We start from the raw sequence: 121,896 nt of genomic DNA on the forward strand, positions 1-121,896 counted from the left end.
TTATGATCTCGTGAACCTTGAGAGGAGAGGCCCTTGAGCCTCTTGTGAATGACAGCAGCACTCTTAGTCTGGATCCTAGCCTGAGTTTAAATCCAAGAGCACTGAGCCATGTTTGGAATTGCACAGCGAGGAATCTAAACTAAACCAGGTGTCTTCTCAGTTTTGCCAAAAAAATAGTTTGACACCTACTAGCTTATAAATAGATGGCTCTGCCAGATCAAACAATGATATATTACACTGACCACTCAAACAGCCCAACAATGAAGCAATTTTCATGAGGATGCAATATTTTTTTACTTTTTAGAATTGAAAATAATAAACAGATTGGGTTGCATTATCGTGAAAAATGTGCTAAAGGGTAAGGTCTGTGGAGAAAAATCTGACAAGTCATAGGTCATAAAAGTTTCAGTTCAAGCTTGTTCATATTATGCTGAAGTAAATTATTGCTGAAAACTTCTTTCAAAGAGTTCCTTTTTGATTGAGTCTTGTTTTTAAGATGAGCAAAAGCTTTAAATGTGAGCTATTTCATCGTTTGTGAGCAATAAACAACAGACTGAATAGAAAAGCAGGGACCATAGGTCATTCCCACTGGTGTAAGAGAAATGCTATGGTGTTTTCTTCCAACTGCAGAATATCTTTTCCTAACTATTGTTGCATATATCTTCTGTCCACCACAGATACCTAAACAGGGGTTTCTCAGCACCATACAAAGGTTTTCTTGCATTCACAGGTACCCACAGCCCCACTTGGCACTTGCACAAATCAGGCTAGCCAATGCAAAGCAGCCATGGCAGCCTGCTGCATGGCCTGGCAGCTGCGAGGCACTTCAGGACCATGAGAAATCTTTTCCTAAGGCTTAACTCCTTTTACTGGAACTGTTTGCCATTCAGATCTCATTTTATTCTCTCTAAAACAAGACTGGTTTGCTCATGATGGACAGTGTCTCAGAACACAAGGGTTCCAAGTGCAGACAGCATGTAGATCAGCATAACTGCAGCAAGCCACAGGACCAGAGTGCTGTGCACTTATGTCTGTGCAGCAGAACTACTCAGCACAAGTGATTCATTGAGAAACCTCCTTTTTTTTTTCCTGACATGGCTCCAGAGAGGTGCCTGAATATGGTGATAAGGAGCTGAGAGAACCAGACGTGCTCAGATGCCTTCAGTTCACCTAAAGATGCAGAGAAAATCTCCCACACCCAACGTCTTTGGGACCCTTCCAGTCATGCCTCCCCCCTCTGACCATCTTCTGGCTCCTCAGATCTTGCTGTTCTCCTAAACATCCCCCTCCACCTCTTCTTTCTCCAGAACAGTCCTCTTTCCTTGTTCTCTTTCCTCCCGGAGGTTCCTGGGGAAGAGGCCACAGATGACACAGTGTGTATGGCTCAGCCATGCTGAGTCCTCAGCTGGGACTCACACTGCTGTCAGCTGCACATCTTCCTTTCTCAGAGACCCTCTGGATCCTTTCTGACAAAGATTTTACCCCACACAACAGCCACAACTCTCCCACAGTGGCTGTTTCTAACAGGCCTGAGCTCCAGCACGCAAGTGCTCTAGCACACAGCACATCATTTCCAGGCTCCACCACAGCATCAGGCTTAATGAAACACTTAATTAACAGACCTTAGTACCCTGGATTTCCAAACAAGACAAATGTATGTCCTGCATCAGAGCCTGGCTGTGCAATCCTTCCTCTGCTCCTGGGGACAGATAAAACCAACAGGCTGAGAAGCAGAGAGGCTACAGAAAGCATGCTTATTGATAGGAGTGAGGCTACGCTGGTAACGTGTGCTGCTAGCATAAGAAACATCTGCATACGGCATCCAAACAGCTGCTTGGCCTCTGAGAAGCAAAGAACAAACCTACAAAAGCTTTCTGAGACCTAACTTGAGTGCATCCAGAGAGATGAGCCCCAAAATGCTGGGGGAAAAGGCAATGCGGGCAAAATCTCAGGAAGTGTCCCTGTCAAAATTAATAGTTCAGCTCATGCTATGGCTCTAAGGTCCACATGGTATACTTTCTTTTAGGAGGGCCTTGTAAAAGTCTCTGCGCTATGTTTTGCAGAGGCAGACCTAAGCATTAGTCTAAGAGCTAGAATAGGAAATACTGAAATCACTGAATTCTTGATTCAAGTTGTGTCAAGCAGAACAGGGAGATCTGGCTGGAAGAGAAGGTCTGGGATGCCTGAATGTGAGCAACAGACACAGACAAGGAGGCACCACTGAAATTGCGGCTCCTGCCTCTGTTTCCACTTTCAGATCAAATCAGGGAGCACACCAGCAGCTCTCTCCTGGCGCCAGGGTGAGAGACCAGACACCTAGAGAGCTCTCTAAATTCTTACCTTGCAGAAAATGTAGCGTATTCTCAGCCAAAGAATGAGCACATCAAACCATGTTGGTAGCATGCAGCTTTCACCTCATTGATGTCACATAGCAGCGCTGGGATTTTGCAGTACTGACCATTTGTCTTGTACTGAATGACTTGTCCAGAAGTCAGATGCACGTTGTTTCTCCTCCCAGCCTGCCAGCCACAAAACACTCACCAGCTTTTGTTTACACCACAAATTTAAGATCTACCTGCAAGAAATAAAGAGGCTCCAGCATGACAAGCATGCAGAACAAGAGCAGGAGAGCTTAGGGCTGTCACCACTGTCTGTAAATCTCTCTGGTAGCTGGGAATTTGTGAGGTGAAAGGTTTCCAGCACTGATCTGCTGTTATCTGAAACGGACTGTGCGCCTCTCAGGATTTATTTTTTTTATCAAATCTGTAAAGCACAACAGTTTCAGTCAGAACTCTTTCAGGGTGGAGTGGAAAACAAGAAACGATTGCTGGAGAGTATCTGGTGTTGATCACAAGGAGAATAAGTACTACTTGCTCCGAGAAAACAAGATATTTTCCACTAACCTCTTCTGCTTTCTCAGCAAATTTTTCTGTTTTCTCTGCAGCCCTCCTCTAGCCAGTAAATTCAATATCTTGTGAGATCTTGAGAGAACAAAGTGAGCATTAGACAGACAAACAAGGAAGGGGTCAATTATTGTATTAAAATCCCCAAGTGCATTGTTTTAGCACAGATTTCACATTTGCTTGTGCATGCTTTTAAGTGATTCCTTATTTTGTACCTTATAAATGGGCACCAGATGCCAGAGAGAATGATTGAAATTGCAGTGAAATCTGAGATCAAGTAAGTTTTAGCCTTACCTAAGCCTGCTTACAAAATATCCCATAGGCTTTTCCCCTTGAAGGTTTAACAACAAACAAGCATCTCTCCTGATTTGTCACCTGCACAGGACCTGCAAAGCCCAGACTTTGCCACTCACGGTCGCTCCCTCCAGAGGCACTGAAGGTCTGGAATTATATTCATCCTAAAATCACGAGTTGGCTTGGCTTTCCCAAACCCAAACACCCAACAGCTGTAGAAATGGCATCCCATCAATTGCTGACTGCCAATTTTCAGTGTTCCTGCTCACGTCCATCCGCCTCCTCCTGCCACGCCGCAGTGCATCAGCGGTGCAGTGAGGAGGTAGGGCAGAACCTGGCTTGCTCTCCATGTGTGTGGGCCAGTAGCCAAGCGGCTCCACTTAACAAGCTGGCCCCAGATCCACCTTTCATGTCGAAACATGGAGAGAATTAGGAAACTTTTTAAATTAAATAATTCTACATTGATACTCTTCTGTTGGGCTTTTTTTTTCTTCCCTTTCTTCTCTTGAAAACTTTTTTTTTTCAAATTTTTAATTAGAAACATTTTATTTCTCTCCTTTTACAGCCCTCCTGGACTGAGTTAGTTGGATCAAAGAGCAGCAAGTCCTACACAAGTAAGACCATGTTAAGTTACTCAGTCTTTTTACAAACTATCTGGCTGCTGCCAGTGTAGCTAAAAGATATCAGCCACCATATGAACTGCAGAAAGACTGCAAGCCTTTCAACAGACATTGCTTTCTAAGTAAAAAAACTCCTTTTAAATATAACCTGTTGCCCCAAACTAACCTCAGGCTCTCTCAAAGCATATTCCTAACCATGTTTTTAACCATATTGGAACCAGTCTTCTTTACTGCCATGCCACAGGCATCCAAGCCAAGCCCTTACACAGCTTCCTAGATGGTGTAACTTGTGTCGTGCTGTAAAGGACCACTGATGTCCCCACTACAGAATGTCAGAGGAGTTTCATTTTCCCACCCACTGGACTGACAGAAATGACAGAACTGGGCATACCCATCGTTTGTTTTGCACACTTTGAACTGCAAGATGCCTGCCAGGTTTTTTTTTGTCAGTTTGGCTGATCCTAAAGATGCATTCCAGCCATAGCACACCCTAAAGAACAGCAGCCCCCAGTAACTGAGGGAGCACCCGTCTGGTCCCACTACTGTATCCTACTGATGGAGAAAGCCACACTTTGCATTATGTTATTCTAAGCTGAAAGAACCAGTGGCAAACCACCACCATGTGTGGAGTTCCCTTAGGGCAATGGGACATGTCTTAGCTTATCTCCAGCAGCCAAGGAAACAGACAGAAGAAATGGCATACAGGCATCAAACTCCCAATACCAGCATTGACCTACGAGTGCCATGGCAGAAATTTCTTCTTGTTCCTCGTGGAAAATGGTAAGTTAAAGGAAGTAGCAGAAAAAGACAAGAGAAAGAAAAAATGAGAAGCCGCTGGATGGCAGAGCTGTGACACAGCAATGAGTGACTGCAATGTGATGAACTACCACACACCCAGTTCCCCCAGTCCACATGCATGCTGGTGTCTCTGGGGGACCATTTGTTAACTCTAGGATGGTGTTCCCACGAGTTAAAGAGAAAAACACTAACTATTTTCCATTTGTTGTGGGTTGTCACGAGGTCGGAATCTACCAGCAGCAAGTTACTGCTGGGCAGCTGACAAATGCTGGCTTGTGTGTCAGCCCCTCTAGATCAGAAGCTAAGCTGAGTCCTTTTCCATTTTAAGTCATCAGAATTTCTCTGAGCTCTTACATCCTCAGTAACACTGCATCTTAACTGTGAAGCACTGCGGATTGCCTAAGTTAGTTAGACACCTGGCTTTAGATTGAACTCAAGCGAATATAGTCTTAAAATTTGGGCTTTGCCCTTTGAAAATCCTGCTCCACATTTTGCTATATATTTGAACAGTGCAGAGGCACAGGAAATACACGTGGAAAGTCACTTGTGCAATTTCTCACTAAGACTCTAAGGCCCTATTCAATAACCTCTCCTTTCAGAAATGTTTGTGTGCTGCTGACTGACCAGGAATAGTTGTCTGCATCAAACCCTGATCGGTTGGAAACTTTGCTCTTCCTACATATATGACAAAATAACTTCCACAACTGAAGCTGCTGAGGGCCAAACCTGTCAATGGGAGCTTAACATTTGCTTCATTTATACCCTCATATGGCCCTAAAAGAACAGTACATACTTTATAATTAAAAGTCAAACTCTTCATTGTTGCATAAAGTATTTTCTCTCAGAGCTGGAAAACTATGCCCTCCACAGCACCTCAGCTCCTGTATGCTATACGGAACTCTTCCAGGCCATGCTCTCCTCCCTGCTGGGTGCTGAGCTCACTTTGTCAGCCTACAATTTTGCATAGGAGAGTGATGAATTTACTACTTGATCGTATCACCATTTGAATTCCACTCCCAATTAAAAGATCTCTTCTGCTTCAGTGAGGACTTCACAGGATCAAACTCTTCCACCGCTTTGATGACTTTCAGTAATTTGCACCACCAGAAGCTGTTCAAAATAGAAAATGTTCTTGGATGACCCAGCAGTAACAAGTCATCACCATACATACAGCCCTTATTCCAAGACTACACCTCTGATGTGCCGGTAGAATTTGGCATTTCAATCTACTGTGTAAAACATTTGGACTCTCTGGAATTCAGAACATTTCACTTCCAAGTTCAGCCTCATTTGCTGGCAATGGGTAGCCTCACTATGTCAACCAATCTGTTTAATTCCGACAGGCCTATCCCATATCCAGTCTTCTGGAATGTTTATAAGCACCCTTGGGATGCTTGTTGCAGACAGAACATCTGAAATTCAGGTCTTACACTGGAATTTGGAAACGGAAGAACATGTCATTATAGCTGTGCGGATGCACTTTAAACTACCCACTGGTCAAAATACTACGGGTGAACGTTTTTCGCCAGGTTTCTAACATGGATTTTACTGCCTTCTTAACATTCACAATACCACAGCTGGACTGATACCAGCTAAGTTGGACCACCTGAAGTTACTGCCAATGTATCTACATCTGATGATGTGCACAGCCATTACTGCTGCCACATCTTAGAATCATAGAATCATTAAGGCTCCAAGAAATCACTAAGACCCCCAACCCCAGCCTACCCCACCATGCCCACCAGCCACGTCCCTCTGCGCCACATCTCCACAGTTCCCGAACACCTCCAGGGACAGCGACTCCATCATCACTCTGGGCAGCCTGTGCCAATGTCTGACTGCTCTTTCTGAGAAAAAAATTTGCTGTGGTCAGATTGCCAATGACTATAATTCTGCTGCAAATCAGACACTGCAAACAAATCTACTCTGGCTAGCCAAAGCCCCCCACCAGTCATATAACTGGGGCCAGAGAGGTTATCAGCAAGTAGGCGGGTTCCTGTGGCAGCAGGCTGCTAAGGGGCAGTGGAACAGTCCTTGCAGATCCATTTGCCTACATGGAGCCCTGGGAAGCCAGGCAGGCTGGGAAAAGGACAGGATAAAAGCATATTGTGACAGGCTTTTGAATAGACTGAAAGAGAACGGGGTCCAAACAGCCGCAGGCAAGGAAGCTGCAGCACGGATGAGTGAGCGGATCTGGACAAAGGTAAACACAGAGCAGTAAATAATGCAGTGCACAAGGACACATCAGAGACAAGCACTCAACACAAAACACAGTTCCCACAAATCTGCACACAAGCTAACACGAAGGAAAATAAGGGTCTGTAACTCTGTAACACTGAGTGGTGGTGGCAGCAGGAAAGGAGAGGCTGCAGTCGGACTTGCTGCTCCTGCCCAGACCTGCAGTGCAGCTGCATTCAGACTCACAGCATCCCCACTTTTCCGGTCTCGGCCTCCCAAGCCCACAGGCAGCCCCTCACAGCGACCTGCCAGACCTTTGCTGTCCAAACTTTTTTCCCTTGAACAGCCTGATAAGGGGCCAACCTGTGCAGTAGCTTCTCACCAGGCCCTGGAGGGAGAATACAATGAGCTATAAAGCCGATTGCACTTGTTCCCCGAGGCGGCTTTTGAACTCTGCGCAGAGAGGCTGGAATGCCCCCTTCCACTTAGCAGAACAAAGGGCAGCCAACCTGCCGGGTTTTCAACCTGAAAGTTAAACACGAATGTGATTAATGTGCAGCTTTGAATTTTGCGTATTATTGAATTGTGTACATTACTCCAGGCTTGGAGCCTTTTTTCCCCTTTTATACTGCAACACAAATGTATGTTCCGTTTGGGAGGGGTGCAGAGAAGAGAACACCAGGCAAAAGTATTTCCATATGTATTTCCCACATTCTCTGCCTGAAGGACTTGAGCGAGCTGGGATTTATACTGTGTTCCACTGACCCTGAAAAAAACAACTTAAAACAGATTTAGAGAAGATTCGCTGGAGCTCGTTGCAATTGAAATGCTGGATAGTTATATGACAGCCTCCAGGAGTCCTTCCAGATTCTCCCTTTCCTATGAATCTGCTAAAGCTCCAGAAGATTATCAGAGTTAAGCTAATGTGCAGGATGCTGGGTTGGAGGCGATGGGTTGCCCCTGGTAAGAGTCATGGACATGATCATCTCTTGTAACCAGTGCTCTGACTCAAAGAGTGAGTCCTTGATCCCATTTCAGTCATAATCCTCAATAGCAGACAGCAAGCTGGACCGCATCGCTCCTGTGTGATCTGCCTGGCTTCAGTGAGATGCTGCATGAGCAGAAGAGCGTCCTGCATTTTACTACTGGAGAAATATTCAATTTATTTTTAGAAATGGTTAATTAACACCATTTGTGACATCCGAGGGACAAATTCTTCCTTATTCTCTCAAAGGCTTAGGATAAATCTTACGATTTACGACAGCATAAAACAAAATTAACAGAGGTGCTGAGAAATACTTGACGTTTTTATTTAGGGAATATGGTTCTTCTTTTCCATCATCATAATGTCCAGCCTGAGCTGGCCTTTCATGAGATGCCTCTCACTGGGCTGAGCAGGGAGAATCTGGAAGAAGTGAGAGAGGATACAAAGATTTCTCTATATCCAAAGCTCAGATCTAGGCGGCTTCTCAGTTTTGCACACAAAATAGCATCTTGAATTTCATTTGCTTGTGGAGCTGAGCAGAGCTATTGCAAAAGGAGAGCTCTGCCTCCAGAAAGTTTCTGGCTCAGGAGGACGACTTGATCTTTGTTCTGAAAAGGAATATGGCCTCCGTTACATCGGGACACTTGTGAATCTGTGCCTCCTGTGCTTTAAACATTATTAACCCTGTGATTTAAGGACATACAGATGGTTTTACTCTAACAGCACTAATGTCTTTCTTGGCTTGACAAAGATTGTTATAGAGTAATTTTTCTTCGGTTTTTTGCCTCTCAATCAAACTATCTAGATAGTGCATATGGTACTATAAAAGGAACTCTGAGACCTGTTATATGTCCAGTACTAATTTGGCTAGAATCTTGAAATATTTATATGAATACTGACCAGTTAGAAGATCATATCATTGATTCATGGCCTGAGATCAGTCCTGCAACATCATCCTCAGCCTGAAATCTGGCACATGTTGTGTGCTCACAAGGAGCATAAGGAATCCAACTGAAGTTCTGATCCCTTAAATGCAAAGACTAAACCCACTGCTTATCCAGCTCACCTTGGTGCAAAGCAGATGCAAGCCAGACAAAGCATAACAAACACAGTTCTGTCAAACAAGTGAAAACACACAGCATGGTGCTTTATCCTGGCTATGCAATTTATGCTCGGGCCAGGAGTGTGAATGAGCTTTGAGCAAGGGACTGGGCTGAATGACCCCAAAATTCTGTGATCCTAAATCCAGCTGTAACTTTAAATGCTGCAGGCACATTATGACTTTCCATGCCTGAAATCTGCCATAATGAAGTTACTCCTCCAGATTAAAAAAAATGCTGAAATATCGACCCTGTTGAGAAAAGAGTGTAATATGGGACCTGTACAGTGCTGTGCTCTGTTTGGCTGTGACAGCACTGCTCTGGCACCAGGTGCTCCAAATCGTAGCTTGACAAAGCAGCTTTCTGGGGAATTCTTAATTCTACCACATATCAACACAGCAGAAATCTAAAACACACTTTGGTCCAGCCTCCTAGAATCAAAAAAAAGCTCCGATGCTTGTGACCCTCCTAAGACCACAGAAATGCCCTTTGCTGGGGACAACAGCATCACTTCTATTGCCTGCTACTGAGAAGGCCTGACCTGCTCCTGAACTCATTCCAGAGATATTTCAATAAATCTGCAGTTTCCCCGTAAGCCCAAAAGTCTTTGGTTTGGACATCCCTGTTTAGCATGGACTAAACCTCTCCCAATCTTCTTTTGGCATAGCCAGCCCTCCCCCTGCCTCTTAATTAAACATAACAGGAAAAAGAACAGAAATCCTGACAGGACTGACCGAGTGGCCTCCTTTCTGTGTGCTCCTGTGGCTCCACTCTGGGAGGCTGACCCAGGGCACAGCTCTGCCCTTCCACGTCTATTTTCCAGTGGAAGCGTTTTTTCCCTCACATAGATTTATTCAGACTCCAAACTTCATATTCATCAAAACTGTCATGGAACATTTGCAAGATGGGAAGACGTTGTGGGTCCAATCAGCGCGGGTGTCACAAACAATTAGCTACTGCAGAATGATCCCAATTAGTAAACACCCTGCTAACAGGCTACCTCCCCAAGGATGCTGATTGCCTGTGACAGTGCTTTTTTCAGAACCTGGAAAACTACAACTCAGGCCTCTGTGGGCCAGCTTCTGACAAATACCTCGTTAACACTACAAAAGAATATACACATGAATAATTAAAAATAGATGGGAGTAGAAATGCAGAGTACATTTAGCTTTGTCACCCAAAACCTTTATAACAAGACCTACTTCTCATCCGGATTAAAAAGGAAATTCTGCTCTCTGTCTTGGCTTGTACAAGCCACTCACGTTTTGAAGCTTTGCTCTAGGCCTTTGGAACTAAATAAAGACTTCAATATAAACTCCCCCTTCCACTTTCTCCTTTATTCTCTCCTTTTCTGTTCTGTTCTGTTAAAGAGTTGCCTGAAGGACCAAGTTCAGTCAGTATCTGAAACCTGGCTGCTTACTGTTTGCTTAAGGCATGTTGCCTTAACGTGTGCCATTATGTAGGAGAACAGCCTTTAACAATTACAGAGCTATCTTTATGGATAGAATTATATGCAGGCAGAAATCTAAGCTTTTCTGTTGTTGTTAAGTAACTTTTTGACCATCCAGTTCTCTCCTGAAATGGACTGGAGAGCAATCAGTCACTCCTCTGCACCCTGATTTACTACCAAATCAAGAGATAGCAAGCCAGAGCTGGTGTAACCCAGGAACAACGTCAGTGCAGGCAGTGGAGCGGCACAGAGACTGAAGAGAGGAAGAACAGAATTCTGCTTCCCACCACGATGCTGCAGTATAAAATTATGCTATGAACCAAGTGCTTGGATTAAGAGATTTCAACCAAGAGGTTTTCTCACTGGGATAACCTCCTACTGGTGCTACAGCCAATAAAGCAATGGTTACAGTCTGATCAACCTTGTCCGCCCTTTGACGAACCTTCATTCTGAATGCTCTAATTCTCAAGTCATTCATCCACACTGCTATCAGCAGATACTCCGGTAGACCAGGCTGCTAAATGCCACCATAAGAAAATGTCAAAAGCCATACCTTGAGCAAAATGCATCAAACAGTAGCAGTAAGTTGCGATTTCCTCACTACTGGTAGCTGAGATGGGCACAGTCAGCATTTAACACACACCATGTGGACATCAGATGGGAAATCCTTCAGAAGCAACAAGCCAAGCTCACGGATGAGGGAATGTTTCAGGTTTAGCCCTTGCATTGTCACAATGCTGACTGTGTTTTCCAGTGCTGGAGGTGGAAGCTCACCCAGAGTGGGTGGGAATGATGAACAAAGTACTCCTGTTCTCCAACCAGGTGGTCAGAGCTTTACTGGATGTGAATTGGACAGAGAAATACACAGCTGAGCCACGTACGTTCCTTCCTGAACTGAACACTATGCGAGTGACCTGCATGCATGGAAGTCTCCAGGTACAGAAGCTTAGCGCAGGCAATGCATTAGTGGCAAAGTCATCATATTTGGACCCCTTGAATCATGAGTGCTCAGCTTTCTGAAGGAAAACCTTGTACCGAACCACACCTGGTTGGCCTAAACACTATTCACATCTATCACAGGATAGGGTAATTCCTCCTTCTGTGGGACTATTGGGCAAAATCTCATGACCTGCTTGCAGTGAAACCTTAGCCACAGTCCACAGAGCCCAATTATACAGAGGTAGAAAGACTGATGTGGTCATCAAGGCTGCCTTCCAGCCAGCAGTCTTTCTCTCAAGCAATGGGTTTAGGGCCACCCTCCATTTCCCTACAAGTATGCCAGCTCCCCACACCGCCCAGCAACCCTCTGTACCTCTGTGATTTTGGCAGGCTCCTACATAACCTCACTCCTCCAACAGCCTGGGGTAAGCAGACTTCCCTCTTTAAATGGATCTACTTCTCCCTACATATTTACTTATCTCTCTTACTTTCAACTCTCATTTCAACCCAATTGATAAGTAGATACTCTGCAATAAATTCTACCCCAGTACATCCTCAGTAAGAATAAGCTGTCAGGCATGATGGATGTCACTGGAGCTTTGCCACTGACCCCAGTTACAGTCTGGTCCAATGCCGTGACTTCAGCTGTTGGCCTGTGGAACGCACCTGACTATGCAAACCCAAACTACACACAGTTTGCTTTGCTGTCTCTCACAATAAAGTCTCCAGGATTCCTCCTTCCTAAAAAATTTTGCCTTCAGATGGTTTTTCCAGGTAGAAAAAAAAAAATTCCTAAGTGACTTTCATTATTGTTACCCATATGAAGTTACCAACCTTCATAGTTTCTACCATATTTCACAAGCAGGTACTCATTAAGTTCTGTGAAATTACTGCCTCTAAAAAATTCATCATAAATTCTCTTTTCTGCCCTGGTAACGCACAGAAGGAGCCCTGAGTAAAGCAGATAACACCAATAGCTGGTATAAAATCTGTGTGATCAGAGCCAGACATCACTTGTCATCTCTACTAATCCACATGACTGAGTTCCTATCCAAGACAAACCAAACAATTTCAGAGGGAGTGCAAGATCGTATAAGGCCTGGTATCAAACGCTTTATTAGGCCCAAACTACAGTATATCTCATTAAATCCCTTTGTCCAATAATTTTGCCTTCTCATGATCAAGGATGAAATTGCCTAACTACTTCCCTTCCAGATTCTCCCCCAAGGACAATACCCTGTGGTTTGGAGCAATTTGAGTCTCAGTCCAATAATTTGTTTCACTTTTCTCTCATCCTGGTGGTCCATACTAAATCCTAACTTTCTCCTCTGCTTTGTTATTCCTTTCTTCCTAATCCACCACTGCCCAGCACCCACAGCTTTGCCATTCTTTTTTCTTTTTCTTCATCTTTAGACTACACAGACATCAGGACAAAATGTGAGCAAAGATGTGCAATCTGCCATTTCACTTACACAATTGTTAATGGTGGCACTGCTTTTCTGCCAGGGGTTTGCTATCCAACTCCCTCTTTCCAAAGGAGGTTAAAAAGACTGTGAATGGCTGTCTTGGTTGAAGAGACTGTTTAGGCCTCTGTAAAACTGCAAGGGATACAGACACTTGTGAATTTGGGTGGAAAAGCAGGCTGGCTTTCTCTCACAGGAAGAGCTTAGCACACCACACTGAAGACAGAGAATCTGGGCCTTTTTTAAAGAGGGACATTGTTCTATTTCTAGCACGGACATTGTGTAATACCCAATTGAAGTAAAAGGATTTTGCCCTCAGATATCCAAGAGCAGAAACTGGGAACCATAGAGCCAGCCTTTGTGCCAGCTAGAGCTAATGGAATGGCCACCCTCCAGCTGTCCTTCCAGCCACAGAAAGATTTATGACCCAAAATCTGAACAGGAATCATCATTGTAACCACTGCTGATGCCAGGAGGCATTCATTCCCTGCCTTATCCATCCTGCTTGGCTCATGGATCCCAGTGGTCCTCCTCAACACAGCCGTGCAATTTGTGTGACAGCACTTGGCTTCTGTGGATGCCATGAATTTTCTGCGTTCCCTACTGTGCATACTCACCAAGGAAGTCCAGATTTGGCTACAGTAATATCTGCTGCCTGTTCCCACAGAGAGAAATGTTGATTTTATAAGCTCTGATCTCAAACGGATCTCAAACAGCCTGCCTCTGCACCAGAACCAGGCACTGACCCAGTCTGCTGCCCAACAAGCGCATTCAAATTCAGCCAACTCCAGAAGTGCAGGAACAGCCCAGCCTGCCCTGACCTCACTGGCTGCCTTGTATTGGTAGATTGCAGGCAGAGAAAGCACGCCTGTAAATTTGACTTGAGAGATGATGAGAGATGAGGGAATTGCACCCTCAGAAGGACAGCAGGCTCTAACTGCCTTCCCCACTGCAGACCTGATGTTTGCTTCCAGGGACAACAGCTTCGCAAAGCCTCACTCAGAGTCAGCCAGCAAGTCACTGGGTCATCAGGCTTTTTCTGCAGCAGCTCCCCAGCCAAATGATCCTGAGTCCTTTAGGACACTCTGGTGATGGCTCACCGTCTCATTTCTGTCAGCCCAACCAGGACACCAGCATTGGAGTTTCAGGCAGCTTGATGAGCCTGTAGCAGGACAGCTAATTGAACTACCAGCATGGTTCAAACAAGCTTGTACAGGACCAGCATGCTCTGCCATGTGGCTGCAGCATTTTGGATCCAGCACCAACAGCCCTAAAGACAGATTTATGATATCAGTGGGGTGATGACTTTGCTTGAACTGCTTTGGCTGAAGCCTTGATTTAAGCTAATGCATAATTCATAATGGGACTGATAACAGATGGCAACTTGTTAAGCCACAGGAACTCAATCATTCCCGATCACATGACAAACCCCTAAATAATTCAAATCACATCTTACTGCAGGAGCTGATCTGCTGAGGCCCAGTGGGACAGAGAAACTCCATTGCCACGCTGCAGGAGTCACCTCAGAAGGCAGTTGTCACCAAGGCCCCCCGGTCTGCAACCAGACAAACCGAGGCACAAGGAGCTGTGCTCCCACATGCTTGCACCTTGAGAGCAGATCTGTGGTATCCTCCTGCTCCCCTGCACCAGATCCCAACCACAAGGCCCTGCTCGCTCCTTCTGTCTGCACCATGCATGTTTACAGAGATACTTGCAAATGTATCTCGGACAAAAAGCATTTCTTGCAAAACAAGTAGAGGGTTGCCTGTGCTCCACAGTTTCAGCACCTTCCATAATGCTAACCATAAGCATCATCAGCACAGCTCCCCACTTCCCAGCACATTGCAAGGCAGTACTGCCTACACGACTTCCACCCTGAAGTACCACTCAACTGCCAGGCCACTTTTACTCCTCACTTCTAAAATCATCCTCCTCTTTTTTAAACACTTCAAGTACACAAGAGCTCAAGAGCTGACCAGCTAAATTATCCCACTGTCACTGTTATGGGCACTTCATCTCCTCATAGAAAGGAAAGTGTGCCCATGTCACAGAGATGTTTGTTAGGCTGACCACAACACACAGACTTCTTTCACATGCTAATCTCCAAAGCCCAAGTATGAGATTATGTCTGATGTATTATAAGCACTTGGTGAAGTTATTTCCATCATCATTACGTAAAAGAAAGCCCTGTGTATACAAAATGTACATGATCTTCAGCTGGACTAAACTCTATGAGCTCAAGGCACTGAAAGACACGTTGGTAGATGATAACATCCCTGATCTTCAGGTAATGCTGCAAATCAGAACACACCTTGTACCATGGGGGATCCAGAAAGAAAATCATCCCAAAGACATGAAGCAGCTTCAGGTTCAGAACAAGACTCCACGAAATATCTCTGTGCTTTCTGAGGTCAAATTCTCCACCACTTTGCAAAGTGATTCCAGAAGTCTAGAGATACTGAGGCTGGGGGCAGCCAGTACCAAAGCGTGAAGCGTGAACTGTGATTTAACCACAGAGTCAGTCAAGATTGATTCTGTACACCTGAGCTTGGATCTAAAGAAGCCCTCTTTTCGTAATAAGCAAGAACTCCAGAACATAAAATGTTCTGTTAACTGTTCTACACAGTGCTCACAGAAGGCATCTCCTGCACTCCACCATCCCCAAGGGATGGCCCTTTTTCCACACAAGTTATTCCACTTGCCTTTCTCACACGGAAATCTGCAGGAACACAACTCTCATAAACCCACCTATTCGGGCTCCTTTAGGAATGTTTCTTTCCATCTAAGAAAGAAACCTGACTAGTTTGTTGGGCTTTTTTTAAATTTCAAGCAAAAACGATGTGTCTTTATTATTACACAAAGTACCGGAGGATTAACTTCAAAAGCCTTGAACTTACACTTTACACTTACTACAGGAAATAGAGACAGGACATTTCTTACCGTGGGGAACTGGAGCAGACTGAATCAGACTGAACTTAATCTCCCAAACAGGCCTAAACCCAAATGTCTACCCTGAGTGTTCCCAAACTTCAGGGCAGGTTCCATCTGGTTTATGTCCCCTGTCCAAAGCATGCCAAGTGCTGCAACTCCATGCAGGTCCTTGACACGCTCCCAGAAAACTGGTGTATTGGCTACCTGTCCCTGGGGAAGAGAAATGGAATGAAAGGCAAGATACTGCAGCTCAGTGACCACATACGATAAAACCGCCCAAGGAAAATGAACAACCGGGAACAGTTCAAAGGAAACCAGTGCCACAGCAAGGAGGGCCAAGGACAAGGAACTTAAGGGAGGATGGTGGAGGGAGGGAGGCTGGGGAATCAAGCTGAGACAAAACAGAGAAAGCCAACTGTCAGCCCAAGGAAGCAGTTATAGGCTATCCAACAGTGTCTCCTGGTGGCTGCAGCCCCAGCCTGCGTACGGTTGGGCATCCCTCCCTCCCAGGCAGCATGGATCCACATAAAATGCATGTCTCTCTATCTTCTAATTACAGAGTGACTAATATAAGTGGATAAATAACAGTTGCTAAGCCATCTTGCCCGTAGCTATAAGGTCAGGGTATGGTTTTGGTCAAGTTGAAGCGTGAGAACTGCAGGACAAATTGTTGACATGCACTCACACTGCTCCCACTCGGATTTCCCTGCGGTACCTGCAGGTCTGCACGGGCTGCTCGCTCCCACACCGCCTCATTCAGCAAGGAGCCACCTCCACAAGTAAATGGATTTCATGCAGCTGGCCAGCAGTGATCCAAGGCTGTCTTCAAAACCTGGCTTGTTGCATTGGAAAAATATAAAATCTTTTGACTGTTTTTCCAGCTTTCCCTTTTTATTTTAGTTCTAAGGAAAATTCTGGTTCAAAGGCTCTACCTCAGAAAGGTGTAAATCACTATAAAAATACCAAGTGGAGATTTGGAGTGAGGTCAGGCTTGGAGAACGCCTTTCCCTTGAGTTAGCCCAGCAAGACAGTACCAGCACAGAGCAGTTTACTGCCAGCAGCAAGGTTACAAGGCCATGGAAAGAAGCGAGTCTGGGCACTAGGTCAGAAACTTTCCACTTCCAGAGGCCTGGTTTTGGTTTCTCACCTGCACAGAAGCAGGGAAATCACAACAGAGGAAGCAGACCACTGATACCTCCTCCAGAGAGCCTGCTTTAGCAGGGGGTTGGACTGGATCATCTCCAGAGGTCCTTTCCAGTCCTTATATAATTCTGTGTGACATGTGAGCATTCATTGCATGGCAGACTTCCAACAAACACCTCAGAAACCGCACTGGTGGCATATGCATCCCCCTGAAAGAAGGGATGGAAGAGCAGAGGCTGAGGAGATGCATATATCAAAAAGCTGTTTCTTCCCATGATGGCAAATCTGTGCCGATTTACCTTCATGGAAAGGTTCCCTTTCCTGCCACACCAACTTCTCCCATCGTAGTCTGACTTCTGGAGGTTCCAGCAATCATAGGACAACAGGAGTTTGTCAGACAACCAGCTGCAGGTTAACCCGATGTTTCTTTGCACATAGAGGACCCCTCAGGACTCAGAATGCCAAAAGAGGCACCTAAGCATTCCTGATATGCATTAGGCATTAAAAAACACATACTTCATGGAGAGGGAACTTGGAGAGGTAAGCAAATAGGAGGCATCACTTGGAGACCCCTTCCTCTGATGCTAGATAGGTGAGATGTTTGGGATCACAGCATCTATTTGTTTTTAAATTCTTTTTTGACTTGCTTTGTGGCTCTGTTTGCTTTTATATAAACAAGCAGTTACCATCAAGTTGTGCAGCCTCAGGACGCTCACACCCAAGAACTATTTCCATTTGCTGCTCCTTCAAGAGTACGTGCAGTGAGAACAAACCCTTCCAGGTCACAATGGGTTTCCTTGCTGAAAACAATCATTTGATAAAAGACAAAACAAAAAGACACAATTGCTCTGAAAAACAACTAATTTTCCTAGTCCCCTCCATCTCAGCGTAACATGAACCCAGATAGGAGATATAGTGCAGATTAATGAGGTTCTCCAGGACATAAAGAACACAATGTCAGACATTGCCAATGCAGAATGATTGCACACAAGGGCAGCAACAAATAAAACATGTAGCAGAAAAGCCAGAACGTGAAATCGTTACATCCCAAGTATTAAAATACCAGCACTGAGAGTCCAATGCTCAGCTTCACTCCAAATCATTCTGCAGACCCAAAGGGCAACACTGAGCTTGAATGATGTCGCTGTCAAGCAAGTTGACTTCTCCTACAACTCCATAGCAACTGGAAATGTAAATTCCCTGAGATTTTTATATCATCATTAGGATTTTCCAGCTTCTACATCAAAGCCTCACCTATAGAAGAAACTGTAGGAAAGTCTCCCACCGTGTGTTCAAGAATGCAAATAGCAGATTTCTGCAGATTCTTACATCATCTGTCTTGCAGTAAACCAGTAATAGGTTATTTTTCTCACAATTGGCTGCATACAGTTCTGAAACTCCACATAAACCCTCTGATGAAATCACGGAGGGGTCTCGGAACTGCCTGCAACGTTTGTAACACGGGCTTCACAAATCGCGTTGCAAACCAGATTCCACCACGAGGCCGCAGCATTCCTCCTCAGCCACCGGGACACACACACAGCAAATTCCTCAGCTCAAGCCCAGAGCCCGTGTAGGACCAACAGAGGGCAGTGTGCCTGCGGATACAGCCACACATCGGGAGCCGTCAGACACTCCGGATAAGAGGCAAGAATCCCTTTTGCTCGCCGCCATCAAATAGCATTAGTTTTGTTCATTGTGACAGTTGGGCTCTCACTGGCTCATCCTGCTCAGGATGCTAACTCTAACCAATCCCTCAGCCAGCCCTAACCTGACACTGGCTTGCAGGTAGATTATACCCCTATGCTTTGTGGAAATGGAGTCAAGCAGAAGAACCATGTTCCCAACGACAACAGTGAGCCCACACAGAAAAGATAAAAGGCAATCAGAGATGCTGGAAATCCAGCTACATTAACTTTGATTTTCAAGAAACTGCATGGTTTAAACAGCGAGGAAATGAATACAGCACCTATACCTACTTGTAGAATATTCAAGAGGGCAGAGATTAATACCCATGTTTCAGGGACTGGATTGCTCCAGGAAAAGACCCATTCATCCCTGCACGCCAGGTGAATTCACTTCAGAAAGGATGTGCAAAAGCAAGTAAAGACTGAGGGTGAACGCAGCCCTGAACACCACAGTGTGCATCAGCTGTGTAGAGGGGGGGGAGGAAGATGGAAGAAGGAGCTACTCAGCAGGAAAAGTCCCTCTCCTCATCCTGAAGTTGGGACGTGATGCTGTAATAGGCGGTGCTAATGAGGAAGCAGTGTGTCTGTTCTCCACTCCTGCTCCTGCTGCCATATATCCACCACAGCATAAAGATGCTGAAGCTCGGAAGAAATTGACTGTTTTCAACTCTGCAAGTGAACTGCCTTGCAGTCCAGGGCAGATTCTCCCTTCTCTGTGGGGATTACCATTAAATGTGGGCTCTCTCTGTGCATTTATGAATGGCTCACCTACACATTTCACGAGAGGGGAAATGTCAGGAAGGAGACCTAATGGAAGCCCAGGAAAACAGCAACAGCAGTGAAACACCTCTTCTCTTCAGAGCGGCCTTAATTCCAGCATCCATTATACCAAGAGACAATTAAAACCTGGCAAAAAGCCCTAGGATGCTGCTAGTCAGCAACTGTAGTCCCAGCCTGAAATACAGTCATGGATAAGTAGTTATGAATCTGTGAAACAGCACAAGATCAGCATCTCCATTCCCTGCCTTGTTCTCCCCCAGGAGCCTGGACCACATCTCCTATGTTTCCATACCAGACTGCAGCCCTTCTCCTGCCCACACCCAGGGCAGAGCTTTTAATTCACTGAACAGTTCTGCATGAATCATGAGAGAGCAGAGAGGTTTTCAGGCATAAATAAAACACACCCAACATGGCTTGTGGAAGGAAAGTGATTTGTATTACTAAACTGTGTTAGGATCAGTTGACTGCAGTCAGACCTCGTGTCGGTAGGGCTGTGCCACTTGCTTGGACCCCACAGGAGGTCCTGTGCAGCATCCCTGCACATACATCCCTGCACATACTGCACAGCATCCCCTGAATTGCGTGACCCAGGTGCAGCAAGAATATCCTCCACTCCAAAGCCCAGCCAAGGCCCATCCTCAAGCATAAAGACAAAATAAGTTGGGTCGCTGGTCCACAACAGCAGCAAATCGACTGCTTCGTAGGCTGCGAGATGGCACGTGTTTGCTATGCCAGTTTCTGCCCCAACTCCTGTGAGTTTGGAAGGCTTTATCAGGTCACCTGATTAAACACCATCTTGAGCAGAAGCGGCCCGGATGCTGCCATTGGTCTTGCTTTCAACACTACTATGATTTTAGCTGATTTTAAGGAAATACGTTTTGAACTACTGTGCTATTTCTGCTTTTGTCACTTACTGCCCCGTGCCCCAATAACTTCGTAACGCATTTGCTAGCTCCAGACAAATCCAACACCAGAGCAGAGGTCATGCAGCTATTGAGCAATGACAACTGTAATGAAAATAGGCGATAAATCTTGCTGAAGTAGCCTCAAAGATGCAGTGAGGCTGCAACAGAGGCTGCAGTGCAGGCTCAACTACTGGGCACCAAAAAGCCTGTGTGGAAGGAAGCCACATGAATGAGTCAGCTACCTGAAAAGCTCTGTGCTTCTCTGGGCAGAAGAGACCACTCTTCTCAGGAAGGAAGTCTCTCTATCTGGCCTATCTGATGTCTACAGTATCAGGCAGGATTGTCAGCTGAACAACTGTAAAACACAGAACACAAAATTCCATCAGACCTGATGCAGACAGAGCACCTTTCTTTCCATTGAGGTTTCTAGCTTTGACAGAACCAATCCCAAATTAAACAAGATCCAACCTGACCAGCAAAAGGAGACTTTGTGCTGCTGGGCAGGACTCATTATTGCTCAGTAACACCAGGATTCACAGACGAGGCAGGGCCTACACCAGCTGCTGTACAGATGGAGCAAACAGCCCCAGCTTCACAGTTTTGTAAAAACAACAGCCACATAAATGCATCAGAGAGAAGGAATGAAAGAATTAACCATATTATAACTTCAGGCTATACATAGGCTATACTGTGTCTGGTGGAAAAGGCCATCTGGTTACATAAAGTGACTTGGGAGGACAGAAAGTGACTCCTACTATGATTGCTTGAGCACTGTGGGGAACCTACTTGAGAAGGGTTCACCCACCAATGTATGGACATACTTGGGAGAGCAGTGAACAGGCAGCAGAGACTGCAGCATTCGTGCAGTGGTTATAGCCTTGCACAATGTAATGCAGCATAAAGACAAAGTAAAAAAATAAGGAAGTTAACTTACTACTGCAATCCAGTAACAGATCAAAGGCTGGGAGCACCAAAGGAGTAAAAAGAGGAGCTGATAACAAAGTACAGTAACAGGGCTGATGTGTGCAACCCAGCCCTGAAGCACCTTGCTGGTGAAGATAAGAGCTTTAGATGAGTCACTGACAGATCAAATGGATTATTAAAGGGACAACAAGGCTGCCAGTGCCAGCAGGCAGATGAGGCAGGAGAAATCCAAGGCTTTAGGCTCTCACGGCAACGTTAAAGCTCTGAAAGGGTGAGAGGGCCTTCCATCACAGATCCTCTACCTAAATAACCCAGACTTTCTGCCAGGAGACTGGCTTTCACTCCCCTCACCTCAAAAACTCCTGTGTGGGGCTGCTGATGCCAAGTGCCTGCAGTGCTCCAGTACAAAACCCTGGCAGGAGGAGCATGACTTCAGGCTCCCACACCACTAAGAACAAACAAGGTACTGTTTCCAAACGGAGGGAGAGGTGTCTCTTAAGAGCAGGAGAGGATCTGGGGACGAGCATTTAGTACAAACCAGTCTTTTGTGCTGATTTAAGCCCAGCACCACGCAGGTCTGTGTTGCTGTGAAGCGCTCCCTCACATCTCAGGACAGTTTGGTGTTTGTCCCTCAGCAGGCCCTTCCTACCTGACTCCATGTTTCACTAAGAGCTCGCAAAATCCCCCAGCTTTCCAGCCCTGTTTCTCAAGCTGCAATGCAGAACTCAGACAATCAGAAGCTAAAGAAGCAGGTCTTGCTTTAAAGGTCAAAACATAATTCAAAAGGAATCTGCACACAGGGCAAAAAGCCAGCAAGGAGTTCCCTGCTGCTCTATCGCATTGCACCACATTGCAGCCTACATCAAGGAGATGCCAACTAGATATCAGATACACAACTACAGAAAACACCATTCACCCTCAGAGAGCTGCATGTTACTACAAGTACTGCTGCCCTTAGCTAAACTGCTGTGGTCTGAGCATATCCCATCAGCGTTGGATCCACTGTTTCGTTTCCCACCTGCCTGAAAAGCCTCTGTGCTGTTCCCCACCACAGTTTCTTGCATGTTTGCATTGACTTGATATTTCTTTTCACAGCTCTCTTCGTTATAATGACTGCCAAGTCTGAAAATGATTGGATTTGTATCACAACAGTCACGACACGGAGAGTACTGCTTACCATAGCAGTGTAACTTCAGTGTTTCTGTATCACAGGATCAGAGGGTTCTCTAAGAAGGGACCAGCAAACAAGGCTGGGATAAACTGAGGGCAAAAAAAAGCACACAAAGTGAAATAATGGAGCTTCACAGGCTTGTTCAGCAGTACATCAGGAACACCTGAACTTTCCACGTCAGTCACTCCAAATGTTTGCCTCTGTACAAACTGAGCTTACAGCTTGCTACTCTGCTGAGTTTCTCAGCAAAGCTGGCTGAAGGACAGTGTGTGCATTCAGCTGCCTGCCCAGGGTGGGTCCCTCGGGGTGCCACAGCAGCCCTGCACTGAATATCCTGTTTGTATTGTTCCTCTGCTCCACCAGCAGCTCAACCAGGGTCACTCCAGCATCGGAACTAACTCTGTCGTTGCAGCTCATCTGATTCTGAGCTCACATGTCAGCACACCATTTATCTAAAATGACAGTAAAGAATTGTAACCAGCCTAAGTAGAGAAATGATCTTTAAAAGTAAATTACCTAGAACCACACGTATTAAAAATGGATTAGTCATAATTAAAGATCTTTTCAGGGCTCTGTTCCAAATTTTATTTTACTGAATAGCTCCACTCTGCATTTCTGCACCTTAGTGCTTTCAGCTTGATTTAAAATTCCGTCTCGGCTTCATTTCCCATAGCTTATGAAGCCTGTTTCAGGAAGAACGTACTCCCTTTGAGTTGTTTCTCTTTCTCAGCCCAGAGCTGTGGAGCTGTGTTGTGAGCCCCAGGAGATGCTGTGAGTCGAGGAGCTGAAAAGAAACCACACAGTGAAACAGGAGGAGCAGATCTGGTCAGAGCCCAGAGCAGGCTGCTCTCTCCCTTTGGTTTGTCTCCCTTACCACGCTGTACCACTCTTTTCATACTCACATCATGCTGCTTCCATTTCAGGGGAACAGTACAAACCTTCATTTTTGTATTTGGGAGAACAGCGGGTACTCAAGAAGAAAAAACAGTCACAGTTCAGCTGCTGCTCCCTTCGGACACCAGAACAACAACAGGCCTTGCAGGAGGAGGCACACCAACACCACGAGATCTGTTTGCCTTCCTGTTTTCCCTCTTAGCTCCGCTACAGTTAGTAGCAGTTGTAAAAATTAATACATGCTGAGGAGCTAATGACACCCCTCCTTTCCCCTATGAGGTGTGTCAGATATCCATCTTAAAAGCACTGTAACAGAGCTAAATATTGTAATTATGATTACCAGCGTACGTGAGTAATCCCAGCTTGAAACCAAGGTAAGCCATCTCTTTGCAAATCACTGCTGACAGCAAGCTTTGCCTTGGAGGTTATCCCAGTACATATCTGCTATCTAGCTGGCCAAAAGCTGTGAAAGCAGCAAAAATCCACAGCACAGACAGGCTCTAAAAGTATGTTACATGAATCTGTCAGTTGGTGGTCATGAATACTCACACACTCCTTGTGTTTGTTAAAATTATTGCTTTCTGTGAAGCTGCAATGCTCTCTGAGACCGACCTCACGTGCATTCATGCACGTAGTCTGTTATCTGCCCACTGCAGCTGTATTTCCCAGCAGTTTTACAAAGACCTTCACTATGCCAATGCCTCTAATCCTTCTGCAGAAGGCATCATCTGTTGTCAATATCTACATATAAGAAGTGTGATTTCCAGTAATTCAGGTGTGTTTGCACTCCCCCAAATCCCACCTATTACGTTTAGCTATAAATAAAGCAGAAGCAGGAAACTGGAAGAGACTGGGTGGGACAAGGAGTAAACAGAAGGAAGGAAGGAAAGATAAAGCCATTACAGAAAAGCTATATTAGTGCTTCACAATACTATATAAAAGCTGGGTTTTGCAACATCTCACATCCTCTTTCCTCAAGCAGTAAAGACTTTCTGTGCCACAACTGCTAGCTGCACTGAAAGCAAGAAGCACCTTGCCGACCAAAAATTTAAGATTGGGGAAACGTTTGCAAATATGTTCCTCTTGCCAGGCTTTGGTGCATTTAGATGAGAGACAGGAGAGCTCTCAGCAGAAATTTACCTCTTTGTCTCCACTTGGCGGTGTGATTTCCTGCAACATGACATCATGCGGCTTGTTGCCTTTTCAGGTAACACATTTCAAGCCCACAAGAAACATTTGCCCTGCAGGCTGAGGAGAGCCTTTCTGTTTACTTGGCAGACAGGACAGAGCCTCCTCTTATCATCTTGAGATCCAATATACTTCTTGCCTAATCCCAAACCATTAACATCAGTGAGGAAGGCAGGCTTCTTCCCCTCCAAAGCAATGAGCTGTGATTCATAAAGGCATACACTCCTACTCGTGCAACATCTGCAAAGGAATTTCTTCTAGCTATTGTGCCAGTTTTCATACAGCTCCTTCTGCACTTAAGTACGAAGTGGTAGAGGAGAACTGTCATCAAATTTTGTCCTGATTTCACATATTCAGTCGTTATTTATAAAAGATTTATGATGAACTGTTGATTTTTAGCTCATACAGAGCTTCCCTTGCTATCCTGCTACTCTTTCTAACAAAAGATGAGAAAGACAGTTCTACCTTGAGCGAAACATGAGCCACATTGAAGACCTGGTGCTAACTTAACCAGCTTGCTCTTCTAGCAGTCTCTATGTATATATGTAATAATCGGAGCTGATAATGTATAACAAAGAAAACAAAATCAGGGTGGCGAGGGACATCTTCCAAATAGTCCAGAGATTTGGAAACCTCCGACTTCAACAAGGCAGAGAGATACCTGCTAGTTTGGCTGCACACATAAGTTCCACCAGGCAATACAGCTGTTTCTCTTTGCGTGAAAACACTGCGTTCACCATCAGAACTGTGAGCTCTAAAACATGGGACTGGCTTGTGAACAGCTTTATGAAAAACAAGAAGTCACAGCAGTGAACTCAGTGAAAGTCACTTACCGAAAAAGTCGTTTCTGCTCCAGAATGTCTCTTCTGTAACACAGAGGCTATTCATGCCCTCAGGGTACACACATAGGATGCGTTTTGTCCAAAGTAACTCACTTCTGTACAGCAGCACAGCCAACCAACAGACGTGTCGCATCAGGCTGGCAGCTACACAGCTGTAAACCCTCGGTTACCCAAAGGTAGATGATGAGGGCATTGCTCCGTCCTTCAGCTCCTTCCCGTGTCCCCACGCACCTCCTGACGCCTCAGCTGGAAAGACTCGCTCTATGTTTCTCATTCTTAATTAAACAGGGTTACTGCTTCTCCCTGTTTTTTCATATAAAACTGAAACGTTCTCCCTGAAATGTCTCTTCACGAACAACTCTGGCAGCTGGGACCTCGAATGACACAACTTACACCTCACCTCGGACATAAGAAAGTGCAATCTAAGCGCTGGTCACACGAGCAAGGGACGAGTCGATATCCAGAATATGAATTGAATGCCTTGAAGTGCTGCTTTTTTTTTTTCCTTAAGCCTGCAAACCTCGAGCCGCAGCGGTGTGTTTTGTGTGACACAAGGGCCCTCTTTAGGGGTCCGTTACTTTTGGCGCGCTCCTGCGAAGCACGCGCTCCGCCCGAGCAGCCTCGCGTTCTGATGCGCGCGCAGCGAGCAAGAGCGCCAGAGCAAGACAGCTACAGGAACGGGCGCGAGGCCCCTCGTCCCATTCCCGCGGCAACGCCGCGCCGTCACGTGACCGCCCCGGCCCCTCCCACCGGCTCCCGTCGCCATGGCGGCCGGCCGTTCCCTCCCCCCGGCCCCATTCATGCCCCTACAGAACTTCCCCCGTCACGTGACGCGGGCGCTCCCCGGCCGAGCTTCGCCGCCGCTTCCGGGCCGAGGGCGGGGCTGAGGCGCGTATGTGTGAGGGCGCGCGCGGAGCGGGGGGGGCGGCGGCCGCGGCGGCGGCTGAGGGGAGAGGCGCTCCCGTCAACATGGCGGCGCGCGGGGCGGGCAGCGCCTGAGCCCCTCGGCCCCGCCGCCCTCCTGCTCCGCCATGGAGAGCGAGGAGGAGCAGCACATGACCACGCTGCTCTGCATGGGCTTCTCGGACGCCGCCGCCATCCGCAAGGCCCTGCGCCTGGCCAAGAACGACATCAACGAGGCCGTGGCGCTGCTCACCAACGAGCGGCCCGGCCTGCACTACGGCGGCTACGAGCCCATGGAGAGCGGGCAGGGCCCGCAGCCCGGACGCGGCTCTCCCGCCGGCGGGCAGGGCTCCCGCGACGGGGACGGCGGCGGAGGCGGCGGCGGCGGAGGCTTTGACCCTCCGCCCGCGTACCACGAAGTGGTGGAGACCGAGGTGAGCCGCGGCTCGGCGCCCCGCCTTCCCCCCCCCGGCCCTGCCGGCGGGGTGGCTGCCCCGGGATCTTTTCGGCCCCGTGTTGTGTTTTCTCGGAGCTGTTTGCTCCGCGCGAGGGGAAGCGAGGTCCGGGTGTTGCTTTGGATAAGCCCGAGTGCTTGTTGCACACGGTTTTCTTCGGGTGAGCCGAACGCGTTCAGAAGCGGGTGTACAATGAGTTCAAACGTTCTTCAGACAAAGGCTTTATAAATTATAGTTGTGTTTGAAAAGCACGCCTGGAGCAGCGGGGCTGGAGAACGTCAGCCTCCTGCAGCTCTCCTCGTTCTGCCTTTCCCTTCCATGCATTCCCAGCACCCGGGGCTCCCAGCCCTGCATGTTCACCCGTGTCTCTGGGTGCTGCCTACGGCCTTCTCCAGTTCTGCTGTGTCCAAAACTTCCCGCAGCGCTCATGGAAGGAGCTCATTGGTGATGCACAGACTCTGGAGCCCATAGGGTAAGAACAGAACTGCTGTGCTGTGTGGTGCCTGCAGGCTGCTCTGCACAGCCCTCTCATGGAGCTCGAGCTCATGCACCCCCTCAGACTGCGGTGAGCGGTGTCCTAGGGGTGTTCTGAGCCAGAAGTGCTCTCTTCTGGTGTATATACCTAAATAAAATATCTGTACATATGAGAATATGTGCACTATCTACTAACTGCACGTGCACAGATCATCTGTATCCACGGCCTTCAGAGTGCTGTCACGAAGTGCAGCCTTGCAGAATAAGAATGGGTGATTTTTATGCTGAATTTCCTTGTTCAGATCCTTACCTGATGTAAAAAGATGATAATGTATGTGGAGAGATGTGTTGGACTGCACGTGTACTGTGCGGGAGTCAAATCACGTTACTGATGGAAGCAAGAGGGAGCTGGTTGCCAGGCTCTGCTTTGAAAGGCTGTGAGAAAGAGCTCTGCTCGTTCACATCCAGGTCTTTGTAACTGTGAAGGGAGTGGATTTTCCTATCAGCTCTCGTAGCTAACATGAGCTGTCAGTGTGACGTTTAAAGAGAAGCTGTCACTTTAAACTTCAGAAAAGCACTTTTTTTTTCCCCCCACTGCTGTTCCTATTACAAATAACACTGACAATTCTATCGGGGTTTCTTTCCTATTCTTGCAGTTTGTATGTCTGATCAAACTAACTTCAGTTTCCTTCGCTGCTCACGTTGGTGTTTGCTTTGTGTTCTTGATAACCTGAAGGAGGAAAACCAAAGCATTTGAATACAGGCAGATGATTACAAATCCACAGAATAAGCGTGGAAGGATTAAAGTATCTTGCTACATTAACCTTTATATAAACTGGGGCCTTCATTTAGTAATTGGGGGTATTTGCATATGAATACCTGTCGACTCCTCTGCGTGTGTACATTACAGTTTTGTAGTGCAATAGTTGGACCTCTAAGAGTTGTGAGAGTTAGGATTATTTCCTCTGCTTGTCTGACATTGAAGTGCAGCTTAGCAGCTTTCAACATAAAACTACAAGAAAACAAATTATATTTAATTGCTTTTTAGCCTTTTTTTCCTCCAAATTTAATTTGGAAGTATATTTAATAAACTACAGCTATTATTTAGGTCGTTAATCAGTAAGTAGTTTCCCATGCAATACAAGCTTATGGCCTGTGAAGCTGAATGGAAAGCCAAGTGCACGAACACCTGTATTATTCAGTGTAGTCATATACATTATGTTGCAGTGTCCACGTGCTATCTTGTAGCATGGAATTCAGCTGTTATTTCTGCTTATCTTCCTGCCAGGAGAGATCCTTCTAACAGTATGCATTCCTCTTTCTCATCATCATGCTGATTTTAATGCTCACTTAAAGGAGAGGTAGCGTTGTTTTGCTTGTTTTGGTTTTTGGCTTGTATATGTCAGTAAATATACATGGGGGGGGGGGGGGGGAGGGAGAAGAGCACAGCTGTTACAATTTTCCCCTAAATAATTATTTTCCAGTCTAATGATCTTTCCCATAACCATGTGAACGAAAGTTAGACTTCTTTTTTATTTAAAAATAACAGGCAAACTTCAGCCATGCTCCAAGACACGTGTGTCAGCTCTGTACTTTGTATATGTTCTTTTTATGGCTGAGTGCAGTTTGCTGTGCATATAAGAGTAGATCCATGGATGATTAAACACTTGACGTTTTCTCTAACCAGTAATGAACCCATTATGTTTGCATATGCTGATTTGGATTCTATTACATAATGTTAGAATCTGTTCTGCTCGGTTGATCAAAGAAAGGTTCATCTGTCGGTGTTCTTTGAAAATACCACAGCAACCAGATACATATCTTACCCATAAAAACATCTTTCCTTTGGTGAAGTAGTACAGCCAGTCTGAGTCCTCCTTCGGTGGTCCACACCGCTGATCTTCAGGGGCATCTGGAGGTGATACAGGGGTTTGGAAGACAGCTGTTGTGAGCCGGCCCAATGCGTGCTCTGTGTGTTACATGTGAGACTTGACGTAAGAACACACATGAACTCATTTCCACAGGGGCTCAAATGTTGGAATCATCAGGTTCATGTTTTCCACACCGATTCCATTGTAAGTTACTGCTTGTGATCTGTGCTGTTGGCATGAGCGTGCTCAACGAATTTGGAAATACAGATGGTTTTCACGTTTCCTTGTGCAGTTTTCCTAAAATCTTGGGAAGCTGATCTGTACGTTTGCATTTGGCTCGGCGTTCTGTCCTCTGCAGTGCTAAACCACTTTGACAGGCTCAGATCAGCTGCTTTTATAGAGGTAGCTTTGCCTGTTTGATACAACTTTTACGCTTGTGTCTGTTGGCTGAAGTAAATCTGATAAGTACGTTTTGGCAAGGATCTGAGCTTCTCTTATGTTTGTTCCTTAGGCAACACAAAGATTTGTACTGTGATCCTCTGGAGTAAAGGAGAGGGTTACGCTCATCTTCTCATGACTGACAAATAAGCTGTTATGTGAACTGCTGCTGAATCCATGGGGTTTATGATGAAACCATAAATGAATGTGATGACACTGTCTGTCAGTGTGTCCAGGAACTGCCGTGAGCGCCCTGGGCGCTGACTTTAGCAAGCCACAGAGAAACAGGATAGAGAAGAGCAGGACAAGCAAAAGCAGGGCTTGTGGGTCCAGATCTTAACATCTGAACAGCTTCGTCCTTGAAATCAGTTGTTTGCAGATGTCTACACATCCTGCCAAAAAGCAGTGGTGTGGATGAGATGTGGTGGTGAAGCGAGGGATATTCTTCTCTCTCTTATAAAAGTCTGGTAAAGAGACGTGATCAGATTTCACTCTGAGTTGAATGTCTGATTGCAGCTCTGTGTGTTCCATTTGATAATTCACGGGTGATGTGTTTGTGTCGACTGAAAACGGGGTCACAAAAACACCAAAAAAAGATGATTTCTTTAAAATCTTGGAATCTGTTGCAAATTCCTCTCTCAGAACTGAAGGCAAGGCTGCATGCTGTTCACAGGACTGTGTTCAGCCAATGAATCAAAGCACTGAAAATTAAAGCATTTGTCAGCGCCACACAAGTGTTCTGGGTACTTCTTCAGCAGTGAATGTATTCACTTATTAGATTATTTTATAAAATAACACCAACTCAAGTTTTCCTGCACTTTGGCTACAACAACCCCAGGCGATGCTACAGGCTTGGGGCGGTGTGGCTGGAGGGCTGCGTAGAGGAGATGGACCTGGGGGTATTGATTGATGCTCGGCTGAACATGAGCCGACAGTGTGCCCAGGTGGCCAAGAAGGCCAATGGCATCCTGGCCTGCATCAGAAACAGTGTTGCAAGCAGGAGCAGAGAGGTGATTGTTCCCCTGTATTCAGCACTAGTGAGGCCGCACCTCGAGTACTGTGTCCAGTTTTGGGCGCCTCACTGCAAGAAAGATATTGAGGCCCTGGAACGTGTTCAAAGAAGGGCAACGAAGCTGGTGAGGGGTCTGGAACACAGGCCATATGAGGAGAGGCTGAAGGAGCTGGGAATGTTCAGCCTGGAGAAGAGGAGGCTCAGGGGAGACCTCATTGCTCTCTATAACTTCCTGAAGGGAGGTTGTAGTGAGCTGGGGGTCGGCCTCTTCTCTCGTGTCATTAGTGATAGGACCAGGGGGAATGGCTTCAAGGTACGCCAGGGGAGATTCAGGCTGGACATGAGGAAGTATTACTTTTCAGAAAGGGTGGTCAGGCACTGCAATGGATGCCCAGGGAGGTGGTGGAGTCACCGACCCTGGGGGTGTTCAAGGAAAGGCTGGATGTTGTGTTGAGGGACATGGTTTAGTAGGAGCTATTGGGAATAGGTGAACGGTTGGACTGGGTGATCTTTTAGGTCTTTTCCAACCTTGGTGATTCTATGATTCTAAGTTTAATAAATGAGAAAACTTCCATGTCTGCTTAATAACAATAACTGCCTGTCTTCACAGACATGCATATGTGCAGGTGGGTGGAAAAATGATCAGCAGTCACCGTGTTGTACTCCTTGTATGGCACTGGCACATGTAACTCACGTGGCTTCTGATCTGACCGTGTGTGTGGCTGATGTGGGAGGCACAGCCAGCCCTGCACTGCACTCACCTCTGCCACATCCCATTGCCACCTACGTGGTCCGTGCTCCAGCTGTGCACAACCTGCTTGTGGGGGATATCCCTAGAATCATGTAATGATGGCGAGAGTTCACAATCTCATGTCTGTCCTGGGCTGCACGCAGACTGCAGGTTGGACATGATTGCTATAAACCGTCCTAAAATGAGATCTTGATTTGTTTTTAAACTGCTTCTCAGAGTCATTACTGTGACCTTTTGGGTGAGTTGTTATTAGTGGATCATCTAGCTATCTCTGTCTCCTTTAGCATGTACTCTTTATTTTAATTTTAGTTGAACTGGATCAAAAGCTCATATATACCAGATATAGTAGAATCATAGAATGGCCTGGGTTGAAAAGGACCACAATGATCATCGAGTTTCAACCCCCTGCTTTGTGCAGGGTCGCCAACCAACAGACCAGGCTGCCCAGAGCCACATCCAGCCTGGCCCTGAATGCCTCCAGAGATGGGGCATCCACAACCTAGTAGGTAAGGTTGACAGTACAACTCATCCAAGAAGCTTTTAGAAGTGCTGTTGATGTTAAGAGGAACAGGTCAGCAACTGCAGTGAGTGCCAGCGCCAGGACCCATTTCTGACTCCCATGCTGTGTCTAAAACCCATTCTAGCTCAGCACGGAGGGCTGTGCTGCATCATGGAGGGTCTGCAACAGGACCTTGTAGCTGCTGGCTTGTACAACAAGGGTAATGGCTTGTGCTGACTGCAAATACCATGGACGTTAAGCTTGTGGAGTGCTTTGGTCCTTGAATGGAAGGAGCTGTATTTACTTAAAGACAAAAAAAGCTATTTAGGAAATGCAATGGATTTCACAGTTTTGTAAATTTAAGTCGGTCTTCTGTCTTGTAAGCAGAGCGGAGCTTTGCAGAAGTGACTATTTCTGGCATTCTCAAGTGGAAGCTTTACAGTGTGGCTTGTCTAGAAATTGGCCTTGTAAAACAATTAAGCAATCAAATAAAGCTCTGTGGTGGATTCTGGCGGTGAGTTCCTGGCTGGGTGCCATGGGAATGTCAAGTGGAATTAGTATTTTAGCACTCTTGGTTTTCAGCATCTTTGTTCTCAAAAATTAAACCAGCTGTCCTGGTGCAGAACTTCATTTTAGGCTCTGTCTGCATCGGGGCTGCCTTGGATTTGGGAAGAGAATTCCCCATGTATCATCCTGGAGACACCACTAAGAGCAAGAAGGTAGGGAGGGTTGGGGTAATGCTGGAGGGGCAGTTTGCTAACTTGGAAAACAAGCCTTGTTTCGGAGAATTCGTTATTGTTAAGCCTGTTATTTTGTAAGGTTGTAAGGAGTAATCTTCACATTGAGACTGACACCTCTTAATTACTGCCAGGGCAGTGCCTGCAGAGGCAGCTCTGTGCAGGCATCCCTCAGCTGGGCAGGAAGCTGACACGGGGCTCTCTGGAGGCATTTGCTGGTCATCTTCCCAGCTTCAAGTGCTGCTCTGTGGCAGCTGTTTAACAAGGAAGTGAAATACTGAGGAAGAATGAGAATAAAAACAAATTAGCCAGTGTTAGAAGTTAATTCCAGCAAATCATTTGGCTTGCTTTTGGATTAAAGAACACTGGCTCTTTGTGTGAAGAGGGCAAGGATGGAAAGGAAGTGCCCCTTTCTTTTGTAAACTCTTAATTTGAAAAAAATCATGTATTTCTGCTGCCATGGAAATAGGCCCTGGTATGTATGGCTCAGTTAAACTTTGTAGGCCAAATTAAAAAAGAAAACTAAACCCCAGTGTACTGAGTGCTTCATGGCACCTGATCTTCCTGCTCACAATGTAACAGCAGTTTTCACCTCTCATGCTCTGACACCCAGCAGAGCTGTCTTGGGAGACGTTTACAGATGGGTTTCCTTGGTGCTTGATCACAAATTTGTAACAATATGCAGTGGAACTGGAATTCAAACTCATTCTCGGCTTCTTTGTTGCTTCTGTCTCGCTGTGCATCTCTATAAGTAGAACAGAAGTGTTAGAGGTGTGTTTAGCAGCATTGCTGACTAGTTTTCCCTTCCAGAGCTTGAATTTTGGCCGCTGAAGTGTCAGAATAAATACTTTATCTACTGCTTCTGCAGCACTTCTCTGTTCATGCCTGGTGCTTTGCCAAAGGGGAACAGACATATTGACTCAAGCATTTGCAATTTGTTGTTTTATTCTATTAAGATGTTAATCTGATTCCACTCAGTCGCTTTGAGTTGTGTGGTGATAAGCAGTGCATTTTGTGCTTACACCAGCTGAAGGGATGGGAAGAGCAGTGCTATTGCTTTGGTCTGTTTTGCTGGGCACTGTGCTCCTCTCTGAGCCACTGGGCACGGTGGGGGTATTGCACTGCTGCACTGCACTATCACCATGGACATCAGGGGTACAGTTCAAGCAGTGTTTTAGAAAGCCCCAGTTAACTTCTAGTTCTTCCCCACCCAAGTTCATGTTGTGTTCTTACTCCTAGGTTTATGTAGTTCTTGAGAGATGGGGGAAAGCCATATTTTTGGTGGCTGATTGGTTATAATCCTTCATGCACACTGAGGAGACTTCATTCTAACCATGCATTCATGATAACCTGCTTGTGCTGTTTCCTGTTAAGGTCAGAGTCCAAATCTTTGCATGAAAGCATTCACCAAACAAATCACTTCTTTTCTTGGAAGGTATTTATGGTGGGAGTCCAAGTTGGCTCCAGGTGAGAGCAGTCCTTAACACAGGGTTTATTTTCCTTTAGTGACAGACTAGGATGGAATCACTGCTTCACATTAACATTGTTAAATCCTTGTGTTTTTTCCTCTGACAAGTCTCTTTGCTTGTGTCAAGTAGTGCATAGCAAAAATATTAACTTAAAGGCTTTATTTCTATGCAAGAAAGAACAGAACAGTGACGTATCTACCAACAAGCTTACTTAGGTTATAGAAAGCGTTCCTTTCTGTCAGCATGCTCAGGGGTTTTTGCATACAGGTATGTGTTTCCTTAGACAAGAAAGCAAGGGAATGGTGCTGTATCTGTTTGAGTTGTATGACAGTTAGAAACAGTTACTACGTTTTGAGATAAGTGGCTGTTGCTCAGTGAGTTGTTTATGGATGGTTCCTGATCTGCAGCCTGACCAGAGCTTCACGTTCTTTCAGCTTTATCAGAGCAAAGTGGGTTCCAAGTCAGAAGATGTAACCATATGTTAAAACATTGCCTTCTCCTGCCTAAGTGTGGAGTGGTAGCTTTGATTCATTTGAAAAACTTTATGTTCTTATTCCAGTGAATCAATTGTGAGTAACAGGTCTCTTCCCCCTAAGGGTTAATTTAAATGGGAAAGAAAAAAAGCAACAAAATGACACCCAGATGTGAAAGTAAAAGCTGCTTTAATCAGCAGTGTGACAGATAGAGCTGCAAGTCATAACTGCAGGACTCATGGCTGCTCCCAGAAGCTGATGGACATGATAGATGAGTGAGCAAAGAACTGCTCTTTCTGGTTGTATGGGGGTTGGATGCAGGGCCTCCACCTGAGTGCTGGGCACTGCTTTGCACACAGCAGTGAGTCACACAGCAGTGCTGTGCCAGGGGAAGTACTGCTATTGGCACTTGGCAGCGAGGGCAGCTGGAGCACAGGGCAGCTGATCCTTATTGCTGGGTAGATCTGTGTTAAAAGTGAGAGGTGGGCCTCTCATTTTTGTCTTCTAGTTCTGGCTTTAAGGGCATTGTGTTTCTTCATTACAGCTTTTCAGTGCAGTTAAACTCGATCATGTTTGTTGGGATATGGTAACAAAGAAGAGGTCTGTTTGTTAGCCATACAGCAACGCATCAAATTCTGTTTGCTTGGCTGTAAAATCACTTGTGGAAACCACTTGGAGATGCGTGAGGATGAGGGACAGTTTGATTGTAAAAACTCCGATCCCATCATTTATTAAAAGAAATGTGACTTTCTGGTTCTGTTTCATTAATTATATAAGATTCAAGAGCATGTGGCATAACTTAGCTCTAGGGACACTGAACTGCATTGGTATCCTTCTCTCAAAATCAAATTAACAAGCTGAATTTATAATTTGACTGTAATTTCATTCCAAAGAGTGCCAACTAACATCAGATATTCTTGAGCTCCTTGTTGCTTTATGGGAAGTGACCAGCATTGGGAAGTCGGTAGCTTTCACTGAACAGCTTGATAAGTCAATTAACTGAATGCTGCAAGAATGCATTTTGAAGCCTTGAACTGTGAACTTTTGGCAGTTAAAGTTAATTTCTATTTCACTTCCTATGCAAGGGTTAATCTTTGTTCTGTGTTAGTCCTCGTGGCAGGCTCTATGCAGAAGTCTCTCTTCAGACTGCAGACAGCCTGGGGAGATGTTAGATCTCCTGAGTGACAGCCCTGAATCAGCTCTTGAAACTGTTGAAGTGAGGGTATTTTCTCACATACTCTTCTTCCCCAGGTGAAATAAAGGCCTGTGAAGGCTACCAGAAGATTCTCCAGTGACAGTTCCTAGCCCCTTAGTTCCAAAGCACTAATTAACCACCGTTATCTGCTCAGAGCTGTGGTGCGTTGTCTTTGTGAATGGCAGGAGAGCAAATAGGCCCTTCAGTGGGTGTTGGTTAGCAGGGAGCCAGCATAAAACATTGGAAGATCTTGTGTAGCACCTTGGTGTGGCAGCTGGGGCACTGCTGAACCCTCAGTGCAAACAGCAGTGCACCGATTGCAAGTTGGATGGTGAACAGTTTGGGTTTTGTGCACTACAGGTATGAAAGAGCAGCAGTGTGTTTTCAGAGTTGCTCATACTGTGAGAGATGAGGTACAAACTGGTCATGGTGGCAATCTCCAAGAGTATGAAATTTGTTAATGATTGGGAATTTGACTTTGACATGGGCATTTCTCTGAGGCTGTTGCATGTTTCATGGCAGCTGTGAGGCTGCTTTTATGTGGTGCGTTCTAAAATTAATGCATGATAAAGCTTCACACTTTCTGGGCAGGATTTTAGTAGCAGAAAATTGATGTTTAAGGATGACTTGTCACTTTTAGTGAGCAGAATGTGCCAAAGATGCACTCCTCCAATGCAAATAATTCCCTTTGTTGTCAGGGCAGTTTCCAGCACCGCACCCTGGTGCTGAATCACAGTGATCTTCTTGTCACCATTCTGTTGGGAGACTCAATACAGCAGTAGACCAGTTCTGTTCTGAACATAGCTGCTATGGTAATGCCCTTATCTGTGAGCACACCGTGAAGAAAATGTATGAATTCACTCATTGTGAGTTTCTGTAATATGGCAGGTGCTGCTCATCACTTGTGGGGGAAGAGGTGAGTAAAGAGCAGCTCCACTTATGGGGAAGTGGAGCAACAGGTGCAGCTTTTCAGCAACGTTGAAAGGTCTGCACTGCCGTGGGGCTGCGCCTCTCAAACACTGATGTTAGTAATGGATATTCAATGTGGATACTCTGCTCTAGGGAACGAAGAAAGCACAGCTCTCTTAATGTAATCATTTGTTGAGATGTTGTTTTGCCTGTGCTACAAGTCCAGGCTGAAATAGAATCTGGGAGCTAGCAATGGGATGTTTGCTCTATAGTCAGACTTCCTTTATTAAGCTAATTGTTGTATTCTATGCAGTCAGCATTAAGGGCTTTCCTTATAAATTCACATTCATTTTCTGCAGGAAGTGAAATATGTTCTGGGTGGATATCATCTACAAAAGCTGTATCACTGCTGCAGGATATTTCCTAGAGAGCATTTGCTTTTAAATACCTTCAGTATCTTTTTGTTTGGACACTCAAACATCCCTTCTCCAGAAGTTCACAAGGGGTGATTTACTAGACGTGAGCTACGTTAGACTTCCTTGCACAGTGCTGGATCAGAGAATTTCAGTTGCAGAAGCTGTAGATCCATATAGCTTTCCATAATGGCAAACTTGGGACTGAATGTTTATAGGGCATTGTGGGAAGGTGGCACCTTCCCAAACACTGACACGTTGTCTTGCCTGAGTGCTGTTTTGCATTACACTCCTATAAATTGCAGTGCTGCTGTTGAGAACCTACCATTAAGTACAGCCACTGTGTGCAGTTGTCACCGTGCCTTTTAAGTTCATAGGGTAAGCTCTGTACTGTTGCTGTTTCCTTGACATAATGTGACTTTCATAATGTTATGAAAGTGAATAGGATCCATTTACATTTTAATACACAGGTCTGATCCTGCAACGAGTGAGTGCAGTGAGAGCTTGCAGTGCCCTTCTGCACAGACTGATTCCATTCCTCATACGCTGTGTCCTCTCCAGTGCAGCCATTTCGTTCAGCTTACGCCATGTGTCCCTGGCTCCCCTCCGGCTGCGATCCTGTTACCCCATGACACTTGTGTTTTCCTTGGACAGTTGCTCCTGGCTGCTGCCATGCCTGACCCAGACATTCTGTCCTTTCTCCTGCTTCAGTTGTTCGCTGTTTTGAAGCCAGAGAAGGTCTCTGTGAACTCTGACACGCGGGCTAGATAGCGCTGATGCAGTGTGAAAAGAGTAAACAACATAGGAGAAATAGATAACTTTCCTAGAGTTGTGCTTGGCACTGCTGAGGCAGTTACCTCGTGTGGCACCTAACAAAGGACAGGGGCTCATTCTGAGTGCTGCCAGTGTACAGAAATAGCTGCTGCTCTGTGCCACGAGCAATGGGACATGGAAAGCTGAGCTGCAGCCTTCTGCTTGCTTTTTTCCGTTTGCATTCCACAATGCTTTCCAGTAACTTATTTGGACTTGAGGAGAAGTACCATTGTAGTTTCCTTGCTGGGCAACTGTAGCTGAATTTTTTTTTTCTTTGGCTAATCCAGCAGATTAGTCTTGTTTGTTTTCAGTGTGATTGGGTGAGGGGTGATGAAATTCACCTCTCTTGGACTAAACTATTTCATGTTGAAAACAGGATCAACATGTGTGAGTCTCTGAATATTGGTTTTGTGTTCTACAATCTCCCATGGACTAGATGATCTTAGCATATCCCATCCCAGACAGAAGTGCTAAGGAAAAAGATTTGGTGCTTAAATTGCCAATCAGTTAACAATTAGTTATGTAAACACAGTAGTTATCACCTAGATTGAGATATATGAAGGTATGCAATTGTGCCATATGAAATCCTACCTTGAAAAACAGAAGGCATCTAAGAACTGTTAAGGATTTGACTTGCTGCTTAAAGTACAGCCACGTTCTCCAAAGCTACAGAATCCTTGAATGTGTCTAGGAGAGGTAAAAATTGCTTCACTTGAGCTTCTTTTTATTCACAGAAAAATGATGAAAATGGGAATTGCTCTGGAGAAGGCATTGAGTTTCCAACAACCAACTTGTATGAGCTAGAGAGCAGAGTTCTAACGGATCACTGGTCCATACCCTATAAGCGGGAGGAATCTCTAGGCAAGTGCCTGATTGCATCCACATATCTAGCAAGACTGGGTAAGTTCTACAATTACAAAGATTATCTGTTCATGAGATTTCAGAGGCATGTAGTGGGCAACTAAACCTCTTGTATTAGTTTTGCAGCTGTTTACTTAGCACTCTGCAGATTGATCACGTCTCTGTGAAAGTGAATTATTACCAATGAATTATTCTACCTAATGCTATAATAGGAGTGTTCTCTTTTTTTCTAAAGTAATTTGTTTACTTAAGCTCTTTTTCTTAAAAAAAAAAAAAAAAGAAAGAAACAAGAAAAGCACATGTTTCTTTATGTTCTAATGACTGTAGGAGTTGCTGTTTTTTCAGAGCCGAATTACCGACACGTTTTTCATTGTGCTGGTTATTTTCCATTTGTGGAAAAACAAGCTGTCATCTAAATCCGTGCTGTACCAGCCTTGTGTAACTGGTTGTTTTTTGCTAGTGAAATGCTCAGACTGCTTTAGAATTAACAATTTGACCATTCTGTGTTCAGGACTTGGGCCATATTTAGTACTTGGGCCATGGTTAAGCTTGTTGGAGAGGCATCGTGCCCAGCTCCTGGCAGAGTGAGAATGCAGGTAGTTTTTCCATCGTGCCCAATAGCAGCCAAAAGGGAGGTAATAAGATGTGGAGGCTGTTGGTGGTTCTGGTTTGTGTTTTTTTTAACCTGCATTAAAAGACCATGAGTAGGTTTGGTTTTGGTGGGGCAAGTGTAGCCCCAATAGGGATCTGAAGTTAGTTATAAATCTGGAAGGGAGAAATGCACGTTTTACTCATGTGCTTGAAGAAGTTGTAGAAGCTGAACCAGTTGGAAGCATCGTAGTTCTAAAAGGAAAGTTCTTTTGATACGCTCTTCTGCGACTGAAAAAGCGTAGTGCTTAATAATGCATGAATACCAGCACTTCTACTGCTGCTTTTCCTTGATGTACTCAAAAACTGAGACTGAGCTTCCTAAGGTAAACTTAAAGCATGTGCACTCTTTCCATTCTGCGAAGGTCTTTCTGATTCTGATGAGAATTGCAAGAGATTTATGGACAGATGCATGCCTGAAGCATTTAAAAAGGTAAGTAGGTGCAGTACACTAATTCCTTGTTCACGTTTGAGTTGTTCATGGTGGAAGTATTGTCTTACAACCCAGACTTCAGAAACTGGAACCAGTGTGTGTTCTTAGGTTAAAATCATACTCTTAAGTTGCAGTTCTGCAACTCTTGAACATATATATATTTTTTTTTTCCTCCTTTTCTACTTTAATGAAGAGCTCTATAGCAATTGGTGGAGCCTAAGGGCAGGTTTAAAGATAGTTACATGCATCCTTTAGTTCAGGATCAGCTTTCCTTTACTCTGTTCTTTTTGCTGCTTCTTTGAAGGATTGCAACATTCTTACTTCTTTTCACCTCCATTCTTGCCTAACCTGCTTATCTGGCTTTTCTTCTCTTTTATTGTGAATGTTCTCTATGGAGCTTCCCAAACTACTTTTCTTCCTGCTGTTCTGTTTTGGATGCTACCTAAATTTCTTGCCTGGTTTTCAGTCCATATGTATACAAGTGTGTATGCACCTTTAAATAAAACTACTTGGTCCTAATCTTAAAATACTGAAATCTAAGTGTATTCAAGGAAGATGAAGATGTAAGGGAAAAAGTATTTGGCTATGAGAGTAATAAACTTGCATTTTGTTCTTATTTACTCAACCCTGTGTGCACTTGAAATAAAAATGTAGACTGGTTCTCTAGAAGAAAATCCGAGTTCAGAATGTGCTAAGTTAAAATCTGCTGAGTTTTTTGCAAGCTATTTAACCTGATTCTATTGTTTCTTAAAATGGTACAGAACATCATTGTATTTGAAGTACAAAGCTCTTTAAGCAGAAATTAAATAACACATGCAAAGTGAATGCTTTATGTCCTCTTTAAACAGCTAGATTAGACCACAAAGAGCATGTTTCATTAGAGAAAAGGCAGCAGTAATACCTCTCTCTGTGTGCTTTGTTTTCCAACAAAAAAGTGTGAGCTGATAAATGGTTATTACGACTGAATCAGTGCAGCATCATGGAACAAGCACTTGAAGACTTAATAGTCATGTGTTCGTTTTGCAAACAGTTGCATATCAGTTATTCTTTGCAAAGGTTACAATCTTTCCAGTGAGTGGAAATAGAAAACAGTTTGCTTTGATAAGTATTTTTTGTCAGGGACTGACTTAAGGCGTTCTTCAGTTGAATAACCAATGTAATTAACTCTTAAGCCATTAAGTACAGAAAGAGCATCTGAAGTAACACACCAGACAGTGATTATTACGACACTCTGGGGAAACATTTGCACTGAAAATAATCAGGGTGGGGAAGGCTGAAGAATTTTACCTTTTCTATGTGATTTTGCTCAAACTGGAGAAGAAAAACAAACCAAAAGCCCTGCTGCTTTGTCTTGGTAGTTGCTGACATCCAGCGCTGTTCACAAATGGGGAACTGAAATCCACGAAGGAATATACAACATGCTTATGCTGCTGGTCGACCTGGTTGCAGAAAGAGTAAAGCAAGATCCTATTCCTGTGGGCCTGCTTGGTGTGCTTACAATGGTATTTGTCCTCTAATAACTGTGGTGTTTTAAACTCGGGGATCTGCTTAAGTAATAAGGAAAATGGCTTCAATGTAATTCACTGGCAAGTGTCATCAAAATGTAGAAGTCTTTACTGATGATTGTCTTAAATTGTGTCCTGTGTTTTGTATGCAACTTAGGGTATCTGGCATTTGATATTTATTCTCCTACTGCTTTTTCTCCTATTTAAGTTGTAGCATATTGTCTTACAATCTGCAGATACTGTTTACTGCAGGTTTTTAACACCCAATGTGCAATTCAGTATGTGAATGCTATTCAGGTTTTCTGAAAATCAGCTCTCAAAAATACTTCAAAGCTGCTGACACATGGCTGCTAATTTTTGAAAACTGATACTTTATCTCCCCCTTTATATGGATATCTGTCTCACATGGGTATTGTCTGTACTGAATTGAAACTTCAGAATGCTTTTGAAATCATAGCAAAAGTCATGCTGTTTGTTTCCATGGGTTTTTCTTTCAAGGCATTTAACCCTGACAATGAATATCATTTCAAGAATCGAATGAAGGTTTGCCAGAGAAACTGGGCAGAAGTCTTTGGGGAGGGGAACATGCACGCCGTGTCACCCATATCCACGTTTCAGAAGGTGAGCATGGCCCTAAAACCTGCTTTTAGGGTTGATGTTTCTCTTCCAGAAGAGACTGGTTAGTACGTATTTATAAAATAAGAACATTTAATTATCATCAAGAATTACAACAAATAGATGTTGAGTACATATTGGTCTGTAGAACTGGATTTCCTGTTATCTCAGATTTCCCAGTTCTCTATTGGAGCCTGGATCTTGAAACTGGGGTACTTTCTGTGTAAACTATCACAACAATCAAACTGGTGGGTTTGTTGTATCTAAGGACTGGCATCTGCTGAGTATGCAATGACCAAGATAACTCGAATTCATGCTTTCCTGACACCCACCTTTAGGGTAACTTTGACAAACACACTGTTAAGGAGCTGGGTTTTTTGGGTTTGTGCTGACTTGTCACAGTTGTTCCAGACAGGTGGGTCTTAAAAAGGAGCCTCAGTGTTGTAAATCTTCCCCAGGAAACATGTTAGTGGCTGTAGAAAGAAAATTCAGTTTGCTGCTTTAGGAAAGGTTATTTAGTAATGTTCCACACTGCTAATGTGCTATAAATATAGCTGCTTGTGAGTCAGCAGCCACAGTGTGTATTGTTACCACAACGCATGGTCAGTCATGTTAGGGAGGATCCAAAAATGGGTGATGCAAATGAGAACCTCCCAGAGCTCCAACTGCACACTTAGCAAAGGAGCTGTTATAAACACATTTCTGTTTTCTGGGAAATAACAGCATGCATTTCAGGTCTGGGTTTATTGGCTGAATGTATCTATCCAAATGTGTTTCAGAAGACAAATGTTTGGCATTGGTGTTGCATTTGCTAATTTGTTAATATTTTGATCATTTAAGGAACCTCATGGGTGGCTGGTGGATCTGGTAAACAGGGTAGGTAAATAAAAAGCAAGCAGAATTGTTACTTGTTACACAGAATCACAGAATGGCCAGGGTTGGAAGGGACCTCAAGGATCATGAATCTCCAACCCCCCTGCCACATGCAGGGCCACCAACCTCCACATTTAATGCTAAACCAGGCTGCCCAGGGCCCCATCCAACCTGGCCTTGAACACCTCCAAGGACGGGGCATCCACAGCCTCTTTGGGCAGCTGTTCCAGTACCTCACCACTCTCTGGGTAAAGAATTTCCCCCTGATGTCTGACCTAAATCTCCCCTCCCTCAACTTAAAACCATGTCCCTTTGTCCTACACATATCAACCCTTTTAAAGAGTTGATTCCCCTCCCCTCTGTAGGCTCCCTTTAGGTACTGAAAGGCTGCAGTGAGGTGACCCACAGCCTCTTTTCTCCAGGCTGAACAAGCCCAGCTCCCTCAGCCTGTCCTCATAGGGGAGGTGCTCCAGTCCCCTAAACTGTCACTTGAATTCATTGTTTCTCAGAGATAATAGTGTCCTCCTGTCTTCTCCTTGTTTTTTCCCTTTTTTTTTTTCAGAGGGTTATAAACACAAAAAATAGTTTAGGATTTTAATCCTGACTGAATCTAGGAAAGGGCCTTATTGAACACATCTTGCTGAGTTGCTGCCTTCTCCCTTGAGCATCTTTATCACAGCATGATAACTGTCCCTGGAAGAAATGACAGAACTCAGCTTAGACTGCAGTGACGTTTCCCAGTTGGATGTGTTAGCCATTTCTTTATGTGGTCTGGCTTTCTTCCCTATGTCAGTTTTTACCTGAGGCAGTTTCTAGCTTGATGTTTAAGCTGGTACCACACATAAATTGCATTGCATTCCCCACTGCATCCCTGAATTCTCATGAATACCTAAAGCTAGTGTTGGTATGTGGTGTTGCTTAGTGAGGAATAATTGTTATCCCAGGAACTCTCAATGGAGTATTTTCTATAATAGCATACTTGGAAAATAAAATACTGATTATTTTATTTCAGTTTGCAGAGTTGGGTGGATTTTCAGCAATTCAGTCTAAACTCAATTCAGAAGACATTGAGCTTGGGGTAAGTTCATTATCTGTCAGCAGGCTTCTCTCTTTCCATTACTCAACTCATGTAGAACCAATAACATTGCTTTTGGCAGCGTTCTTGCCTTTGCTTTGGTACTGGAGCAATAGTGAGAGCCCTGGAGAAATGCTGTCAGACTGGAGATCAGATGAGGTTGTACGTGAGAGTCCTGACTGAAGAGATCTTCTGAGTCTTCAGAGAAAGAAGAGAATGACTAGTGTACCTTTCTGTCTGATTTTCAGCCTCACAGACATCAGTCAGTCTAGTTTCACTGTATATTTACCAGTAGATCACTGGTTTTGTTTCCTTCAGATCTAGCTGCATTTAGCAGGAAGTGACTTAACTCCTGTCGTTCATTATAGAAATGAAGAAAGAAGTTCCTAGGAAGACAAATACTGTTTAATCCTAAGTAGTCCTTCAACAGCTGTGTTCAAAAACTGACTGATTTAGCAGTTCTGAACTAATTTTTGGTGGCCAAGCCAAACTTCTTTGGTTTTAGTTTCCTTACCTATATTCAGGAGACTTTGTATCTTCTTTCAGGCTGAGATCAAGGTAAAGCTATGTCATTTAGAATTTTGTCCCCTAGTATAAAATTAACCTGTTTTCAATAAACTGCCATTTGGAGAGAATTCAGCATTTCTTTGAGTATTGATACTTGCTGCTTAATGAAAAGACAAACCCACAAATGAGCATGGTAGAGGAATAAGGAAATTCAATTTCAATCCTATAGTGCCATAGAAACTTTGAGTGAAAATTGTTCAGTAACTACTATCTGCTTACTTACAAAAGAAGTCTGGTTCAGCATCACTAAATTCAGGCCTCTGATTGCTGTTGGACTTAACTTCATAATTTTTTGATCCGCTCTTGGAAGAAACTACTTTTGGTATTCTTTGTTGGCAAATAATTGGCACGTAATTTCTTGATGATGGAGTTTGCTTGAAAATCATAGAATGTCTGTATTGGAAGGGACCACAAGGATCATCAAGTCCAACCCTTGACTTCATACAAGACTGCATAAAAATTAAAACATATCAAAGCAGAAACTGTGTTTGCATGATAGGTACCAAACTCAAGGCCAGATTCTTCACAAATGCAAGGGAGTGATTTTGGGTTGTAACAGTGGAAGAGAATATGACTGTACAGACTAACGCTTTGGTAGAAAATGTCTCAAAAAAATTCTTTCTGAAGCATGCAACTGCCAAGGAGTTATTGTATGATGTATCTAAAATCACAAGGTAAATCCAGGGGAGCAGAAAACTTCTCAAGAAAGAACATTTCAGATGCTCTTCAATGGGTTGGGGTGGATGATCATCAACTCACACAGCTTTTCTGACAACTGGAATGACTTCCTGCATTTTCCTTCTCAACTTTCAGTGGGGCTGAGGAGAGTAGAGTTATTTGAACTCTCTCTGATGTGTTCTGTCTTTGCAGAGTATAGATGTAACAAAACCCTCCTGTTTCAGATCAGGAAGGATCTCCTCCCCACAAGATAATATTTATTCACCTTCATCTGCCTCTGGAGGTATAGATTGCTAACTCTGAAAAAGCCTTGTAAATGTGCACCCAAATATGTGCTGGTTTTGTTGTTTTTTTCTAGGCAATCTCTGCATTAGTTCAACCATTTGGAGTTTGTGCAGAATATCTTAACTCTTCTGTAGTACAGGTAAGACATCTTCGTTATGATTTCTTTTCAGCAGAAAGTAAAGCCTTATGAAATGTGACTGTAGTCATTTGCTCAAATTTAGATGGGTCTCTTCATGTTACAATAAAAACTTGAGCAGTTCAGTATCAAGAAAATATCTAGAGGAGAACCTGCTTTTCTCGTCATAGCAATTTGAAAAATAAGAGGAATGAAAGCTGGTTTATAGCTGTGTTAGTGTGAACGGGTGACTAATTCTAAAAGCCTTCACAACTCGCACTGCGAGTACAGGAACCATTCTGAGTATCTTGGAGGTGATGAATAGAGGGTTCAGATAATGATCAGGCTCATTTTCCATCCTTAGCTGCTAATCTGCATCTGCAGTGGTGTGAAGCACAGGAACTGCTGCTAGTAAGCTTCCACACTACAAAGCATGCGGAGAAGAGATTTCACTTGATATATGGATTTTTGTTTGTAATTTCTGTTTGTGACAGAGGAGTTCATGGTAATGAGAGTTTAGACCGGAAAAACTGTGGTACAAGGTGGGGGGGTGGAGGGGAGAACACAGCATGATCTGTGAATTTGCAAATGTGCTGCAGGGTTCACACCTACATTCACTAACAAAAAGTCCCAGTTTAATAAGTGGCTGAAAGTCTTTATTTGAAGAGAAGGTAGTCAAGGGGGTCAACGAGGTACATGCATCTAAAAACCAATGCATTTTGGATCATGTCTGGGGGTAGCCGTTGTGAACCTGTTTTGTGGTGATCTGAAGTGGCTTCTTTGTCTAACTGCTTCTATTTCTGGACTTATGTAGCAGGGTAGTTTTATGTATGTTACAGATGTTGCCTTATAGCTAAGATAATTGTGAGCTGTCAGCTAAGTATTTTCATCTTGCTGCAGCCAGATCTTCTGAGTAATGTAGTTGATTTCAGGAAGCATCAAATGATTGGCATGCTTTTTTCTTGTATTTTTTAGCCCATGCTGGATCCAGTCATTCATAAAATGATTAAATATGTGCAGAATGTAGAAGAGAAGGACTTGAAAGACAAGGTAATGTTTTATAAGTATCTAAGGAGAATTTACTGTGTGTCTTGGAAATGCTGGTAATACAGATTACAAAATCTTGCTTTCATTGACAACAGATACAGCCTGTTCTGAATTCTGTCTGAAATTCTTAGCCCAAAATATGAGAAGTGGCTACCCTGCATTTACCCAATTCTATGTGAAACTCTTTTCAGTAGATTTCTGATGTTATGGCCCTTTTAAAACTATTTTCCCATTTTCTGTGAAAATTGCCATGTAACTTGTGACTACCTCTTACACTGCACTGAATTTGGCATTCAGTTCTGATCAATTTGAGTGTTAACTTTTTACTGAGACATACCTTTGTGAATCATAAGCAGGAAGGTTCATGTAGGCTACGTATCAACAAAGGAGCATTTTAATGTACCATATTTGTAGTAGGAGAGTTCACTATTTAAACCATAGGTTTTGTTGTACGCTAGAAATTCTGAGACAAGTAATGCTTTCAGCCACCCATCAAACGGTCTGTAATGGTCACTAAACCTCTTTGTGCATCGTTGGAGTCTGAAACAGAACACCAGAACCAGCAGTGCCTTTATTTGTCCTTTTGTTGTTGTTGTTTGTGCTGTTTTCAACAGAGACTAGTCAGTATCCCCGAGCTGCTGTCTGGTATTAAGCTGCTGTGTATGCGCTTCCAACCTGATTTAGTAACTGCAGTAGATGACTTACGGCTGGACATTCTGCTGCGCATGCTAAAATCGCCTCACTTCAGTGCAAAAATGAATTCCCTCAAAGAAGTAGGTTTGCATCGTGTGGGTGTGTTTGTGGGTGCACACGTGTGTAGCTGGGGAGGACTGTTTGTAAGCTACTGAAACCACAGCCTTAAAATGTTGCCTAACAAATTCTGTTGCCATAGCAGAAGCTCACTTTAAATGCAGAAAAAAAAAGACAAGAGATATTTGTGATATTAGTAGTCATTGCCAAGACTGTGGTCACCCAGTTGGAAAACTAGACAATATTTGAACGTTTTCTAGGAGTTATAATTCCAGGTTCATTTATAAGCAACAGCGTATGCCATTCCTTCATTGTTCTGTCTGAGATCACCCTGATAATTCCGAGCATGTGTGGCATGTTGCTTTTCTCTTTCCTTCCCATTGTAAAGGAAAAAAAATAAAAGGAGGGCTGGGAGGGGGAGACTTAATCTTAGATTATTATTATTCCATCTATATCAGATTATTATACTAAGTATTTTTATTTTTTACTATGAATATTCATTGTACTGACATTTAGGAGCTGGACCAGGGCTAAACTCTTAGATGTAAATGGAAGAGAAGATTTTCCTGGGACTTGTGATTTTAAGTATAGAGTTTTTCATTCCTCTCTTCTTTCCAGAACTTATGTTAATTCAATGTCTCCAGAAAAGGCTTTTTTTGTTCTGCAAACATTGTAAAGTATTCTAGAGTCCCTCTTCTGGGCTTTTTGCTTAAGGGAAGATTGAGGTGCTAAACCTGATTACTCTGTGGTTCTTAATTATAAGTGTGTTTCTTTGGTGAAGTTATGTAAGTGCTGCTTTTGAAGGCCCTAGCAGAAATGTATGCTTTCTACAACTTTTCCCTGGAGAGAGAAGGCTGTATCAGTTCTGTGTTGGATAAAAATAGGGCACTTTATTTGAGCATCACAGGCAGAAGCCTGAGATAACCCACTTCTGCTGTATCTCTAGAAATACACAGCACAGGCAAGCTTTTCTGTGTCAGACTGGGTATGAGAATCCACTGCATCAGACCAGTGCCTGGGAGATTTTGCCTTTGGGCAGATTATTTTTAAGATAAACAAACTACTAATTACTAAAAAGAAAAAAAAAAAAAAAAACCCTCCTGTGCTTAAAATATTTCAGAATTCACACTTTCAAGCTTCATAGGAAACATTTTGAATAGATTACGTTATGTATATTGCATGTGGAAAGCATCCTTGAAATGCCAACGTTTTGCAATTTCTAGGTAACCAAATTAATAGAAGACAGTACTGTGTCCAAGTCAGTGAAGAATGCAATAGATACAGACAGATTACTAAACTGGCTGGTAGAAAATTCTGTCCTGTCCATTGCTCTAGAAGGTAAGTGCTTTCACAAAGACTATTGACGTGTGCTTTGAACATCTTGAATGTAGAATGTGATCTGTTCTTTTCAATGCATTTTAACTGGACACTGCTAACAAAGGAGTTAAAGGATTTTGTCGTCATCAAAAGAGAGATAGGAAAACTGCAGGTTTGCCTGCTGTCACCTGGTCCTCTGACACTGGTGCAAACATCTTTTGCTGTAGCTGAGGTTTTTACTCTCAGCTTAATTATGTATATTTTTAAGCCTGTATAAGTGAAGGAAATTGTGTTTTTCTTTAGCGATAGATCATAGAATCACAAGGTTAGAAACGACCTCCAAGATCATCCAGTCCAGCCGTCTTCTCATCACCATTGCCACCACTAGCACTAAACCGTATCACGCAGCACGTCGTCCAGACGCCTCTTGAACACTGCCAGGGACGGCGACTCCACCACCTCTCTGGGCAGGCCATGGCAGTGCCCGACCACCCTCTGAGAGAAAAAGTTCTCTCAGATAAAGATAAAGAACTTTTAAAGATAAAGATAGAGAACTTTAAGATTAAAACAACTTTGTCCTTGATCCTTTTAACGTGGTTTGTATCTAAAGATTGAAATAAATTAATTCAGTTGCTACTTTTTGTTTCATAGGTAATATAGACCAAGCACAGTACTGTGATCGTATAAAGGGAATTATTGAACTGTTGGGCAGTAAATTGTCTTTAGATGAACTCACTAAAATTTGGAGAATTCAGGTAAGGAATCAAGACAAGGTGGCTGCTTTTAGACTGTCCTGTGAAAATAACTACTTCTTATTACCAGGTTCATTAGCTGGTGGAATGTTAGCTATTCATTATCTGCTTTGTTGCATTTGCTTGGCTTTTTCCCTGGGAGACACAGGATATTGTCATACACTTTTGTATCGGTATAAACTCTATTAAAGTTAGCAAAGGTGAGAATGAAATTTGTCTAACTCAGAAGCACTTTCTGGGCAATAACTTCCTCACAAGACTTCTGTCAACAAAGAACTTTTCACCATCCCACAGCCTGAATTATTAAAGAGTCTGCGAAACTGAATTTTCTCAAGGCAGGGTTGATGATTCCAGATAGTATCACTAGGTTCCTGTTGAAATCCTAGTCCTTGCATGCATCATGTTTTAGGTTCCTCAGCTGATAAAAGACAGTGTACAGTTGACTGAGTGCTGTGTATTCCTCATTCTACCTCAATACCACAATAATTTATTCAGAAATATGGTAAATATTTTGCACAGTGTTCTCTTAAGCTTGTTTACATCTGTTTGAAAGCACAGACTCAGCACTTCCTTAGATGGACCTTCCTTTCCTTCGGTGAGGAAGCTATTTTTTGCTACTGTGGCTGAACCACAGGTAAAACTGATGTGCCCTTTCCTGCTTTAGAATTGTTTCTGGAGACTTTAAACCAGTGGAGCAAGGAGCAGAGTCAGTTGTTCCTAACTTGTGGTTCTGGCCTGTCCAAAGCACTTTTCTCCTTGATAGGAATAGTAGAATAATGCTTACATTAAAGATTTTTTTGATATCTCATTTATGATTAAGACCTACCTCCTTCTGTTTCCCTTCCTCTTTCCAGTCAGGACAATCTTCCACTGTGATTGAGAACATACATACCATTATTGCTGCTGCAGCTGTGAAATTTAGCTCTGATCAGCTCAACCATTTATTTGTTCTAATTCAAAAGGTAGGTTTTATCTTGAATTTGCATTCTTAAGGGAGAGAATTAGTTAAAAAATGCTTGTGCATCCAGCCTATTGAAAGACAAGTGCCTTACACGTGCTTGTATTTTCAATATAAAAATGTATTTGTATGTTATTTAGGAAAAAAGTTGGCCGTAGAACACTTGCAATATTAATTTTTCACTAACCCAGAAGCACGATTGTTACCATACTGCTTGTTGACTATATGTTAATTATAGGTCCACTATATATGCAGTGATTAGGTACTTATAAGAGACCTCACATTTTATCTTTGAAGGAGTTGGGCAAACTAATGCTGTGTCAGTAACAAAAATGAGGAAATAGGCATGAACGAACGTATTTGATTTGCATTTCAGTTGTCCTGCAGTAAAACAATTGTAAACTATATTCTTGTGTATTTTGTATATTCTGAGGCTTAACAGACAGAGTGCTTGCTGCTGTAATAGTGAACATTATTTCTTTGCTGTACAGAGCTGGGAAACAGAGAGTGACAGAGTGCGACAGAAGCTGCTGAGCCTGATAGGGCGCATTGGTCGAGAAGCACGGGTGGAGACAACCACTGGAAAGGCATGTGAATGCAGTTCTTTTCTCTTTAGTAGAAGTAGGGTTTCTAGTCTTTGTGCTTCCTAGGTCTTCATTTTTTATTTCCTCCACCAGGTTCTGGAGGTGCTCTGGGAGCTGGCTCATCTTCCAACGTTACCCTGCAGTCTTATTCAGCAGGCCTTGGAGGAACACCTGACAATCCTCAGCGATGCCTATGCAGTGAAAGAGGCAATCAAAAGAAGCTACATCATCAAATGCATAGAGGATATTAAGAGGGTTGGTTTATTGTTTTATCTTTTGCAAAGTGAAGCGTTGTCTAGGCTTGATGTTGGCATTATTTAGCTTTCTTTTAAGATACCCAGACTGTCCCATCTGTAAGTTCTTACCTTGAAGAGTCCACGAAAGGCTGTGTGCCACGTTGTTGACCTTGAGACTTGTACTAAGTCTCTGGCCTTTGTTTTAAATAAATTTTCAGCACAAGGAATGATCCATTTATAAGAATTTACCAGGATGGGCCCAAGGTTAGAATTTGCAAATAGAACAACTATAAATGTATGTCAGTATTTTAATTGTCTCTTTGATGTGAAAGGCTAGATTAGTTTTCTTAAACACCTGCTTTAGCATAGCCATTAAGTCTCAAAATGCAAATCAATATTTAAATCACAGCAATTTTGTATTTTAATAATAATAGAAAACCCTCTTTTCACCTAATATGGAAGAAGCCATTCTCAGACCTGTGTATGCTTTTCCTGGCAGCAGCAGACATGTGCATGAATTAACAGACTATGTACTGTATCTTGCACTGTTCACATAATAAGCAGTTTTCCTAGAAGATAGGAGAATTCCTTCAAATGTATTTCCTTAGTCAGAAGTACATTCAAATAAAGGGGCTTGTACTCTTTTTCATACATCTCATTTCATGGTAAATTAGGCTTTGTCTGTCCTTAGTATTTGTAGGGGATTGTAGTTGTTTAGGAAACATAACGTGTTACTTCTTGATATTGATTATTCTTTTTTCTTTTTCTCCTTTCGTGTGTGTTTAAGAATATGGATGCTGAGGTTTGAGTTCTTTAGGTCTCTAAAATTTGCAGCATTTTCTAATCTAATGCTTTCTAACTCTTGCATTCTTTTTAATTATGTCCTGGCAAGGACCTTTACTGAGGTGCTGCTGGGGAGCACGAATGGAAAGCTGTAATTATAGGCTGGAAGTGATTGGGGCAGACATACAGCACATCTCTTAAAAAGTACATCGTTTGCTTATTTCCCTGCGTTAGAGGAAATGAAAACATGAACTGGGTAGGAATGTAAGACTGAGGCAGCATTCTCAAGTACATAGGAGGCCTTCAGTAAGAGCACTGTTATTGCCAGGTTAGCTTAGTTTCTCTTAGTGAGCAGGTGGTGTTGGTTGTTGTCAATATGTAAACCAGATATCCCATCTCTGAATGAAAACCCTCAGTACTGGTTTGTGTGGTCAAACTTTACAGAAAATGAAGCCTGCCAGAAAAGCGATGAGCAGTTCTAACAATGAGGTAGGATCCTTTGTAGGGTCTCTTTCAAAATGCAGCCTAAATAGCCTTTGCTTCCTATCAGAGGGCTCCTTGCAACACCAATCAGACATTTCTTCTCATCTTTTAACCCAACCCTTGGTAGTACTTAAGATTTTTTTCTTCTGTTATTTTGCCTTAACAATATGTCATCTCATTTTACTGTGTTGGCCTCTTTAAGCCTGCCAGGCCTGCTTTGTCTCCCATAATTGAAGAAGGTGGTGGTTGCCATTATCTCTCTGGTGCAGTTTAATTTGCATGTTCTCTAGCTAGAAGGTACTTTGGGCTTAATAGTGCTAGCAAAATGGCATACAGGTGTATCAAAGGACTCCTTGGAGAAAGTGAAGAAGGGTACCTCCTATATGTTTGGAAAGGGACCAGCAAGAAGTACTGAAGTTTTCTGAGATTGTAGTGGCTGTTTTGAGACAGGGGTGTTAATGGAAAGCATTATGCTTTAGGAGTCTAAGAGGAGAGTTAATCCAATGTACACATTGTAATTCTTCCTACTTTTCTTATCACTAGTCATCCCAGCACAGTAATCCTCAGTTTGTTTGGGTGGTACCAGCATTACGTCAGCTCCATGAAATCACACGTTCTTTTATTAAACAAACTTACCAAAAACAAGACAAGGTAAGAATGGATGCTGAGATGATTTTGAAGCCCTTGTTATGCTTGTGTGACTCTGCTTCTCTAGAATGTGAAAGTGTGACTTGAGAAAAAGGAGAGAAAAGTTGCTCATAATGACAGTGTGCTACAAGTAGAGATACAGTGTTGTGTGCTGTCCATTTGTGTGTCTGTGTGCATCTGTGTCTGTTTGCTGTGTCAGGTCTAGTTTATTCTATTTGCAGTTTTATGTAAAATAGTTAACAAGCTCTGATAAGAAACTGCCAGCTAGTTTGTGCTTGTATTGACATAGACTTGTAGGAAACAGACTGAAATATCAGCAAGTTATGTATGCTGTTCTGTGGCTAAGTAGGGGTGTGGGACTTTTTGTGTGCAATGTACAGCATGCCTAGTTCAGCACATGCTGAAAGTGGTTAGGCTTTGGATGCTTGGAAGGAATACAGCTGATTTCTTCCTATGAAAGATACGTTACTGTAGAAGACCAGACTGCTGCATGTCTCTGTTCATGTATTTTCTTGAAAACCATTCTTGTGTTTGTTTTCTGCCAAGAGCATTATTCAGGATCTGAAGAAAAACTTTGAAATAGTGAAGTTGGTGACAGGAAGCTTAATATCGTGCCACCGTTTGGCTGCATCTGTGGCAGGTCCTGGGGGGCTTGTCGGAGCAACGCTGGTGGATGGCCGATACACTTACCGGGAGGTACTGAGCCCTCAGTTTGTGCTACTTTGTGTTTGAAAACACAGTGTAGTGTCATATAGGATGAGGTGATGCTTTTTTTGTTTGTTTAATTTACTGGTGTTCTGTTTGGAGAACAGTTACACTGTTTTATTTATAATTCTCACACTTACCATTAGGAATCATTGTAGCCTTGTTTGTTACATTATGTATCAAGGCTAGAAAACTTGTAGACGCTATACAAGTTTCTTTGCAAATTCTCTAGTTGATTGGGAATGAGATCTCCTCATCTCAGGAGCTCATGTCTCCAAGCTTATGCAGCGTTCAGCTTCTCTGCTTCAGTTTGATGCCATTTTGGAGTGGTAATAAGAAATAAATAATGTTAAAATATGTGTGAAATAAAGCAATGCTCATTGCAAAAAGACTTCTGAGTTTGCGAGGCTTCATGAATTATGCTGTTATTTGACAACTAAGTTTGTTTAAAAATAATAATAATAATAACAAGAATCCTTACAGTTCTTATTTTGGAAAGAAAAAACTGAAACTGGAGTTTTTGTTTCCTCTTTCTCAGTATTTGGAAGCACACCTAAAATTTTTGGCATTTTTTCTGCAAGAAGCCACCCTTTATTTGGGCTGGAATCGTGCCAGGGAGATCTGGGAGTGCCTCGTGACTGGGCAGGATGTCTGTGAGTTAGATCGAGAGGTAAGAAGTCATCAAAGTTACTGTCTGCAGTTGCAGAGGGAATCTGAAAGGGTCATGAACAGCACATTAATTTGCTGAAACATGTGAAACTTCAGTAGTGAAGTGCATTGTGTGAGTTGTTGAAGCTAATGTAACCACTGTTAGGTGTTCTCTTACAACTAGAATGCTCTCTTAGCTTTAAACTCGAGTAGAAGGTAAATGTTGGTGAGAAGATTAGTTGCAGGTTTATGGATGCTGGCTTGAAAAATGTTGCCTGAAAGCTTGTCAGTAAGTAGTAGAAAACATTTATTTTTGGGTTCAAGATGACTTTCAAGCTTAATTACCCCAGTGCTCCAGTACAGCTCGCATATTATGTTCATAATCTCCTGGTGGCCTTCGCTCTTGCTGCAGATCAAACTTGTGTGTGACGTGTTCCCATAATATCTGATGTTGCCATCTATATCTGATGTAGGATCTAGTAAGATTCTAGCAGTGACAATAGAGTAAAAATGTCTTTTGTTCACAGATGTGCTTTGAGTGGTTTACCAAAGGACAGCATGATCTAGAGAGTGATGTACAGCAACAGCTCTTCAAAGAGAAAATTCTTAAACTGGAATCATATGAAATTACTATGAATGGTATGAAATTTGTTGGACATGTTTGGTTTTGACACATGTACCAGCGGTTTGCTTTTGTAAGCCTTCAAATTAAACATCAGGCAGCTCTGTAAATCATTAAAATAACAAGGTATTTTTCTATCATTCTTAGTTTTAATAATTGTAGAAGACAAGGATCATCGCTTGCATTCGATATCTTTATTTAAGTAAAATAAAAAGCCTGGAAATTTGGCCTGACCTGAATAAAAAGTTTGCACTGCTTTTCGTTTTCAGGTTTTAGTTTATTTAAGACTTTCTTTGAAAATGTGAACCTGTGTGACCATCGACTGAAGAGGCAAGGAACTCAGCTGGTGAGTGTTCTGGCAAGTTCATTCTTGTGTACTATGTGTGACATCTTGAGGGTGGGGGCAGGTGAGAGAGATTCTTTAGCAGCCGTTTGATATGATCATGTTTGTATTAACATGGAGGTGGGCTTTCGAGTGTTATTGTTGTTAAATTCTGAAGCTAAAACATGAGAATTAGTATAGGAGGAAGTCAGTCACTGGTTGCTGGCAGCTGGTATGCAGCTTCTAAAGCTTTTCTGAATATACGAGCGGACGACTCATCTACTAATAAACCTAAATTCTGGGGGTTTTTTTTGCTTCTCCTTGACAGGAAGATATTCTTTCTTAATTTTGCTTCTTTACAGGGAGGGCTTAGGCATGTCATTCTAGTTATTTTTTTCTTTTCGACACTTCTTTTTAACTTTGTGATGCTTGATTCTTGTCTGTCGTGCTAATGGTTATATTCAGTGATATATTCAGTAATTTTCCAAAGGCATTTTAGATCTTTACCAAAGAGAGATAATGCAGGTTGTGTTGGTGGGGTTTTTGTTGGTTTTGTTTGTTTGTTTGTTTTTCTTTTTTTGCTTAATACCATAGCAGGCTTTGTGATGTTTTATAATGTGGTTAGTTACCATGTTGACCTTTGTGAAACAAATTCCATTCCTGATAACATTTCTCAGTGCTTTTGAAGTCTTTAATTTTCCGGTAGACTTAATTGATAGTGTTCTTTGGAACTGACTTATTCACCTTTAAAAAAAGAAAAGAGTTCTAGTAAGGAAATGCAAGCTTGCAGTTATTGATTTCTTTTTCCAAGGTGCAAAAACTTAACAGCGTGCTGGTGAAAAAAATTATTGAGGTTAACATAAAAGATACTTTTCCAGCAGAGGGAGAACTTTTGTTTACATGTTTTAACTCATGTTCATGTATGTCATGTTTTACTGTTGTTCTTCCTTACATAGAGTGTAGAAAAACTGGAATTAATAGGAATGGATTTCATTTGGAAGATTGCAATGGAGTCACCTGATGAAGAAATTGCCAATGAAGCCATTCAACTGATAATTAACTACAGCTATATTAACCTCACTCCTAGACTGAAGAAGGTAGCCATAATATTAGTGTGAAATCTTTGACATTCGTAGAAGTTGGGTACTCTGACTATTGAAATGTATAATTTACTGAGTTCTGTCAGTTGTCAGTAATTGCTGTGGCATTGGTTTAAGTTGTAATTCATTTGTCCCCTGTATCTTCAGGATTCGGTGTCACTGCACAAGAAATTCATTGCTGATTGCTACACGCGATTGGAGGTAAGAGACAAATATGAGTTGTTCTCTTTTTTTTTAGCTTTTTATCTTAGGGTTAAAGTAACTGACTAAATGAAAAATCATTCCGTGGATATTTCCTATGCTCTTGGCTCTCTGGGATGTATTGACTGTGTATTGAAGCAAGCACTTAAGTACTCTGTGTTGTATTCTAGGCAGCCAGTTCAGCACTTGGTGGTCCAACGTTAACGCACGCTGTTACAAGAGCGACGAAAATGCTTACAGCAACTGCTATGCCTACAGTGGCAACATCAGTTCAATCTCCTTACAGGTAAGCCTGTTTTCAAAATGGTAAATTTGATAGTAAATGCCAGCTACTTCCCCCTTGATTCCAATTGGTGATTGAGGTGGCCAAGCTGACTTCGTGTTAGCCAAAAACCTCTTCTTCCATGGTCACTTACTACTGGTGATTCTGTATTCTGTTACAATGTAATTTGAGTTCTGAAAAGATTTTAGCAGTGCCTGAAATTTAAAAAGTAGCAATTAAGAAATATCAAAATAAAAAGACTGAGTCTTCTAAAAAAAAAAAAAGTCGTCTTAAGTATTGGCTTACTAGTCTTATTTCTTGAGCAGTGGGATTTCTTGCTTTTTGTTTGTTTGGTGGTGGTACTTTTGGCTTTTTTTAATTAGAAGAGATATGCATCTTCATCCTTTCTCTTAATTTATGCATACTTAATGTGTACAGCTTAAATATATGAACACGGGGCTGGAGACCTGTGGAAGCATGAAGCTTCTGCAGTTCCATGTGATGCAAAATTCTTGACCTGTTTTCCTAGTCCATTTTGACTGAAATACTCCTGGTTTTAAGGAGCTGCATTTAAGAACAGCTGATTCACATCTGCTATGCATGAGCTTGGAAAAATTCACCTCTGAGAACAAGCAACTGACTGTGGATTTTTATCCCTAGGTCTACTAAACTTGTAATAATTGAGAGACTGCTGTTGTTGGCAGAGCGTTATGTAATAACAATAGAGGTAAGATGATGATGTGTTCTTAGCCTTGCCTAGTAAGAAGTTCCTTAAAAATAGTAGAAGCAATTTAAACCCATGTAGCTCTACTAACTTTGCTCTATGCCATCATAAATGGTATTTATGGCATTAATGGCATTTACCACTGTCCTCTCTCCTGGCAGGACCTTTACTCTGTGCCCCGAACTATTCTACCTCACGGTGCCTCTTTTCATGGACATCTCTTAACTCTCAATGTTACGTATGAATCTACCAAAGATACCTTCACCATAGAGGTATGTATGCACAGGTTGGGTTGGGCCATGTTGATTACATAGGTAGATGAGGGTCTTTCTGATGCCTGATTTTTACAGAAGAAGCTGTTTTTAAGGACTACAGTCAGCTTGAAAAATCTATTTGAAGATGCTCAGTGTGTGCAGAAGGCTACTGTAAGAAATGTCTGTAGCATAAGTGGATTTGAATAATCATTGCAGTGTGAGAAAAACTGTTTGCTTGCTGTCAGTGAGCATTTCTTGTACTGTCCTACATCATCAGTCTCTTTTTTTGTACCGTATTACCTTTACCACTCTATGCAGGGAAGCAGGAAAATTTTAAAGGAGGATTTTTTTTTTTTTTCCTCTTGGGATTCAGTACTTGAGCAGGCTCACTAAACCAATGTCTTTTACTTTTACAGGCTCATAGCAATGAAACTGTAGGGAGCATCAGATGGAAGATAGCAAAGATGTTGAATTCTCCTGTGGATAACATACAGATATTCGCCAATGACAGCCTGGTATGTTGACTAGAGTTTTCATTCTTTATGAAATTGAATCTTTCTTTCAGAATTTAATTATGAATATATTCTTGCAGCTAACAGTAAATAAAGATCAGAAATTACTCCACCAATTGGGCTTCTCTGATGAACAAGTCCTTACAGTGAAAACGTCAGGCAGTGGGACACCTTCAGGGAGCTCGGCTGATTCCTCAACCAGTTCCAGCAACAGCAGCACTGTATTTAGTTCATCCTATGCAATGGAACAGGTACAGCATAGTAGCCTGAAAACATCCCTTGAATTTGAGAGGAGTGGGGAGCAGAACAGCAGTGGGTGCAGTACACAGCTGGGGTGGTGGAATGAGTACAGTGAGCTGGGGCAGCAGCTGTTCATATCAGATTGAGCATCCAGTCCTTGGCAGCGTGGGTTTCCTCTCAAAAATTGGAACAAACCATTTAAATACACTTGTGCTCTTAAGCATGTGAATTGGTCTTCAGGAAAACAGTTTTGTCATTCAGTGTAGCCTGTTGGTGCTTGTTATCTCTACAGGTCTTTTGTTAAATCTTTAAACAAATGACTCTTGATGTAATATTGAGGCTACGTAGTTGGCTGGAGCAGAGATTTCCAGACTTACACTGTTAATAAAGCTGTAGTGTGAAAGTAGACTCAAAAGTATCGACTAGCATGCAGTCTGCTTCATATGTGTGTGTTAAATAATACTTGACATCAAAACTTAGTTATTATAAGGGAAGTGATATAATGGCAAAATTCAGTTGTCTCAATCAAGCAAGTAGATGGAACTTCACTTAACCAGGTTGGCATTTATGTTGGTTGCCTCAATTAAGAGCTCTATTAAATTATATAAAACAGAGTTGGGACAAAAAAAAAAAAACAAATTGAATTTCTGCTTTATTCTCAGGAGAAATCCCTCCCTGGCGTGGTCATGGCTCTCGTGTGTAATGTGTTTGATATGCTTTACCAGCTTGCCAATCTAGAGGAGCCAAGGTAAGCAAGCTAAGTAGTTATTAAATATTGCAGAAATGCTTATGTTGCAAATTTCAAATAGTTGGTTATTTCACAGTGTTTGGGCACCTACCTGCCCACAGTGTGGCTTTGCCTTCCTTTGCCTAAATAACTCCTGGTAACTTTTCAGAATAACACTGCGAGTGAGAAAACTTCTGCTCTTGATTCCCACTGACCCAGCTATTCAGGAGGCACTTGATCAGCTCGATTCCCTGGGAAGGAAGGTACGTGTTGAACAGTAACTAGTATTGGAAAGCTTAACTAAAAGGGTTTTACTACTGCTTTTCTTAAACCGTGTTTAAGATGACAATCAGTGACAGATTAGAAACTCTGCAAAACAGTGCTCATCTAGGATTAGTGCTGTATTTCTGAGCAGTTAGAGGCAAGCAGGTTACAGGGGTTAGGTGGGGTGTATTGGCAATCACAACAAAATGCAGCAGTCTGAAAATATATCCTCTGTGGCAAATTCCTCCTAGAAAACGCTGCTATCAGAATCAAGTTCTCAGTCTTCAAAATCCCCATCCTTGTCTTCAAAACACCAACATCAGCCCAGTGCTAGTTCAATACTGGAAAGTCTGTTCAGATCTTTTGCTCCGGGCATGTCTACCTTCAGAGTGCTCTACAATTTAGAGGTAAGAAATCAAATTTACTGCTTTAACTTGTGTTTCCAAGTGCTAAGGCTTTAGTTGGAATATTTTTTTCTTTGCAAGAAGCCTCAAATCCACCATGATAAAGGCTTTATGCAGAAATGCAGAAGTCGTGTCACAGTCTGCTGTTCTGTATGAGGTAAATTCCCAACAGAGGAGGTGAAATGGTTCCCCTTTAGAGGAGACTTTACTGTGAAGCCAGGCTCCTGTTGTTGTGATTTGCCAGGTAGAAGGAATATTCTAATTTGTGTGAAGAGAAGCAAAGAAATATCAGGTTCCTTTCTGTTTAGGTACAATTCCCTGCCTGAATCTCCAGAAATTAAATGTGAATTTTCTTATCATAAAAAAATGTTGGCACTTCTAAAGCTGAATGGGAGCTGTTATTGTTCTTACTCAACCTCATTTGAAAGTTGAATTATTTTAAGGGAGAGTAATACTAGCAATTCAGAGGGACCTGGCAAAAGAAGAAAGCTAACTTCTATATAAGTATGCCATATTCTGTCTGTAAGGCTAAGGAGGAATATTTCTTGAGAAGCATTCAGCTATGAAGAATTTTCACTATCCAAATGTGCAGGGCTTTTACTCAGGAGCTTCTGGTCTGTTTTAGCTGTGCATGCAAAGCGAGTGGAATACTCAAAGTATTCTGAGTAAGTTCTTTATCAGAACTCAAAAGACTGGCATGGAACCTATAAAAAAGACTCTTCCTAAGTGCTCAGTGCATGGATTTTAAGGAGTGTAAGAGAGTTCAGGTGGTGGTGGTGTTACAACACATTGAAGCACGCTCTAGGAAACTGGACACTTGCTAGTTCTGCTCACAGATGCCACTCTTAATAAGGACTCATTCCAAACACTGTCTGAACAATATGAAGTTGCAGGACTGGTTGCCTGCAGCTTCACATACAGGAAACAAGTTACTGTTCTGTCACTTTCGGTGTATTCTAAGATGGTTGTAGGAATCTTTTTGTGGTCGCTTTCCTTTGCATTTCTGCAGTCTTAGCATTCACTTCTCACCTTCCCACATTCTGGTATCCCCTTGCAGTGTTAGTATTTCTCCTTTTCTGTCCAACTGGACAGGAAAGATATTGTAAGATATTAGTATCTCTGAAATACCCTGACAAGTTTTACAACTGAAAGCAAACATCTTAACATATCCCAGTAAGGATACCTTGTTGAACTGTAGTTTGTATTACAGTATGACAACATGGCTGTCTACTTCTTTTATTACTTTCTTTCATTATTTTATCTGATAGAAATTGCCTGGTTTTCTGGCAAAGGGTAAGTAGTAGTAAATTGGATTAGGTGTGTCAATTCTTACAAATGGACTTAAGCCTCAAATCTGATCAAGCCAACTAGAAGCTGAGTTCTGACAGGAAAAGGTGGCATAATGTTTTATCCTCCCCCCACCTGCTTATCTGTCAAAATGATGGGAACCAGTCTGGAAAATGTGCACCACAAACTTCAAAGCATGTGAAAGAGGTGAAAATGTTAAAGATGTTCAGGTTTGTGTTATGCTATGTTGTAATAAGATTTCGTAACTGGAACTGTGTAAACCATGTTTGTCCAGTGAGCACAGAAAGGATCTGTCATGTTTTTCTGTGTGGAGCATTGTTGGCTGCACATGTCAAAGGCTCTTCTCAAGAAAGTCAATAACACCTGGTTATTTATTTATTTTAGTAAAAAATGAAGTGAAATGTATTATAAAGGTGCGTGAAGTCTGACCCACAGAGACTGCAGAATTCCTTGTGGCCATATTTCTGAGTGTAATGGTGTTTTGTAGAGTTTAGTGTTGGTGGACTGTAGAATTACCTGGACTATTAAAAAAAAAAAAAAAAAGAATTATAGTACAGTTCTATTTCAGGAGACATGAGATAAAACATCCTATAGATGGATTACTTATGGGATGCTGAAAGTCTAAAAAGGAGAAGGATTTCTGTTCTTAAGGGGATACTTCTGTGCCTGAAGACACATTTCATGTGCTAGAGTATGCACTTCATCCTTCTAGTCAGTAAACAGCAGTGAAGGAAAAATGCTCTTTGGTACAGGATCAATATCTATAATAGATATCGTTGTCCTGGACATTTTTAGACTGGTTTATCTTAGCAAAGTAGAGCTCCATGTAGTGATGTTGCTAATTTCTTCTTTTTTTTTAATAGAATTTTTCTATTTTACCTTTGATCTTCACAGTAAAAGAATACTAAGACTTGTGTGTGGATACTTTATTTTAGGTACTGAGCTCCAAGCTGATGCCAACAGCGGATGATGAAATGGCAAGAAACTGTGCAAAGTCCTTCTGTGAAAATTTTCTCAGAGCAGGAGGTTTGAGGTTAGATTTCAAAATCTTGGCTCCATTTGTAACCCTTCATGCAGATACCATTTCTGTGTGGTTCTGCTTTCTGTGATGCAGCACAATAGTAAAGCTTTAAACTTCTTTTCCAGAGGAAAAGTCCATCCAAAGCTATTCTCTCATTAGTGAGCATCTGGAAAGGTAGCTGTAGCTACCACTGTAATGTAATGGAGTGTATGTTGTTAAACCCCAAAATGAAGGTAGGCACAGATAAGCTTGTAAATCGTAGCTTATGCTGAAGTAGTGGATGTTTGGATAGTTATTTAATTATTTCAGTTCAAATTTGCAAGTGTGTTCTTTACACACACTGTGTCCTTCATAGACACCAGCAGACAGTTCTTAGCTGTCAAGGCATAAATTGTGCATTGAGAACAATTGAATTTGGCCATCTCCAGAATCCAGGCCCTTCAGATGGATTAAGATACAGTGTGAGCAGTTTGGAAGACTTAGCATTACTACTTACTCTTGATAAATTTGACACAAGTACATGTAGTTCTGAAGTCATTTTTGCACCCCAGACCCTACAGGTCCTGAACTTCACCATCAGGAACAGAAATCTCCAATCTGTAAATGCTGGAGGGGAAAATGGGGATGTTAGTCTCCAAAGGTGCCCAAGTGGCAGTCGTAATTGGCATTCAGCTGATGAATAGGAGGAAGGAAGGATAGAGATAAATTAATTGCAGCGCTCTCCTAATGTAAAATACTTTAAAACAGACCCTGTGTTATTGATTTCTTTTTAAGTTTGGTGGTGAATGTGATGCAGAGGGATTCCATTCCATCAGAAGTAGACTATGAAACCAGACAGGGAGTCTATTCCATCTGCCTGCAACTTGCAAGGTATGTGATTTCTTTTCATTAGAGAGAGTGCTGCTTTCTTGGCTTCTGGAGGGTGGCTTGCCATGTGTAAGATAAACTGATGCTTTGAGTTCTTTTTCACTTGTTTGCTTTAAGCATTGAAAAATAAACTGGGTGTTTCTGCTCTGTAAATGCAGGTTCTTGCTTGTTGGCCAGACAATGCCTACCTTACTGGATGAAGATCTTATTAAAGATGGAGTAGAAGCACTGTCCTCACGCCCCTTCCGAAATGTCAGCCGACAAGCAAGTAGGCAGATGTCCATTTGTGGAACACCTGAGAAGTCATCCTACCGACAGCTCTCTGTGTCTGATAGATCCTCCATTAGGGTAGAAGAGATCATACCAGCAGCAAGAGTTGCCATACAAGTAAGGAAGTGTTTGATAATTTATGGTGGTGTAGCAGTGGTGAGCTCTTTGGTGACAGCTCCATGGCTCCTGCATTTTTAGTCAAAAGTCTGCCTTCTATACTGGTTCTTTGCCAGCCTCCATTTAAAAGTCTTGGAAAATCCATGCCATCAGTCTCTCATCCTAACATTCATCTGAATGTTAGCATTTTACTTAGTGGTTGGAATTATTTTTGAACTATGAAGGAAAGCAGTGCTCCAGAGCTGCCTGCAAGAAATAGAGATGCAAGAAATCTTACTTGCGATTTATTTTCAGTCATGCTTCTCAGCTCTGAAGACCTTATTCTCGTTTGCTTTGAGGGAACAGAGGGAGTTCTTGCTTGAACTTGTTTGATAGTTTTCTGTGTTAAATAGCTCAATAAGAAATTGCTTGTTTGATTGGGGGCAAAAGAGGAAACTTCTTTCTTTTATGTATTTTCAAAAAACAGCTGTTTTTCCCTCTATAGGAGGGAGATTATATCAGTATGATTTGTCTGAGGCTGATTATTTATTGAAGCATTGTAAGCTGGCAGAGCTCAAACCATTTGAAAGTCACATCCGATTGAACCAACTTCATAGTTATTGCAGTGATTATACTATCTTAGGTTCTTAGCCAGTGCTTTCTGATTTGATTGATATGAATGAAATTAGCGTGGTTAAATTAATAATTGCAGATATGGTAAAGTGAATGGTCTATGAAGTGGAGAATTTAAAAACAAATTACTCCCTACATAGTGGGCAATAGTAATCTCCCTGTCTCTGTAATAAAAAAGATAGAAGTATCTTTGAGCCTATTTTAGAGGAGATGAAAAGAAAATCAAATGGGTATTTGACCTGATCCAAAAGGTACATTCCTGTTATATCCCAGTGATTAACTAAGGCTGCAGAAGATAACAGAAGTAACTGTTGCTTCTTGTTCCTTCAGACTATGGAGGTGAATGACTTCACTTCCACTGTGGCTTGCTTCATGCGACTCTCTTGGGCTGCTGCTGCAGGACGACTGGACCTCGTAGGAAGTAGTCAGCCAATAAAAGAAAATAACACTTTATTTCCTGCAGGGATTCGAAACAGACTTAGCAGCTCAGGTAGGTTGCTCTGCTTCTGAGCCATCTTTCTGAAGAAAGCTGTTGGTTTACTTGTAATTGAACTTTAGAGAAACTTGATGTTGAATTCATTCAGTTATGGAAATCTGAGAAAAATGCTGTATGTTCATCTGACATTTAGGGAGTATTCTTAAGTTGCTGAGAACTGACCATAAGCTGAAAATAAAACGCAATGGATTATAGTGTTTCACCATTTCTCAATGCAGGAAGTAATTGCAGCTCAGGAAGTGAAGGAGAGCCAACTGCACTGCACGCTGGTATCTGTGTGAGACAGCAGTCCGTATCTACCAAAGATGCTCTGATTGCTGGAGAAGCCTTGTCTCTGTTAGTAACCTGCCTTCAGCTACGCAGTCAGCAGCTAGGTATGAAATAGAATTGGATTACTCACTACTCGGAATGTAAAAGGTGATTGAAAGCTTTTGAAGGCAATAAAGAGAAAAAAAATATGAAATATTTGTTGAGGCAACCAAGTGAGAAATATACAGTTTCGTTTCTAAAAAGCAGTTGTGGTTTTTGGTATTGTTTTTGTTTGTTTGTTTCTTTTTTCCAAACAAATAAACAGTAGGTGGGTATGAAACAAGGCATGTAGTGCTGTGCCTTAGTGAAATTCATTGAGTAAGCTAACATAGTGCCAGTATATAAATATTTGTACTGGCCTTGGAGTAGGGAATAGCACGTGCTGCTGTTTGCATAGCTAATGTTCAGTACTTGAACCTTTGTGTACAAGAGCTGTAAATCCTGGAGATGGGAGAAAGAAAATGCTGTTATGAGGTAGTGCCACTCTATGGTGAGGGAAGGAAATAAAGAAACGTACAGATACCTGCTACTGCTTTTTGTGTGACAGGAGGGGAAGCACTGTGGTCATTTTAACATAAGACTGTAAGTAACTGATTTTAAACCATTATTTTAGAAAAAATGGCCTGGTATTGTTCTGTTCTAGGATCTTTTTACAATTTGCCTTGTGTTGCTGATTTCATTATTGACATACTGCTTGGATCACCAAGTGCTGAGGTGAGCCTCCTTTGTCTGAAAACTCCTTAAATGTTTCAGTGCAATTTGTATACTTTGTTCATTTAACATGGTCTAGAGATAATATTACATTACAACTACTTGAACATTTTTTGCATACAAATAAATGAGCTGTCTGTAATTTTAGGGATTCCAGTATTTTGTACTGTGTTGATAGCAAATGCTGAAGTACTGCATTCTTTAGATTTGTTTAATCCAAGGGGCATGAGGCTGTGCTGTGAGCAGTGTAACGGCAGTACTCTCATTTGGGTTAGACAGATTCCATAATACTGTTACTTCTACCTTCACAACAAGGGGAAGTTACAGGGAACTTGCATCTCAGAAGATTGGGTAACATCTAATGCACTCCTCCGAGCTTTTGGAAAATTCTTCCCAGTGTCTGAACCCTCTTAAAATATGTATATATTTTTGTTAGATTTGTAACCAAAGAAAAGTGTGCATTTTTCGCAATCTTTGAGTAAGGTCTAGTGCTTGACAACAGTGCTGTTTCAGATTCGTCGTGTTGCTTGTGACCAGTTGTACACCCTCAGTCAAACTGACACATCAACTCATCCAGATGTACAAAAGCCAAACCAGTTTCTCCTCAGCGTTATCCTTGGTGCCCAGCTGCCTCTTTGGTCACCAACCAGCATCATGAGAGGAATTAACCAGAGGTGAGTCATATGCATGTTGGCTGAGGAAGGAAATTTATTGTGTTTTTACATTAGTAATGCCATGGAATCTCTAAGCTATAACTGAACTAAACTGTCTTTTTGTAATTCTGTGGGAAGTAGACATCCCTGTCATGCTCCAGGAAGTTTGAGAAATAGGAAAATTCAGCTTTATTTTGCTCCAGTTTATAAGGTACAATTCTTCCTCTGTGAAGTCTTAAAGTCTGGCTTATTTGACTTCTAGGAAGATCTAATTGCTAAATAGGCCTGCTCTTGCCAGGATGTTCTCACAGTAGTCAAAACCAGACTGGAGTTCCACAATGAGGTGTAGAGATGATGGGGTGTATGACAGAAACATTGAATTTATGTCATAGTATTTCACAGATCCTAAGCAGAAATTGAACCAGAATGCCCCAGCCCTTTTAGTAATGTCTGAAGCAAGGATCTCACCTGTTTTCTTGCTGCTTATGTTAATCATTACAGCTGTAAAGACTATAAGTGTCAGTTGTGTTGACTTGTCTCTGACTGGACAAACATTGAATTTAACAGTAACTTTGAACAGTAATTTCTAGAGGAATCTGAGTGAATGAGAATCTAAAATTTGATGTTATTTGATATGTTGTGAAGTGAGGGATGAAAGCAAGGCTAAAAAGTTCAGAAGCAATTTGTTAAAGCTGTAGTGGGCATGCCAAAAAGCATACCTAAATAGCTGCAGTATATTAGGTTAGAACAGAGCATGAGGGCCTTAAAGTTAACTGCATAGAAAAAGCAGTTTCTAATTTGAATTTTAAAACCTTTTTTCTACTTGTAACTTGTCTAGACTTTTGTCCCAGTGTACCGAATATTTTGATCTGAGATGTCAGTTATTGGATGACCTCACCTGTAAGTATGTTTAGGTTACATGCATGTTACTCTGCTTGCAACTTCCAAATGTTCCCTCCTTCTGTTGATGAGATGTAGAATGTAGACTTCATGAGGTTGTTTCACCATTAACTTGATGTGCTAGCCATTCTGTGTTGTTAATGCCTGACATGGACACCATTCTTGGTGTTTTAACTGCAAGGCATCTGAACTCCAGGTCTCTTTTGTACAGTGCCTAGGTAGGAGTTTGTGCATGAAGTTACCTGTCTGTTTGAAGTTGCTGATCGTGATGATGTGTAAGACAGTCCAACACACATGACTAGATGCTGTTCCTGCTCAAAGAAGTATCTGTCTTCTAAGTTTCTGTATTCTATTTTTTTCTCTAAAGTAATGCAGTCTGTGTCAGTGACAGATAGTAAGCTCCAATGCTGTGATCTTTCCTATAAACTGCTTTGTGTAGTGCCTCCTATTGAAGTGGCATGTGGCACTGTCATAACATACATTAATTACTGAACTGTTTGAAGTTCTTTGTATTTAAATTTTACAGACTCAGGGCAGGGGGGTTCTTTTGTCTTGTAGCATCAGAAATGGAACAGCTAAAGATAAGCCCAGCTGCCATGTTAGAAGATGAGATTACCTGGCTAGAAAACTTTGAACCCAACCGCACAGCTGAGTGTGAGACCAGTGAAGCTGATAACATCCTATTAGCTGGACATTTGAGGCTCATCAAGACTCTCCTTTCACTCTGTGGGGCAGAGAAGGAAATGGTTGGTAAGTATTCCTTTTTATTCTAAAGTTTGTTGGACTAGTGTGAATTTGTGCAGCACTGAAAAATGACTTAGGTACTTTCTACTGATTAAAACATTTCCTATGAAGACATGATAATATATCAACAGAAGTGACAGAGCTGAAGAAGTAGTGTTGAGTGTATCTTAACTGTACTTGTGACTTGTGGTAAGCCATTTGGATGCAGTTTTGTTGGTGTGGTGATATTCAGTGACTTTGCTGTTACAGAGGACCTTTTGACATTTGCAATAATGTGTTTAACAGTAGATATGGGTTTGTGTTACAGGTTCATCTTTGATTAAGCCATTGTTGGATGACTTCCTCTTCCGAGCATCCAGGATTATTCTGAACAGCCATTCTCCAGCAGGCAGTGCTGCAATCAGTCAGCAAGACTTTCATCCAAAGTAAAAATTGCTTTTTCATTAATGTTGGATTTTGTCCAAGTGGTGTTCAGGAATGCAAATGTCAGCCACACTGGGGCTACAGATACAAGAAGTTCATACTGATGTTGGAATATTTCTTCTGAGTGTAACTTTCCAATGTATACATTTCCCATATCATTGTCCAAATAGTGTCTTTGTAAGTTCTTTTTTTGTAAGTTCTTTTTGAAGAATTTTTGTATGTTCCTTTGTTTGTCTTTGCTGTTCTGTACTTCCAAAGGCTGTGTTTTGCTTGTTAGATCAATGAAGAGCTGCAAGCACAACTGAGTGCTGATTTCATGAGGCCAAAGAGTACTCCTTTTGTTCATCCTCACTTGGGAATTTGGTTGAGTTGGAGCACAAGCAGGAAACCCTAAAAGCCCCTTTTAAATGAGGATATCAAAAATGCATTTAACTCTTTCTTTTTTTTTCTTTTGGAATAACTATTTTTTATAAAAAGCTAATGCTGAGCAAGTCTCCTTGTACCTGAGATATTCTGAGCCACTATGAGTTTGTATTAGCTGATTGCTTTCCTTCCTGTCTCCCCAAGAAAGAAAAGATACCACTCCACAGTATCTCAGTTTGGTGGGAGTTTTTTTCAGCATTTGAACTAGTTCTTCTGAGCAGTTGCCACTTGTTCCAAGTAATGTGGCTTTCTAGAATTAGAAATAATTGAGTCATCTTCAAAATAATTCTCAATTGCAGTTTCCTTTTCAGGTGCAGTACAGCAGATAGCCGATTAGCTGCCTATGAAGTGTTAGTAATGCTGGCTGATAGCTCACCTTCCAATCTTCAGCTTATTACGAAAGAGCTGCTTTCTATGCATCATCAGTGTGACCCAGCTCTTACCAAGGAGTTTGATGTAAGCCTTTTCTTCATTTGTTTTCCTGTGGTTTGGAGCACTGTGATTTGGTTAACTGCTTCGTTTGTTAAATTCCCATAGTCTTCAATTTGAAATGACAAGAAAGCAGACAAGTCAGTTAAGATCCATTTTAAGTAAATGCTCTGAGTCTTTGTCGATTACCTGGATAAGGAAAAAGCATAGCCTAACTAGCAATTTAGAAATGTTCTAGGCTGTTGCTTAAGTTTTCTGCTAAATATTAATTGTGTAAGTGAACAAATATAGCTCTTGTGATGTTTCAGATTTGGTATTCCTGGTTTTCCATGAAATGGCTTTTGACAGCTCATGTAGGGGTGATTATAAAAGCTGTAATGTTTGTTGGAATGTCATGCATTCCATAATTTACTGGGACAAAAAAATGTTTCTCATTTCAGTATCTTCCACCAGTGGATAGTCGCTCCATTTCAGGATTTGTGGGACTGAAGAATGGCGGTGCTACTTGTTATATGAATGCTGTCTTCCAGCAGCTGTATATGCAGCCTGGTCTCCCAGAGGTAATTGGTTCAATGTCCTCAAGGTCATTGTCTCAGAATCTTCAGCATCTTTATCAATGATGTAGAGGATGGCATTGAGTGCACTCTCAGCAAGTTTGCAGATGACACCAAGCTGAGCGGTGCAATCGATACATTAGAGGGAAGGGGAACCATCCAGAGGGACCTGGACAGCCTGGAGAAGTGGACCCGTGAGAATCTAAATGAGGTTCAGCAAGGTCAAGTGCAAGGTGTTGCTGGGGCAATCCCAGGTATTTATATGGACTGGGGGAAGAACTCCTTGAGAGCAGCCCTACAGAGTCCTGGCGGGTCCTGGTGGACGAGAAGCTGGACATGAGCCAGCAGTGTGCACTTGCAGCCCAGAAGGCCAACTGTGTTCTGGGCTGCATTTAAAAAGGGACAGCAGGGAGGGGGAGGTGATTGTCCCCCTCTACTCAACTCTTGAGAGGCCCCATCTGGAGTACTGTGTCCAGGCCTGGGGCTCCCAGCATAAGAAAGATGGTAGAGCTCTTGGAATGGGTCCAGAGGAGGGCCACGAAGATGATGGAGGGCTGGAGCAGCTCTCCTATGAAGAAAAACTGAGGGAACTGGGCTTGTTTAGCTTGGAGAAAAGAAGGTTCCAGGGAGACCTCGTTGCGGCCTTCCAGTACTTGAAGGGAGAGTATTAGCAGGAGGGGGGACGACTGTTTACGTGGGTGGACAGTGATAGGACAAGGGGGAATGGTTTTAAACTGGGACAGGGGAGATTTAGGTTAGACATGAGGAGGAAGTTTTTCACCCAGAGGGTGGTGAAGCACTGGAACAGGCTGCCCAGGGAGATTGTGGATGCCCCATCCCTGGAGGCATCCAAGGCCAGGCTGGATGTGGCTCTGGGCAGCCTGGTCTGCTGGTTGATTACCCTGCACATAGCAGGAGGGTTGAAACGAGATGATCATTGTGATCCTTTTCAACCCAGGCCATCCTGTGATTCTCTGAATTACCATTGTCTGAGATGCAAGTTCATTTTAGCACCATTGATCAATTAATCAAGAATTGTTCTGAAAAATAAGAACAGAAATGTGTGTACATATGAATAGTGCTCTCTCTATATAAATTCATACTAAAAATATATACAGGCTCCAATAAATCATTGCTGTAAGTTGTCAGACAAACAAATAATGTTTGTCATGAACACTTAACCTTATTAAATTAGTTCTTATCAAAATGATTGCATTTGTTTTTTCCTAGGCTCTGCTTTCCATTGATGATGATACTGACAATCCAGATGACAATGTGTTCTATCAAGTTCAGTCTCTTTTTGGTCACCTGATGGAGAGCAAACTACAGTATTATGTACCTGAGAACTTTTGGAAGGTATTATTTCTTTTTGCTGTCCTACTTAGCAAGAAGTCATTTATTCACTGTTTTCTCATTGCAGAAATTCTAGGGATTAAGTTTTACCTCAGAAATTCAAAATGTGTAAATATAACATTTATTTAAAAAAAAAAAAAAAAAAGATTTTAGTGATATTTATGTGGAACAATTATCTCTTTAAATATGTTTATACTTTGTGTAGATCTTCAAGATGTGGAATAAGGAACTTTATGTTCGAGAGCAACAGGATGCTTACGAGTTCTTTACCAGTCTTATAGATCAGATGGATGAATACCTCAAGGTAAAATCTTCAGGGATTTTTTTTCCTCATATACGTGCATCTTTTTGATACCTTTCCTCTTTTTTCTTGGAAGAGAAGGCAAAGAACCACTGGAATTATTTTACAATCTAAGTAACATTCAGGAGTTTAAAATTCATGTTGTATGCTTGGTCTTTCACTCTGCCAGTATATACAACTGATGTCTAATTTTACATCTCTGACAGAAAATAGGAAGAGACCAAATATTTAAGAATACTTTTCAAGGCATCTTTTCTGATCAGAAGATCTGCAAGGACTGTCCTCACAGGTAATGTTACATTTACTGTGTTAGATTTCAGCTGCTGTAACTTAAAATATGTAGGTCAAAACAGCACTAAAAGGTGGGATAATATGCCATTGATTGTAAATATCATAGATGTTGATAGTTATGGGGCAAACAATGTTAATTCATAAGCATGTGTCTTGTTAATGCAAGTTGGATAGGTTCTGTTCTGTCGATGTACTTACCATTTTTCCTCTTGGATTTAGATATGAGCGAGAGGAAGCCTTCATGGCTCTCAACTTAGGTGTGACTTCGTGTCAAAGTTTGGAAATATCATTGGATCAGTTTGTTAGGGGAGAAGTTCTGGAAGGAAGTAATGCATACTACTGTGAAAAATGCAAAGAAAAGGTATTGTTCTTAATGTCTGTGAAAGAATATTCAGCCGTGGTTTGTTTTCATAAGCATTACGTGCTCACATGAAGCCATGCTTAAATTTTGCTTACTCTTTTTGTAATCAAAAAGCTGAATCCCTAAACAAATGCAGGCGATGTTCTGCATTTCCTGTAACTTGTATTGTGAAATGAACGTTTAGAAGGATGGCAGAACAGTTGAATGTTTTGAAACATACCAGTCCACTGCACAAACTCTGTAATTGTAATAGTGCCCTGTCTGTCAGCATTAGTTATCCTACCTCCAGTAGGGTACATCAGGTGGCTGGAATCAAACATCTGTAGAAAAACTGGAGCATGTTTGAGGTACACAGATGAAGACAATACTTTCTTCTCCTTTCTAAGAGAACTACAGTGAAGCGCACGTGCATTAAGGTCTTACCAAACCTGCTGGTGATACACCTGATGAGATTTGGCTTTGACTGGGAGAGCGGACGTTCTATTAAATATGATGAACAAATAAGGGTAAGAATACTTTCCAGTATGCTTCCTGTTCCCACTCCTCTCCTTTCTCTCCACTCAATGAAAAATGAAAGCTTCCTATTCGTTCTCCCTTCTTTCCCTCACATCTTGATACTGGGCTTTTGAACGTGTGGTACAATACAATCATGTTAAAGAAAAGTATTTTTCCTTTGAGCTGTCTTTGTCTGCAGCATTCTCAGACTCCTTTCAGAAAGCCTGAGCAAAAGCCTCTGTAAAGATATTTTATTAAAATTCTGCGTCAGGAGAATGAAAAGTTGAAGCACTGTGCTTTCTTGTAGTATTTACGGTGTGGGAAGTATTAATACAACTTACAAAATTACACACAGTGAGTGCATGACATAATCTCTGTTTAATCTAAAATCTCTCTTCAAACAGTTCCCCTGGATGCTGAACATGGAGCCTTACACTGTGTCAGGGATGGCCCGCCAGGACTCGTCCTCAGAAGTGGGGGACAATGGTAGAAACATGGATCAAGGAGGCGGAGGGTCCCCAAGGAAGAAAGTTGCACCTACAGAGAACTATGAGCTTGTTGGTGTGATTGTTCACAGTGGCCAGGCTCATGCAGGGCATTACTACTCCTTTATAAAGGACAGGAGGTAACAACCAAGAAGGCTCACGTAGTGAGTCTAAAGACTACATGTTTTAGGAAGGTATAATGAGCCATTCAGAGCTCTGTTGGAAGCACCATTTCTTTCTTAACACCCAGTACTGCTGTCAACATTATCAGAGTCTCATGAATTGTTATGTATCTTGTGTTGCATTCTGAGTGCTTTTTGGGACACGCAGTTGCAAATTATGGGCTTCGCTAATTAAGTTTTTAATCAAGCTTGATTTTTTTTAATCAAGTTTTGTCATTGAGATGGATTTTCTATTTCCTGTCAAAACAAATGTGTGTTAAGGGCCTTCCTTTCTCTGATATTCCTTGGTGATTGTTTTTGTTGCTGTTTTTGGCTGAACAGTCAAATAACATGGTTTCTGTTCTGACAACAGGGGATGTGGAAGGGGAAAGTGGTATAAATTTAATGACACTGTTGTTGAAGAATTTGAGTTAACTGATGAAACCTTGGAGTATGAATGTTTTGGTGGAGAGTACAGACCTAAAGTCTATGATCAGTGTAAGTAGAATTGAAGATTAATTTACAGTAGCTTTGTATCTCATACCAGTTCTCAGTAGTGTTGGAGCTGAGTCTGTTATATCTTCTTTGCTTGATTTGGTCTAATAGTCCTTCTCAAACGTTTTCTAGCCAAAGCATTGTTTTACTGAAGGACATAACCATTTGTACATGACCTAACATTAGTTAAACTGTGCTCACTGTTCAACTCTTTGTGGACTTAATAACAGGAGATTCAGAAGTAAAATGGCACACTGTTAGAATGGTTTGAAGAAAATACAAACTAGATCTTATCTTAGGCTAGTCAGAATATGTATAAAATGTGGTTTGGGATCACAGTTAAATTTTTCAGTGCTCTAAGGAATTAATTCCAAATACATGGATACCATTATTCACATGCTGAGTAATTTGATGATTATCATCTTAATATACGTATGTTCTTCACTTTGGAGCTGTTTTTCTTCTCTAACACGGACTGATTTTTTTGATCCAAGAAGTAACTGTACTGCAGTCTTCAGTGCTTGCACACTCGGTTTTACTCTACTCTAGGAATGAAAAGAGTTCTAAATCTCCAAAGGTCCATCAAATGCCTCTTCTCTCATCAGCTAACCCTTACCCTGATGTGCGTCGGCGATACTGGAATGCCTACATGCTGTTTTATCAGAGAGTGTCTGACCAGAACTCTCCAGTCTTACCAAAGAAAAGTCGAGTGAGTGTCGTGCGTCAGGAAGCTGAGGACCTCTCACTGTAAGTTTCTCTTGTATCCATAAAGGCTTCTCCTGTTTTGGTGTACGGATTCATCTCCAGAATGAAGGCATGAATAATTCCTGTTTCACACAAAAGTATGCTTATCCCCCTGCTTTTCTTTAAGCTGCTTAATGAATGGCCTTTTATTGCTTTTGTAACTTACTCTTCCATACTCCTGTCACTGTTGGAATAAGAAATTCAAGCTGACTGACAGCTTCAGAAGTAGTTTAGACTGTCATCTGAATTTGCCTTACGGTGATACTGGCTCTGTTGGTATTTTAAGACTTGAACTGCAGATTTGTCATAGTTACATTATTGCCTTTGATATTCTTATATTTTAGATCTGCTCCATCTTCACCAGAAATTTCACCCCAGTCATCACCACGACCCCACAGACCCAACAGTGATCGCCTGTCCATCCTAACTAAACTGGTCCGAAAAGGTGAAAAAAAGGGACTTTTTGTTGAGAAGATGCCTGTACGGATCTATCAGGTAGAGCACTCGAAGTTCCACTTAGATGCTGTTCACACAAAGCTTAAGCTCACAATAAGAGAAACTTTGAAGGTGACCTTGAGACAATTCCATTACTGAACAGTAAGCCAGAAAGTGACTGGGTTCAAATGTAAAGGTAACAGGCTGTTCAGTGATGCATTATTGTATGTTTTGTTATTACTTCTCCCGAAACTGACTCATCAGTTCTTGGTTTTACATCAGTCTTCTAAGTTTCCCATATATTTTTCCCCTCCACTGAAGTAGTCATTCAGGGTATGGACAGAATAGGTCTGACTCTGGTTTTTCAACTCCATGCATATTTATGTGTGAGATCAAATGTCACTTCAATGCTTTTTTAGCAGTTTTAATTTTTTGCCTTCTTTTTTAAAAAAAAAAAAAATCTGCAGATGGTGAGAGATGAAAACCTGAAATTTATGAAGAACAGAGATGTATACAGTAGTGACTACTTCAGTTTTGTTCTGTCACTGGCTTCACTAAATGCTGTAAGTAATGAGACTTAATATTTGAGTACTCTGAAAACACTAACTAGCAATAGTTAGAGAAGCCCCAGAACAGGAAGTTTAGAAGATAATTGTTTGGTATGATTTTGCTTTTCAAACTGAGCTCTTCTTGGACTCCAGTAATTCGTCACACTGATAGCATCCATCTCAAAGCTGACTCCAGCCTTCTGCTGCAGCAGAGGGGGAAAATGTCATTGTGCCATAATAATTAAAAAAAATAATAAATTAACTGATGCAAACAGAGCTCTGCAGGGGCAGAAATTCCCCTGTGAATGGAAGGTACAAAAATTGGCATTAGTAATTTTGAAGTTGATAGACCTTCATTTGAATATAGTTTAGTTTTTCCAAGTGTAGTTATGGACTAATAAACAAACCAGTATTTATTACATCCACAGGCATTGTGGGCCTTCCAGCAAGTTTGTTCCTGTTTTAGCATATATGTTGAACTAGCATAGTCGTTACTGGAAACAGATTGCAGCACAGACAAGTGTGGTTTGTCTTGTTTTCTAAATGAAGTAAATAACTTGAATAGAGCATGCTGACTTATTTAGGAGACAGAATGTGTGCTGCAGGTATAGGTCTGCTCTGGAGTAAATGTGGTGTTTCTTTCAGACGAAGGTAAAACATCCTTACTATCCGTGTATGGCAAAGGTGAGCTTACAGTTGGCAGTCCAGTTCCTCTTCCAAACTTATCTCCGAACCAAGAAGAAACTCAGGTAAGGTCTGACTGTGGGAAAGCCACTTCTGACCCAGCAGAAAAGGAAGAAGTGAAATGGCACATTGTTTGGGTTTTGCAGCTGTTTTTCATTACTGACTGTTTCCCCTGGTTTGGTTTTAAAGGGCTGATACAGAAGAGTGGATTGCAACCATAGATGCACTGCTCTCCAAAAGTATTGATGCTTGTCAGTGGTTAGTTGAATATTTTGTTGGACCAGAGGGCCGGGAGCTTGTAAAGTAAGTGCCTATTTCTGTCTTCCGTGTTTTGTGTCTTGCCTGTGGATTGGGCTTTGAAATAATGTGATCTGGCATACCTGTACTGATTGCCAAGAAGTTGACTGTGCATGTTCTTTAAACAGGTGCTCTAAATTGTCTGCTAAGAAAATGTTAGAAATAAAAACCTCTGTTCAGATTTTTCAGTAATTCTGAAAATATGACAATAGTGCAGTGTAGATGAAGGATGCAAACTAATTTAATTCAGAGGGATGCCTTGGAATGTGTTTGTCAAGTCACTCCTGCAAGTGGAGGGAAAGAGAATGTGGTGAAAATGTTTAGGGTAAGGTAAGTTAAATACTTACCTGACAGTGATCACAAATGAATTGCATTGTATTTCACTCACCACCTCAAGATAAGCTTAAGGCAATTCTTGGAGAACTGATAACAGGGGGATTTGCCAGCCTAAAGAGGAGGTTGTCTTACGAGTTGTGTTGGAGGACAGGATCCTGTGGTAGCTTTTAGTTTTAGATTTTTGTTCTTTGAATGAATAAAGCAGTGTTATAGGCTTTTGTAGTGAGAAGCAGGAGTGCAGGAACACAAGTTAAAGCTTATCCACAGAAGTGTAATGTAAGAGGTGTTTTTGAACTGTTACCCTTATTAAAATGATAAATACCACACTTAATCATAGTATATATATGTACACTTTGATTCCAGTTCTTCTTGCAGCTTTTCCTTTTGTTTTCCAGGACTTTCCTCCTGGAATGCAGCGTAAGAGAGGTGCGAGTTGCTGTAGCTACTATTCTTGAAAAAACCCTCGACAGTGCCTTGCTTTATCAAGAGAAGGTTAGTGACACCTCATCAGCCATGATCCTGCTGATTGTCTCTACCCAGTATCTCTTGTTTCGCTTGCAGGCAATGCAGTGTGATTTGCGTATGACAAAGTGGAAAGTTCTCATCTTCAGCAGGCTTGTAGCTCTTTCTTGAATAGGTTAATGCTTGTCTGCTCCTACCGTGGGAAGTAACGTGCTGCTGTAATTCTTAGAAGTTTAAAGTATTAAACAGTTCTGTCTCATTTCAACGTGAATGTATGGCATCTCACGAAAGTGCGGTTTCCAAATATTAAAAGAATGTAAGGTTTATTCTCTTTCTCTGTAACAGAGAGAGCCCAGAAATCAGCTTAGTTTTTAACTCGCTCTGAGTCAGAAGCCCACAGCAGTACAGCAGTAACTGAGCTGTCACGTCCCAGGGAGAGACTGGAACTATGGTTGTTGTTCAGTGGTTTAACTTCTTACTAAAAAATCTGGGCAAGTAAGTTTGGGAAGTGCAGGTTTGTTATATTTGGCTCTTTTTAATACCGTAAGAAAACCCAGCAGAAATTATGTGAAAATGCCTGAGGCTCACCTGTTTCTTATGGGATATCTGAACCAAGTCATTCGTATTAAAGAAGTCTGCCAGAAATACTTTGTCATCTGTCATATTTCTATAAGCTGTCAGTGGAGATGGCAGGGACTTTCAGGTGCCCAAATCTTGTTTAGTCTGAAGTGATTTTCTTGCATCCAATTCTAATATTTTTTTTTAAAGCAGTGTTATGGCTGGAAGGCACAACTGTTGTGTGAAGAAAATTCCTTATTTAAAGCTTCGAGGAAAGATTGCTGTGACGTTCTCTAAGCTTAATAGAGTAGTAGGAAGATGGGCATTTAAAATGTAGCTGAAGAGCTTCTGATTACTTACTGTTAGCTGTTCATGTTAACAAAGATGCAGTAGGTATTATACCAAGGCCCTTAGTGTGCTCAGTGTATTACTGTAATGACCAGAACATTTGAACATCAGTTACATTGTGACTAATTTGAATTGCTTTAAAAAATATTGCAAACTTGTGTAACTACTGAGTTTCACTTCTATAAGCAAGTTACCCATGTGAAAGCAAGTTACTGATGCTTTCACTACACTCCTGTTTAATATATGCACATAAATTCAGAGTTGGAAATGGTAAGTTTGTAGTCCTACGTTAGCTATTTATGTTAATCACAGCAAGTGTAGCTGACCATACATACTGTTTTGTTAATCAAACTTGAAAATGTAGAAATGCCTGTATTTTAAGCAGGAGAGAAGCATTTAAATGCAAGTTAATAATTGTTTTTGCAGTTAAAAAGTCTACATCAGTTATTGGAGGTGCTACTTGCTTTGCTGGATAAAGATGTTCCTGAAAACTGTAAAAACTGTGCTCAGTACTTCTTACTATTCAACAATTTTGTGCAGAAGGTAAGCAACCATTTGTCATCTTTTCACATTACTTCAATTTTAAAGGACAACAGTAAGACAGTAAAACAATCTTCATGGAAGGTTTAAGCAGCGCAGTGAAACTCTTCCAGAAATGTGTTTGTTCCTTGTTTCAGGGTGGTTCTTTTTCTCTTTTGTGTGCTGAGTGACTTTGAACACTGATAAGGGATAAAATCATACAAAAACATTCAAGCAAATTATACCTAGTGAGGATGTCATTTCCAAAGTCTGTGTTGAGGTTTTGTTCACTGGGGACTTTTTGACTGTTTAAAATATATATATATATATATATATATACTAAGGTGTTGGAGGGGGGTTTTTTTGTCCTGTAAAAAGTAGAAACATTGAAACATTGACAGCACAGTACTGTGCTGTTCACCTTATTGTGGGTTCTGTCTATCCCTTAATTCTTCTGTTTGTTTGTTTGCTTCTTTTATAGTTATTTTGCCTATACTGATCCTGACAAAGTTTCTCTAGTGTGCTGTATGCAATGAGGTGTCTTTTAAAGCGTAGCTTTGTCAAGTTCACAACTTCTTAAAGATGTTTAGCCAAGTTTTACTTCTGTCCCTTAGAGCACGAATTCTTTACCTAGATAGGTCTGTAATGTGTTATTATTGTCTAAACAGCAGGGTATAAGGGCTAGCAGTCTTCTTCTCAGACATTCTGCTTTGAGGCACATGATCAACTTTCTCCTTGGTCCCAACCGTCAGAGTAATCAGGTAAAGCTTATGTACCTGTTCCTGTGTTTAAGATTCTTACATTATGGGCAAAAACCTTGTTGGTTGATTGATTTAAAGTAGATCACTCCTTAAATTATTCTGCACGTTTCATGCGAGTCTTAGCATTCCTCTGTGCTGCCATGAAGAAGTAGCAGTGTTGGCAGAAGTTGAGGCATTCTGGTGTTAATAAACTGTGAACCAAATTTGAAGTCTTAGAATGTGGTGGTGGGCTGTTAAGGATATTGTTCTGTTTTGACTTAACAGAATTTGATTCATTAGTCAATCAGACCTCACTTAAATCTCCCCTTTGTCTGAAACAGAACCGCAGGTGGAGTTCAGCGCAAGCTCGTGAGTTTGGATATCTTCACAATACTGTCGCATTACTTGTTCTGCACTCTGATGTCTCTTCACAAAGAAATGTTGGTAAGAATTGCATTTTTGGCTTTTGGTAACATTGCATTTCAGTTATTTTGATTGGGAGTAATTTCAGCATCAGTAAGGCCTTGCCTCTTGTGAACAAGTCAGCTTGTGTTGTTGGCTGTGAGAGACTCACATCTGTTATGTCTCTTATATCTCTCATAATGGGAGTCTCTAGACTGAGCTACTGCAGAATAATCAATGAAACACTGTGTTGGATATTTTTTACAGGAGGCAGAGTTTTCCAAATAAACATAATAAAAGAATGAGTTTGGACTTCCAGTGCCCTAAAGAAGGAATTTAAAGTTGTTCTTTGTGAAAAGAAAACTTGATTTTTATCCGAGGTTTATAGTTTCTGGAGTTGGAGGCAATCAAAACTTGTAACAGAAGAATGATAAATGCTTTGAGCATGATGAATGTGCAGTAGTGGGAGTGAAATTAGATACCAAAGCGATCTGAACATTCTGCTTTTGCTTTCTTGCAGTTCTTCATTTCCCTATATTGTCAATAATGTAAATGATACATTAGCATAAAGTTTGTTATTTGGGCTGGCACCATAAAAGCTAGTCAAGGTGAATGACTTTAGAAATGACAAGGTAGCAAATGTCAGCAGTGACTTCAAGGTGTGTAGAACAATGTCATTTATTAGTGGATTGTTTTTCTGTTTGCTGTTGTAGCTCCTGGTCTCTTTAAGCAACGTCCACCTCTAAGCATCACTACTTCAGGTCCACTTTTGACACTCCATGAAGAAGTGGAAGCCTTGTTGTTCTTGTCCGAGGGAAAACCTTACCTAATAGAGGTATCTATCTGTTCTAAATTCTACCTTACTTGAACGTATATCTGGTCTGATAGTGCTAACTTGAGTTGTTCTCACTGAATGGGCCATGCTTGACCCAGGCCCCTGGAGCTGGGCAGCAGGAGCTGAGTGAAGTGCTGTGAGAAAAGGGAGAAAGAAATACACCCTTCCTGAAGAAGAATAATATTTTATCATAAACTTGATCCATCTCTTGAAAATTGTATGGCTACATACAGAATTATTTGCATCTTTCCTTTAGGTGATGTATGCATTACGAGAGCTAACTGGATCTCTGTCGGTTCTCATTGAGATGGTGGTGTACTGCTGCTTTTGTAATGAGCACTTTTCCTTTACTGTGCTACACTTCATCAAGGTATGGATATTAAGATGGGGTATTTACATAAGTGTTTGTTCTGAGCTTTGGTTATGCTGTCTTATGTTAGAATGGCACTGGGATCTGCAGCAGAGCAGTCAGTACAGTTTGCTGGATTTTGGGAAGGTTTTCTTGTTTTTTAACTTCTGCAGTTTAAAATAACTAATTTTCAAAAGGCTGTGAAGCACTCTGTCAGTTCTTTGCACCATCAACCTATTTTACCTATTATTTATTTTATTTGTGAATAATTTTATATTTCTTAATGCAGACTCAACTGGAAACTGCTCCACCTCATGAATTGAAAAACATATTCCAGTTACTCCATGAGATACTGGTAGGTGAATGGTAAAGACCTGCACATTAAGTACAGGATGGATTTTCTGTCAGTGCATAATAAAGAAGGCAGAGATGCACAGATGATCTCAACATTCACAAATCTTCGATCCTTCTGTTCAAAAGTTTATAACTTTTCACAATTCCATTAACAACAGATTATCAGCACAGTAACTTCATAAGTCTCATTTGATTTTCACGTTGAGGTGGTTAAAACCATTTTATAGTGCAGATGCAGGCCTCAAGCATGACTTCTGTTGACCTTTTCCTTTTTTGCCAGGTCATCGAAGACCCCTTACAAGTAGAGCGCATCAAATTTGCCTTTGAAACTGAAAATGGATTAATAGGCAAGTAAGCCAGTGTGTGAATGCTCCTATCTTCTGCTAACCCTTGTGCTGATAATTCTTATAATCCTCTGGTTTCTTAATCCTTCTGTTTTATTTCTGATGGAAAACAACTTGACATTATCTGATTTAACAACCACCACTGAAGTGAAGTTACTAAAGCAACTAAAGACCCAGAATGATGAGAGCTTGCTTCGTATGAATCAGGAGAAATGGCTTTTTGTGTAACAGAGATGCAGATGAGCCACACAGTGCTCAAAGAGCATATCTAATCAGCAAGTGCTGCTTGGGTATCTCTTTCAGAGCTGTTTGGTTGAGAAGCTGTTTCAGATTATGGCTTTCACCTGATTTTTTTGTTTCAGATTCTGTTAGTGAGAAAGAAATTTAAAAAAAAAAAAAAATTCTCTCTTATGCTTCACTGCTCTTCTGGTTACTGATTTCCATGTATGACTAACAGAAGAGAAGATAACAGGAAGTAATGTAAGGGAATAGTGGTTATTTTAGTTCCAGATATGTTGGTCCCACTTGGACCAATCCAGTTCTGTAGTTTAAACAGTACATGGCACTTTATTTCTGCAGAGGAGAGATGCAATTATTCAATTTAATCTTTATATTGTAGGCTTGTTGTTTTTATTGTTGAATGGCACACTTTCTGAGAACTGCTGTGAGTTTTGGGAATTAGTGTTGTGGGTTTACCTTGGAGTTCCCTAGCAACAGCACTAAACAACTTTCAGTTTCTCTGCATGTGGTCCATGACCTGTCAGTCACGTTGGCTGCTTTTACTCCAAGAAAAGAAAGTAGCAAATAATAGTTGTCTGTGGTCCTTACCAGGATTTTTACTATCTTGTTTGTGTAACAAAGCTTCAGGCATTATCCTAGTTTTTTTGCAATTATAATCCAGGAGGAAGCTGGTGGTTTCCTCCTTTTTTACTGTGGCTTCAAACTTTATTTCTTTCAAATCTGTAACCGTAGCAATTATCTAACATAAAATGGAATATAGGGGAAAAAAAACTGTGTTAGGAGAGGGCTGTTTAAAGTTCAGGTACCATGTTTGAAAGAATTACTGCCTTTTGACTTGGATCTGTTTTTAATCCAGTAGTTCTGTAATTACTCAAAACTGCCAGTGATGCAGCAGTGTGTTGAGCACAAGTGCTCATGCTCACATCTGTAGCAAAACCTTTTCCCACGTAAGCTAAAATTCTAGCTTCAAGCTTGTTGCATTTTTGACCTGGTTGGTACACAGCAGTCTGATCTGTGGTTTTTAATCCAAGTGTTTCTTCCCACAGCCTTGATGCACCACAGCAACCATGTGGACAGCAGTCGCTGTTACCAGTGTGTCAAGTTCCTTGTTACTTTGGCTCAGAAGTGAGTAGTGTGGGTTTCATTGTTTAATTTATTCTTGCATTAGACCCCACTGTGACTGTTCAGGCTGCTGCTCTTTCTACTTCTGTTCAGCTTTAGCTTCTGTTACTGTAATATAAGTAGTGCTTATAGTAGTAGCTGCCTAGCATTAAGACCAAGATAAAGATAAGAAAACTGCCCCAGACATATGAAATATTGTGATTACTAAATTCTGTTTGCTTGGAAGTTGGCAGATGTTTTGATAAAGCATAGTTCTGAAATAAGTGTATCTGTACAGAGGTACTACTTTGTGTAAACTTTATGGTTCTTACTAACTTGGTTAATAACAGAATTATTCAGCTGAAGTCAGCATACAGAGGGCAGCAGCATAAAGAAATATATGTGGATTATTATTTTTTTTCCCTTGACAAGAGTGCCTTGTTCATTAATAATGAAACTCATTTCGATTTCCAAGGTGCCCTACTGCAAAAGATTATTTCAAGGAGAATTCCCACCACTGGAGTTGGGCTGTGCAGTGGCTACAGAAAAAGGTAGTTTGGCTGTAACTGTCTGGAGAAACATCACTTTATTTACAGCAAGAATTATAAAACCTCCATTCTCTATTTGAATCTTAAGTTGATTTAAGACAAAAATACAAACTACTTTATTTTTTTTTTTACCATGAGAGCTTGGATGAAGTTAAACCTGGTACATTCAAAAACTTTGGTGAGCCACCGTATGTTTTAGGCTTAGCTGTTTGTGCAATAAATGTAACTGAGTGGAAATGGTCATAATGATTATTGTTCTTTGTCATGTGGGAAGCTTTCAGTGCCACTATATTCCTGTTAGGCTTCTTTTCATTGGAGGAGTGGATTTCTTGCAGAATCCTCTAAGCTTTGCACAGAACACAGCTTTTGATATGTCCAGCTTTTTGTTTCTATGTAATCTTGTCAGTAGGGTGTTCGCAGTGCAGCTGGCACTTGTTGTCACTCTTCTCTTGAACGGACAGCTCTGGATAGTTCTGTGCCTATTTTTACAATCTACTGGCTTCCGAAAGTGTTTGTTGAATATCTGGATCTACTGCTCTTCAGCTGCATAACCTGTAGTCATGTTGTTGGCAGACAGAAGGAGCTGATGACTAGGCTTCAGCTGAGGGGCAGTAGTCTCTGAAACTGTTCTTGGCTGCATCAGAAGGCTGTATCTCAGCTCTCCAGCTTGTTGATGGATTCAGGAAGCTTATTCCAGACTTGTTAGCCTACCTGTCATCACAAGTGTATAAGATCTTACACGTGTAGAGCTCATACTGCAATTCTGTAGCTTTCCTGTTTTTTTTATGCTTTTTTTAATGCACCTTTTAATGCAGATGTCTGAACATTACTGGGCACCTCAGAGCAACGTTTCCAATGAGACATCAACTGCAAAAACCTTCCAGCGCACTATTTCAGCACAGGTATGTGTGTGTCAGTCCTGGGAGATGGCATGAAGCTTGGTTTATTTCCCCTCTCACTTTTCAGTTAGCAGCTATAGTTTTAGCAGCTTTACCATATTCCACTGTACTTCATGCCATTCCTACCTGGCAAACCTGTATCTTGTGGCTGTCTCTGTAGAAATTAATCCATACAATTATCTTGTCTTTTCCTTACAGGACACACTTGCCTATGCCACAGCATTGCTGAATGAAAAAGATCAGTCTGGAAGCAGTAATGGGTCAGAAAGCAGTCCAGCCAACGAGAACGGAGACAGACATCTACAGCAGGTAATTAACAACTAAATGAGGGCATGTTTATTGTCAGTTGCATTGCTCGACTTGTGTCTGGAGTTTGGGTCAGAACCATCACTGAATGTAATCACAATAATTGTGTGCCTGATGAAAAATAAATAATGTACCATATCTTTCTCTCCCCACCCCTTGTGTGTGTTGAAAGGGCTCAGAGTCTCCTATGATGATTGGTGAGACTAAAAGTGACCTTGATGATGTTGACCCGTAAAAGGATACCCGTGAACCCAAGAACAGATCAACTCAAACATTTAATGCCTGGTACCTGTTGAAACCTAGAGTCCTATTGCTTATGCTATTACAAGAGTCTGGAAGAGAAGGATCTATGGCAATGCTGGAGAAGGTTGTTTCCCTGAAAGCTAAAAGCATTTCTTAGCCACGAAGGCTTCAGATTGACAAATGCTCTAGAAAACTGCATCTTCACCTGCAGTAGCTTATGACAGTCCAGACACCAACAACATTTTTGTCAAGAAGATTTTATCAAATACACAAACGCTAGTGGTTGAATTTTTATGTGAACATTAAATGAGTGAATGTAAAACTGTTGCTTTTCTGTGATGCTGCAAAAAAAAAATTCTTTTGGTTTTTATACAGAGAAAAACCAGACTTGCCCTTATGTATGGAGGGCAAATTTTTAATCTTTCTGATAATATTGAATAGGAATATTCAAATTTCTGTATAAAGATGTGTGATGACTTACATTTCATTGTAAAATATTAGTTAAAGAATCAGTTTACATAAGGACTTCTGTATTTAATATGTCTCCCTGCTCATTTGTAAAGCTCTTCAATGGAAGGATCAGTAAGATTGCTCTGCAAGGAGAGCAGCTCCTTACAGAAAGGTTTGGTCATGGAGCTTCTCGCGTGGCTTGTCTTTTGGGTACCCTTCCAAAAACCACAGGCAGTCAGGAAGGGCCGCAAGAGAAAAAGGTTCTCAAGGTATGCAAGTGTTTATGAAAGGATGTTGGTGGGTTTAAAGAAATAATAATTAAAAAAAAAAAAAAAGAGTAGTTTAAAAGAAAAGAAGCACTTTAAAATGGATTTCTGTTGCAGTTTTAGTCATGAAATTTTTTACTTTTGGAGACATATTGAATCGAACGTAGTCTCGATCCTGTGACCTGCAATCACTTGCTTGTGCTTTCAAATTACTGAGAAAGTTAGTATTGGTTGTACATGATGAACAATTCCTTGATTGAGTTTGGGGACACTGTCGTGCAGATTTTATTGAGCAATTTTAACACGGGGAAAGAGTGATTTGGCTTTGTTTATATTTTCACTTGACCAGGCAACATTTAAAATATCACAGCTCTTTTGATTTGCTCGTAAACAACTGGAAGGCAGTTGGGATGATTGGAGCACGGTTTTGTTTTCCACATCAAGCTTAGTTCAGTGACTTCTGGTTCTGGATGCTAGCTTCTTTTGTGCCAACTAACTTCTTACTTTGTACATTTGCGTTTGTCACATTTTCTGCACTGCTTTTTGCCTTTATTTATGGATTCTGCCTTACTTTAGAAATTATGTAAACAAACATGCACAGAAATGGGAGGGCATCTCAAGGAGTGCCTGGGCACCTCCAGAACAGACAAATTTGCCAAGTTAAAGGCACAACCAGCCAAGAAGTGCCTTTGTTTCTTTCTACGGACTGTTGCTGAACCAAGAAGCAGCAGACAGCTTTTCACTGTTGTGCACTAATATTGAAATTAACCAGTCATTTCACTGTTGGAAGCAAACATCTGATATGATTTCAGCTGTACAGCTTTATAACTTATTGCGGGTTAAGAGAAACGTGTCGTAAATGGCGTGTGCAAAGATGCAAGGGTGGCATTGTAGTGAACAGCTCCCCTTTTGTTGCTTGATGTTTCTTTTTTCCAAACAATGTCTTCATGGACACGTGGCAAAGTTGGCATTTTATAAATGTTTCTGATAATGTGCTGGGACATTTTAAATGTGTGACGTTTTAAATTAATTTTGAATAAATCATTTCTTACAGATGCCCTTTCTTCCTTCCCCCACCCCCAACCCTTTGTAATGGGCCCTAAGTCTTCACAAATAGTCAGTACACAGCGGTGATGGTGATGGAGGAAGCTGGTAATGTTGCTGTGGGTTGGCACCACTTGTCACTTCAGGTTCCTGTTATTTCCTATGGAAACAACGTCCTCGATTACTGCATGCCCAGAGAAGCACTGATGGGAGAACTGCATCAGGATGGCTCATCACCACTGTATACTTGAAACCAATACAAACTTTTTCATGGTTCTGCTCACGCTTGTACAAAGTCGATGGTTTTAATTTGCAATAAGGTGATACTCGGTCAATTATTTTGGTTTCCAGCTGCTGTCATTTGAACCTGCTGAAGATTATTTTTTTGGGAAATAGAGTTCAACAAAACTAGTTTTTGTGTAAATTGTGATGCATTTCTATGTTGTACTTTTTACTGCCGATCTTTTTGGATGAAAATGTTTTTATACAGCTTACATGATGTTCGGTGAGGAGCAGCCTCAGCCTGCCTGTGAGCATTTGGGGAGATACTGTCCAATTAATACATGAACGTGTGGCACTGGAAAAATAGGCAGTCTTGATAAACAGTCTTGGGATTCCTGGTCAATGGAATAAAGTTATTCCTTTCACAGAAAACTAGTGTAGTCTTTAGACTGTGCAACACAGTGTCTTGTGGATCCTCTTGAAAGTTCTTCATCTGGATGATGAGCTCTGAGAGGTTACCCTGCTTACTGGACCTGCCAGGAGCAAACCAAAGCAACTGCACAGCCTCACACTGGGCATGTTGTGGTGCCTGTCAGATTGTATCTGTCTGCAGTTCCTTTTCCTGACCTTATCTGAATGATTTTCCCTAGCTCTGCTTGCAGTCGTGGATTAGACTGGCTTCTGTGTGCCTCACAGCAAGATGAGCAGATGTGTTGGTGCCCAGTGCAGAGAGCTGTGCTGCTATCCCCATCACCTTTCTGCTTTCCTTTGCAAGCAAAGGTAGAGGCCTCAGGGCATATAAGCACAAGGACTTGTGTTTTGAGCATCACCCAGCCTGCAGCCTCCCCTGGCAGTGCCTGCCCTGGAGGAGGATGGGGTACCAAGTACACGTGCTGCTTCTTGGGCTGATAAAACTGCCTCAGGTGCCCTTAGGTAACAGGATCCCTCAGGTTTACCTTAATGGTTTTTTTTTTTCTTCTTTTTTTTTTTTTTTCAGTGTGATCCCCAGAACAAACAAGATGAGTTTTTCTGCTTACCTGCACACAGATACTGAGCAAGGGCTGATCATGTTCCCGTATCATTGCCCTTCACTGATCTCATGTGTGTGAACTGAGCCGTGAGAGCTATGCTGGACTCTGCTGTGTGAGCATCCCCATGACTTCTGCCTGCAGCAGTGGAGAAGTGCTTATGGCCCCTGAGTACCTTCAGTCTGCTGGAAATTGCCAGCTGTGCCAGGGCTTTCTGTAAGCTCTCAGCTATCAGCCCTCTCTTTTTCCCCCCTGTGTGAAGATTGAAGCTGATAAAGCTATGGGTTGTGATTATCTACGTGTTATGTAATTACATAGGTTGGGGTTGGGCTTTTGCCATCTTTACCTAAAGAGTTAGAAATGGTTCTAACCTCTCCAAGCAGTGCTTCCTACCTGGGGTCCTGGTGCAGTTAAAGCTGGAGCAGTGTCTCGTGTCTGTACCAGGCATTCCAGTGGGGGAAAATGCACCTAAAGCTTGACAGATCCACCTGTACCCGTGTTGTTAAGCTTCATTTTTAAAGCTGTCCTCAACACAGCACCGAGCAAATTATATTCCAGCAACAGTGAGCTGCTGCTTCCTGAGCCCTGCGCTCACCTGCTGGGCTCGGACCTTGCCGCCTGCCTCCCGGAGTTGATGGCAATAGCACCAAGGACGTGTTTCCTGAAGCTGGGGGATGTTTCCACAACTTGAAGCTCTTGCATTCCGATGCTGTTTCAAAAACAAACGGCTGTGTCCCAAACAGAGCAGAGCTCAGAGAGCGCGTCCCAGCTCCTCCCTGGAGCCTTTCCCCCTGGCCATGGACAGAAACCAGAGCGTGGGTCCGATCTGTTAAAACTGCTCTAGGAATTTTATTTTTAGAAGACATTTATAAAAAGGTTTATTTATAAAACTCCAAATAAATAGTGAAAGTACAGACGTACAAACTGAAGTGCCACAGAAGATGGTTCTTTTTTTTTTGATAAGGAAGCGCAGCTGGGTCTGTTTGGAGCTGCAGAACAGAGCAGTGTGGAACTCCAGCAACAAAAGCCACACTAATGGAGCAGCAGCTGATTCTGTAGCATTGCAAGCTAAAATCTAATCAAGCAAGCAGAATTAATATTAGGAGCTTTGCAGTGGCTGGAAAGTAAAGAAATCTTCCAGGTATCTGAGTCGGCAATTTTCAAACCCCCTGGAAATGACTCAACTGTTAGATGAAACTAAGGACAGGAGGGAGCTTTGTTGGCATAGAGGTAGGAGCTGTGTGGTGACACGAACGGCCTCTACAGTCACTGTACGTACAGGAAAGGGGTTGGGAAATGGTGGCAGGGCCAGCAAGCTGCCTGTGCTGGGGGTCAGGGCTGGGGCTCAGGCAGGCTGTGGGCTCCGTGGCACTGCTGTGCCCTGCCGTCAGCCAGGCCTGCTGCGGCACTGCCCTCAGCCCATCCCTACTGCTGGCTCCGGCAACAAACAGCGACAGCCCCTGGCGCGTGGCTGCCAGCAGTGCTGGCTGCAACACAGGTGTCATCCACAGCATAGGACCCCAAGGTGCCGGGGCCCCGCGAGCGAGCGCTGCAGCCTGTCAGCGTCCAGCCAGCATCGCAGGACACCGTCACCTGCAAGGAGAAGGACGGATGGGCACCGTCACCTGGACGAGGTGCAGCCACACAGCGTTGCTCCGTACCTTGTCTGCAGAGCCCTGCGGCGTGAGCTCCTTCACGCGGCACTGCAGCATGGCAGCAGGGCAGCAGGATGCACGCGCTGTGCCCTCCAGCCTTGTCCTACAGCCACCAGGCCTGCTGCCCAGCCCCGGCACGGGCCTGCCGCCATCACCCAGCACAGCCACAGGGGACTGGAAGCTGCAGCCTGCACAGAGACGGGATGTGGGAGCAGCACTCAAGGATGCCTCCACCGAGCTCCACACCCCAAGGGCCCGTAGCTGTGTTACAGAGTGTTACCAGTCGGCACGTGGTCCTGCAAGGAGCAGCCAGCCATGTCATCGCCCTGGGAGCTGGCGCTGAGCCGGCACTGGCTGTGGGGCCACGTGCAGCACCTGGCGATGGCGTAGACCCCCCGGCCCCCAAAGGCGCTGTGGGCCACGCACTGCTTCTGCCCTTCCTTGTCCTGCGACCAAGAGCATGGTGTCACTGGCAAGCACCTCACAGACAACACTTTTGGGCCACGTTGTGCCTCACCTCCATGTGCTCGCCCAGCCACCAGCCGCTGTGTGAGAAGCTGGAGCAGCCCAGCAGCTCCTCAGTGCCAGCACAGCGAGCCACAGCTGTGGCGTGCCAGGTGGGCACTGAGCGTGCCGACCACACCGAGCGGCACAGCAGCTCCTTATCTGCAATGGGGTGAGAGGTGTCAGTGCAGGGCCCACAGCACATTTCAGGCACTGCCATCCCCCAGCCCTCACCTGGGCCCAGCTGGGCAGGCAGCCCCACCACACTGCTGGGTGTCTGCAGCCGCTGCTCCTCGGGGAACCAGGCCTTGCTGACAATATTCTTGGTGGCCAAGCGCAGGAGGCGCTGCCGCAGCTCAGCCACACTGAGGTGGGACTGGGCACTGAGCAGCATGGCTGCAATGCCTGCGGGAGCCGAGGGGATGCAGTGAGAACTGGGGAAAGCCAAAGAGACGCAGGTGCACCGTGATGGTGGGCTGGGGTCCCTAAGGCTGCCCGCTGTGATGGGACTGAGAGGCAACAACAGGATCAAGGGAAGCAACAGAAAAGAGGAACTCACTGTGACCCATCGTCTACGCACACCTGAATGATCGGATCCCTTCTCCTGGGTAACAGTGATAGGATGAGAAGTAATGGCCTTAAGTTGTGCCAGAGGAGCTTCAGGCTGAGTATCGGGAAAAATTTATTCTCCAAAAGAGCAGTGATGCAGTGGCACAGGCTGCCTGGGGGGCGGAGGAGTGACCATTCCTACAGGTATTCCAGATCCATGGAGATGTGGTACTGAGGGATGTGGGCAGTGGGCATGGTATACTGGGATTGGCTTGGGGATCTTAGAAGTCTTTTCCAGCCTTAATGATTCTATGGTTCTATGAGTTGGAAAGGGTCGAAGGTGCTATACTCGAAATACAACTTCCACTCAGTTTTGGTGCAAACACATCCCACCCTGAGCCACAAGAGATCCTGGAACCTGCTCACCTGCCACGTGTGCAGCCGCCTGCGATGTGCCGCTCTGCGCGGTGAAGCAGGTGCTGCAGTCACTGGAGGCACCAATGATGTCGTCCCCTGGGGCAAACAGGTCGACACAGCGGCCAAAGTTGGTGCCCAGCGTGCCAATGGAGGCTGGCTGGTCCTCACGGTTCGTGGCCCCAACCGCGATCACCTGGAGGGGCAATGACAAAGGGGGTGCGGATGGCTCAGTGTGTTCCAGCATGTTCCCATGTGTGCCCACAGCCTGGGAACGCCCCTGCCCGTACCTCCGGCTCGGATGCAGGTGAATACAGGCAGGCATCATCCTTGTAGTTCCCAGCAGCCACAACAACCACCGCCCCCATCTGCACCATCCGCCAGCAGCCGGCGTTCAGCACACGGCTGTGGGCACCGGCGAAGGGCAGCAGCACCACCAGCAGCGGGCTGGGCTGAGCTTCCAGCAATGCCCCAACAAATTCCAGGCCTGCGGTACGGGCCAAGGGCTGGGGCTGATGGTAGGGCAGGGCTGAGGTGAGCAGGGCAGGCTGCTCCCTCTCCCAGTTGGGCACTCACCGATGAGCGTCCCGCTGATGGTTCCCTTCCCCTGGCAGTTCAGCACACGGAGGCTGTGGATGTGTGTCCCTCTGGCCACGCCGGCATCGCGCCCACTCAGCACCCCAGCCATGTGGGTCCCGTGGCTGTCACATTTGCTGGCCTGGAGCAGGGATGATTTTATGCCCTGATGCGTCACAGAAAGGAGGGGGGTTAAGCACCAGGCTTGCCACATAAACATAGGCTCACCTGTCTGTGGAAGCGGCTGCTGTCCTCCTCAGGGACATTCTGGAAGTCGGTGATGAACACCCTGCCTGCAATCTCCCGGTGGGTGCTCTGCACACTGGTGTCCAGCAGGTAGATCTGCACCTTGTCACCTTTATCTGCCCAGGGAAAAGGCAACAAACCATCAGCACGGTGCTCCCAAAATGGGGACAGGAGCCTCAGAGCTGCCACACTAAGGGATGGGAATGCCCTGTGCTCACTGGGAGGGCTGTAGGTGTCTGTGCCGGGCAGTGGTGGTACGATCCTGCCCAGGTTCCAGGGGATGCTCTGTGCGAAGACGTACGCATCCTCCTCTACATAGTCCACATATGGAAGCCTCAGCGCCTGTGGGGAAGCGCGACACATCCTTCTCAGCTCCCCACAGCCTGGATTGCACCCAAAGGTAGCCAAAGGCTGGGCAAAGCCTTTGGCCAATCTCCAGGGGATGGAGATGCCAAGACGCAACACACAACGGCTGGGCAGGATGACCTTAGTGCTCCTTTCCAACCTGGCACTGCTCACACCGTTATCCCCACGCTCGTACCACGTCCAGGACGTCGCTGCTCATCTTCACCAGGAAGGCGGGCAGCAGGCTGAAGACGTGCAGCAGCTCACTCGGGTACCCGCGCCGTGCCGCCCGTACCCGCAGCGCCCGCGCCGTGCCGCGCACCTCGGCCTCACCGCTGCCCGCCCGCAGCAGCACCACGTAGCGCCCGGGCAGCCGCCACGCCGCCTGCAGGGAGAGAGATAACGCACGAGCGCTCGCCCGGTTGCGGGGAGCCGCACAATCCTCCCTTTCCGCCCCCCCCCCCTCCCCGCTGCTCACCTTGGCGGCCCGGTGGAAAGCGGCGGGCCTCGACGGGGCGGCCCCGAAGGCGGTCGCCGCATCGTCGGCCGCGCGCTGGGTCAGCGCCGGCTCCGCCACCGCCAGCAGCAGCAGCAGCAGCAGCAGCGCCCGGGCGTCCATGGCACCGCCGCACCGACGGCACCGACGGAGCTGAGAACGGCGGAGCGGTTCTGCCCGGCGCGGATCACGCCGTCGTGACCACCGGGACGCGTTAACCATTAACGGGGAGCCCCGAGGCGGGCAGCGAGCAGCCGGACCCCCCCTCGCCGTGCAGCGTGCAGCCCCCCCCAGTCCTGCCCGGACCGCGAGCAAATATGACCGCCTTTACCCTTGCGAACCCAAATGCCCCCGAGAGCCCCCGCTCCTCCGTGCCTCTCGCTGCCTTCGTTCGGCGCTGTGTCGTGAAATCCTCTAATCCCATTCGGGCATTCCTCGCTGAGCCGTCACACGCCGCCAATACGGAGATCTCTCCTCTTTCTGGCACTGCTCTCACCCTTCTGTCCCCACCTCCCTCCCGCGCTGCCCCGGGTCTCCCCCCCCGCCTCCCCGGCTCTGGGGAAAACGGGAAATGGAACCCCCCGTGGGGACCGCGATCCGCGTGGACATCCCCAGAGCTCTGCGGGAGGAGGGGAGATGGGGTTGGCAATGGGAAAAATAATCATAGTAGTGTAGTAATTCGAAAAATAAATAAGGGAAGGTGGGGGGAGGAGGAACTCTTGCAAAAGACAGATCTGATTCATAGGAGAAAAAAGAAGAAAAAAAAAAAGTACTGCATTTAAACTGAATCCTTTCCTTCGAAGGATTCTGTTCTGACGAGAGCTGTGGTGTTTCAGTAAGGGTTTATGGAAACAAATTGCAGCAGGCTGTGCACCAGCCGGGAATCGAACCCGGGTCGCAAGAATGGGAATCTTGCATGATACCACTACACCACTGGTGCTGTGCGAGCTGCAGGATGGACCCCCACCAGTAGCTGCATAGAGGGTGGTGGAGGTTTTCACTTTGAATACCAGGAAAAGCATCTACCCAGGAAGGGAGTGATGCAGGCACAGGGAGCAGGGTGGTCACCATCCCTGGAGGTGTTCCAGAGCCCTGGAGATGAGGCACTGAGGGATGTGGGCAGTGGGCACGGGTGGGGTGGGTTTGGGGATCTCAGAGCTCTTTTCCAGCCTGAAAGGTTCTGTGATGCTATGAATGTCGCTGCCATGTGAGATGGGACAAGTGCTCTACAGGATCCATGGGCTGAAGGTGAGCTGTGGCAGCCAGGCTCCAGGAAGGATGTGGGCCCACGCTGGGCAGTTCTCCCCAGCCCTGCTGCTGCTGCTGCACTGTTTAGCCAACAGCTCGGCGCTCCCCGCCCTGCCAGTGGCACAAACACTGAGTTTGTGGAGCTGCCACCCGGCTCTTGTCACCTTGCAGAGGTGTGAGTGAAGGGCAGGGCAGTGCTGGGATGGGTGCTGGGGGCACAAGGGTCCCAGGAGGGGATGTTTCTTGTGCTGGGAGCAGCCAGCATCCTTGGTCCACTGTATATGGGCTGCAGGAAGCCAATGGGCCAGAGTCACCTCCAGCAAAATGACTCAAAACAAGTGCCCAAAGTTGGCAACACACAGCCCAGGGCTTTGGGCTCTGCCAGACCTCCCCCCCAACCCCCAGGAGCCATTCCCTATGCAGGAGGTGGGGAGCACCCCATTGTCCATCGACAAATGAAACATTCCAGGGCACAAACAAGGAAGATCTCAGCTGCGGGAGTCTCAGAATCCAGCTTTAATTCCAGGGAGGCTTTGATAAATGGAAAACTGCCGACATCTCCTCCCTACACAACCCATGGGATTGGAGCACTGCTGCTTACCTACACAGCCTGGCACAGCCCAGCTGCTTCCCAGCATGTCCTTCTCGCTGGCATTTGGGCTTCCCTGTGCCCATCCCAGTGCTTCCATGGTGCCAGGGCTGCACTTCGGGTGTCCCCTCCATGCAGCACCAGTCCCCTCGGGGACATCATTTTTCAGGCTCAAAGAGGTGGTCGCTGTCCTCGAGCAGAATGTCTGACCCCTCTCCCAGCCCATAGTAGAGATCATTCACCTTCCTGCTGGCTTTTTGTGGGGAGCCGGGGTGCTCACCCTGTCCAGAGCAGCCTTGGGGTGATGAGGGGCTGTCAGGCACAGAGCTCTCCAGCGAGACCGTGTCCATGTCCTCCAGGAGGGACACCAGTGGTGCAGAGCCCAGGGGTGGCTGGGAGGGGCTGCAGGGACAGATTGGGGTGACAGTGACAGTGGGGTTAGCAGGATGCTCCCCTGGGCTGGCAGCTCGCCCAGCTCTGATACCAGCAGGGTAAATAATTTGGCACCGAGGTTCAACCCCCCCAGCATGCATCTGACCCCATGCCCATGTGTACCACGTACCAGCTGCCAGGCTCCAGCTGCGGGGCTGCCTCCTGGGGGTGTTCTTGGGGTCCCCCTGATTCCTGGTGCACCTCTGCCTTTGCCTGCAGCAGTGCCTGTGAGCAGCTGCGGGGCCGAGGCTGTGCTGATGTCTGGACCTGCTCATAGGAGGGCAGGCTCTTCTCGTAGGCACTGCTGTAGGGATCCTGCAGGCTGTGGGGTACGGGGTGTCAGGCAGCTCCCCATGCTGCTGGGAGATTTGGGGGGATGCACACACCACATGGCTGCCAGGACATGTGTCCCAGGAGTGGGAGGCACATAGGGACCCACTAAGAGCCCCCCAGCACCTACCTGAGTGTCTCCAGGTTGCCCTTCTCCGGCAGCAGCGTGGCTTTCTGGTCTGGAAACTTCTCAGCCTCGGGCTGCACAGGGACAAATGTCACCTGGGGGGAAGAAATGCAGAGTCCAGTGGCTGCCATCTGCTTGAGAAAAAGTCTGCCTGGAAAAAAGCCCTCTGTGCCAGAGCCACGAACACGGGAGGGACGCTACTGCCCTGCCGTGCCCTCCGCCAAGGAGACTGGAGGGTCACAGCCATGCTCAGGCTTTCCCAGGCTCCCACACCTTGCAGATCCCACTCTGAGCTTCCAAAATCCTCCCCCAGAGCACCTGGATCCCATCGAGCCCCAAGCCCAGGACAAAGCCCCCATCCCTCGTGCCCTACCCTGGGGTAGCACTGGCACATGCTCCATGTGATGCCCACGGCGATGAGCAGGATGCCCCCAGCACAGAAGGTGGCGTAGATCTGGGGCTTCTCCACGCTCATGATGAACATCCCCGTCATCACCAGGAAGAAGCCCAGCATGATGAACCCGTAGCGAAACGTCTTCTCCTCGGCCATGGGCAGGCAGTGGGAGGGCTGACGCCGGGAGCTCTGTGCCGAGCACACCTCCGGGGACGGCAGGAGTGGTTTCTCACTGCGGAGGAGGCTGCCGGGGGCTGGGGATCGGCTGTGAGTGGGGCTGGTCCTGCCCAGGGCTGAGCCAGCCAGTTTTTATGGCTTTGTAATGAATGCAAACAGCAGCCCGCGTTCACACTCCAGTGAAGCTGCCCGGCACGTGCCCAGCCAACCTTCCCTGCAGGCACAAGGGAGGGAATGGGGACAGCGAGGTGATGGGACAAGAACAGCAAGATGCTGGCAATATGGGGACTGGGCCACCACAGGTGTTTTCACAGCCTGGGATAAGAAACAGGGTTGTTGAGTGGGGTCAGCTATTGCAGACTCAGCACTGGGCAAATCCTCAGCCCCCAGGTATTAAATTACATAGATGTGTATATTATATAGGTACAGTGGTGTATAGATGTATAGGTATACATCTGTATAGGTGTACAGAGACATTGGTGTGTAGGAGCAGAGGTATATCAGTATGTAGGTGTATGTTTGGCTGTGGCTCTGCAGACACCCTGTAGCCCTGCAGGGGTTCCCTGGGCACTGCTGAGCTCCCCGGGATGCAGCCACCCACCCCAGCTGTGGGTTTATCCACTGCACTGCACACAAATGGGGGCTGAGCAACCCCAGATGTCTTCTCTGTGTGAAATGACAAATGCACACGGACACCCTGAGCACACGCGTGAGCAGCTGAGCATTTCTGAGCAATGTGAAGCCAGGCGTGGGAAGTCAGTGAGCGTTGGGAGCAAGGCGGGAGAGACAGGCGAGAGTGGGGGGCATGGAGGAGGCAGAGGATGTGTGGAGGGGAAGACACAGAACAGAGGCAGCACACACCGTGCTGCACTGCCCACTGCCCCTGCTCTCCTTGGCACAGCCCTGACCTCTGCTCCCAACCTGCCTGCAGTCCCAGCTGGGATCTGCCTGCTTTCCCCCATCTCTGTACCATGTTCCTTGCTGCAGGTGTGTTTTCCAGCTCCTGCTTGGAGTGGCTCAGTGCTGGTGGGACCTTGGGGGTGGCCGTGCTCCATCATGGCACAATGGGCGATCGTTCACCGCTGTCATTCCTTCCCCCTTTGGGGCAGAACCCAATGTGGGTTGGGCAGGGCAGCCAGTGTGGGTTTCCATACTGAAACACCAAACATCTGCAACCAGAGGTGGTTTTATTAAAAACACGAAGGCTTCCAACATGCCAGCTGCGAACATTGTCCCAGATGCATTGCTCAGAATGGAGGACAGCCCCGTGCCACCCGCGTTCTCCCCTTGCTGAAGGATGGGGCTCAGTCAGACACCCCGAATGCTGATGTTCTCGTAGCTGGGGGGCGGCGTTTCCTGTGGCCCAACAGGGCTCTGGGTGTCCAACCATGAGGGACTGGGGCGGAACAAGGCGCTGTCAGAGGAGCTGCGGCGGCGGCCGCTCTGCCAACGCTCATCCTCTTCCTCCTCCTCCTCCTCCAAGTCATGATATGGCGGTGGTGTCAGCTCCTCCTTGCTCACTGCGGGGTGGAGGTACGTGCCATGAGCAGGTCTGCAGGTCAGGGCTTCTTCGTAGGTGGGGATGGCAGTGGCGTCCCAGGAGCTGCGAGGGAAGAAGGCACCCAGCAGTGCACACCATCAGTGGGAGCATCTCAGAGCCCATCAATGGGAGCACCTCAATGCCAGTTGATTGGATCTTCCCAGTGGCCTCAACTGGACTATCTCTGTGCTCAACAATGGGAGCATTCCAGTGCCCATCAACCAGACCATCCCAGTGCCCACCAACGGGATCATCCAGCTCCCTGACAACTGGAGCTTCCTACTGCCCCATCAGCCAGAGCATCCTTGAGCATGGGGACACACGCATGCTAATGGTGGTACTTGGGTAGGTTTTGCACACCTGGAGACAAGGGGAGACTGTGTCAGCTGCTGCCTGGCACCAGGAGGGCTAGGAGCTATGCAGGAGGATGGGCACCATCATTGAGGCTTTGCAACGAGCAGCATCACCCGTTCCTTCTGAGTTGACTGACCTCACCTTGAGGAAGAGGAGATGCAGCCCCACAAGGTGCCACCTCTGGCACCAAGGGCCACATGCATGTGTCTGGCTGCAGAGCAGTAGAGGTGGTGCCTCTCAGTCCTGTTCTGTGCCACAGTGCTTCTTATGGGCAGAAGAGCATCCTCTTAACAACCAAACCCCTTCCAGGGCCCCACAGCCACCCCTAAAGCACAGGGGCTGCTGGGAGCTGAGCAGGCGGTTTGCACGAGCAACCAGGTGAGAGCTGGGCTTTCTTGTTCAGTGCAGTCCCAGCCCACCCCACGCTCACCTGGGCCTTCCATGTGCCAGCCCTGCTGCTGCTGCTTCCAGCTGCACTTTGCTGAGCAAACACAACTTGTGTACAGGGAAAACCTCCGCCCAACCTTTGCCCTCCCCATGCAGGATGCCAATGCTCAGCGATGGCTCCTGCTGCAGTGCCAGGGTGATGTCAAGGTGATGCCATTCCATCGCTGTGGGCGCCGTGCTGGGGACACTGCTCCACTGATGTGAAGCCTACCAGAGCCCCAGATGAGTTCACAGAGCCCCAGATACTTGGATGAGCACCAAAAGCCCTGCAGAGCCAGGGACCAACCCCCTGGGTCAGTAATACATCTTACTGCTGCAGTCCCATCCCACTTAATGCCAACCTGAGAATTGATTTTTTTTCCTTTTTTAGTTTTGACCCCATTTTGGTATAGATAACACAAACCCAGCCATTCTATAGAGCAGCATAAATTCATCCCGTTCACTAAAGACCATCAAAAACAATGCAGCACACTCCCTATGCACACCAAAGAATGAGTGGCACTGGCCAAGGAGCCACAGGACGTCACACAACTGCCACACTGTGCATGGGGATGGGGTTGGCCAACACCATTGCCCAGAAAATCACTGCAGCCCTCTGCTCTCTGGCTCTGCACAGACACCCAATGCCCCACAGGGCTGAAGTGCTGCTGGAGGATGAGCACAGTGCAGGAGCAGCCGGCGTGTGCACGGAAGCACGGGTTGATGCTAACGCACAACGGCATCCGCTCAGGAGCAGAGGGTTCGAGCAGCTGAGCACGCAGCAGCACCCACACCCACCTGCAGTTCCACTTCTCCGGGGGCTCAGCGGTGAAGTACTGCAGGTCGCGGGGGAAGCGGTACTGATAGCGCCGTGACACCACGCTGGCGTTGGCTTTGACGGACCAGAGCAGCCCAAAGAGGAGCAGGATGCCGCCGATGCCGCAGCAGAAGAAGCTGACGGAGCGCAGCAGCGCGTTGGAGGAGCTGGGCACGGCCTGGGCCTCGCGGGGGGGCAGGAGGTGAGCCCCACTGCCCACTGCTGTGCCCACCTCCCCGTCGCTCCACCAGGCGAAGCACAGCGTCCCCGTCACCAACAGCACGACCCCGGTGATGGTGACGCCGTAGCGGAACGAGGCGGCCACCATCCTTCGGACGTTAGCACGGCTGGCAGAGGAAATGCATGGGAGCTCACGGCCTGCAACACAGGAGAGGGGTGGGAGGGACGAAGGTGTGGAAAAAACCTCCAGGACCAGAGCCGGGACTTTTCCAAGGGTTGTGCGCTTCAGTGTCCTCTTCCTACTCGATACCCACCGCCTACATAGAATCAAAGAACAGCAGAATGGCTGAGGTTGGAAGGGACCTACAGCCCCACCCCAGCTGCAGGCTGGCTGCCCCCAGCTCCAACTGCCCCGGGCCCAGCCGTGGCTGTGGGAACCTCCAGGAACGGGGCCTCCCCACCTCTGAGGAAAGAACTTCTCCCAGACCCCAGTGTGGACATCAACACCCCCATATAAAGCCATGATTATGTCACTGGTCACTTAAACGCACTCAAATGCACATAAACATGCAAAAGAGATGACACAACACTCCCACCCCAAATGAGAACCACGAGCAGTCGAGTTACAGGGCGGCTCCAGGGATTGTATGGTTCTTGTCTCTGGGGTCTGCTGCAGACTGCCTCCCCACCTCAGAGGAATGCCAGCTGGGGTTCTGATCAAAGCAAGGCTTATTAGAGGAGGCAGGGAGGGGATGTAAATCTCAGATGTCATCACTCAGCATTATCAGTGCACATTTTTCTCATCTGAAGCCAGATACAAATTAGCCTCATGGTGACAGTAGGTGCCTGGTGCTGCTACTCAAAACCCTGCGTGCCAGGACCAGGGGCTGCACCACTTCTTGCTTTCTCGGGGGCAATGGCCAACGACACCCCCACAAACCACAGGGATGCTGGTGTGCAACAGGGAAACACAGCCAGGAGGCTACGTGAGCTTGCCCAGGACAGGTCTTTAGACGCCATGTGAGCAGCTGCTCCCCTGTGCCACACAGCTCAGGTCAGAGTGGGAATCCATCCCCACCTCCAATAAAAGCCAGGAACCTGCTGGACACGGGGCTGGGGCCACCAGTCCTGCACTGTGCGTGCAACCAAGGGCAGGAGGAGCTGGGTTATGTTGAGCCACTATTTATCAGATGGGCTCACTGCATGGAAAGTGAAATGAATTTGTAGTGAAAGAAGAATGGTCTGATCTTATCTACTTCTAATGAAGAAATCCGAGGAGAAAGGAGAGCTGGGAAGTCCACAGGACAGGGAGCACAGATGGTGTGCTCGGCTCTCGTCCCACGGCCACAAGCCCAAATTGCTGCCAGCAGCAGCCAGGGGCACCCAGCGGCAGCCAGAGGTCACATCTGGGCCCGACATGAGTCAGAGCTTCACCTCAGAATGAGGGGATGCCTTTTGAACAGAAAGGAACCGAGCTGACATGGAGAAAAAGTGCTCTCTCCGTGTTCGGGGCTGGGAGGTTTGGGAGATGCTGCAGTTCCCACCCGGGGGGAAGGGGATTTTCAGCCCCCGCGTTGCATGTATCTGGGAGCAGGGGGAGGAGGAGGAGAGCTTCTGGGAGGTGGCAGATTGACAGCACAAGAATGAGCCCTTCTCTCCTGACAAAACCCGCGGGGCTGAACGCTCCCCCAGCGCGGGGGCGGCCGCTCACGCTGTCACCACCGCCGCGATCCCCTCGGCAAAACCTCCCCGTCCGCCCTCGACCTGGCACGGCTCTCCCCGAGCATCCTTCTAAGCCCTTTGAACGCGCCACGTTAGAAAAGAACAAGGAAGCATCCGGAGGAGCCCTCATCCCGGCTGCTGTCGGCACATCGGACCATTGGACCCGTTGGACCCCCAGCGCAGCACCCACAAGGGAGGCTGCCGGATGCCCTTTCCGAGCTCCCATCTCCAGCATCCGAGGCACGCTTGGCTCTGCCCCATCTCCCTCGACCCGCCCTGAACCACGCGTAGCCGGGAGAAAGATTTGCATGTTGCATGTCCAAACAGACACAGAGGTTAATAGTTTACATAGTTCCAGCGAGATGCTGAGAATAGCAGCCCCCATATAAAGTTATGCAGATGGTGATTCATAGGGACTACCGAGCGTTGCTCGGAGAAACACTCTTTTCCAGAAAAACGAGAAACGAGAAGCGCTCCGAACCCCTTCGGACAGCAGGACCCGCCTCCCACCCATCCTTCCACCGCACGATGGAGGACTTTGAGCGCACCGACGTGCCAAGAGGAGCGGAGACGCACCAATGCGTCAGCGCCAAATTAAGAAGATTCCTTTCTGCCTCGGACTGAATTTGTCGGCGTTGGTGGTGTTGCTCTGTCAGCAATCAGGGGGTGGCACAGTCCGGACGCACGGCTCTCACCAACTTTCCAGCCGCATCCCATCGCCGTGCTGCCAGAGGGACCCGCGGCGCGCACAGCCCGTCCCGTCCCCGCAGCACGTCGGGGCTCCTCCGGCACAAGCCGCCGTTCCCCCCCCAACCCGGGGAAGAGCCCCGCGGTCCCCGTGCCGTACTCACCCGCCGTCTCCGACCCCGTTCCGCCCGGCGGCTCCCGGAGCTCGGCCCGAGGGGCGGGCGGGGCCGGGCGGGGCGGGGGGCGGGCGGCGGCGGCGGCGGGGCCCCTCGGAGCTCCCGGGAGCTGCATCGTGGGCTTCGGGGTCCGCGATCTCCTAGGAGAGGGGGGGGTGGAGGTCGGGGATGGGGAGCGACATTCTCATCCTCGGGGGGTGGCTGGGGGGTGTGCTCGATGGGCCGGGTTTGTGGCTGCGTCTGAGGATGGTGAGGGCACAGCCCTCGGGGGTCCTTGGGGTGCAGGAGGTGGGGAGAGGGCAGCGAGATGAGGAAAGCGCAGCCAGTGGGACACACGCATCACTGCTGTGTAGCTGGGGCTGCAGTACCCTAGGAACCAGTACCAGGAACTTATGGGCAAGATACTGGTATCCTGTGGGTGGGACACCAGGAACCTCTGTGTGGGTCCCCCCTACCCTATAGATGGGGACACCAGTAACTTCTGTGTGGGTCCCCACTGCCCTGTAGGTGGTACACCAACCCCCTGCAGGTAGGACATCAGCACCCCATGGGTGAGACACTGGTACCTTACTGCATATCCTCCTGGCACACCGGTACCCTATGGGTGTATAAGTGGATCCCCACCGCTCTGTGATTTCTGTGCTTCTCCTCTCTTTGTGGAGCCCTCCATTCCCTCACTCCAGTTGGATCTCCATGCCGCGCAGCAGCCGTGGGCATAGCTGGATTTTAAACAAGCCGAGGGCGTTCTGATCTGAGATTTGGGATGAGCTGTGTGAGTGGCAGCTGGATCAACGCATGCTCCTGTTCCCACAGGTGCAGGCAGATCTCACCAGCAGCTGTCACACCACGCTGTGATTGCTGAGCACCTCCACAAACTGTGAGCTCCAGCTGCGTTCAACACAGACATCTTCTGGACACACTTGTGCTGCTGCTGAGCCCCGGGCTGCAGCTCCTCACAGCTTCACAAAGCTGCTGCTCAGCCTCACAGCCATGGGGGCTGCACCACAGCGTGGGCTGCAACAAAGGCAATTGAAAGGGACGAGCAACTGAGCAACATTTATCCCTGATAAGACTAATAGAGTTTCTTCTGGTTGGAACAATGGGGTATTTTTATAGCTGTGCAGTCTTTACATAACCAACATCTTGGAGCACTTGTTTCAGCTCCCCCTTTCCACTTTTTTCTTTTCTTTGTTTTGCACACAGCATTTCTATTTTCCCTTGGCCTAGGTAACCAAACCCTGAGGTCTGGATCCTGCACTGAGCTGAGGTTTGATGCTTTTGGAGCACAGCCTGCAGTTTTAGCGCTTTACATCATCCGGGTGTGGGGCCATAAAATGCTTAAAATGTTGAAATAAATGAAAGCAGACAGGTGACTGAGTGACAGCAGGATGGCGACGGCCAAGGCAGCAAAAGTCTGAGCTTTATTTGGAGGGAAAGGGGCTGTGAGTACATCTGGTACCAGGAGGCCAAACACACATGCAGATTTGCTGGAGAAAAGGAGAAAAATTTGGCCTGCAGAATAAGACATCCTCCTGTATTTGCTTCTGGTGACATCAACAAGCCCTCAGCACCACATCAGCCCCAAATGGGTTGTGTGTGCTCCCCAGCTGCCTTTGCAGCAGTTCACCCTGGGCATCCTGGAGGCCACGGGCACATGCGTGTGTTACATCACAACTCCAAACTACTTATTGCATGGGGGGCCTCTCAGGGACTGCAGCTCCTTTCTGATTCCCAGCACAGTCAGCGTCTCCTGGATCTCACTGATGGAAGGAGCCGGGGACCACCATCACCTGAAGCTTCAGGTTGGATAGCAGGAAAACATTCCTCTCCGAAAGAGCGGTGATGCAGTGGCACAGCTGCACAGGATTCAGCTGGACTCCCCATCCTGGAGGTGCTCCAGAGCTGTGGGATATGGCACCAAGGATGTGGTCAGTGGGTATGTTAGGATGGGTTGGGCTTGGGGATCTTCTCCAGCCTTCGTGGCTCTCTGATAGCACAGTCACTTTTCTGCCTGCTGCCCCTGCACGGTGGCTGTGTTGGGCCATGAAGGCTCATCAGCACTGCTCAGCTGCTGCCTCTCCTACACAGCCAGCCCTACCCCAGCCTGTAAGCCCAGTGCTGGCCCCCAGCTGCTCCAGCACCCAGCTCCTCCACCACAGCCACACTGCAGGGGCTGCTGAGGACACCGGCCCTGTGACAATGAATGCAGGGCTGCCTTCCTCTGCCAGCCCTGCTCTCTGTTTTGACAAGTGATTCTTTTTATAAATCCCAGTGGCTGTAAAGCTGGGTTTAGTGAATACACCACAGCTCTCGGCATGTTTTTTTGGCAGAATGTGCTGACCTTGCTCCCCAACACAGCAAACAGGCTCTGAATGCTGGGCCCCATCCCACAGATATTCCAGACTTTATCTCACACCCCACATCTGCTTCGTCCAAAGGTGATCACTGGGGTCCCAACCCCAACCCTCCTGTGTTTTTTCCTTAAACCTCTAAAGCTGCAATGTAACATCTCCAGTCACAGGATGTATTCCTCAGTATCAGGACAAACACTTGCCAACTCCCAGGTGCCACACAGAGCCATGCTGCAGCCTGTGTCCTTCCACGCTGTTTGTTCAAGGCACTGAAATGTGCTTTGGTTTCTCAGCAGAGGGAGCTTCTCACGTACCAGTTTGAGCACCAACACGGGCAAACCCTCTGAAATCACACCCTGTTTACAGGTGGGACTCCTGACCCCCCGTAACCATGGGCTCAGCTATTTGCTGGACAAAGAAGGCTTGCAGCCTTTCCAAAATTCCTGATTAATTTTCATCACTAGTGCTACTGCCCATCCTTCTGACATCCCAGTGCCACCCGACAGCACTCTGTCAGTACCAGGGCTAAGGGAGCTTGCATGAAAAGAAGAGCTTTCTCACTCTCTCAGTGCCTTCCTTTGGTCCCTCTGAATGCCTCTTATCGCTCTTCTCACAGACGCCCAAGTTTTCAGCCTACTTTTGTCTGCAGCTCGCATGCTCTGCACAACATCACGTACCTTTACAGCTTCATCTTTCCATTCTTTGTCCAAAAGCTGTGGCACAGCCATTGCTAAGTCCAGCTTTAAACCAACAAAGTGCTGCCGGTGTTGGCAGAGCAATGTGATGATCACTTTGGAGATGACCCATGTGCTTAAGAAGCCCCTGCCCTGCGCCTACACAGAGATGTGTGGGGCACGAACTCAGCAGAGAGCTGATCAGGGCAGGAGGACAAGAATATTTTACAAGTATTCCTCAGTTAGATCAGCTCTCCAACCTGTTGTACGGTGACAGCAGAAGCATTTGTACTGCACAGCATGCCCAGAACAGCACGAGTGGGTGGAAGGGATGGCAGGAAGGAAGAAGGCTGCTTTTTTAAGCACCCTTAAAATGATAATTTAATTGAGGAGAACTGGGATTTCAGGCTTACAGAAGACTAATCTCAGCTTTTCGCACCACAGTTGAAAATGATGCTTTGCTAAGCCCGCACTGTTTGCTGGATGAAGTTTTGCTCGCACCCAAAGTAACTAAAATTGAAACAATTCAGCCTTAAATAAACCTGCCTCCCCTTCCCTCACCCCCTCAGATTCCTGTACCTGGCACCACTACGCATGTAGGTGATTCCACTGCAATCTGAACAGTCATTCATTTCTGTTCCTTCCAAGCAGTTTCACACTGCAGTCTTTGAGCTCACCTGCTCCCTCCTTGTTGTGCAGGGCCTTACAAAAACAAGAGCAGAGCATGGGAAATGTTATAAACATTGTTAATGGATCTTCATAAAAAAAAAAAACAGTTTCAAAGCATTCTTTACACTGAGGGTGCAAATACCCCCTTGTGAATAAATGATGCTGTCATACTATAAAGCCTGCATTCAGTCACCCTTAGATGAAGAATAATTATTTAGCTGCTTTAGAGAGGTTAAAACAACCTCACGTAGGGCATGGGAAACTTCTTTTCTGTGCATAATTCCAGCCAGCAGGCAAATTGGTAAGCAAAGGCAGATAACATCAGCTTAAATAAAGAAGGAAAAGAGCTAGCAGACAGCCTAGGCACAAGTGCAGTGAATACAGTCTGGCTGTGAATAAAGTTAGGGTGAAAATCAGAACATTTCCAATCGTCAGAGCAGCAACATTGCAGAGCAGTCTTCTGATATGAGCAATGAGACGAAAAAAAATGAACCAGGTTCAAAGCAGAGTCTCTGGGTTTCCTGAAGGAGACTACAAGGTGTGACTGAGCTTTGAACCGTGATGCAGCAATCCTTCCCAGTCCAGCACTCCTAAGTCTCTGCTGTGGCAGTCAAAGGTGCAGATCCTGCTTCCAAAGAGGAAGAGGCACTCTCTGACATGTCAGCATGCCATGTCACGACGTGACAACATCGGCGTCCTCATGAAATACCCTCATATCACATTCCTGTGGCACAGGGCCAGCCAGCATCTCCTTGGTGGACTCTCTGAACTCAGTGATGCTGTGACTGGGTCTCTGTGCCCCCAGAGCAGCAACCTGAGGCTGATGGAGCAGGGCTCAGGCCGCCTGCTGGCACTGTGTGAGCACGTTCCTGGAGCTGCCTGCAGGACACCGCTGTCACCATACTCCTCTCTAACACTGCACCTCTTGAGGGACTCTAGCTGCAGAAATGCCTCATTTTCCTCAAGGACGTGCTGTATGTCTGCTGTCACGCTGTGGAGACTAGGAGGAATTTTCCATCAGGGTTTTAGAGAACAAGCTCTAGAAAGAGTCTGCCTCTTTCTCCTTTCTACAAAGCGGATGGCAAGCATCTTGGAGTTTCTGTGGGGCACCAAAACCACCACAAGGCTGCACGAGAGGCATGTGACAGGGTTCTGCCCCCCAGCCTAAAGGCACCAGCATAATCCCCTTTGACTGAGTGACCCTGGGCACAAAGCAGCTTCTCCACAGAGCTGCCAATGCCCTATGACAAGACCCATTCCCCTATAAGCCCTGACTGGGGGGGTCCCTAATACCTCAGGCCCTGTTCCCATCCCCACACCCTCGCTCTGATCCCAGTACCTCAGCTCTAGCCCCATACCCTCACCCAACCAAGGGGTATCCAATACCCCATCCCCAACAGAAGGCCTCAACTACCTCAGACCCCATCCCCAACAGAGGGTCCCCAGTACCTCAGACTCTATCCCAGCACCTCGTCCCTTTGGAGGGCCCTAAATACCTCAGACCTCATCCCAACATCTCAGCCCCAACAGAAGGTCCCCAATACCTCAGATCCCATCCCAGCACCTCAACCCCGATCACAGGGACCCCAACGCTTCTGTCCCCGCCCCCACCCCATCACTTCAGTCCCCACCACGAGGTCTCCCGTACCTCAGTCCCCAGGGGCATGGATCCCCAGTCCTTCAGCCCAGCCCGGGGATCCCCAGCCCCCAGCCCCGCACCCACCCCTCGTCCAGGTGCCGCCCCCGCCCCAACCCCGGCGGCCGCGATGAGGGGAGAGCCGGGCCGACCTCGCTCAGCCAATCAGCGCCCTCAGCGCCTGGTCCGATCTCCCCGCAGCTCTCTGATTGGTCTCTCCCCTCCCCTCGCCTCAGGGCGGAGACCGGCGGCGACCAATGAGACGCGAGCTAGAGGGAAGGGAGGCGGGGCCGGGCTGCGAGCGCGCGAGCAGCGGGCGCGGTGCAGCGGGGGTCCGGCGGTGCGGTGCGGTGCGGTGCGGTGCGGTGCGGTGCGGTGCGGTGCGGTCGCCATGTCGGCTGTGTGGTCGCTGGGAGCGGGGCTGCTCCTGCTGTTGTTGTGGGTGCGGCACCGGGGGCTGGAGGCCGTGCTGGTGCATCACCGTTGGGTCTTCGTCTGCTTCTTCCTGATGCCTCTCTCCATCCTTTTCGACGTGTACTACCAGCTCCGCGCGTGGGCCGTGCGGCGGATGCACAGCGCTCCGCGGCTGCACGGACAGCGCGTCCGGCACATCCAGGAGCAGGTGAGACCGGGGGGAGCTGGGGGACGGAGCTGGGGGCCGGCACTGGCCGCTGGGCTTCTGCTCGTGGCTCTCCCGTCCGGGAAGGGGAGGCTGTGGGAGACCCTCGGCAGAGGTTGGGGCTGCTGGGCTGCACGGTCCCCTCCAACAAGGGGCGTCCCGCGGTTCTGTGCTAACGTGGCCCCTGTGGTGGTGTTTCTGAGGTGTAGTTTTGGTTGTTTCCTCTTGCAGGTGCGGCAGTGGAAGGATGAAGGTGGTAGGAGATACATGTGCACCGGTCGGCCCGGCTGGCTGACTGTGTCACTGCGTGTTGGGAAGTATAAGAAGACCCATAAGAACATCATGATCAACCTGATGGATGTTCTGGAAGTAGACAGTGAGAGACAGGTAGCACAACCTCTCATAATACTGAAATATACAGCTTTTGTTTTACTATATTTGTAGCTGAAGTGGAGCTAGGCTCCATCAAGAACAAAGGATTTCTGTAGCAGTAAACCCACCAAATTTTAGTTTTTACAGTGTGGGCTTGGATCATTCTATCCAAAAACCCAGCATATGGAATCACTTCGCTCTGTGTGCCGAAGCCTAAAAGACCAGAAGGATTGATGGCTCTGGGCACTGAGCAACAAGACGTTGAGGCAGAGGAGGAATCACTTAGCAGTTACAACTATTTTTAGGACTGCTTTTGGGAAAGCAGGGCTCTGAATTCTGATAACAGATGGAAGTGCGATCCAGTTAGCCGCGTTTTGTCATCACTCATTCCAAACACTTAATTTGTGACTGAGTTTTCTCTCTTTGTAGGTTGTTCGTGTGGAACCTTTGGTCACCATGGGCCAGCTGACTGCACATCTGAATCCTATGGGATGGACTATTCCTGTGGTGCCAGAGCTCGATGACCTTACTGTAGGTAAGGGTTGTTGTGATGAGAAGAAATGGACTCATTTCCTGCATTTCATTTACTTTTGTGCACTGACACGTTGCTTTGTGTGAACCTTTCCTAAAATACACTGTTGAACTTTGTTCTGGTAAAAATCACCTCCGTTCTGAAGTATGTTTCATTGGAACTGTTATGTGCTCCCTCAATCAGGTGGTCTGATCATGGGAACGGGCATTGAGTCTTCATCCCATATCTATGGGCTTTTCCAACATACCTGCGTGGCCTACGAACTGGTCCTTGCTGATGGAAGCCTTGTGAGATGTTCACCAGTAAGACAAAATGTTATTTTGCTATTTTTTGTTATGTCATTGGCAGTTATCAGTGTGGATAGATGATTTCGTATGACGTGCTTTTTGCAGACTGAAAACTCAGACCTATTTTACGCAGTGCCTTGGTCTTGTGGTACTCTGGGTTTCCTGGTTGCAGCAGAAATAAAAATGATTCCTGCCAAGAAATACATCAAATTACACTATGAGCCTGTACGAGGACTGAGGAATATTTGTGAGAAGTTTACTGAGGAATCTAAGAAAAAGGAGAACAGCTTTGTGGAAGGACTCGTGTATTCTTTGGAGGAAGCTGTCATCATGACAGGAGTCTTGACTGATGAAGCTGAGCCAAGCAAGGTAACTGAAGTTGTTCCCAATGAAAGCAGTACCCCAAATTTAACTGACACTTTACTGCCATATGACGATACAGAACTAGGACCATAAGAATTGAAAACACTCTTAATGTGGGATGAAAAGTGCAATCTGTCTGTCAGAATGCTTTAAACCGCAGCTCTTTGTAATGACAACAGAGCCTGTACTCTTCAATTAGGGAGAAGCGACCCATTAATTTCCATTAGTATAGCAAATAATTTAATTTACTGTGTTTGCATGTCAGCACTAAGGAGGAAATATCCTTTTTCATATACAGAACACTGCTGTTTCAAATTGCAGTTGTTCAGAGTAACTCCTTCTCCAGCACGCTCTTAGACAGCCAGTATTGGTGAGACCAATCAGAGATGTGCTCAGGAGGGATATGCTGCTTGTTCACCGCACTGCTCAGCTTGGATATTTCTCCTCTGCCTTCATGAGGCTTTGGATTAATGAGGGGGTGAGAGGAACTTCAGGAATCCGGTTCTGCCACCTTCATGGCTTTTTAAGCTGCTCATAACAGGAAAGCCTAATTTAGACAAAATCTTAATGAGAGGAAAGATAAGTGGATGCCATGCATGTGGCAGGAAGGAGAAATGAAGGCTCTCTGGGTTTCTTGAGACAGTGGAACTGTCACAGAGCGAATAACATCGCTTCCCATTGTAAAGGGACTTCAAGGACCTACTCAGTGCTGTCTAGTAGTTACTGTTACCTATGTTGGGATGTGCTAATGAATCTCTGTCTTACAGATAAACAGAATCGGCAACTACTACAAGCCGTGGTTCTTCAAGCACGTGGAGAAGTATTTGAAAGCCAATAAGACTGGAATTGAATACATCCCCTCAAGACATTATTACCACAGACACACACGCAGTATTTTCTGGGAACTCCAGGTAAGGACAGTTTGAAACTTGAAATAACATTTACGGGAAGGTGCTCTGCTGTTTCCCAGTGTATGAACATTGTAGCTTCTTTTCCTTGGCAACACTTAAGGCATTGTATCACAACTTCCTAATTGATGGCTGAATGCTTTTCTGAGTGTAAAACTTAGGCACGTATTTAAGCAGTAAGCCTTTATGCCTACTGAGTGATTTCTGAAGACAGTGATAAAAACACAAAGGTGGAATTGTGGCTGAGGATTCCTAAACCTTCCTAAACCTTCCTAAACTTGCCTAAGCACATAACACTCATTATAAGGCAATGGCATTAATTTGAATTATATAAACTTACTTCTTCTGATGTGCAGTTATGCAAAAGTTTTATTTGACATTATGAAAGATTCCTATTGCTACATTTTGAATTTCTTACTGCTGCATTTTGAATTTCAGCTGCTGGAGAAGGTAAGCAAACAGGAGTTTGCTGTGTAACAAGTACTTCAAATTTTACAGCTTTGAAATACATTTAAGACCTGATCTTGTGCCTGTCAGTTCTTGCAAGAGTTTTGCAAGTTTCTCTTCTCAGGAGCTCCTCACAGCAGTTTTGAGATAATAGCCTGCTGTTCCCTGAACTTCATTTTTCTGCAAGTATTTAGGGCTGATGAAATATTGTGAGTTACACGAGTCTGAAAATCCTCTGTGGTAACAAGGAGATGCTTAGGGAAGGGCTCAGTAGCAAAATTCAGTTCAGACTTCTCTTAGTTCAGATTTGCATTTAGCAAAAGCATCAGCAGTTGCATTTATTGAAAATCTCATTTAATATTTCTCTGAGGATTCTCAAGCATTGTCTTCTGGTTCAATTACACACTCTTAAGTCAAATTTTTCTTGTCTTTCCTCTTTAAAGGATATCATCCCTTTTGGCAATAACCCTGTTTTCCGCTACCTCTTTGGCTGGATGGTTCCACCCAAAATCTCTTTGTTAAAACTCACCCAAGGAGAAGCTATTCGAAAGCTGTATGAGCAACATCATGTTGTGCAAGACATGCTGGTCCCAATGAAAAGCCTTGAAAAATCCATCCAAACCTTCCACGTTGACCTCAATGTAAGAACATGTGCAGTGAATCATGGAGTGCTTGTTGCAATATTTGTGGCCATTTGTTTTAAGACATAATATTCAGCTTGTGTAAAAGGTGATTAAACATGCATTTGGGTGTTGAGGTAGTTAATGGGGAGTTGTTGTTCCTGGAGCACACTGCAAGTGTTCTGACTGAGCATCTCAATCTATTATGGTGATTAGAAAGAGGCTCTAAGAACTGCAGCAAGAGAATTGGAAAGGGAAAGCTGTGTAAGATTTAATCCCACCTTGGGAAAAAGTCCTCTTAACTCTTTGTCACCTTTATTAAGAGATTGCTTAAATGATCATTATGTTAAAAATCATTTACCAAGTGTTTTCTTGCCTCTGCAGGTATACCCTCTTTGGTTATGTCCTTTCATATTGCCCAATAATCCTGGTATGGTCCACCCCAAAGGGGATGAAACAGAACTCTACGTGGATATTGGAGCTTATGGAGAGCCCAAAACAAAACAATTTGAAGCCAGGGCTTCCATGAGGCAAATGGAAAAGTTTGTGAGAAGCGTGCATGGGTAAGGTTCCCACTCCTTGGGATGATGCCAGTGCCATATAACTTACATCTGTGTAGTTTCATCACTCCTATGTTGCACTGCAGCAATTTAATACTACAACAACTTACAAAGCATAATTGTAAGTTAGTTTAATTATTAATTTTGATGCTGCAGTTTTATAATATGCTTGCATGATCATGATTTGATTGCAAAACCAACCAAATACGTGGGGTCACTGATGGAAGTTCGTGCGATGTGCTTGGGAGCTGGGCAGCATCCAAACAGGTTGCCTCGCATCCTTTCAGCTCCATGTTGCTCTGGGAGTAGAATCTGCTGCAACAGAGCTGCTCCATGCAGTCAGAAGGACCTCAGCAGGTCCATGCAGGCGGGATGTAAAGCAGCTGCTGTCCCAAGGCAGCGTAAGTACAGCACAGTGACCGCTCTCATCAAGGCTGGTAGCTCAGTCCTTCCAGAGGTAACCACTGACCTTGCAGATTGAGGCTGGCTTGTTTGAAGGCTGATCCAGAGCAGGGGCAGAGCAAGTGCTGTTTGGCTGCAGCAGGCCACAGGTCCTTCAGGAATCCCACAGGCTGTTAAAGTTTGGACAGCTTCCCTGCCTGCCCTTGGGGCTGCTGGGCTCTCTGCCATTGCAGCGGCACAGACTCTGCCCTGTCCTTGGGCTCGTGTGTCCTCCCAGCAGGAGGGCAGCCCTGACTGCTCCCTGCGTGGCACTGGGAGCCTTTCCTACAGCTGGAGCTTTCGCAGTCATCTTTTTGTTGCTCTGATTCTGGTTACACAAGACCACAGTGGGTGTGAGATAGATCCCCACCATCTGTCACTGACTCCTGACAGCCTAATTTGTCGTAGTAGCATCAATAGGCAGGCAGTTACAGACTTGTTTCTCCCCAACAAAAACCAGCTATGCGGTGTTTTTATGCCATCAGTATCATTTAGCTGCATTTCTATATTTCTCAATCTAACAGTGATTACATCCCGTGTGTTTGAGTAACAGTGGTGAGTATGCTTCGAGGTATTTTGGAGATTATAAAAGTCTTTTAGTTATGATGTGATCTGCCAGAGAACAAAGCAACCAAAAGTTGCTTTGCTTCTAAAATTAATTTGAAACTAAGCTTTTAATTTTAATCTTTTTGCCAGCAACGTTCTGTCTTTTCTGTACCTGTCACTGGAAAAAATGAACACTGTGTAAATGCTTCATCTCAGAGTTTCATAATCACAACAGGGTTCTTTGTAACTGTATTTTACTGCTCTTTTCTGATGCTTGCTGCATTTTAGGGAGAACAGAGTGGAAGCAAGGAAGAGTACACAACAATTTAGAACCTGTTCATTGCAGGGGAGTTGGATTAGATGGCCCTCAGAGGTCCCTCCCAACTCTAAGGATTCTGTGTTCGATGAAGTAACGATTCCATTTATTTGTGTGGATGGAATTCTGTTACACTGTGCTTCACTTACACCATACGTTTATATTCTTCACCTGATCTGATTGTGTTGGCTCACACCTTCCCAGTTTTATTCTCAATGTGGAATCCAAAGAAAACTTAAAAAGTAGAAGAACACGTTGCTCCATCTGTCTATTGGCTGAGGGTCCCAGCATGATCCATATGAGCATCCTGGTGGTTTTCTTTCTGTTGAATATTTGCTCTCCAGAACTAGCCCTGTCCCTTTTCCTCTTAATTCTTCTTCATACCCTGCGGGACGATTAATGCTGTATCTCTCACTTCCTTTTATTTTTCATTTCAGTTTCCAGATGCTGTATGCAGATTGCTACATGACCCGTGAGGAGTTCTGGGATATGTTTGATGGTTCGTTGTACCACAGTCTGAGGGAGCAAATGAATTGCAAGGATGCCTTTCCAGAAGTGTACGACAAAATCTGCAAGGCTGCCAGGCACTGAGCTTGAACAGCCTAATTAAGCAATCAGGGAAAGATGAATTTACCATAGCTAGTCAGCATATCCTTTCTAAAGAAAAGCTTTATTGCTCTCCAAATAAGCTCATTCTTGTTGATATTTAAATGATATGAATTCATGCTTTATAAACTTATGTTTAGTATTTCCTAGTATGCTTTAAGAGCAGTTTTCCAAAACTCAAAGTGATTGTTTTTAAGAGATCTGAAGTGCTGATTACCTTGTATGTCTTGGACCTGTCTTGGACATAGGTGAGCTCACCTAGCTCCGAGCATAAGAAAAGTAACTGGAAAAGAGGACACTGAAGTGATGCCAGCTAGAAACTAGAGCTGTATTTAAAATTACTTCTGAAAATGGTGAGGAGGTGACAGAAAGAGGTGCCAAAGCTGAATGAATTGTCACATTAATCGTTTGCCTCCAGTCAGTAAGCTGTAGGGCAGCTTAGCAATGGTACCACGTCCTTCTGGCCGTGCGGAGCTGCGTGGCACATCAACACACAACCACACTCCCAGCAGTTGGTCTCATTTCAAAACTGAGCACTGAGGTGTGAAGCAAATGCTTTTTTACTTGTGCCTATCAGATTTGTACTGGTTTTGATTATAAAATGTTACGTGGGTATAGATCTTAGTTACTTTATTGGTTAACAGTATTCTGTTGGGTTGTGCCCCCAGATAGCAACGCTCTGGCTTTGTACAACTACTGGAAAAATTGCTGCTATTTCATATAGGCAATTATTAATTTGGGGCTTTGCTTGTTGTGAGTCTGTTTATTTGAACTTTTGTATTTTTGCCTTTTGTTTTTGATTTTTTTGCTTAATTTTAGTGCCTTATAAACACTCAGTTGGAAGAGAACATGGTCAGTGAATCCCTTCTGTCCTGGCCAGCAGGAAAAGGAAGCGTGCCCTCACAAGTTAAGGCTTTATTTTCACAAGGTTTGCCAGAGCAAGTGGCTATGGATAGGAAGAGCCCTTGTTTTGGGTGCTTGGTATGCTCAGGCTTCAGTTCTCGCTCGAGAGGCATTTTTGCTTTTCAGTTTACCTGGATTAGATTGATAGGCTTTGTAAAAAGGACTGTTTCAGTCACCTGGAGAGGAGATCAATAGTAAATACTGTTCAGTTCCCTCTTCTGGTGCACAGCACAGTCACACACTTCATGCAGTCAAGTGTAGAAGTGTGGGAATGTTTTGACTCTGTAGCCAGAGACGTGATTCCAAACCAAGCCCATGTCTCATCCAAGCAATGTGGCAGATTGTTACTCTGAACATTACTGAGCATGAGGGGAAAGAGTCATTTCTTGAGGGCTACTTATGGGGTAACACAGAAAACACTTTAAATGGCTTGCAGTGAGAAGCTTTGTGATTTTTTTATGAGTGCTAAACCAATGATGTTATTTATTGATAGATGGATGCTTACGATCCAGATGAAACCAATGATAAAACAGTGACAAGAATAAGCTTGGCCTGTTCTCAGTGATGCATGCTGGGCAAATGGTGTGCAAGTAAGGTGCTCCTTACAGTCCTGCGCAGGGAACTGGTGGCAGGAGCAGCCTGCCAAGGGGAGACACAGCCACTGCAGGGTGCATGCAATGCTGCCCAGCCCATGGGCTGCCCATACAGATACGAGAGCAGGTGAGAGGTAGGGCTGTGTCGGTGATCCATTCCAGGCCTCGTGGCACACAGGAAAGCAAGCACTGATTCTCAGAGTGGGAATTTGTCTTCCCACCCCTGCGAGGGAAGCAGCACGTGAGCAGTTTCCTTATTCCTGTGGCAAAGCTATGAGTTAGCCCAGTGCTTGCAAGATGATCTGCGCAGAGCAAGGATCGGTTGAGTCCGTTTTTAAGGGGCAGTTCTAAAAAAGCTAGAGGAATATGCAAATACTTTTACTCAAGCTGTGTTTCTCTCACATGTTGATGATCTTTGGGTATGCACTGAATTTGATTTTTCACTCGTTAATTTATGAGCAAACTTGGTATGATGTGGTCTGGTACTGTCACTGTACACCAGTCACACACACGCACAAGCAGAATTGCTGTTGGTCTTATTTTTTGGCTGTATGGGCTGTTTAAAATAAAAATATAGCCGGTGTACTGCTCAAAGTGGCATCTTTTAACAAATGATACCTTATTTTTAATGGCGTTGTTTAGCCTTTCTCATGCCTGTTGCACTGTTACAAGTGGTCAGCAATTAGTGAGAAAAGCTGCTGCCTTGATCAAAGGCCAGAGGCGTTGCAGTGATGTTAAATGAGGTGTCTAACTCTGCCTACAGCTTTGAAGGAAATGCCATTGAAGGCCATGAGTCTACTCTTATCTCTGCCCCATGATATGCCTTATAGCTGAGCCTTTACCCTTCCGTTATGCCTCATTAAGAACCTCATAATGCCAGTTATTCTGATTTTTCCCTTCACTTCACTGTTTCCCTGTGACTTTCTGGCCCATGAGAGCAAAACTGCATTTTGAATTTATCTATCCACATCAACTGCTGTAGCTCCTATCACAGTTCTCCTTGCTGTTAAAACTATTCCCTGCTTTGAATGACCAACCACAGAAGAGAGGATGAAGATGCAGTGCCCTCTTCAGCCTGAAGAGTTTCACGTCCCCATCTTCAGTTTCTTTGAGAAGTGCCCTTACAGGAACTCTGTAAGCTTGGAGGGAGGTATTCCAGCCCTCCTGCAGCTTGGTCACAGCTTTTACATCTTCTTCCAATGCTCCCTTCAGAGACCTTCTTTTCCTTTGCTTGCCTTTCTATTACAATAATCGCTATTTCTTTAAATTACCACAGTTTTACCTGTGTTCAATTATCTCTCCCACCAAAGGGTAATTGCAGATTAATTAGCATACCTAATCAGCCACAACTAACATGTAATTACACCTAAATTTAATTATTCCAGTCCATCTAAACACTGGTGTGAGCCTTTGTAAAGGTTAACGTGAAGTGAACCAGCATACTTGTGATATGGTTTTATGGCCATCCTTTGTTACAGCTGATAGAGCTTTCTGCTCATTTCACTTTCTTCATTGCCTCTAGGCCTTAATATGCTACAAAATTTGGAATGATGACACTAAATTCCCCCGAATGCCCTCCAGCTGCTTGTAAGTATTTGAATTGTTAATTCAAGTGAAGCTGTGTGCTATAGCTTGTAATGAAGATCCTCACACATAACTGCTCCAGGATGGCAGGACAGGTACACAGACAGTTCCCAAACCTCTCCCAGCTGCCATGGTGCTGCTTTCTCAGAACCAGCTCTCCTTTCAAGTAGCTGTGGTGGACCTTGGGGCATTCACTGCTTGTCACGATAACTGCCACCAACCACAGAACAGATAGAGAGCTGCACGTTCTATGAGTAGTGCAAGCTGATGGGGAAGGAAATGCTTAATATTGAATGAGTGCTGCGTGCCAGCAGACCTTCCTGTGGTCAGTGTATCTGTATCTGACATCCTCTTCTCCACTGTGTCATTTTCATAAAGGCCAAGGTGAAAATAATGAATTAGTCAGCAGGCAGGTTAGACTGATGAATGCCTGAAGGGTGTTTTATTACCACAGAACAAGACTTGTTTCCTATCTCTTGCATGTCAGCACACTGCAAGTATTCACGTTACACCATCTCGTCAGCCGTCTGTGGTTTATTCGCCAATTCAGGCTTTCCAGCACCATCTTACATTTGGAAAACAGCAGTGCTTTCTTCACAGGTATCTGGACAACGTGGAGCAGAAATCAAATGACTCCATTTGTTTTTCGCAGCAGGCTTCAGCCGCTCGCTGTGAAAAGAGGATGTGATTCAGTGAGCTCTAATTATTGGCTGGATTAATCTCATTAGTCTTAACGAGCATGGAGGTGAACAGAGCTCTTAAAAGCCTGGCTATTCCCTTGAAAGTAAAGCTGTAGCTTGAAAAGTGATTTTGGAGCGAGTGCTATTTGATCATAGAGCAATTCGGTGCATTTGAACATCCTGCTCACTGTTCAGGTTTTTTTCTATTCCTAGTGGAACTACAAAATTAACAAAGCCAGCGATATTGAAAGCTAGATTTCATTATGCCTTCTCCTTCATCATAGGATAGCTAACTCGTAGCTGCCCCACTGAAAGCTGCCACGTTGTATTCAGCTGAAATGGATTTCTAACAACTCTCTGGAGATCAAGACAGCTTTTGCAGAGCTGTCAGCCATAGTACCACCACAGCAGTTTGCTAATCTTGGCCACGAGCAAAGGTGAAAGCGGAGGACTGCCCTGAGGTCTCTCATTAGTACAGTTCCCAACTACTTCACAGGGTTTTCCCCCTAGCGATTTCAAAGCCCTTTGCAATGGAACTGAGCCTTGTTATCTTCCTTCTCCAAACGGGTAAACCAAGGCACGGTCTGAGAACGCAATTTTTGTTTGAGGCCATTGATCAAATCAGTGCCAGCACAGGGAATGAGCTGAGAGAGCCCCATCCACCGCCAGGTTCTTCCCCAGGCTGCCTCCTCTAACTCAGACAGGCGCTATTTGTCTGCACCTCCTCTTCACACGGACTCTGCATTTCACAAAGTAGAAGAACAACCACCTTCATACCTTTAGAATCCTGGGCAGCCAGCAGCATCTTAACCCTCCTGCTGCCCTTACACAGAGGGAAGCATTAAGGGCTGCTCGCTTCTTCACAGACGGTTAACTTACCATTCACAGAGGGACACTGCTCAGGGGCCAGCAAGCATTGCTCAGTCCCATTCCAGCACTTGCAACTCCACAATCATCCCTTCTGCTATTTAGCCTCTCACATCAGTTGCAAACTATCAGTAACATACTCAGCCTCACCAGAGTTGCTCAAGATAAAGGGTTTTCCTGCAAGCTGGTGTGAAAGTGCTTCTAGCCCCTGTTATATGCCACTTACAGCAGGTAGGCATCCCGCTTCAAGTTGCTCAGGTACCGCTGCGTGTCACTCTGGTACAGGGACTGGTATCTGATCTTCCGAGGGTATTTTTCGTGCCTGGTGACATTATAGCGGCCCACACCCACAGCATTCTGGAAAGAGAAGGTCGCGTGTTGTTTCCCATCACTGCAGAGGCAGCGTGGCTGTTGACACTGGGACAACATTGGGCTGTAGCTGTATGTTTCCAATTGCAAAAAACAACAATACGTGGAATATGTTAACCAAAGAAGGTCTGCATTGCAGGGGAGGGAGGAGGAGGCATGCTATGTGGTGTTAGCCCAGTCAGTCCTCTCCACAAGCAGCTCCTCTCATCTCACAGCACTGAGAAGAGGGGTCTGATTAGCTCTGCTGGCTCGAATGCACTCCCTAGTTGCCTACTGCTAGTTCAAGGGCTGCTTTATCGCAACCTTGCCTCTGGGATATAATCTGCTGCTCATTGCTAGCCAAGATGGACTATTTGAGACTACAGCTTTCTCCAGCTGCTTTGAGCCCTTCAGCCTTTGTTCTGGTTCTCTGTGGGGAAGCTGCAAAGCTGAATACAACTCTAGGAAGGGATACTAGGGGAAGGGCTCATACCTGCACTGGCTCTTCAGTGTGCTGCTGATGCTGCTAGAGAAAAAAAAAACTGGCTTTTAAGTAGCAGAATATGACTTTTTGGGAGGATACAAGGAGCTCCTAGCACCAGCAGGTAATCTAGCTGTCCTCATCCATGAAACGCATCCCCTTGCCTACAGTTGATGCAGAGCAAAACTTCTAGGAAGCGTTGTCTGAGCATGCACTGAGAAGGGCAGAGGTGACGTGGCTGCTGCTGAGCTCCTGTCCCTCTGCTCAGCATCAGCCCAGCTCACGCTGCCCATCTCAGGGCCTGCTATGCACTGGGTGCCCACAGCTGCAGGAAGGCATTTGTCCTCTCACGGGGTGCCAGCAACTCATCAGAGACAGTGACAGGGCAAGCTTAGAGTCTGATGGCTCCTGCGTCCCTCTCTGGCTGCCCTGTACTCACTCACCTCATTCCCCATGAAGAGGCGTTCAGACTTTCTGTCAAACCTCTTGGCAGATGACCAGAACGGGGGCTGGTTGAATTCTGCTGATCTCTCAATGGGCTTTGGATCATATGAGCCTGGCCCCACCACATACTGTACAGAAGGAAATTTCTTACCCTTCCATCTGCTCTCCAGAAGAGCAGCCCCACAGCACCGCCCGGCACCCAACACCACCACGTGAGCCCAGCAGCCTGGGCAGGATGGAAATGAAACACCCCACTGCCACTGACCGCATCCCTTGGGCACTGGCTGAGTGTGGCCCAGAAGATCCTTTCTGTGGGGCAGCCTGGGTTCCGTGGCAGTGTACTGAAGCAGCCTTTCTTCTTGTTCTCCTTTGACATCAGCTCATCCAGGAACCCCTTGGCAGTGCCAGCGTGCAGCTCAGTGCCTTCCCCCTGCTGGGCCACAGGAGCAGCGTGAGGCTCAGCTGCTGGAGGTCATTCCAGCCACTCCAAACACCCCTTACTGTGAGAGCTGAGCCTTTCATGCTCTCCTGCTGCAACGATTTGTCTTACCAGGCTGCTAAGATCCAGGAAAGCCAAAAAGCAAAACTCAAGATTTGAGGTGCGACATAAAGCAGCTGTCCATCTTACACGTTTGTGGTGGTGATGCCACAGCTTACTGAAAGCTCCAAGTCCAGGTTACACACCTCGCCATTGCGCCGCCGGCCACCTGCAGGCTTCAGCTTGTCCCTCGAGGAGACCTGGCAGGGGATGCACCTGCCTGCCTGTCGCAGCTGCTCCTTAGTGCTGCTCCATGGGGAATAGGTGCCAGGTCCCAAACCACTGCCCTGCAGGCACAGAGGGAAAGTGGCAGGAAAACCTCCAGCAGAGAAACACAGCCACCCCAGGGGCACACACCACAATCCCAGGGCAAAGAGCAGGACATGCCGTGGCTGTCTGGAAGACACATTTCTCTGTCCTGCTGTCCATCAGCCCTTGTGTGCTGGGAGAGCGCTTGTCCCTCTCCTCCAGGAGAGCGTAGGGGTTCCCCTGGGGGCCGTAGGTGCCAGGCCCAGGAAAGCAGTCCTGCAGGAGAGATGGGACAGGATGGGCAGCCCCCAGTCAGCTCTGCTGACAGGGAAAATGCTCACAGGGATGCCAGCAGCTCCCAAGTCAGGCTGCAACGTACCCGCTGGCTTTCCCTGAACCTCTGCTCCCTTGTGTCACAGATGCCTCTCAGGCTCGAAGGCTGTTTCTCCTGCAGAAAATCCCTGATGTTGTACGTTCCTGGGCCCAGCCTCTCTTGCTGCAGAAGGAAAAATATGGTAAGGATAGGCTGAGCATCAAAGGCAACACTGCCAATGCTTCTTGGATGCCAGCACAAGGAGGGGGGATCAAATCTGTCTCTTACCTGCTGTTTGCGTCTCTTCAGCATCACCTTGAGCTGGAAATGGGGCAGTTGAATTGCCCGGGATCCTGCCTCTGCTCTGGCCCAGCCAGAGGCCAGTGCTGTCCCCTGCAAGGCAGAGCCAGAGCACAACTGTACATACACCACTGCTTCACATGCTGTCTTTGTCACTCATCCCAGATTAAAGCACTAATAAAGGGTTTTGCTGATGGGTGGGAAGTGGCTCCCCAGAGCACGAGCCCACATCCCACATAGACACTCTAGGGTGCTCCCCAGTGGGTGCCTCTGACTGCTGTGCAAAGTAGGCATGACAATTCAGGAGCTACATCAGGAATTTCTGCTCTCTCCACTGTGAGCCCAGTTGGTGTCCTCACCTGGCTGCCCATGTTCCACACTGGTGGCTCTGGTCACCAGGGCTGCTGTGACATCCTTCACCATGGCAGCCTTCACCATGGCAGCCCTCACCATTGTCACTTGCCACTCATTCTGAGGTGCTGTAGCTATACTGGGGGCTCCAGCCTGGCTGCCCCAAGCCCTGCAGTCCTCACTGCAGGTTTCCTCAACCTCTCAGAGCCACGCATGCTGGCAAAGCAAGTGCAGTTTCACTGAGCACAGCCCACACTTGACTCCCACCAGTGATGCAGTGCCCCCTTCCTGGCACACAAATTACCACGTGAAGCATGACCCGGTTCTGCCCCAGCACTGTAAGGGTGCAAAGGATGGTGTCCCCACACGGCACCTCCAAGGGGTTGTACTGAACACATAGAGATTTGTTAGATACTAAAGTTTATCT

General features: G+C 45.0%; 6 protein-coding genes and 1 non-coding gene across 12 annotated transcripts; 2 read left to right on the forward strand and 5 right to left on the reverse strand.

Moving 5' to 3' along the window:
- The first annotated feature begins 26,094 nt into the window (after positions 1-26,094).
- Positions 26,095-86,646, forward strand: USP24 (ubiquitin specific peptidase 24). 3 transcript variants are annotated; one of them, XM_048944091.1, is made up of 68 exons: positions 26,095-26,533; positions 38,343-38,508; positions 39,483-39,550; positions 40,909-41,052; positions 41,554-41,676; positions 42,511-42,546; positions 43,556-43,621; positions 45,222-45,287; positions 46,239-46,313; positions 46,925-47,083; positions 48,284-48,398; positions 49,029-49,132; positions 49,984-50,091; positions 50,579-50,674; positions 50,765-50,926; positions 52,135-52,179; positions 52,717-52,824; positions 53,368-53,517; positions 54,065-54,196; positions 54,702-54,813; positions 55,066-55,142; positions 56,075-56,215; positions 56,366-56,419; positions 56,590-56,705; positions 57,342-57,408; positions 57,567-57,677; positions 58,076-58,174; positions 58,252-58,422; positions 59,074-59,159; positions 59,308-59,401; positions 59,654-59,809; positions 62,050-62,147; positions 62,910-63,005; positions 63,161-63,389; positions 64,332-64,491; positions 64,716-64,871; positions 65,450-65,520; positions 66,031-66,191; positions 67,009-67,070; positions 67,629-67,820; positions 68,122-68,239; positions 68,972-69,116; positions 69,530-69,649; positions 70,874-70,999; positions 71,202-71,300; positions 71,504-71,586; positions 71,808-71,949; positions 72,336-72,455; positions 72,849-73,069; positions 73,464-73,588; positions 74,191-74,332; positions 74,674-74,824; positions 75,232-75,327; positions 75,958-76,061; positions 76,186-76,299; positions 77,025-77,121; positions 78,424-78,540; positions 79,185-79,277; positions 79,598-79,700; positions 80,372-80,493; positions 80,750-80,863; positions 81,132-81,197; positions 81,477-81,543; positions 82,827-82,905; positions 83,357-83,432; positions 84,245-84,331; positions 84,527-84,637; positions 84,807-86,646. In XM_048944091.1, exons 1-68 carry the CDS (start codon positions 26,228-26,230, stop codon positions 84,867-84,869), a joined length of 7,839 nt encoding a protein of 2,612 aa, XP_048800048.1. In that variant the 5' UTR covers positions 26,095-26,227; the 3' UTR covers positions 84,870-86,646. The 3 variants fall into 3 exon arrangements, with proteins under 3 accessions (XP_048800048.1, XP_048800049.1, XP_048800050.1); XM_048944092.1 differs by having other exon boundaries at positions 79,188-79,277; XM_048944093.1 differs by lacking the exon at positions 52,135-52,179 and having other exon boundaries at positions 26,096-26,533.
- A 124-nt stretch (positions 86,647-86,770) lies between these two features.
- On the reverse strand, positions 86,771-92,762 carry PCSK9 (proprotein convertase subtilisin/kexin type 9). 4 transcript variants are annotated; one of them, XM_048944094.1, is made up of 12 exons: positions 92,655-92,762; positions 92,373-92,561; positions 92,050-92,173; positions 91,814-91,947; positions 91,586-91,727; positions 91,300-91,496; positions 91,022-91,205; positions 90,281-90,451; positions 90,060-90,208; positions 89,823-89,988; positions 89,549-89,730; positions 86,771-89,480 (listed from the first exon to the last, which is right to left on the reverse strand). In XM_048944094.1, exons 2-12 carry the CDS (start codon positions 92,394-92,396, stop codon positions 89,313-89,315), a joined length of 1,641 nt encoding a protein of 546 aa, XP_048800051.1. In that variant the 5' UTR covers positions 92,397-92,561; positions 92,655-92,762; the 3' UTR covers positions 86,771-89,312. The 4 variants fall into 4 exon arrangements, with proteins under 4 accessions (XP_048800051.1, XP_048800053.1, XP_048800055.1 ...); XM_048944098.1 differs by lacking the exon at positions 92,655-92,762 and adding an exon at positions 90,629-90,768 and having other exon boundaries at positions 89,380-89,480; positions 92,373-92,503; XM_048944097.1 differs by lacking the exon at positions 92,655-92,762 and adding an exon at positions 90,629-90,768 and having other exon boundaries at positions 89,380-89,480; positions 90,060-90,451; positions 92,373-92,503.
- Positions 92,763-93,541: 779 nt separating this feature from the next.
- Positions 93,542-93,612, reverse strand: TRNAG-CCC (transfer RNA glycine (anticodon CCC)). Its single transcript has one exon. It is a non-coding gene; the product is annotated as a tRNA-Gly (tRNA).
- An 809-nt stretch (positions 93,613-94,421) lies between these two features.
- Positions 94,422-96,191, reverse strand: BSND (barttin CLCNK type accessory subunit beta). Its single transcript, XM_048945846.1, has 4 exons — positions 95,772-96,191; positions 95,402-95,493; positions 95,072-95,263; positions 94,422-94,911 (listed from the first exon to the last, which is right to left on the reverse strand). Exons 1-4 carry the CDS (start codon positions 95,946-95,948, stop codon positions 94,668-94,670), a joined length of 705 nt encoding a protein of 234 aa, XP_048801803.1. The 5' UTR covers positions 95,949-96,191; the 3' UTR covers positions 94,422-94,667.
- A 965-nt stretch (positions 96,192-97,156) lies between these two features.
- Positions 97,157-101,986, reverse strand: TMEM61 (transmembrane protein 61). The gene is made up of 3 exons (XM_048946700.1): positions 101,860-101,986; positions 99,088-99,484; positions 97,157-97,572 (listed from the first exon to the last, which is right to left on the reverse strand). The coding sequence occupies exons 1-3, from the start codon at positions 101,984-101,986 to the stop codon at positions 97,278-97,280; spliced, it is 819 nt and encodes a 272-aa protein (XP_048802657.1). The 3' UTR covers positions 97,157-97,277.
- Positions 101,987-107,510: 5,524 nt separating this feature from the next.
- DHCR24 (24-dehydrocholesterol reductase) lies at positions 107,511-113,960 on the forward strand. The gene is made up of 9 exons (XM_048946207.1): positions 107,511-107,823; positions 108,052-108,207; positions 108,622-108,727; positions 108,908-109,026; positions 109,117-109,380; positions 110,142-110,285; positions 111,173-111,370; positions 111,734-111,912; positions 113,650-113,960. The coding sequence occupies exons 1-9, from the start codon at positions 107,593-107,595 to the stop codon at positions 113,801-113,803; spliced, it is 1,551 nt and encodes a 516-aa protein (XP_048802164.1). The 5' UTR covers positions 107,511-107,592; the 3' UTR covers positions 113,804-113,960.
- A 2,041-nt stretch (positions 113,961-116,001) lies between these two features.
- LEXM (lymphocyte expansion molecule) lies at positions 116,002-121,489 on the reverse strand. Its single transcript, XM_048944316.1, has 9 exons — positions 121,478-121,489; positions 121,107-121,211; positions 120,885-121,001; positions 120,644-120,781; positions 120,403-120,543; positions 119,984-120,151; positions 119,718-119,846; positions 118,672-118,802; positions 116,002-117,567 (listed from the first exon to the last, which is right to left on the reverse strand). Exons 1-9 carry the CDS (start codon positions 121,487-121,489, stop codon positions 117,465-117,467), a joined length of 1,044 nt encoding a protein of 347 aa, XP_048800273.1. The 3' UTR covers positions 116,002-117,464.
- Between the last annotated feature and the right edge of the window lie 407 nt (positions 121,490-121,896).

The sequence above is a fragment of the Lagopus muta genome, chromosome 5 (assembly GCF_023343835.1).
Source record: "Lagopus muta isolate bLagMut1 chromosome 5, bLagMut1 primary, whole genome shotgun sequence".
NCBI lineage: Eukaryota > Metazoa > Chordata > Aves > Galliformes > Phasianidae > Lagopus > Lagopus muta.

Excerpts from the sequence above, each read along its gene's own strand:
- BSND (XM_048945846.1), bottom strand. The coding sequence starts at position 95,948 with ATGGCCGAGGAGAAGACGTTTCGCTACGGGTTCATCATGCTGGGCTTC. Across the intron at positions 95,494-95,771 it reads TGTGCCAGTGCTACCCCAGG|GTGACATTTGTCCCTGTGCA; the intron begins GTAGGGCACGAG and ends TCTTCCCCCCAG. Across the intron at positions 95,264-95,401 it reads GGCAACCTGGAGACACTCAG|CCTGCAGGATCCCTACAGCA; the intron begins GTAGGTGCTGGG and ends CGTACCCCACAG.
- PCSK9 (XM_048944096.1), bottom strand. The coding sequence starts at position 92,396 with ATGAGCAGCGACGTCCTGGACGTG. Across the intron at positions 91,948-92,049 it reads AGACACCTACAGCCCTCCCA|ATAAAGGTGACAAGGTGCAG; the intron begins GTGAGCACAGGG and ends TTCCCTGGGCAG. Across the intron at positions 89,989-90,059 it reads GGCTGGGCGAGCACATGGAG|GACAAGGAAGGGCAGAAGCA; the intron begins GTGAGGCACAAC and ends TCTTGGTCGCAG.
- USP24 (XM_048944091.1), top strand. The coding sequence starts at position 26,228 with ATGGAGAGCGAGGAGGAGCAGCACATGACCACGCTGCTCTGCATGGGC. Across the intron at positions 71,587-71,807 it reads TGCAAGGACTGTCCTCACAG|ATATGAGCGAGAGGAAGCCT; the intron begins GTAATGTTACAT and ends TCTTGGATTTAG. Across the intron at positions 73,070-73,463 it reads TCCTTTATAAAGGACAGGAG|GGGATGTGGAAGGGGAAAGT; the intron begins GTAACAACCAAG and ends TTCTGACAACAG.
- TMEM61 (XM_048946700.1), bottom strand. The coding sequence starts at position 101,986 with ATGCAGCTCCCGGGAGCTCCGAGGGGCCCCGCCGCCGCCGCCGCCCGC. Across the intron at positions 99,485-101,859 it reads AACGGGGTCGGAGACGGCGG|GCCGTGAGCTCCCATGCATT; the intron begins GTGAGTACGGCA and ends CCTGTGTTGCAG. Across the intron at positions 97,573-99,087 it reads CCGGAGAAGTGGAACTGCAG|CTCCTGGGACGCCACTGCCA; the intron begins GTGGGTGTGGGT and ends CTTCCCTCGCAG.
- DHCR24 (XM_048946207.1), top strand. The coding sequence starts at position 107,593 with ATGTCGGCTGTGTGGTCGCTGGGAGCGGGGCTGCTCCTGCTGTTGTTG. Across the intron at positions 107,824-108,051 it reads TCCGGCACATCCAGGAGCAG|GTGCGGCAGTGGAAGGATGA; the intron begins GTGAGACCGGGG and ends TTCCTCTTGCAG. Across the intron at positions 108,208-108,621 it reads AAGTAGACAGTGAGAGACAG|GTTGTTCGTGTGGAACCTTT; the intron begins GTAGCACAACCT and ends CTCTCTTTGTAG.
- LEXM (XM_048944316.1), bottom strand. Across the intron at positions 120,152-120,402 it reads GCCGGCGGCGCAATGGCGAG|CAGGGGGAAGGCACTGAGCT; the intron begins GTGTGTAACCTG and ends CCTGTGGCCCAG. Across the intron at positions 118,803-119,717 it reads GCCTCTTCATGGGGAATGAG|AATGCTGTGGGTGTGGGCCG; the intron begins GTGAGTGAGTAC and ends TTCTCTTTCCAG.